Below are 144,179 nucleotides of genomic sequence, written 5' to 3' on the forward strand. Positions count from 1 at the left end.
GATGCAGTGACCAGGGATGGCATCTCTCCTCTTGATGCCTGTCTAGACTCGGTAATGGGCTGGATGAGGTAAAACAGACTCAGCTTGAATCCAGAGAAAACGGAAGTACTTGTGATAGGTTCCCCCAGTCCAGGATTGGAGGTTTGTCCACCTGTCCTGAACGGGGTCACACTCCCCTTGAAGGACTCTGTTCGCAGTCTGGACTTGTCGCTCCACCTCACATCTCAGGTGGATGCGACGGTCAGGAGCACCTGTTTTCAACTTTGGTTGATATGCCAGCTGCGACCCTTCCTGGGCCGGAGGGACCTTGAAATGGTGGTATATGCTCTGGTAACCTCTCGTTTGGATTTCTGTAATGCGCTTTACATGGGGCAAACCTTGTACCATTCCCGGAAGCTACAGTAGGTTCAAAATATGGCAGCTAGAGTGGTCACTGGATCTTCCAGGGCCACCCATATAACACCAGTATTAAAAGATCTCCATTCGCTTCTGAGTGCAATACAAGGTGTTGGTTATTACCTATAAAGTCCTAAATGGCTTGGGCCCAGGGTACTTGGAGAACTGCCTCTCCCCATATAATCCGCCCTGCACACTCAGATCGGCTGGGAAGCATTTGCTGAGCGTCCCAGATTCAAAATACGCCACAACATCGCATAGAGCCTATTCCATCTCGGCCCCTCTGCTCTGGAACGCACTTCCCAGTGAGCTCCGCTCAGCCACCTCCCTTGACCGGTTCAGGAAGGAACTAAAAACCTTCCTGTTCCAAAAAGCTTTCCCCTAATTCCTTTCCTTTGTAGCCTCCTTCCTCCCCCCCACTGTTATTATTTTTGTTGTTGAACATCCTATGCTAGCTGGATATTGTTATATTGTGATATTGTGAATTGTACTGTGATTTTAATCTATATTTGCTGTTTATTGTGTTTTATCCTGTAACTGATGTTGTTGTAACCCGCCTTGATCTACGGAAAGGCGGGCTATAAATAAATATTTTATTATTATTATTATTATTATTATTATTATTATTATTATATGCCTAAAACCATTAGATGAATTATAAAAGGAAGGAATAAAAATCCCTTCATGTATATAAAGATATGGCCAACTATGGAATAGAGAGTGAAATAAAGTTATTCGATAAAATTGTGAAGGAAGGAGAAAAAGGTATGATATCCAAATTATATAAAGTATTGATAGATATAAACTAAAAGAGGAAATGATAAAAAACAATATGGTAAGCTGGACGCAAGATTTTAGTAGAACTATTCCATTAGCCCACTGGAAAAAATCCTGGCAACTCACCCATAAATTCTCGAAATGTAACAATCTAAAAGAAAATTATTTTAAGGGTTTTTTAGGTGGTACCTTACTCCTGCCAAATCAGCAAAAATTAAAATGTCAAAAGAAAATAAGTGCAGGAAAAAGGTAGGTTCAATGTTCCATGTATGGTGGAAATGTAAAATAGCAAAGAAATTTTGGATAAAAATCTCTCAAATAATGGAAAGAAAACTGAACTTTAAATTACCATTTGTACCAGAATTATACTTACTAAATATAACAGAAACTGTAAATGAAAGTTTGAACCAGGAAGAAATTAACATTATGTTAATTGCGGCACAAATGGTGTATGCACGTTATTGGGAAGTGTAATAAGGGTCCCACTATGGAAGAATGGATCACAAAAGTACAAGAATTGGCAACAATAGACACGCTCTCTATGATCGAAAAAGGAAATTCATTTCAACAGCATAAGAAAAAAAGGGAGAAATTAGCAGGAACTCTGGGCTTACGAATAGATGGAAGGTAGATAATGTATATCAAGTCAACTTTTGTTCCAGTCACAATAAAATGAGACTTCTTTTTTTTCTTTTTTCTTTTCCGTTTTTATCATTCTTATATTTGTAAATGCTAAATGTGTAAACAAATACATAAACTTTGAAAAAAAGAATAAAAGTTTTAAAAAAAACCCACACATTAGTGTACAATAAAAATTAAAATGAAGTAAAAAAATTTCAAGTGAAGTCCAGGAAGAGTAAAAGATAAAGATGGGGGATAATGGGAGGGGGAGGCGGGTCAACAAGAATGTTCTAGTCTGGAAAGGCCTGCCAGAAGAAATCCATCTTAATAGCCTTCTTAAAGGTTTCCAAGATGGTAATCTGACGGATCTCATCTGACAGGTCATTCCAGAATCTAGGAGCAGCTGCTGAAAAGGATTGCTGGGTCACTGCAGAAAGTCTAGTCCTCTTTGGTTGAAGCTGATTCTTCCCAGCGGAACGAAGAGTATGGAGAGGATGATCTGGGAGAAGGTGCTCCCGCAAGAAGTCAGGACCCAAGCCATGTAGGGTTTTAAAAGTTAAAACCAACACTTTGTATCTTGCCCGGAAACTAATAGGCAGCCAATGATGGGATTTTAAAACTGGTGTGATGTGGGCAGATCTAGGTGTACCAATAACCAGCCTGGCTGCCATATTCTGTACCAATTGAAGTTTCTGAACTTGACACAAAGGTAGCCCAATGTAGAATGCGTTACAGAAGTCAAGCTGAGAGGTTACCAGTGCATGTACCAGTATTTCAAGGTCTTCCCACTCCAGGAAGGGGTGCAGCTGGCATATCATCCAAAGCTGATAACAAGTGCTCCTGACAGTCATGTCCAACTGAGCCATCAGATGGAAAGACGAGTCTAGGAGCATCCCCCAGACTGCGAACAGAGTCCTTCAGGGGAAGTGTGACCCCGTCCAGAACTGGCTGACATAATTCCATTCCCAGATTGGGTGTCCCTATTGCAAGTACCTCCGTCTTACCTGGATTCAACTTGAGTTTATTTTCCCTCATCCAGTCCATTGCCGCATTAAGACAGGCATTCAGAGAAGAGATGCCATCCTTAGTCACTGCATCAGTCTGGGACATAGAGAAATATATTTGGGTGTCATCAGCATACTGATAACACCCTGCCCCATGTCTCTGGATGATGTCACCCAGTGGCTTCATGTAAATGTTGAACAGCATTGGGGACAGAATCGTGCCTTCAGGGACGCCCGACCTGAGCTAACTCTTGGCTATAGCTCCAGTCTCTTCAGGTTGCTGACAGCACTTGGTGAAAAGGCCAGGCCAAGAGGGTCTTTTCAAGGATGATTAACTTTTGGAGGGGGAAGCCCAGAGTCCTGTTTCACTGACTGCTTTAGTCATCTCAATATGGACAGTGAGGGGGATGCTGCAGTCACCTGCAACAGTTGTGGGATGTTTATCTTCTTGCCTATGGATGTAAGTCACTTCACCTGAATCAAGTGCATGTTGGGCCTGTTGGAAGAGAATATCCAGCAGCTGGAAGCCCAAGTAAAGACACTTCAGCATATTAGGGTGCAGGAGGTACTCCTGGAAAAAACAAAATGGACAGTCCTGGATGGGAAACACACACAGGACGTTTCTACAGAGGAGGTCACTTCACATACACAGGAGGTAGGCAGTTGGAGGAATGTCACACACAGAGATAGAGAAACCAGGGATTGTTCTGTGAGTTTGCAGCTACAAAATCGATTTGAAGCTCTCTCCCTTATCAGGGATGATGAAGGAGAGTCCGCAGCAAAAGTGCAGGAGATCCCTGTAGTGACAGCAAAGGGAATGGCTGCTGCTGGGCCTTGGAGGAGACAGGTAGTGGTAGTGGGGGACTCCTTGCTGAGGGGTACAGAATCAGTGGTGTGTGGGCCTGACAAGATGTCTCAGGAAGTGTGTTATATCCCTGAGGTAAAGATCCGTGATGGGACAGATAGACTTTGGTGGGTTACAGACCGCCGAAATGCGGCGGTCTCCCGCCGCCACCGGTTGCAGCGTCTGGAAGCCGCAGCGGCCAAACTGCGTGGGTCCCTGACGCTCCGAGGAAGGAGCACGGAAATCGCGCTCCTTCCTGGGCCCCAGAAAAGACATCGCGAGGCGCTAGTCGCGCACTCACAGCATCACTTCCGGGGCACCACGTGCAGACGCAGAGCGTCTGTTACGTCAAAATGGCGGCGGCCGTGTGGAATGGCCGCCGCCATTTGTTACGGACTCTGTCTGTAACAGGGTAAGGGGCGTCTGGAAGAGATACCCCTTTTTCAAAATGGGACGTCCTAAGGACGTCCCTTATGGCGGTCTGTAACTCGCCTACGAGAGCTGGGTATGTTTAGCCTGGAAAAGAGATGGTTAAGAAGTGATATGATAGCCCTGTTTAAGTATTTGAAGGGGTGTCACACTGAAAATGGAGCAAGCTTGTTTTCTGCTGCTCCAGAGACTAGGACATGGAACAATGGATGAAAGCTACAGGAAAAGAGATTCCACCTTAACATTAGGAGGAACTTCATGACAGTAAGAGCTGTTCAATAGTGGAACACACTTCCTCAGAGTGTGGTGAAGTCTCCTCTGGAGGTCTTTAAACAGAGGCTAGATGGCCATCTGTCGGGGATGCTTTGATTGTGAGTTCCTGCATGGCAGGGGGTTAGACTGGATGAGGTCTCTTCCTACTCTATGATGTTATGATTCTATGAAAAACCATTCATTCATAAGTGAGTGAGATAAAGAGAATCCACATGGTGGTTAAAAGAGTAGCATAAGCCTTTTAAAGACTGCAGACAGTTCTCAGTCCCAGATGTTTTAAGAATAGAATGCATATTCTAATTGTATATTAAATGCTGCAAATTCTCTCTTTTTGTGTGGTGATCAATGTAGCAGTTTTACTGAATTTGGCATCCCCTTCCTTCAGGAACCTTATTGTAGAGTAATTATGAGCAGAAGAACAGAGAGTGACAGGCACTACATAAGAATACAAAGCAAAAAGAAAACCTGTACAGGGGGAGACTGGCTTGTACCTGAAAGCAATCCCGGTAGAGTTATTAAAATGAGAGAGATTTTAAAATGTCCTGGTTTCTTTATCCTTCTCCTACTCCCCCCCCCCTTTGCCCTCAGCTCCCTTGAATTGCTGCAAATTGAGTTCAAGGTACAAAAGTACTTGAATCCCATTTTGGAAGAAAGGTGGGATATAAATCAAATAAATAAAATAAACAAAATACAAAAGTAGTTTGGAATCAAATAACTCAGAGAGAAGAAAAGAGAGAAAGAGGAATCTTGCCCTTCACTGTAGACTCAGACAAAAACAAACTGTTGAAGTCTCTTTTAGCATGTGTGTTCTTCCTTATTCATAACTTTTGCCTTCTGAACCAGACTCTGATATTGCTTAGCCACATGTGCCCTGGTTTTCATCTATGAAATACTGGAGGGTATGGCATACACAGGGCAGAACATGTTATGTTCCACACAAGATGTAATGATCTACAGACAAGATGCCCAGAATTTTCTTCATGAAATCTATGTTGTATGAAATGGCCTTAATACTTTCATATGTATAACTTTAGCTGGAATTCTGTTGGTTAATCCCTGCTAGAGTAGACCCATTCAATCAACTGTTGAATGTTAAATTAACATATAGGTAAATTCAATTGCTTCAATGAGTCTATTCTAGTCAAGTCTAATAACAGGATTTAGGCCTTTATATGTATATTTGAATCATGTAAATCATACAAACAAGTACAGTTTATCTTTTATTTTCTTATGAAGAAGCTTTTCTATTAATGTTTCATGTGTTTGATACAGTCCACTTTAGTTCTTTCTGCCTGAATAATAAATGTTCTGCTAAAACAAGCAGGCTTGAAAATCATTTTCCCATGGGTGCAACATTGCCTTCCCTCCTTGTTGGAAACTAGTTTAAAGAATTAATGTCTTTTCTAAAATATGGAATGCATTTGTTCTTCAAACACATGTTCCTATTAACATCTTCCAGTCCCTGACTATCTGAGAAGTTACCGTAAAGTGATTTTTAAGGTGCGACACTGCAAAAATATGTGTAGAATTACCGACACACTTTTATCCTTATGTCTGATCCATTGAACTGGCTTTACTATGAATTAATCTAACATATGTATCCCTCCTGAATTTTATTTAACAAAACCATATTTCTGCAAAATAAAAAAAAGAGCAAATGTCAGTGGTAAACTGACTCTGTGTGTGTGTGTGTGTGTGTGTGTGTGTTTATGTAAAATATTCAAATGTTGTAAGGGAAGGTGCTCCATCCCCTGAACATTTTGGCTCTTTCTTTTATTTCTTTTTCCCCCAGCTGTACTGTTTCTTTTCTGTGGTGTGGCAAACAGAATTTGGCAAAGTTCCTTTTTTATCACATCTCCCAGCCCCCAGTTAAGTTGGCAGCAGAAAGGAAGGAAGGAAGTCTTTCCTATAGGACCTTGGAAGAATGCACACCCACCATGCAACCTATTTTTAAACTTTTATTTAAAGAAAAAATAAACTTAGGTTTTCAAAATAGCAGTAAGAGGCAGTTGCATGCTCTCCACTATTTCACAGATAAAAACTGGGACACGTGGCCAAGAAACATCAAAGTGTGGTCATGGCAGCAAAAGTTATTAATGAGGAAAAACAGACAAGCTAGGAGAGGCTGCAGAAGTTTGCTTTTTCCTGATCCTACTGGAAAGGGTAAGATTCTGATTCCTTGTCTTCACCCTGCTGAATTAACTGAATATAAATTATATTTGCACTTTGAGCTCAGTTTGTAATAAGAGAGGAAAGATGAGGACAAGAGAAGAAAGTGGGAGAAAGAGAAAGAAACTGGAACATTTTAAAGACAGTTGAAAAAGTGGTATGACTAAGGATTAATCAAGATTGTCTCTGCCACAGTGGGACAGTTGGGAGTTGTATGCAGTTGAAATTCATGATATGCAGTGCGGAAAATCAGGCAGTGGCTATTAACATAGTGTGTTCTGTTTAAATACTAAGTAAATTAGACATATATTCCTTTGCAAAATTAGCATATTGTTTACATTTGGAAATCACACGATGCACACATTGCTGTTTTTATGAAAGGCCCACACCGCAAAATCCAGGATTTTTAGCATCTTGTTCAGTCCATATAAAAGGAAAAGCTTTCCAACCTGCAAACAGGGGACATCTCTTCTAATAAGAGATATTGAGCAACCCCTTGCCAGGATATGCTTTTTTAAAAATCAGGAAGTAATTGAAAATCAACTGGTTTACAATTCCTAGTTTTAGTGCCTTAAACAACTTAACTCTCTACCAGCACCCCACAAATGTGGAAAAATATCCTTGGAGCAAAGGAGGACATTTTAAATTATTTAAAAAGGCCTCTTTGGGGAATAAAACGGCTTGAGATAGGACAAAAGTATTGTAAAATCACACTATGTATCAGCAGATAGCATGGGGACATTTTTTAATATAAATTTTATTGATTAAAAGAACAACATACATTGTAATTTCAACAACTCTGTTGCATATCTATTACATCTTATTATCTGTGTTCCAAACAATTACAATCTTACATAAATCAAAAATAAATAACTCATCCTTGCATACATATCCATTATTTACTTAATCCACAAAAACTTTTTATCTTATTTATTTACGTTATCACTCTTCAAGTAATATTTTTTCACTCATGTAATGTTGTCATCATATTATTGCTTAATCGTTTATATGCCAATATTTTTTCAAGAAGTCATCTATAATCTTCCAGTTCTCCACCTCTTCATTTTTATTTTTTAATATCAATGTCAATATATCCATATTCTTTAAGTCCAGAACTTTTTGTAACCATTCCTCTATGTCTGGTATTATCTTACTCTTCCAATTTTTTGCTAGTAATATTATAGCAGCTGTTATAAGGTAAAGCATAGTTTTCCAATATTTTTTCTCATTGTCTTTTCCCAAATATGAGGTCATATTCAATAAGTAGATTTCCGGTATCATAGGATATTGTATATTTAACATTGTTTGTATAATATGATGATTTTTTTTCCAGAAACACTTAATTCTCAAACAACTTCACCACATGTGGTAGTATGAACCTTTTTCGTTTTGACATTTCCAACATTTGTTTGTGCTTAAATTATATATTTTAGCAACTTTTACTGGTGTAAAGTACCATCGATTAGAGACCTTCACATAGTTTTCTTTTAAGTCTTGTGCAACCGTAAATTTAGCAGGTTTTTTCCATGAGTTCTCCCAATTGTCCATTGAAATCGTGTGACCTATCTCCTGGGCCCATTTTGTCATACTGTCAGTAACATTTTCATTTTCCAATTCATATGTCATAAGAACCTTATATAATTTTGCAATTTTACCTTTATCCTTTCCCCAGAGAATTTTATCTAAATTGTTTTCTGTTGTTTCAAATCCTACCTTCATTGCATCCTCTTTAAACTTAGATTTTATTTGTAAATATCCAAACCATTGTATACTTTTTCCTTCTTTTTCCAATTCTTCTTTCGTTTTTATATCTATCTCTCCATTCTCCTTTATCTTCAAAAGATCTCTATATCTTAACCAATCTTTATTCTTTTCCCATCTACTGAAAAGGACCTCCTGGGTTGATAACCACAATGGAGTTTTTTATAATATCGTTTCTTAATTATATTCCATATTCTTAACAAGGGTTTACGAATTGCATGGTGTAGAAAATCTATATTAATCTGATGTTTCTGATACCATAAATAGGCATGCCAGCCATATCTTATATTACATGACTCAACACTCAATAAGCTAGGTTTGTCTACTCTCATCCAATCTTGAATCCACAAAAGTCCACATGCCCAAAAGTAAATCTGTAAGTCAGGTAGGGCACACCCTCCTTTTGCATTTTCTTTCTTTAGAATTTGCTGTTTGATGCTAGCTTTTTTTCCTTTCCACAAAAAAATTTTAAGCTCCTTGTTCCAATCCGTAAACACTTTGTCCTTAATAATAATGGGTATATTTTGATATAGAAACATTATTTTCGGTAATACATTCATTATAGTTGCCACTCTCCCCAATAATGACAACTCCATATTGTTCCACGTCTGTAAGTCTTTCTTAATTTGAGACCAAACATTTTTATAATTATTTTCAAACAGCTCTATATTTTTGTTAGTCAACCATATACCCAAATATTTTACCTTCTTTACCACTTTAATCCCTGAGATATTAGATAATTCAATCTCCTTTTCCTTTTTCATATTCTTTGTAATTATCAGTGTTATTTCTTTATTTATTTTGATACCAGAATATTTTCCAAAATCCTTCAATTCCGCTAACATAATATCTATGCTTTTTAGTGGGTCCTCTAAAATTATTATCATGTCATCCGCGTAAGCACGAAGCTTATATTCACATCCCTTAATCTTAGTTCCTCTTATTTTTTCATTATTCCTAATTGCGTTATTAAGAACCTCGAGAACTGTTATAAAAAGCAAAGGGGAAAGTGGGCATCCTTGTTTCGTCCCTTTTTCCACTGGAATGTAATCAGTTTTCTGTCCATTAATTATTAGCTGTACCTTCTGTTTTGTATATAAATAAGATATATTTGCCATAAAGTGTGTTCCTATACCCATACTCTGTAATACTTTCATCATAAATTTTCATCGTATACTATCGAATGCTTTTTCAGCATCGACAAAGATTAGTCCCATCTCTTTTTCTTTGTATATTGTATAGTATTCTATTATATTTAATATTGTTCTTATATTGTATCTCAATTGTCTTTCCGGTAAAAAACCGTTTTGATCCTTGCTAATAATCTTACACAAAATCTTTTTCAGCCTATTTGCTAATATTTCTGTAAATATTTTGTAATCAACATTCAATAAGGCTATTGGCCTATAGTTTGACATATTTGTGTTATCCTTACCCTCTTTTGGAATAAGTGAAACATTAGCAGTATGCCATGTGTCAGGAGTACCTTCTTCTTTAATGTTGTTAAATACTATATTTAATGCCTCCACCACATCTTCTTCAAAGGTTTTATAAAATAAGGGGGTGAAGCCATCAGGCCCTGGGGATTTACCCTCCTTCAATGATCTTATTACCTGTATAATTTCCTCATTTTGTATAGGTCTTTCCAAATCTTCTATTTGTTCTTTCGTAAGTTTGTTTATTTTCTTTTTTTCTAAGTAGTTTCTTATTTTCCCCTCTATGTCACTGTCCTTTGTGTTGTCTTTGAATACCTCTTTGAAATACTCTTGGAATGCTTTCATGATATCCTCTTGTTTAGTTATAATTTTCTCTCCCACTTTAATTTCATTTTTCCTTTTATTATCCCTTTCCTTTTTTAATTTGTATGCAAGCCATCTTCCAGTTTTATTTGTGCCTTGAAAATATTTTTGTCTTATAAATTTTAACTTGTTGGCTAATTCTTCTGTATTTTTCCATTGTAATTTATTTTTTAATAGAATATATTGTTTTCTAATTTTGGTGTTATCATTATTTTGACTTATTATCTCTTCTAATTTTTTCAATTCTTATCTATCTTTCTCCTCTATTTTTTGTGTTTGTCTTTTTATTTCTACACCTTTTTTTATCAAAAGTCCCCCTGCCACAGAGTTAAATGTATCCCACACTGTTTTACTTTGAATCTCATTAAAGAAATTTTCTTTAAAGAAATATTTTATTTCCTGCTTCATGCTTTCTTTAAATTTTCCATCTTTAATTATTCTGTCATTTAATCTCCAGTGCCATTGTTTCCTTTCTGCAGGTATTTCCAGTGTCAATTCTATTAGGTTGTGGTCGGACACCAACCTCGGAGAGATATCCTTCTTTTCTGTTTTTATAAGCACATTTCCAGTAACTAAAAATAAATCTATCCTAGAGAGAGAGTTATAGGAATCTAAATGAAAAGTAAATCCTTTTTTATTCTCATATAAATGAGACCAAACATGTGTTAATTTATATTCCTCTATCATCTCAAAACATGCCTTTGGTAACTTTCCCTGATTGTCTTTGATTTTTCTTTTAGATTGTCTATCTCTGTTTGGTTTCAGGACTCCATTGAGGTCTCCGGCAATAATTAAGTTGTTTCCATTACATTTTGTTAAGTCTTTATTTAGTTTTTTTTTAAAAAAATACTTTTACTTTCTAAAGGAGCATATACATTTATTATTTCTATTTTTTCATTTCCTATAGTAATTTTGATGGCCACATAACTGCCATCTTTGTCTTTAAAAATTTATGTTGCCACATACTTCCTACTTACGTATATCGCTACTCCTCTTCTCCTTTTCTTTTCGTCAGAGGAATAAAAGAGACTACCTAATTTTGGATTTCTTATTTTATTTCATTTCCCCTAATTTTTGTTTCTTGAATGCACAATATGTCCAACCAATTTTTTTCCAAATAGTGAAATATTTCCCTTCTTTTATGATTTTTATTCAGACCTTTTACATTAAGCGATCCACTTTTAATTCCTCTTGTCGCCATGTGTATGTTTTATATCCAATCACCCTTCTATTAGGTTTACTTCACCTTCTTCTAACTCTCTACCTGTCAAACTTTGTCTTTCTAGATCAATATTCAATAATTCTTCCTCCTCTCCTAATCCCAATAAATCTATATCCTCGTTATATTTGTTTCCTTCCTCCTGAGATTCTTCTTTATTGTTGTTCCCCTCCTTTTTATGCTTCTCCTCATGTTCCTTTCTTGTCTGAGCTCTTAATCTCCTAAAAAATTATTTTGCTTATTCTATAGTATTTATTTTATACCTTCTCTGTTTATATGTCAATGTAATGCCTTCTACCTTTTCCCAGCGATACCTTATCTCTTTTCTTTGTAGTAGTTGTGTAAGAAATCTGTATTCTTGCCTTTTTTTAACACAAAAGCTGGTAAGTCTCTAAATATCTCAATTTCTTTGCCTTCTATCACTAATTTTCCCTCATAGCCTGCCTGACATAACCTTTCTCGAACTCTTATATTTGTAAAGCAAATGGCCACATCTCTTGGCAAATTTCTTTCCCTTGCGAATGTTGAGTTTATTCTGAATATTTTCTCAATTTGCACTTCCAAAAAATCTTCTGTCATTCTCATAAATTTTGCTAACTCTGATATTAGAGTTTCAAATAGTTGTTCGTTTTCCTTTTCTGGCAGCCCTCTAATTTTGGCACTCCTTTCCCTATATCTAATTTCTTGTAATAATATGTCTCTTCTATCCTGTTCTCTCTTTATTTATTTTCTCTGTCTTTTTGTCTAATTCTTTAGTTTTTTCTATTACCTCCTCCACCTCCTCTCTTATTTCTGTTACTTCTCTTGAAATCTTGTCTATTTTTTTTTTATTTTTTTTTTTGCTAAGCCTTCAATTTCCTTATGCATATCGGACCTAATTTCTTCTCTCATTTCCTTAAGTTCTTGTCTACTCTGTATTTTAAATTCTCTCAGCTCTTTTAATATTGTCATTGTAATATCAGTTTGTTTACTTGGCAATTCCATTGATCCTCTACTTGTATTTGAGTTTGAAAAAAATTTTGTTTGTCCAAATGTTCACGTTTGAGTCTGGGTTTTTGATCTTGTACCCCTTGCCATACCTTACTGGATACAAATTTACTAAATCAACAGGTGAAAATCTTATCCTCAAATTCCTCTTCTTAAATATAACTTCTCCCTTCTTTATATCAATAATATCTTCCAATCCCTCAGTCAATCAATGTTTATCTCAATTTACATTAAGAAGAGTAATATACAGTCCGGGCTAGTTATCATGTAATTGCTATGGAACTTCCTTTCTTTTTCTCCCCACTCTTTTGTAGATGTTAAAAGGGAATAAAGGCAAACTGGAGCCAAAGGCTTTCTATAGTGAAAATGGCTACTCTGTGACCCTCTCTACCACCCCAATCAATTCCCACCACGGAGAATATGTGTCAGGAAGGTAGCACAGGCCCCCCGCGAGTCCACCAAAATAACCCCCCTTCATGGGGTGGAAACCCAGGTTCCTAATCAGGACCCGACTTATCACTATGAGAAGGGCTAATGAGAACAGATCTCACATCACCTGTCATCTGCCTTCCCAAACAGGGGTGTCTGTGCGGCCGATGGACCAGGGGACACTTCTCTCCCCACCGATAGTCCGTAGGGCTACCTTGGGTCCCGCCGCTGGGGCTGGGGACCATTGGGGCTATATGCCCAGCTGACCCTGCTATGCCTCCTCCCTCACACCACCGCGAACGCTGCCGCCCAGGACATTTTTTTAAAACAAAAACTACATCCTGCTTGAGAAGAGAGCCAGTGTGGCATGGTGGTTTGAGCATGGGATTATGACTCTGGAGACCAGGGTTCCAATCCTGGCTGGGCCATGTAAACCCACTGGGTCACCTTGGGCAAGTCACATGTTCTCAGCCTCAGGGGAAGGCAAAAGACCAAACGTCTCTGAACAAAACATACCAAGAAAACCCTGTAAGAGGGTCACCATAAGTTAGAAATTAATTGAAGACACACAACAACAACAACAACAACAACAACAACAACAACATGCTTGAGAGCATACCCTTACATATTTGGCAGGTGAAAACTGTAATATGGGTGATATAGGGCCCAAACAGACAGGCCAAAATAAAGCTGCCTTGTGTCACTTTGGAGGTATGCTGTTTAAATGCTGCATGCATCCTAAGAAGCTGGAAGCTGCGCCAAAGCCATGCTCCAGTTCTAAGGACTGGAGCACAGCTTTGGTGCAGCTTCTGGCCTCTTAAGATGCATGTGTCATTTAAACAGCTTACCTCCAAAGTGACCCAAAGTAGCTTTATCTTGGCCTGTCTGTTCGGGCCCATAGCAACATTAAAACAAGGTCAAGATCAGTGGTGTCACTAGGTTGGTGTCACCCAATGCAGTAACTCATGGTGTCACCCCATGGACCTCCTGGGATGGAGGTGTGGATGGGAAGGAAGGTCTCACCCACATCCTTCCATTGCCATTCCCCCACAACCAAGAAAGCAAATGTAGGACAGCATCTCAGGAACATTTTTTAAATTACAAAAGATCTCCACCCTCAGTGAAAGAAGACGTCACAGCAAACAACCCACTTCCTAGAGGACAATGGTGGAATGGAGTCAAACAGATTAGGAGGGAGAGTGAGCAGGAGGGGGAACAGAGAGAAAGGTCCATAGTTTCACCCCCAATCTCACCCCCAACAGGGGAGGGCCACACCAAGAAGAGTCCCCCTTTCTTTCTGAGGGAGGGGCTTTGGGGTGTTTCTCTGATTCTCAGTGTCACCCCCTCTCATGGTGTTATCTATGCATCTTCCAATGACAACACTGATCAAGACAGCAAAAATTATTAATGAGGAAGAATACCCAAGCTAGGAGAGGCTGCTTTGGCCTGAGCCTACTGGGAAGGGCAAGATCCCATCCCTCCTCTCCCGAGTTAATGGAGTAGAAACTACACCTGTATATTGAAATCAGTTTCTAATGGTTGATGTAAGATGAGGGGGAAAGGAGGAAGTGGGGGAGGAGGAGAAGTAAACAGGGGAATTTTCAAAACATCTGAAAAAGTGGGATGACAGATATTTAATTGGGATTATGCTTGCCAAACTGGGACAGTTAGAGAATATGTGACACTCTACCAAAGGTATAAGCAGGGAAATGACTTCATCTTGCATCACCAAACAACAGAAGAACAAAAGCAGGTTTTGCAAGGTAAGTGACATTTGAAGGAGATAACTCTTGAGACATTTGTTATGTGTAATTCACTTTTTATTGTTACATTTCATTAACAAAGTTGTCAGGATATTATTCAGTGGAATAAAGAGAAAACAAGCAGAATCATATGTAGAACATAGACTCAGTGGAACCAATTGCTTACAGAGGTTGTGGGGTCTCCTTCTCTGAGTGTCTTTTTAATTGGAGATTCTGCCATTGAGCAGTGGGTTGGACTCAATTGCCTATTATTATTATTATTATTATTATTATTATTATTAGACAAAATCCAGAGTGAACTCACTATTCTATTGACATGGAAGCCATCCACTACCACTGGGCCTAGTAGAAAAAATAAATTTTGGGAAGGAAATAGTGTGGTGGAGCAATGCATTCTGAATCTCAGATTAAGTATCTGGGCAGCTAATTAACCATATACAGACAACAGATACAAAAAGAAAAAGAAAACTCAATTTGCTTGTGTTCATGTATAGATGCTACAATGCTTCTGAAGTCTCTACTCTTACTGAACAGAATGGGATTTCCATAGAGCATTATCCTAATGAACTGCCACTGCCCATTGAATTATAGCAATACAATGGGACATTGCTGGGATTCTACTGGCACTTCCCATCTCTGATGCTGCAGAGCTGTATCTTTCCTGCCCTCAACCTTGGTGAGGGGACAAGACCAAGCAAAAGCATGTAACAGGAGCATGAGAGTGAGAGAAGTCCTTTTAAAGGAAAATGTTTTATTCTAAGTAAGAAATCTCCATTGAAAAAGGATATCTCTTTACATGAAGGAGCATGTTTCCTTCAGGCACATATTAGAGCTACAAGTTACAGATAGATAAGATCATTTCAGCTAAACTAGAAAAACATAATAAAAGTCCCTGAGATGACTAGCTAATACATTATCATATTCTACTTGCCCTGGTGGCGCAGTGGTTAAATGCCTGTACTGCAGCCATTCACTCAAAACCAGAAGGTTGCGAGTTCAAGACCAGCAAAAGGGCCCAAGCTCGACTCAGGCTTGCATCCTTCTGAGGTCACTAAAATGAGTACCCAGACTGTTGGGGGCAAATTAGCTTACTTGCTAATTAGCTTACTTGCTGTTCACCGCTATGATCTTTGGAATAGTGGTATATAAATAAAACAAATTATTATTATTATTATTATTACTTATGGGATTTGTAGTCCTTGATGTTCATGGGGTAGCTGGAAGTCTGGACTCTTTTGCCCAGCCTTGACCAGCTTCCCCAGGGTGACAGGAGCCTGTTGCTCCAGGTATCCTTTGTTGGAGTCTCTGTTAGTGTTGTGGTCCTTTCTCAGGCTTTCTATAGGATCTGAAAGGTTTGTGCTTCTGCCCAACTAGTCATTTTATGGGGTAATTGCTCTCTTATCATCTCTGTGGTGCTGAGCCTCATTAAAATGTAATTTAAGCTCTTCACATAATTTAACCCCTTTCTGCCTGGGAAGAAGGCTATCTGCTACTCATACAATGGTATGGACACTTATTGCAAGTGCAGAATTAGAAGCTACAATAATTTAAACAGAAATACAAATCAGCTTGCTCTTGTGAGAAACTTCTATGTATATAAACAGCTTCAAGGCCCATGCTCTCCCTTCTTATATATTTTTTAAATCTTTAAGTCAGGTATGGGTGACATAGCTTTGAAAAGGTAGCTTTTCAAACATAGCACACCTTCACACAGAGGGCTGACAGACTTTCAAACATAGCACTGTCTTCCTCAAAGTAGTAATATACATGGCCATCCTAATGGCAACAGTGTTCACAACTCAGTAGTTAATAAACTGTAACATTGTCCAATCTTAAGTCCAAAAGGAACGCACAGTTGGAGAGACAGCTCATTTTCTTGGAGTCCATCATCTGAGGTTCTTTCACTCTACATAATTATAGCCCTATGACTCCACTTTGACTTCCATGGCAGCATTTGTGGAACCCTGGGATTTGCAATTGGGTTAAGCACTAGAGCCTTCTGGCTGAGAATTCTAAGCACCTTTCCCTAAATCCCAGATCCCAGGATTCGATAGGACTGAACTATGGCAGTTAAAGTGAAATCACACCACTAGAACCATGCAGTGTTAAAGGAACCCAGAACTTTCTCCACCCCATCACCCTGATTTGCCCCTGAAGTCCCTTGACAGAACTTTTCCCCATTGACCTGAGTCCAGATATAGACACCTTAGGGAGAAAAGCGCTTGGAAATGTAATCTGTAGAAGAATGGAGTTTTATTTCCCACCCCTGTTCACCATTGCTGCTCTTAAAATTGGGTGTTCCATGTATTGTTTTTATATATAATTAAGGCAGACTCAAGTTTATACAAATAGGTCTGCTGTTGTCATGAATAGTCTGAGCATAAATATCAGAATGCATCATAGATATTTGTCTTTCTTCCAGGACGAATGATGGTCCTGTTGGAGTTATTGGGTTCTTTTTGAAATAAACATTTAATTTGGATGTATTGCAAGTGCATTTCCAGTTGAACAAACATGCTCTCAGCCTAGGAAGTAACTTTAAACAGTAATTTCTTACATAACTCACTGTATGACTACTGCCACCTGAGTAGATTGTTATTCATGCTGAGTAGTTTGTTATTAATGCTGTTGCAAAAAAACCTCTAAGGGGCTCTGCAGCCACCCCTTTTCGCACTGGATTGGGGCTGCAGCAACCTCACACCACAGCCCCAATCTGGCCTTTCGAGGGCGCTAAAAAGAGCCGCAAAAAGCAGCTCCTTTTTCCACTCTCGAAAGGGTGTCATAGCCATGGCAGCATGGCTATATGGTGCCCCTTCAGTGCTGCATCATCTGGACACAGCACCAGAGGCACGCCATGATGCTACACACCATCTGGAGCAGTGTGTAGCATCAGGGCACCTGGGGAGCAGAGTCAGGCATGCATCATCAGGACACTGCACCCCGACTGTGCCCTCAGGCTGGTATGTAAAGGCCCTATTTCACTCATTAAATTGCTTGTTAAATTGTAATTCCTCTTTCAAGAAAAAAATGTGTCTACCTATAAAAGAAAGGAAATGGGTTAACATTTGCTGGGGAGAAATGCCTCAGAATGCCTCCTGAAAATATTTTAGACTACATAAAGTAACTATAAAAAGTAATGTACGAATATTACTTATCACATACAAAAATTATAATTACAGTGGGTCCTTGTTATTGCTGGGGTTTGGTTCCAGGATAATTATTATTATTATTAGTAGTAGTAGTAGTAGTAGTAGTATTTCTTTATATTTTCCCGCCTCTCCCAATGGATCGAGGAGGGATTACAGCTCATTAAAATATACATAAAAACACATCAGTAAAATAAATTAACAATTAATTAAAACTAGCTCATCATTACAATGGTCAAAAAGATGGGGAATATCTCTTACACAAGGTCAGGTGGGTAGGCTCGCCGGAAGAGATCCGTCTTAAGTGCCCTCTTAAATGCCTCCAAGGAGGCAATAACACAGATCTCCTCTAGAAGACCATTCCACAATTTTGGAGCGGCTATGGTAAAGGCTCTTTGGGAAGTTGATGTGAGCCTGGTTGATTGATGTTCTAATATGTTCTTCCTAGTTATTCTGAGAATGTGAGGCGGATTGTGTAGGGAGAGGCGTTCCTGCAAGTAACTCGGGCCCAAGCCATGTAGGGCTTTAAAGGTAATAACCAACACCTTGTATTGAGCCCAGAAGCTGTTCGGCAGCCAGTGAAGAGATTTTAGAACAGGTGTAATATGGTCAAACCTGGACGAACAGGTGACCAATCTGGCTGCTGCATTTTGAACCAGCTGAAGCTTCCGAACTTAGTACAAGGGTAGCCCTATGTAGAGCACATTACAGAAATCAAGACGAGAAATTACCAGTCCATGTACCACTGCTTCAAGGTCCTTTCGGTCCAGGTAGGGGCACAGTTGACGTATCAGCCAAAGTTAGTACCAAGCACTCCTGACCGCTGCATCTACTTGAGATGTCAACTGTAGCGAAGAATCCAGAAGTACTCCCAAACTGCGAACTTCGTCCTTTAGGGGAAGTGTGACTCCGTCCAGGACTGGTTGACAAATCTCCTTATCTGGACTTGGGGTACCTATCACGAGTACCTCTGTTTTCTCTGGATTCAGTTTGAGTTTGTTTTCCCTCATCCAGCCCATTACCGACCCGAAGCAGGCATCCAGAGGAGAGATGCCATCTTTAGTCACTGCAGCAGTCGGACACATAGAGAAATAGATTTGGGTGTCATCAGCGTACTGATAACACCACACCCCATGACTCCGGATGATCTCGCCTAGCGGCTTCATGTAAATGCTGAACAGCATGAGGGACAGAATGGTGCCCTGAGGGACGCCAGATGTCAACTCTCTTTTAGAAGAGCAGCTGTCCTCCAGCATCACCATCTGGAATCTGCCCGAGAGGTAGGAATGGAGCCACTGGAGTGCAGTGCCCTCAATTCCTAACTCCCTCAGGTGTTCCAGAAGGATACCATGGTCAATGGTATCAAAGGCCACTGAGATGTCCAAGAGCACCAACAGGATCACACTTCCTCTGTCGATGCCCAGACGGAGATCATCAACTAAGGTGACCATGACCATCTCAACTCCATATCCCACCCTGAAAGCGGTTTGAAATAGGTCCAGATAATCGGCCTCCTCCAAGACAGCTTGAAATTGGGAGGCAACTGCCCTCTCGATCACCTTGCCCAAAAAAGGTAAAAGGGAGACCAGTCTATAGTTATTCTTCACCGGGGGTCTAGGGAGGGTTTTTTCAAGAGCGGTTTGACCACCGCTTGTTTTAGTTGGTCTGAAAATTTACCCTCCCTGAAGGATGTATTGATTATAGATCTTAGCATTATTTTCACTGCATCCCTCCCTGGGCGGTCAACCATGACAGGCAAGGATTGAGAGGGCATATTGTCTTTCTTACACTTCCAAGAAGCTTGTCCACTTTATCGGTATTTACAAACTCAAATTGATCCAGTTTAACATTGTGCACGGAATCACTAGACACCTCTTGTACTGTCTCTGTTCTAATCCACAGGATCCCCTGTGGGTACCAAAATCTGTGTATGCTCAAGTCCCATTAAATATAATGTCATAGCAAAATGGTGTCCCATATATAAAATGGAAAATCAAGGTTTGCTATTTGGAATTTATAATTTAAAAAAAAATATTTTCAAACTGTGGATGCTTGAATCCATGGATAAAAAAATCATTGAATAGGGAGGGCCGACTGTACATTGGCTGGCATTCACTACTGCAGTTATGGATGTATAAGTGATTCATATTTATGATTCCTATGTATCATGGCACTATTTCCACCATTGTAAGGTTCCCCCAGTGCTACTTTACCAGGCTATGAGCAATGGAGGTCTGTTCTAATTGTTTTTTTTTTCCTGTTCTCCTGTTGATCAGGGCATAGGAGACTGATATTTCCACTCCTCTCCTGCCAGCAATCTCTGCTACAAGGAGGAATTACAACAGGAATCCTACTTCTGATTGTCACTTACAGTGGCTGCTGCCTAATAAGATAGGATTGGAGGGTCAGAGAAGGATACACTATTTAGTTAGATACTGGGGTGAAACAGACAGGCAGGAAGAAGCAGCCAGAATCCATTCCCAACCCGATCACCCTGGGGCCATGGCAAACACGCTGTAGCCCCGAAGGTGCCTCCTGTTGCAGGCCATTTGGGAGCAAGGAGCAGAAAAGAGCTGCTCCTTTGGGGCTGGTTTTGGGCTGCTTCAGGTGGCCCTGGGGCAGCCCTGGGGCAGCTGCTAGACACTCCGGGGGCATGTGTCATCTCAATGCCATGCTCCCAGAGTGGCCAGAAACCATCCCTGTCTAAGTTAAGTATGGCTCCAAATAGATGGACCAAATAGAGCAGCTTCCTGCTACTTCAGGGGCATGGTGTTTAGACAGCACACATCCATGAAGCAGCCAGAAGCTGCTTCGAAGCCTCCAGCAAAGGGAGCAGGTTTAATTCAGTCCTGCCAGTGGCCCATTCAGGACTGCAGCAGTGGCCCACTTCAGGAGTGGGCTGTCTGGTCATTGCAAACCTGGAGTGATCGCACCCAGAGTAGCCAGAGATCACTCCTTCCTGGCCGTCTGCTTCTGCCCCTAAATTGTCAATCTATGATCATGGCCCTAATTTGTAAAACAGACTAAGAGTTTTATTAAATTACTTGCAAAAAGGCTATCATTATTCTATCATGACTGTCAAAACAAGAATATTATGTACTTTTAATGATACTGCTTGTGATATATTACTGCCATGTTCTAAACATGCAGGGGTAGCTGTGTTGACCACTTAACAAATGCAAACAAAATGGATTCTACAGGTTATATAGGTATGTAGCAGTCATGATGGCTTCAGACCAAAAGCGTTTAGGCCTATTAACTTCCAAAAGCATGGTGACTGCCATCTCCTTGAGAGTTCTGTTCATTCTCTCTGCTGCACCATTTTGTTCTGGAGAATAAGCCTGTGTAATCTGATGCTCAATGCCATGTTCTTTCAAAAATTCATCAAATTCAGCATTAAGAAATTCAGTGTTGTTATCTGTGTGCAGGCTGTTTGGTTTCTAGCCAAATTTGTTAGAGACTCTGTTAAAGTATTCTTTGAATTTTTGAAATGCTTGACTCTTCTCTTTGAGAAGATAAATATACAGTGCACCCTCCCCTTATGCGGGGATCCATTCTGGATCCTTCCGTGTAAGGAGAATTCCGCGCATGCTCGAGCATCATTGGAAGTAATGGGGCTTGTGCCCGCAGTGACACAGTGGTGCAGCAGCGCACGCATGCCACGGGCACATACCCCATTACTTCTTCCAGGGTGTGCATTGGGCTCTCCTGCCACGGCTTTCAGTGTATGCTGAAAGTCGCGTATGGCATGCCTGCGTAAAACGCAGGTGCGCTATATGTGTATCTGCTGAAATCATCAATAATCGTCATAAAATAAGAGTTACCTCCTGCTGACTTTTGATTCATTGGTCCAGAAAGATCAGCATGTAAAAGATCCAATGCCTTGTTGGATTGTGTCTCAGTAGCTGCAGGGGGGTGGTGTGAAGCTCTTGTGGCTTTTGCTTTTACACATTTTACACATTTTTTATTATTAGCACATACTTTGAATTTAAAGTATATTGATTTGCCATAATATTTTCAACACTTCGATGAAAAATCTGTGATGCCATAAAGTTGAACAGACTTTGTGATTATATCTTGTCACACTGTTCATAGATGAATGTAAAATATGCATCTGGTAACAACCATGAGATCCTAATTCTGCTTTAAGAATCAAATTTTTATTGTGAAAACCAAAACAGATTTGCTTTCTGAAACTGACATGGTTGCCTCTTGATATTGTGGTCTGAACACTGTAAAAGGAGGCTCGCAAATCCAGTACATAGCAAGCATCTTGCATTTGTAAAGTTCCTATTCTGTCAGGACCAAGTTTTGTTTTCAAAGTAACATTCCCTTATCTTTGTGCAAAACCTTCTTGACCATTAGTAAGATGAACAGGAAAAACTACATTTGCATCAAAGTCAACAAACCACTCTTTGTTGAACTAATGTGCACTCGCTCCACTATCAATGATAACTTGGTTTTTATATTTATTTCCAGCAATTTGAAATAATTGTTGTTGAATCAAACCAATATCAACATGACTGGAAGATTTCTGTTTAGGATTAAAAGCTTCTTTCTTAAAGTTGCTTTTGCTTTTAGCATTCAGTCCCTGACTTTGCACCTTTTGCAGCTCACCTATTGGCTTTGACTTATTAACATTACTTTAATTTGATTTGGAAGAAAAGGAAGTCTTTCTCAAATCCTGTGTAATGAATTGAGCTAATTCTCTGTCTGCTGTTTTTGTATTATAGTTGTGTTCCATCACGTTTTGCCTATTTTGAAAATCAACAATTAGAGTAATAACATGTTGTAAAGAAACATCTCCTTTAACTTGTAAAGCATTGATTATTGGGGAGTAATATTTTGGAAGACTTGCCAAAAACAGTCCAAGTTTTGCATGGTCTGGAAAAGATTCTCCTTCTGCTGTGATTCCAGACAAAGTTGTAATAAAGCCATTAATATGCTGATTTAAAAAGTGATGCAACTTGGTGTTAAAAAGTTTGATCATGAGATCTGTTTGATTAGAAGTACTTGGAGAATTAAATACTTTCTGTAGTTTGTCTCATATTTGTTTTGCATCAGTTAAACCTTGAATATGGTAAGCAATGCTGGGATCTACAGGCAAACAAATATAAGCTGCTGCTTTCTCTGCATTTTTATCAAACTGTTGTGATGTATTCCTGCTTCTGAGGGTCTCCACCCATTTATTACTTTAAATAGTCTCATAGTAGTCAAGTACATTGACATTTTCCATGATTACATTTTATAATTTGTTCCAGTTAATATTTCAGTGATCATTGTTGAATTAGGATTGGTTGAAGCCATTATCTATTGCTTGATTAGAATTTTTTTTCTTCTTGAAGTCAGTGTCTTCAGGAGAAGCAGTTTAAAAATTATCTGGAACCTCTTCTAAGACCTCACTGGGTCTATTATTATTATTATTATTATTATTATTATTATTATTTTCTTATATCCCAGCTTTCTCCCAATATAGGCGGTGAACAAGTATAAAACAATACAATTTTAAAACAATGCAAAATATTAAAATACAAAAATATAAAATTTAAAAAACAATTGAACAATTTTAATGATTAAAACAGTTATAAATTAAAATATAATATATTAAAATACAATCCATTAAAATTTGTATAGCCCAGCATTAAAAACCCAGTCCTTCTCAGCTTAATAGACCTGATTGCACAGGAACATCTTTACCTGGCATCAGAAGGATGGTATCCAAGAGGTACAATGATTACAATATGGAGATGGCCGTGCTGTAATTGTTTGCCATATAAATGTTAAAGATGTGGGGTCTCTCAGCAAAAAAGATTTGACTATCCTGATTCAACACTAACATGGTTCATTTTCACAGAGATTTGGAAACCATATTTCTATGAGTTAAGCAACAAAAATTTAGGATATGGACAGACACATCTGCCAGCTTCAATATTTCTCATGTTTAGATTTTTCAAATTGTATGAGGTTTTTTAATATCTAAAATATAAAGAAAAATGTAAACTTTGAAAATTCTGATTAAAAAGAAATTGAAACAAAAATTTCACTCATCTCTTCAAAACACACCAAATCTGTTTGGGGGAAAAAATGGATTCTTTACAAAACAAGCTGCTAATCTCCAATGACCTTCATTTACTTTGATAATTGGCACGATATACTTTTCACCATCCTGGCCTCTCTAGGGAGGGAGTTCCAAAGCTTGGGAGCAGCCACTGAGAAGGCCCTCTCTCTTATTCCCACCAAATGCACCTGAGAGGATTGTGGGACAGAGAGAACTGCGTCTCCAGATGATCTCAGTACTCTGGTGAGCTTGTAAAGGAAGATACGGTCCTTCAAATAGCCTGGACCCAAGCTCTATAGGACTTTATAGGTCAAAACCAGAACTTTGAATTGTGCCACAGAAACAGACTGGCAGCCAATGGAGCTGTTGCAACAAGGGAGTTATAAGCTCCCTGTAGCCAGTTCCAGTTAACAGCCTGGCTGCAGCTCTTTGGACCAGCTGAAGTTTATGAGCACTTTTCAAATGCAGCCCCACATAGAGTGCATTACAGTAATCCAGACGGGATGTAACCAAGGCATGTACCACTGTGGCCAGATTTGACGTCTGAAGGAACAGGTGCAGCTGGCACACAAGTTTTAGCTGTGTAAAAGCACTCCTGGTCACCACTGATACCTGGGCTTCCAGGCTCAGTGCTGAATCCAGAAGTGCCCCCAAACTACAAACCTGAGTTTTCAGGAGACATGTAACCCCATCTAACACAGGCTGAATCCCTATTCCCAGATCTGTCTTTCAACTGACCAGGAGCACCTCTGTCTTGTCTGGATTAAGCTTCAATTTGTTTGTCCCCACCCAGTCCATTACAGTGGCCAGACACCAGTTTAGGACAGAAACAGCTTCCTTCGAACTGGGTGGAAAGGAGTGATAGAGTCTAGACTAGGACCCCTTCTGGGCCCATAACCCAAAAAATGTGGGGTACAGTTTGAGTTTCCTAGGGTGTTAACCCTTTTAAAGGGAATCAATAATAAACAAGTATGAAAGCCAAACCTGTCAGAGTCTAGCTTTCACTAGCAGTACAGCAGAAGTCTGGGTTAGATTATATTTTAATATGCTTTCCTAAAAATAAAGAATAACTCAAAGAAAAAACAAACATGTAGTGTGTGGTTTAAAAACAAATAATGGCTTTAATAAATAGATACATAACAAAACTAAAACCTAATCTAACTAAAGATTAGATAGATAGATAGATAGATAGATAGATAGATAGATAGATAGATAGACACACACATACCCACACGTCGCAGGAAGATTGAGAGAGGGAGAGATAAGACTAGCAGGCAGGCTAGAGGCACATACCAACAGTAAAATTAACAGTTTAGCATCTTGAGATAAAGACAGTCTTAAACAGAGGGAGGGGGGAGGAAAGCCCTATCTATATAATGAGGGGAAAGAGAATGCATAAGTTTCTTCCAACAAATAATATCAATAATTAGTCAGGTAGACGCTGCAATAAGAGAAATGGTGAAAAACAAGGAAAAGATGATATTCCAATTGAGTGGCTGCTATCCACATTGACAGAGTCAACTATAGTGCTAACTAACATATATCAACAGATATGGAAATCAAAACAATGGATGATGGACTGAAAATGATCAATATGCATCCCCATCCACAAAAAAGGAGACACAAAAGTTTGCAGCAACTATAAAATCATAGCACTAATATCCCATGCAAGCAAAATTATGCTCAAAATTCTACAGCATAGACTCCAACCATACACGGAGAGAGAAATCCCAAGTGGGATTCAGGAAAGGAAGAGACACTAGGGACTACATTGCAAACATACAATTGATATTGGAGTGCACCGATGTCATGGCCAGCCAAGAGCAGGATGAGGAGGAGGCTCCTCAAGTGCAAGAGGAGAGGGAGGTTATACCAGGTCCTAATCCTGCCCTGCCAGACCCCAGCCCTGATCTCCCAGCCCCAGGGGTTGAAGCTCAGCCAGGTCCTAGCACTATGGGGATTCCTCCTGAGGCTCAGCAGCCTAGTAGTGACTCTGTGGAAGAACCAAGCCTGCAGGTTCCTTCCTTCAGGCAGCGAAGAGCTGAGAGTTCTTGCGTGTGTCGATCCAGGAGGCTTTCAGAGAGGCAAGCTGCTGATAAGCCACAGCTGGGACAAGGGAGGGCGTCTGGCATTTAAGCAGCTGAGGAACGCCGACCCTCTGCCAGCAATTATTGCAGAATCCTTCTTGGTAATTGCTGTCAGCATTGGCTTCTTGTTTCCTTGAACCCTTGTTTGTCTTGGACCCTCAACTTTGGAATGAACTGGACTCTTGCTACCTTCTGGCTGCCCTGACCTTGGACCGAACTGACTTCCGTGAACTCTGGTATCCTGACTTTGGCTTTGTTTGTGACTGGCTTCTCTAGGACTAACAGAAAGGTCTGTAGACTGTCTCCCAGCTCCTTCCTTCCTGAAGCCATCATTATCAGCGTTGGTTTGTGTGTGTGCTGGCTGCAGTGCAGGACAACCAGGGAGTTCCAAAAGAAAATCAGCATGTGCTTTATAGTCTATAGCAAAGCCTTTGACAGCATAGATTATGAAAGGCTATGGAATGCCCTTAAAGACATGGGAGTGCCAACATATCTGATAGTCTTGATGAGGAATCTGTACTCAGGACAAGAGGTTACTGTTAGAATAGTTCCCAAGTGGCAAAGGAGTCAGACAAGGCTACATCTTATCACCCTACTTGTTCAGCTTATATGCAGAACATATTGTAAAAAAAGCAGGCTTGGACACAGAAGAAGGAGGAGTGAAAATAAGAAGAAGGAATATCAACAATCTGAGATACACAGATGATACCATAATACTAGCAGAAAACCTCAAAGACCTGGAACAACTTCTAAGAAAAATAAAAAAAGAAAATGTAAAGGCAGGCCTATTGCTGAACATAAAGAAAACAAAAATAATGACCACAGAGAACCTACACAAATTTGAATTAGACAACAAAGAAATAGAAATAGTAAAAGAATTCTCATACCTGGGATCAAACATTGATAGAAATGGAGACTGCAGCCAGGAAATCAGAAGAAGATTAAGAATGGGAAGGACAGCTATGAAAGAACTAGCGAAGATACTAAAATGCAAAAATATATAACTGAGCACAAAAGTTAGAATTGTACAAGCCACTGCATTCCCTATTGCCATGTATGGATCTGGCAGCTGAAGGAGGATGGGAGGAAAATCAACTCATTTGAAATGTGATGCTGGAGAAGAGTGCTAAGGATTCCATGGACAGCCAAAAAGACCAACAAATGGGTGCTGGAGCACATCAAGCCAGTAATCTCCCTAGAAACTAAGATGACAAAACTCATGTTGTCGTACTTTGGACACATCATGAGAAGGCATGAATCACTGGAAAAAAACAGTAATGCTAGGAAAGGTAGAGCGAAGTAGAAATAGAAGAAGACTGCATGCAAGATGGATGGACTCAATTAAAAAGATCACAAGTATGAGTTTGCAGGAGTTGAGCAGAGTAGTGGAGGAGAGAAGGTCTTGGAGATGTATCATCAGCAGGGTCGCCATGGGTTGAGATCGACTCAAGAACAGTTAACAACAACAACAAAATCATAAATTAAATTGGTAAAAATGCACCAGCTTCTAAATATTCCAGAATAGATACTCCATGCTGTAAACCCCAAAGAAACAGTCCACAAATAATACAATGTGAAAATATGGATAAACATATTAGGCAGCACAGTCTGAATTTCAGTGGGATTAAGTAGATCCCACTTAAATCAATCATGAGAAATGCCAGTGTGCAACATTTTACTTTGGTGTTACTTGTTAAGTGGGCAAATGTATAATTTCTATGTCTGAGCTCCTATTTTCTTCAGAAGAACAGGTTTGTAATCAGTATTCTTCATGTCTGCTCCTGATCATATAAAGTTTTTTTTTCTTTCAACAGAAACTGGATTTATTTTTTTATCTGAATGTTAACTTTGAAAGGACAATAGCAAATCATGAGGGTTCATACCCCTCCTTCCCATGCAACATGATTCCCATGAATCCAGAGAGTGTTTTCCATGCAATTTTTCAGAAACACTTTCAAATAAATAAATAAATAAATAAATGATTCCCATGACCTGGAACAGAAGGCAAAGGAGTGTTACTTTGTACATCAAACCCTGGCAACTCATAATGTGTCACACAATGGAAATTGTGCATAGCAGCCCTGTGACATACCGCAGCATCTCATAAAAACTATAGTGCTCTGCCTAACATTCTTCAATGGGGAGTCTACACCACCGAATATTTGCTCACTTAAACCCCAGGGTAGTTGAGAAATTTTCATGGAGCTTATAGTGATTTATAATGGGAAGCATAGGCTTTTTCAGCTACATTGTTCTCACTGACAGTGTAAAGAAAGAGACCACTAAATCTCTTCTCATCATAACTAATGATTAAGTCAGCAGCTTTTTGGGAGAAAGAAAATGCCCTTCTACAAAAACAAAGTATTCTATTGTAATGCATTACATTTTTTGTATGTGTGGAAAAAAATCTTTTAAATATCCATCCCATAAGGCTTTTGCAATATCTTTAACTAGATCTTCTCTCGTTGTCACCATATTGAAATAAATGGAATGTGTCAGGCTGGGTAATGCCCTTTTCAATAACTTTTTAGGAGCTCACTCAACAGTTTGGAAGGGGGAAAAATAAAGAAATGAAGCAAACTTTCTCAGGATCTTCTATGGCTTCAATGAAAGATTGGCTTGCTAAGGGAAATGGGCTCAGGCTAACACCAGTGCTAATAGCTGGAACAAGAAATGGTAATTCTACAAAGTCAGAGTTACTTTACACTGTCTTCTATGTGTCCCAGTAGCATGAGAAGTAAATTACCCGATTAAATAATGGGTTCTGATGACAATTCTCTGTAATATAAATATCTTATTTAATTGACTGTAAATAGATCATAATCTAATATAGCAGGACTGATTCTACAGGCAGGTATGAAGAATTCGACATGCATTCTCTAGCCTATTGTAAAAGGTCTTGCAATGTCATGCCACTGGGAACTAATTGTCCTGGGATCTTAGGTAAAGGTCATAGTTCAGATTCAAGAGTTATGATCATTTTAAAAGACCTCTGTTATCCCTCCCTCTCTTTTCAGGTCCCTTCTTTAATGCTTGATGCAAGATTGCATTGATCTTCCTTCTTGTGACAGAGTGTGAATATGCATTTCAGCTTAAACAGCAAGACCTGTTTTCCCCCAACAACTTTGGCTCAGCCCACATCTTCCCTCCATCACAAGCCACAAGAGAGATTCAAATAATCACTATCATCTTCAATACTATCATAATGCACCAAACACTCATCAGGGAATATGGATATAATGAAAGAAGTAGAATAAAGACATATAAGCAAAAACTGATGGCATCCCTTCATTATAAAAGCAGTATACCCAAATTATTTAGGATCACATTCATTAGTGGTCAGGAACTTTTATCTATCCATATTTTGCTAGGCAACTTCTACAATCCCCAACCAGTGGCTGTGCTCTTTGGGAATGATGGAGATGCAGGCCAATAGCATGCATGGGGGACCTATTTTCCCATCCCTGGCATTCATTAAGCCTTTAAAAAAACCTTTTTGCCTGAAATTCTGGGCAATTACCAGTTCCACTTAATAATAACACAATGTTCATTTTTCCTCAGATGGATCCCTTATTTCCATAGTTCTCACTTTCAGCTTAGGGGCAAAACAGACAGCCCCAAAAGTTTGGCTCTATGCTGGCTTGGGGATGTGGCGTTTAGATGCACCATGCCCCCAAGCCAGACAGAAGTCGTGCCGGTTTTTACACACCAGCCAGCTTCTGTTCAGCTTTGGGGCATGGCGTGTAGCTGTCACTCGTCCCAGAGCCGGTGAAAAGATGGCTCTAGCAGCAAAAGGGCAGCTTTTTCCTGCCCCAAATAGGAGCAGGTATTTTTCACTCCTATTTGGGGTGGAGGCTGGCTGGATTGGGGCCATGGCGTGCAGTTGCTGTGGCACCCACCCAATTCTCTCAGGGGCAGCATCACACTGTCCCTTTGGGCTGGTCTGTTTCGGCCCTTAGTTCCATCACTTCAGTGTTTAGAAAATAATACATTGTTGTTTGTTGTGACACTGGAGAAAGTAACCTGTTATGACCATTTTAGTAAAGCTCATTGCTTTTTTGTTATTTCCCATTACTTTTTATTATAAAATATATTTGATTGATAAGAGAATTGCCTGAAACTCAATTAAAATTTCTACCATGATGTCTCTCAAAATGCCTTAACATGTAACTTTTGGAAGTAACTAGAAAACATTGCTCATTATGTTAATAAAGCCATTTTGTTCCTACCTATTGCATTACCTTTGAAACATTACTCCACTGGACCCTTGTTACCCCGCCCCCACCTCAAATATAGGTAACTACATTGCTTACAAGTCATTATTTTAAAGATTTTGTTTAGGATAGCGAATTGTAAGGTATTTTATGTTGGGCTGTGGTTGACAATGATCCAAAAAATGTTGGCTCGTGCCAAACACTGCAGCTTGCCTGGGTGAATCATTGGAAACATATTATATTAGTCCTGACATGTCTGCATTGACTGTCGAAATATTGCTTTCTGAACAAAGTTCATAGTTACTGTAAGACCCTAAGCATCCTGAAAGCAGCACAGCTAAGAAGACTTCCCCACACATTACAATGGTCATTGTGATGTCGTATACAAAATACTTGAAGCAATGTTATGGACCTGTCAAAGGTGGAAACATTATCTCCACTGAGTGTGAATGAAACCATGTAGTCTGGGACCTATAGGCACATCTCCTGCCTCTTCATAAACTGCTCTTTGAAGAAAGTTTAACCAACGAATTAGTGCAGTTGAGCCTTGCCAATGTTGCAATATATCCCTGTAAGTTCTCATTATCCTCTGATTCCATGGCAGTGGGTGGTAGAAGCTGAAATTGATCCAACTGTTATTAATGGAACAGAAACATAATCTAAAACTGAGTTGTGGAATTATGTAGTATCTTTTCCCCAACCAGAGGTGGCTCCTGGTCTCAACCACTGCTAATCTGTTGGCTTTCTATCTTGCATATCTCTGCTCTGAAGTCTTGGGCCCAAAATAGGCCAAAAAAAGCAGCTTCTGGCCACTTTGGGGGCATGGTGTTTAGATGATGCATACCCCCAAAGCATCCAGAAGCTGCTCTGAGATCTCCAAAGGTGGTCCAAAGTCGCCCAAAAAAGGAGTGCATTTAATCCCTTTGGGTGCACAAATTGAACCAACAATTGGGCCACATAGTATACAGAAAACCTACACACAAGAGACAGATATCTACAGAAGAACTCCAATCATCACCCAGGACAAAAAAGAGAGCACAATAAAAATGCTGGTTGACCACAAAAAAGGATCTGTGAACCCCACTTCCTGGAAGATGAATTGAAGCATCTAAATACAGGCTAATGGTTACTCCAGCTCAGACATCAGAAAACCGACCAGACGCCCAAAAAACCCCTTACAGGATTGGAAACAAACAACCAAAGGGAAGGTATTTTTAACAAACATCAAAGGAGTCACAGACAGAATAGGGAAACTGATGAGGAAAGACAACCTCCAAATGATCTATAGACCAACCAAGAAAATCCAGCAAATGCTGTACTCAGCAAAGGACATAAGAGACCGTCTCAGCACTACAGTAGTTTACCGCATACGGTACAGCTTTGGGCAGGTCTACATAGGGACCACTAAACACAGCATTCAAACATGAATCAAAGAACATGATTGTATGGGGAAATTTCCAAATACCCAGCTGAAATACTAAGATAGTGCAATGCTAGAAACTGGGTAAGTAAAGTTAAATTTCATTGAAGGGCAGAACTTATTCTTGTTTTAGAGAAGGGCAATGTTCACCTTTTGGCCCTCTGGAACTATGCCCTTGAACTGTGCCATTTGCTCCTGTGTAAAAAAAATGAAGTATTTGTTTTAAAAAGTGTAATGTAACTCTAAAGAAATGACTGAGCATTCTAATAGAAAGGATGAGGCTCATGGCCATGAACAGAAGGTTTCACATTTCTGGCTAAAGAAGGGCATTATGTCTGAGGAACATAACGTAGAAAAATTCAAAGCATGCACAATTACCGGCTCTGTGCTTGCAGCTGTGAATGTATGTGTACGAACACAATTGCACATGAATCTAATCAATACATTCATTCCGTATTAGAACATAATTACACATCCCAGGAGGCTGGAATAGAAATGTCCCATTAACCCCTCGTGCCCTTTCCAGTTTTTCTCGGTCTTTTCCTCTAACAGATTTCTATGTCACTCCACTCATTAGAGGCTACTGTCTACAACATTGTTACATAAATAAGGATGTCAATCTGTCAGAATAGGTCTCCCAGCTCAAGGGTGATGATAAATATCTGTCCCCCTGAATTAAGCTAAAAACAGTGGAATACAGGACAGCTACTGTTGATTATTGGATAGTTAATGTATAGAGGACAAAAGGTGCTGGAGCTTGGTCACTTTTTGAAATCATTAATATGGATTTAGGCCTATTGTTTAAGGAAACTAGGCTAACAATAGCATGCTTAATTTTTTTTTAATTTTTGGGTACTGTCTCTATATAGTAAATAGGCTCATAATGTTAAAGGCTCTTTGGTTGAGCTCAGTTAAATGCATTGTTCAGTTACTGGAACAGCTGGGAACAAAGTTGAACTATATTTGCCAAACAGTTTAGGTGGTAGAGAATTTCACTCCCCTAAAAAATGCACAGTATACTAAGCAAAATAGGAAATCATATATACAGTAGAACAGTATTCACTGTGGGAACAGCTAAGGAGCTGACTCTGAGGAGGATCACATGGTTCCTACTGTAAATGGTTGCTTTATGACTAAGACTGACTGAGTTTTCAACTTTTTTTTCTAACTTTTTCCGCTATTTTAAAAAAATGGCAGAAAGTTTTTTCTCTGTTAAGAATCTCTGTGTTATCATTTAAACACTGATGACTGATTATTTTAGGTAACATTTAAAGCTGTCATGAGTGGGTGTCATGCAGTGGCTTTTGCTTCATGTGAAAAAGTAGCTAGCTTGTTCTACAGTGAAGCATCATAGTTTACCTTTCCGAACAAAATGCACTAAGGAAGAATCTCCAATACCTCTCAATCTGCTTTAACTAACATAAAGTCAATACCAGAGATCAGCAACATCATACACTACAGATGTTTTGGATTGCATCTCCCAGGAACCTAAGCTAACCACAGCTAACAATCACTCCCACTCCACTACACCACCAGTTAAAGGTTTCACATACAGAAAAAAACTGCATATTTTGAAGAGCATGCCATTCTCATAACGCATTGTATTCATTTCTAATAACTTCGGTAAAACCGTATCCAAGACACATTCTCACAGCTCTCTCAGTTCGGAATCTATTCAAGGATTATAACCATGGTTGTCCCATGCTGAAGTGGCTGTGTGCACACTGATAGAAAATACTCAGGACAAAAGAACAAGATCTCTGTTTCAAATAGTGAACATAAATAAAAATGAGGGGGATCACATACAGTACATTGCAGGTCACACACTGTGATGTAAAATTGCACAAAAATTATGTACAAAACTGGCAGTTGTTCCCAGAACTAGACAGAGAGCATATGCCTCCCATTTCTATGAGAAATGGATGCATTACATTAAATTCAAATAACTTTTGTGATTTTTTTAAAAAAGGTTTGTGAAGCTATATCCAAGATTTAATTCCACAACTCTATCAGGGTCAAAGAGGAAATGAAAATAGCATCCTAATAGTGAGAATGATGGAAGATTCTGGAAGCTGTAGTACAAAAGAGTAACAAAGGCCCCATTCCCACTCACTCATTTGGCCTGGATAGAACTGGGCAGATCCGGTTGCCCCCATATCGAATCTGCTCAGAAAGAAGTGCCCACTACCCTTTACCTCGATTGGGGCAGTTTGCGCCTCTGAACTTCACATTTGCAGTACTGCTTTAAAATGGAGCCTCCTTTATTATCAATCAAATTCACTTCTGCTTTCGTCAAAGGTGACATATCCTACAATCATTGGCCAATGGAATTGGTTCTTTCCCCCTTTCTTTTTTAAAAAAAAAACTGGCGGCAGTGTGTGAATATTCTGTCAGCTTGTCAAATTTAAAAACCTCCAGGTGTGTGTGTGTGTTGGGTGTATTTCGGTCATTACAGATTATGGCAATCCTAAAATTCTTGCAAACAAGCTTGTAAAATGTGGGCTAGACAAAGGAACTGTTAAATGGATCTGTAATTGGTTGACCGGCCGAACCCAAAGGGTGCTCAACAATGGCTCCTTTTCATCCTGGAGAGAAGTGACCAGTGGAGTCCCACAAGGCTCTGTCCTGGGCCCAGTGCTATTCAACATCTTTATCAATGACCTGGATGACAGAATTGGGAGCATACTTATCAAATTTGCAGATGACACCAAATTAGGGGGAATAGCTAATACCTCAGAGGACAGAATCAAGATTCAAAATGACCTGAATAGACTAGAAAGCTGGGCCAAAGCTAACAAAATGAAATTCAACACAGAGAAATGTAAGGTATTGCACTTAGGGCGGAAAAATAAAATGCACAGATATAGGATGGGTGACACCTGGCTGAATGAAACTACGTGTGAAAGGGATCTAGGAGTCCAAGTAGACCACAAGTTGAACATGAGTCAACAGTGTGATGTGGCAGCTAAAAAGGCCAATGCTATTTTAGGCTGCATCAATAGAAGTATAGTATCTAGATCAAGAGAAGTAATAGTGCCACTGTATTCTGCTTTGGTCAGGCCCCACCTAGAATATTGTGTGCAGTTCTGGGCGCCACAATTCAGAAAGGACATTGAGAAACTGGAGCGTGTCCAAAGGAAGGCGACAAAAATGGTGAAGGGTCTGGAAACCATGCCCTATGAGGAACGACTTAGGGAGCTGGGGATGTTTAGCCTGGAGAAAAGAAGGTCAAGAGGTGATATGATAGCCCTGTTTAAATATTTGAAAGGATGTCATATTGAGGAGGGAGCAAGCTTGTTTTCTGCTGCTCCAGAGAACAGGACCCGGAACAATGGATGCAAGCTACAGGAAAAGAGATTCCACCTGAACATTAGGAGGAACTTCCTGACAGTAAGGGCTGTTCGACAGTGGAATGCACTTCCTTGGAAGGTGATAGAGTCTCCTTCCTTGGAGGTCTTTAAACAGAGGCTGGATGGCCATCTGTCAGGGATGCTTTGATTTGGATTTCCTGCATGGCAGGGGGTTGGACTGGATGGCCCTAGTGGTCTCTTCCAACTCTACGATTCTATGATTCTATGATTCTATGATTCTAAAACGACCCCATCCTGGGTTATTTTTGGCAAGATTGGTTCCAAGGATATTTGCCATTGCCTTTCCCCTGAAAGGCTGAGAAAGTGTGACTCCCCCAAAGTCATAGGTTTCCACAGCCTTCCCTATGAATGCCAGCCTCTAGCTTCCCCTTCGCTTCCAGTCCAGCATTTCCTCCTCTTTGGAACCTCTTCCCTTCCCTTCCCTTTAAGCCTAATGCCACCTCTGAAGCCCTTGCCTCCCCCCATGCCATCCTCTTCCAATAATAATAATAATAATAATAATAATAATAATACCTCACCTCAGAATGTGATCTCTGCATCCTCTTTGCTTTCCCTCTGATTGCCACCCCATGCCATTACATACACATATGCAGCAAAAGCATTCACACAACTGTTGCCATTACATACACATATGCAGCAAAAGCATTCACACATTGTATCAATTTGCCAAATTGAAAGGGAAACATTTGTAGCATTTGCATTGTAGCATTTGCATATTACACACAAAAAACTAATTTTAAAAAAGCCACTTGCAAAGTGAAGTGCCATGCCGGCAGCAAGCAAACAAAAGGGAAATGTAGCACAAGCAGACACATTCTATCAATATGTATCAACCTGTAGAAAAAGCATTTGCATAATCGGTCAAAAATAAAAATACCAAAGAGAGAGAGAGAAAGAGAGAGAAAGCTGCCTGTGAAAGGGGAGGTATGTTCTGCCCTCTGCCCTCCCTCTGACCTTACCCTCCCCTGAACTTGACCCAATCATGACTGGGGCCAAGTTCACATTTGCCAGCACCCAGTTTTTCTCAAAAGATACAGGAAAAACTCCGCTTTCAAAAGACCCGCACCAAGGGGGATTTGCCCCTGAACAGGTGTGCAAAGCTCAAATTCAAGTGTAAAAGAACCGGCGCCAATATGAACTTCCTGCTTTTAATCTGGTTTCTGAACCAAGGTAAAAGGTAGTCTGAATGGCCCCTTTCTCAAATTCTGGCCAGCATCCTGTATGGCTCAGTGTCATGTATAAGTTCTACATTCCAACTTACATTATAGCTGGCCATACACTGACCTCTAGACTTACTAGAGAGCCACTACAGCCTCCTCACCATGGTTATTCCATGCCTGATGGACAACAGAAGGAGACTGGAGAAGCATTTGATTATGTCCTCATAAGCAAAATGATTACATCATACACTGAGGTCACCCATGGTCCCTCAGATCTCTCAGTGGATGATGTAATCATTTCACATCTGGCTCTGGAGCTATAGCTAGGTTCTTCACCAACCCTCCCCCTCAGCTCTCCACCAGGCATGAAATGGCTGTTGGAAGTGGGCTGCAGTTGGTCTACAGTATGTCTGGGTGGAATCATGGTTAGTGTGGAGGGAGGAATGGAACACTAACCTCCACCTGGAATAAATACACACGTACACTTCCATCTATGTAGGCCACTTGCAGAATGCCAGTCTCTGATTGGGAAGGCAAGGAATCAACAAAGCTGATTGTGGACATGATAGCTTATCCATGCTCCTGGACAATTTGCAAATGATCCACCATGTGTACATTCAATCTGGGTCAACCTTTTTGCTTTTAAAATATTATATGTTGCCTGGAATCTCATGCTGGCAGAATGGTGGAATATAAATTAAACAAACACACACACACACACTTCAGTTTGTTTGTTTGTTTGTTTTTTAAATAGGCATCTCTTTCTAGCACACTTTTCTCACCCTGCTTTGTATAGCAGCATGCCCTAAAAATATCATCAAACATCTCTCCAAAAGATGATGTGGCTTCAGGCTTCTTATGGACCAATGCTTTGTCAGCCAATAATATCACTGCTGGAGCCAGCTCAGTAGTGTATGGTAGCTGTAATTCTCTCCATGCTTCCCTCCCTCTAATTTCCTCCACCCTGAGGGAACAACTGTTGCAAGGAGTATCCCCCTTTTCCTGGCACAGGGACACATGGAAAGTTTCTGCTACGTTATTGTAGTCAGAATTCTCAATCATGTCAGGAGATGCCAGGAACCAAACAACAATCTTTTGAGTCCAGCAGGATCAACAAATCAGCCTGTTAAGCCACCGTGCCAGTTTCTGAAAAAGCTGATTTTAAGGAGAGCTTTGTGAGCTGACTGCAGTTCATTCACATCTTTATCCAGACACAGTGACAGAAACCTCAACCCGCCCCTCCAAAAATGAAGGCTGATCAAAACCAGGGATATATATACAACTCCTGAATTTCATTTGGCTGGGAAGTACTCAAAGGAAGCCTTGCCCAGTGGAGAAAGTTTATGACTTGCCAACAGCACATTTTAGTTTAGGAACAGACAATAGCCCTTTCACATGACAATACAGAGTGAAGAAATGTGTGGAGGCAATAAGATCAGGATTTTGTTGTATGGCTCTCTGTCTCTGATCTTACTGTGTGTTCATCCAAATATGCGTGTAAGAAAAATATACAGTATCTATGCACAAAATCAGGTATCTTGCAAAAAATCATTACTGTGCAAACAATGGACAGCATGGACAGATTCCTGTGATGTAAACACATAGAGACTAGGACACAATCTAGACTTCCTTGTCACCATCACATATTCTTTTAGTCTGGAACTGATGTATGAAAAAGTCTATAGGTGTCTAGAATGTGGACCAATATGTCCGTGCATTGATTCTGGACTCTTACTCTGTCTTGACACAAACATTAGGAAAAAGATAAAAGCAATAAAGCTGCCAACATCAGAATGTCTATCTACATATCTGTGAGAAGCTCTGTTTGGAAATCTATGTACAATGCCAGCTGCCATACTTCAAAAAGGACACTGACTATCATGTGGTTGTTTTTGTCCAAAACTATGACTTCAAATTTGTGTGTGTTTTTTTTTATTTCTATGCCTTCCAGTTTCCAATCCATCTTAAGTCTTTCTTTGATTTGATTATAGAGAAACCACTGATACTTAATCTCTTCTGTTTCCAGTTCTTTTCTCATCTTTATTTCAAGTCTTCTCCTTCAGTTTTCTACACCCCTTTGTAAGTCAGCCAATTTTCCTGTTGTGCTTTCCGTGTTCCAAAGATGGCCTCATATAATGAGAGCCAGAGGTATCTTTGTATAGATTCTACTTTTGTATTTCAACCATATTCTTAGGTGAGAAAGTCTAATGTCGTGATCACTGAAATCTTTATTTGCTTTAGTTTTGTTATATCAAATTTAGGCATGCCACACCAAATGTGAGATAGAATCCTTCCAATTATAACAACCTTTCATTGTTTAAAGATATCCAACAACTCACCCAAGCCAAACTACAGACATGGTGATATAGCTTGATGTCATGTAATCCTAGTGCTGCTCTCATCCAAATTTAAATCCAAATTCTCTAATCCAAATTTAATTTAATTTAATTTAGTTATTTAACTTGTTCAGACCTAGATCTGAACATCACCACTATGGTTGGTTCTTAAGCTCTAATTTGGCTGAATACATAAAGACAAGTTATTCTCTGGAGAATGTATGACTGATTTAAAGTATTGTTCTAGATTTATTTATTCAGTATTGTTCTGCATCCCCATCTACTTCGTATTATGAGGTTTGGTATTTAAATATATTTACCTAATTATACACACACACACACACACACAGATAGAATACATGATGTATATACTTATGGTTCCATGTACTTGATTAAGTGGACCAGGCAAATCTTACTATAACTGAAACTGCTATCATAAAACTCACATACCAAACAAAACAAATTTAGTAAATATCAGAGAAGAATTGTAGGATAACTGATAAGAACATCTGTTATATAAGAAAGAAAACTATAAATGTTCAGGAAGAAAAACAATACTAAGATGAAAGGAAGGCAATAGTGATTAAATATTTGGAAGAAAACATAACAAACTGAAAGATTTTTTTTCTCTTCAAGAACTTTGACAAGCTGGAAACGTCAATGAAACTGGCAAGTAAAATAATCCTGGGTAAGAAGAAATTCTCCATGACAAAAAGTTACAAAATTGGGGACAGTTTAGAAGATATAACAGGGCACATCTTCAAATATCTGAAGGGCTGTCACATGGGAGATGGAGCAAGGTTGTTTTCTGCTGCTCTGGAGAGAAGGATGCAAACCAATAGATTAAAATTAGAAAAAAAGAGATACCTACTAACATTTTAAGTATGTTCTGGTGTAAATTGCTGTTCAATGGTCAAAAGGAAGGTTGTGAACTCTTCTTCACTGGAAATTTTTAAAACAGAGGTTGCTTGGCCATCTGATAGTGATGTATTTCCTGCATCACTGGAGGGTTGGAATGTATAATCCTGAGGTTCCTTCCAGCCCTGTAAATCTATGATTGTTTCTAGAACCATTTAGTAGATTTGGCAGGGAGTGGGTTCACAAAAGTCAATGCAGCTTGCCTCCTTCTTGTGGTCTTCCCATAGGCATCTTTTGGTCACGATGAAACACAGGATGCTGGATCAGATAAATTTCTGATCTGATCCACCAGGACTGTTCTGATGCTCTTGAAATAACTATCCTTTGAACAGGCTGATTTGTGAAACCTCCAAAAGAGGTAGAATGAAGAACCCAATATAGCATCTTAGGGCCACACTCAGCATGACAAAGGCACGTTCCATGTGCCAAATCCCTGCCAACTGTCTCAGGGACATGAAGACGGGGAGGCTGAAGCCTTAATTCATCCATGAAACAGTTCCTTCTCTAGTATTTTTCTCTTGTTACTTCAAATCTTGGGGAACTACCAGGAGAAAAAAATACTGAGGCATAACACCTAGGGGGTGAGGGAGTCAGAGCACTGGGAAAATGCAGCAGGAACTTGTGCATAGGTCAGTTGCAACATATGGATCAGACACCATAGAGTTTAGTCTGGCTCTCTGGCTTTGGAGATTTACCAGTGACAATGCTGAGTGGGTATTCTAGAACGTGTGGTACAAAATAATAATAATAATAATAATAATAATAATAATAATAATAATAATATAGCAACCATAGGTTTGCAGGGGCATCCTTTTTATGACCACAGCTTCCAGAATCACTCTGTTGCTTTTGGGCTGGTACAGTTTTATCTCCATTTTCATTATGAAGAAAAGAAATAAAAATACATCACAGAAAAAGCAACAGCCTAAATCAGGGGTGATAATCATGTGAACTTTCATATGTAGTAGGACTTCAACTCCCACCAGCCCTATACAGTCAATGTTAAGAAATGTTGGGAGCTGCAGTCCAAAGATAATTGGAGGGCTGCATGATTCCCATCCCTAGTTTAAATCCATTCACTTGCTCCAATTAGAGTATACCTATGAATCCAGTGCTGAACTGTTATGTCAATCTCACTGATTCAATAGATCGACTCTTGTTGGAAATAGAAACTGGATTTAGCCCAAACTAACAAGGAGCAAGATAAAGGACTGTAATTTTAGGTGAAGTAGCAAAAACACTGTCAGGTAATCATTTTAGTGGAGAACAGAACTATTGTGAGTTGCCTTTGTTAAGGATGACTGGGGTGTTTATCACACTGAGGTTTTTGCAGCTCAGATCCGGGGTGACTCCTGGTTGAGCTATGCAAATTCATGTTATAACGTGAATGTTTTATCACACCTGGTTGCCCTTCCATTGCCCTTCCAAATCGAGGGGGAATCGAATCCAAGGCAAGTCACGTGATGTGGATTCAAGCAAAGCAGAGTGAGTGCAAATTGTATTACCACACCGGTGGGATTCAACGATTCGAATTGGCACCCTTGCATATTCTCAGTGGGGTCTGAGTGCATCATGACCTTGTACGTATCTGGGGTGAAAAGGGGCTCAAGTTCTTGTTCCCTGTTTTGCGTAATTGCGTGAATATTTGCCTCATGAATATTTCTGTGTCTTCTTCATCCCCCTTTTTTATTTTCCCTTCCATTTCAGCAATTTCAACACACACGATAGATAGATAGATAGATAGATAGATAGATAGATAGATAGATAGACAGACAGACCGACCTGTATATTCACATTCATGCACATACACACACATACACACACACACACACACACACACATATATATACCCAAAAAATGAGTTGCCCTGAAAGTGAAAGGACCACCGAAAGGAAATTTCTCAACTCATGGGAAATTTGCAACCTGGGGGGTTTGCGGTGGTGTACCAGAGCAAAAGCAAAGTTGCATTCCACACCAGACTAATTCGGAGTGAAATCAAAGTAAGCTTGAAAGCGAATTCTGTGAATTCACTTTTTTCCAAATCCATCAAAATGAGGAGTCAATTTGGATTCACTGCGGAAGTGCCACCATAGAAAGGAATCGCGTGTGATAACACATCACGTTATCACATGAATTCGCATCATTGGACCCGCAGTCACATCGGATCTGAGCTGCAAAAACTCTCAAAAACCTCTGTGTGATAAGGCTTATAATTTAGCCTTTCTTGAAACAAAGTTGTCAGAGGAGAAAATACTGTGTGTTCCTGGTGTTTAGCTATCTCTTATTCATATTAACAGCTGTCTTAATCTGACAGCAGCAGGATGCCAGATATTGAGCCATACAGGAGGACTCTGTTACTTTAGGACAGAGTGAGAAATAAAGGAAATTCTCTTTTGTCAATGAGAATTTGCCACAAATTATTCATGGGAATTTGTGCACACCGTAATTACAAAAACCCCAAGATCTTTAAAAGAATTAGATTCATAATTCTTTAAAGCTACCAGGAGATAGCCAGGTCTCCAGGAACATTTTTTAAAAATACGCATAACAGTTGGTCAAACCAATTTCTGGCACTGATCATGATCTCAAAGGCTGTTGAAATAAATTCACAGAAACCTTACTTGCTAATTCAGAAAATGACGACAGCTGCTGCAGCTGCTGAACTACAGGCAAGTGGTGGCCAAGACTAATATTTCCAAATGCACTCCTAAAGAGCACTCTCTGTCTATGTTGGGGTGGGAGGGCAGGAGGGAGAGAAGATGATATAAATGTTGCATGGGTTTCTTTGATTTGCTAAATTAAATATACAGAAAATTACAAGAAGTCAAATTGCTGGGGTGCAATTGTAATTTAATCAATATTTCCCAAAACATTTGGAGAAATTATTTTAAGGCACATCATTCCCATTTCCATTGCATTTCCCCTATCAATATTGATGCAGCCCATGCAGTCCTGACATGTAGAATTTACTGGCAGGATTTGAGTTCCTCTCTAACATTTCAGCTACTCATCTTGAACATTAGATTATCACATGGTTGATTTGAGGATATAATGAGGAATAGAAATGTTTATTTGTTTTTGTTGATTTGTTGATACATTAACCTAGATAAAGATTACTCAGCATTTAACAGATGAAAACCAGGACACATGTGGCCAAGTAACATCAGAGTATGGACAGGATTGGAAAAAGCTATTAATGAGGAAGAACACACAAATTAGGAGGGGCTGCAGCAGTTTCTCTTTGCCTGAGCCTATTGGGAAAGGCAAGATACCATAGCTTATTGAAATAATTGAGTGCAATTTCTGCACTTTGAATCCAGTTTGTAGTAATTTAAGTCAGCTGTGAACAAAGGGAGAAATTGGAAGGAGAGAGGGAAACTGGGACCGTTTAGAAGCAGCTGAAAAAGTGATACAGCAAGGTATTAATCAGGACTCTCCTTGTCAAATCAGGACAGTTGGACAGTATGTGGTACTGGCAAGATTGATTTTCAGACTTTCTACCTTGCACCTTCAGCCATTTCCTGTACTGAAGAGCTCCTCCAGTCCAAAATACATCATGAAGCTTTGAATACTATTAATAAGCCGTTATTATTTTTGTTGTTTTTAGAGATCTTTGAAAGAAATGTTTTGTTTAGCAAAATATCTTATATTTTTTCTTACATTTTCTTGTGAACCAAACAGCCCAACTGCATTTCAGCCTTTGGCTGTATGTGTATTATGTATATATTTATTTATTTATGAGTGAACCAGAATTACTGTACAGTGTGCCCGCGTTATACATGGGCGCTTTTTACGCGGACTTGAGCATACGCGCTCAAGCCGCGGGGAGCACATGGGGTGGCGTGTCCCATTCAAATGAATAGGGCGCACCCGTGGCACCCCGCACGCTCCCGTGCCACCGTGCTGTTGCACATGAGCCCCATTCAAATGAATGGGGCTTGAGCATAGGCGGAATTCACCTTACACGGGGGGTCTGGAACGGATCCCCGCATAAGGCAAGGGCCCACTGTATTTCCCAGCACAGAGAAAGATGGCATGTTATATTTTACACACAGGCATCCTTATCTAATTATGAGACCTGCAATCCTAATCCAAGAAAACCTTGCAGAGAGTTGTTCCTGGAAAAATGTGCTACACAGTGCTACCCAAAGAACAGGTGGGGGGACTGGTGGGGTCTCCACCAGCTGCCAATGCTAATATGGAAATGCGGAAAGAGGATAGCAAAAATTTAAGCGGTTCCAGTGCAGTTATAGTTAACTGTCCAAAGACAAGACAATGGAAAGCTGGAGTGGCTCAGACTGGGAGGTCTGAGGGTGACACAGAATATACACAGAATGTGAGTGTATATGCCATCTGTGTATCCAGAGGCTAGCTTTTCATATCATATTTATATTTTAAAACTAGTCCTAGGCAACAGGCTATCTGGCCAGGTAACAAAGGCTGAATGACTTGTCCCAGGAATCATTAATGGGATTCCAGACTGGTTGATGGTTTTAACAAAAGCAGTCATTGGATCAGGATATTCCTGAGATGGGTGGATGGAGAGGTTTGGCTAAGAATGCAACAGGAAGTAGGCAGAGAGAGTTGGCTTACTGCTTTGGGTGCAAAGAGATCCTTTGTCTCAGGTTTTAAGAGGAAATGTGAATTACTTGGGGGAAGGAAGAAGCATTTTATATTTGATTATTTTGTTTACTTGGATGTACAATGCCTCAGGGAAACAATCCTTTTTTCCTGGGAACTTAATCTAGTGCTCCTGAGAGATCATCAATCTTTCAAAGAGCATGCAGGACTCCAAAATACAGTGTGAGATATCCAGGGGTGCTTAACAATAGGGCAGTGGACAGGGCCGGCTCATCCAGGCAGCCACCTAGCGCAATAAAATTTAGAGGTGGCGAGACAGATTTTTTTGGTATAATTTTTTGTGTAATTAAACAATCTTAAAGTGAAAACTCATTACAGCAAGTGATGTAAAAGCAAGCTACCGTATGACGGTTTCTTTGTACAATGGCCAAAATGTAAATGTGCGCCCCCCCCCGTGTCCGTGGTATGGTCACATGGTACATCATCCACCTTCCACATGCACCTTGAATGTAACCTCAAGGGCAACAGCCCTTTCTCCTCTTGCCACCCACCCGCCTTACCCTTGGTGCCACAACACGGAACGCCAGTTCCCAGTCGTCTTGAGTTTACTGTTTACAACAAACAAACTAGTCTGTTTTCGTGTTTTGCATTTTTGGTGGTGATCATGCAATAGTGTTTCAGTGTTTGTGTTTGATTTTGAATGTTTGCCTAGTACGTTTAATACTGTGTTGCATTCTTACACTAAGTTTTAAACTAAGTCAAGAGGAAGTTTTAGTTGCTTAGGTGAATACTCTATTTATTATTACATTATCTTAGGGGATAGGGGGATGCACAGCTGCCCTGTATCCTATGTCTTTTATCATTACATAATCAGAAATCAGAAAAAGAACATTGTTCTATAAAAGGCAATAATTTAGGCTACAGAGACAATACAAGCAAAGGCTAAAACTTAAACAAAAGGAGACGAATTGACTAATTCTCAATACTATGACGAGAGACTGGAACCTAAGTTTTCTGTCATGTTTAGCTTTAACAAATGAAACAGTGGAAATTAAGGGATGAAAATAATTTTGAGTGGTGACAGGGGTTGCCAAAATATTTTTCGTCTAGGGTAGCCAAATACCTAGAGCCAGCCCTGGCAGTGGAAAGGAGGAGAGCAAAAGAGGAGGACAATTCCTGCAAAAAGATAGTTTCACCTTTCTTTCAAAAGTTTTACTAATGGTTTTTAAATATATCATTCTTTCTTTGTAATGAAATTAAGAAACTATTTCCATTATTAAATTACTCAAAAGTAGTAAGGAATTGGGTTGAATGTGTATATGTGTAAGAGAGACAGACAAACAGACAGACATATTGGAGGCACGGGACAGACCGTTCAAAAAGGGCGGACTCCCGGCATGTGTTTTTCCACTGGAGGGAAGCTGCAACCACCAAACTGCACGGCTTCCCATCAGTGGAAAAAGAACCCATGAAAAACAAGTTCTTCTAAAGCTGTGGCGGTGGCATAACAAGTGCTCCACTGGCACACTGGTTATGTAAGCACCAGTGTGGTGCTTACATAACAGTAGTGGTGCCCATGTATACAGGGCGCTGCCATTGTTACGCCCTCATCATGTGCTCAGGTTACCGTTCTCACCGTAATGGCATTAAAAGAAGGAAATGGATACATACTGATTTGAGAGCATTGCATATTGCATGTTTCTTCAATAGAGCAACTGGGCCTTCTTGCTGTCTTCTGCATTCCCCCTGAACTCTACCTTCCTGCTATTTGCCCTACCCAGCTTGCTTTTCTAGGTTTTTTTACATTTTATTTTTGATGAAATTCCAGTGGTATGCTAATACAATTTTTAAAAAATAAAATAAAGTTGTTGTTTTTTCTTTTTTAAAGGAAAACAGTAAGTTTGGGAATAGTGAGGAGGAGAAAAGTGAACACTGACACCATGCAGTGGCATTCCCGCACCAGGTGACACACAGTTTGGTGGGCAGGACTGACAGAGGGAGGGACTTCCAGTGCCAAGATGTCTGCTGCCATGTCCGGGGCAGAGGAGCACACAGGAGTGCCTGCACAGGCCACAGGGGTGCCCATGCAGCCCCAAGAAGCTCCCACACCCCAAAGAATACTTGTGCTGCTCCTTGAAGCTCCTGTGCAGCCCCCAGGAAGCTCTTGTGGGGAGTGGAGCAGTGCTCGTGGCACCAAAGAGTGCCTGTGAAGCTCCAAGAAGCTCTTGTAGGGGGCAGAGCAGTGCCTGTGGCCCTAAAGAGCACCCACATGACCCCACAAAACTTCCACAGGGGGTGGAGCAGTGCCTGTGGCTCTGAGCAGCACCCGCGTGGGGCTGAAGATAGCACCTGCTGCTATCCACACCCACTGCGCCACCCCACCCCCCAGTGACACTACTGACATAAATAATAATAATAATAAAACTTTTATTTGTATCCCACTTTTCTGTGACGAGACAATCAAAGCGGCTCACAACACATTAAAATCCACATTTACAACATTATGTCCCAAATTCCCCCCCCCTTTAAAATAGGATTAAACATGTTACAATTAAAATAGCTATTAAAACAGAATATATATATATATATATATCGGGCACTTTTATTCAGGAAAGGCCTGCCGGAAGAGATCCGTCTTGACAGCTTTTTTAAAGCTGTCTAAGCTGGCAATTTCACAGATCTCGTCCGACAGGCCGTTCCATAGTTTGGGAGCAATTGCAGAGAAGGCCCTCTGGGAGGTAGCAGTTAGTCTGGTTTTTAAAGGCTGCAATAGATTCCTCCCAGAGGACCTGACGGTGTGGGGTGCATTATATGGAAACAGGTGATCCCTCATTAGGTTGGGCCCAAGCCATGTAGGGCTTTAAAGGTTATAACCAACACCTTGTATTGTGCCTGGAAACTAATAGGCAGCCAGTGAAGAGATTTTAAGATGAGTGTTATTCGGTCACTCCTAGTTTTTCCAGCGACCAGCCTGGCTGCCATATTTTGCATCAGTTGAAGTTTCCGGACTAGGCACAAGGATAGCCCCATGTAGAGCGCATTACAGAAATCAAGTTGTGAAGTTACCGGTGAATGTACAACAGTTTCTAGGTCCTTTACTTCCAGGAAAGGGTGCAGTTGGCATATCAGCCGAAGCTGTAACAGGCGCTCCTGATCATCGCATTCACCTGATTTCTCATGTGAAGTTATGGATCTAGGAGCACCCCCACACTGCGAACACAGTCCTTTGTTGAGAGTGTGACCCCATCTAGGACTGGAGGTTGCAACCCTATACCTGGTTTGGGGACCCCTACTATAAGAACCTCCGTTTTGTCTGGATTCAGCCTGAGTTTGTTTTTCCTCATCCAGCCCATTACCGCTTCAAGACACTGATTGAGGGGAGAAATGCCATCTGTTGTCATAGCTGCTGATTGGGACATGGAGAAATATATTTGGGTGTCATCAGCGTACTGATAACACCCTGTCCCATGTCTGCGAATGATTTCTCCCAGCTGCTTCATATAAATGTTGAATAGCATCGGGGACAGTATGGCGCCTTGAGGGACGCCACATTTAAGCTCCGTTTTCGAGGAGCAACTCTCCCCAAGCATCACTCTTTGGAATCTACCTGAGAGGAAGGACCAGAACCACTGGAGTGCAGTGCCACCGATTCCTAACTCTCTCAGGCGTTCCAAAAGGATGTCATGATCTGTGGTATCGAAGGTCGCTGAGAGGTCTAGAAGCACCAACAAGGTCACACTTCCTCTGTCAATGCTTAGATGAAGATCATCAGCTAGAGCAACCATGGCAGTCTCCACCCCATATCCTATCCTGAAGCTGGTTTGATATGGGTCTAGATAATCAGTTTCATCCAAGATGACTTGGAGTTGAAGGGCAACAGCCCTCTCGATCACCTTGCTCAAAAATGGAAGATGGGATACAGGCCTGTAGTCCTTCATATCCAGGGGGTCCAGGGAAGGTTTTTTCAGGAGCGGTCTAACAACCACCTCTTGTAAGCAAGTTGGAACACAACCTTCCCTAAGGGATGCATTGATGATATCTCTAAGAAATCCCATCAAAGCATTACCCCCCTGGACAGCATGACACCATCAGACCGACTCAAATCAGAACTACTGCAGGAGGAACTTATCATAGCTGAGGACTAATGCTATAGCAAGATGTTTGGGAACTAATTGACCCCCCCCCCCATCATTGACAAGTTTTACAACACTTTGAAAGCAAGGCAGCAATGAGACAGAAATGACATCATGCAAGAAGTATCACCAAAGGTGCTATTTGCCAACTTTAATGGTGGTTTCATAGCTGTGTGTAATAAAGTCCTATGAGAATTCTGAACAGCTGAGAAGAACCGATTGTGAAGAACAGTTCCTGGGCCCTTTCAATATGCACAGTTATAGCACTATGATTCCACTTTAACTACAATGGTTCCATCCTATGGAATCCTGGGGTTTGCTGCGGAGGAATTCTCTGCCAGAGAGCTCTAGTGCCTCTCCAAACTCCAAACCTCAGGATTCATAGGCAATCAAATTGGAATCATAGGCCCGTTCCGCATGGGCGTAATAGTACGGACAGGGTTCGTACTAGGGTTAGAAAAGGGTGTCCCTTCCGGATGCCCCTAACCCTAGTACGGATCGAGTCCGTACAAAATGGTGGCACCCATTCCACACGGGGGCCGCCATTACGACGTCACAAACGCGCCGCCTCCAAATGAGGCGGCATGAATGTGACGTCTTTGCGCTGCATGAGGGCGCATAGAGCGCCCTTTCTGTGGTGCTAGAAGGAGCTCCCAAACAGAGCTCCTTCCGCGATTTGCATCGCTGCCGCAGCCTTTAGACAGCTGCACTAGCGACACAAGGGAGAAAGGGGCCGAGCGGCCCCTTTCTCCTCCTCCCCGCCACCACCGGGTATCCTTGGGGCTTGAAGCCCCAAGGCCACCCCTTTCCAGGCCGCGGGGAAATGACCTTTTGCCACTTCCCCGCGGCCTGAAAAGCAGCGGATCGGGGCCCCAGAGGCTGCCGTTCTGGCAGCTGAGGCCCCGATATGACAGGGAAAGGAGCGCCTATAGGCTGCCCCATAGGGGCGGTCTGTAACGTGCCATAGTGATAGCCCCCTGACTAGATGATTAGGAAAGAGGTAAAACAGCTCAAGGTGGCTTATGGACAAAGGAAAAAATGAGCTGCCATAAACTGGTGAGAGGAAGTGTCCACCCAACTTACAGTAATACCTTTGAAGAAAGTAAGAGCTGAGCTTAGGTTCCTTTGTCAACGTGGGGGCATATGCTTCAGTTTTTTCATACTTTGGGTAATGGCTGACTCTTTTCAAAGGCTTTTCAGAATATCATCATGTATGTTTTGTTTCCAAAAAAAGACTGATTGTATGGGCAACTGGCCAATCATTGAAAGCATACTAGCCATTTTGGCCATCAGAGAAATTCCAAAATCCTTCCTAGGATAAAACCTTTATTAGGCCAACTAGAATGTCAGTGTGCTTTAACATTTTCCCAAAATCTTAGTTAGGATTGAGAGTAAATATTTTTTTTAAAAAACCTATTATTATCTCTTTAACTCTATAATGTACTGTCCCCACTGACCCAAGGTAACAGAGATCATCTAGCAATGCTGTTTATTACACAAGACCACAATGACATGCAGACCTGCAGTCAGTTTGAATAATAAGGCATTCCAGATAAGAAATTGCATCACAGGGAACACATTTCAGGAGGGAAAAATCCAATCATTCAAGTCTAAGGAGTTGCTGGCATTCTGGCAAAGGGTAGGTCTAGGCTATCTGGAAGATAGGACACTTAACGCCCATACCATGGTATGAATCCAATGCCCAAGCCAAGCAGAGGGTTTTCTGACACTGCTGACAATGGGCTTTCTGGCACTGCTGTACTCATGGGCAACAAGAAAGAGTGGGTCTCTCAAATGCTCCAGTTTGGACACTACATCTGTAGTTCGTTATAATAAATTTAGTAGTACTTGTACTACTGGGTTGGAATGTGCATACCTAATTTATGTGTCTAACCACTAAGGTCAAACCTATCTATTGACCATTGTCCCAAATGGCAGAAAAAATGTTTTGTCAGCCTTGACACTAGTCCAACAACAAATGAGATGATGTCTTTGACCTATAAGTCAGCAAGGTAATTAATATTTGCAACCAAAGTTTAGCCACAGGTTCAGAGCACTCACATTTTCACAAGTTTTACCAAATAAGTGTTTCTGTATCCAAGGCATTTCTATGGCTCCATACCAATAACAATAAATTACATAATTTATTTTAAATGAAGATTATAGGAATATAGCCTTAGATAGTGTCTACTGCCAACTTATGGCGACCCCTTGAATTTTATAGGGGTTTTTAAGGCAAGGTATATGCAGAAGAGGTTTTTTCAGTTGCTTCTTCTGAAATATAGGCATGATACAGATGGCCTATTTCCCTCCGGAGGGAAACCACAACCACCAAACCGTGTGGCTTCCCCTGGATTAAAAAGAACCCAGTATTTCCGGGTTCTTTTTATGGTGCTAGAGTGACGTCGCGAGTGTGCCACTTCTCTGAAGATACCAGCCACAGATGCTGGCGAAACATCTGGAATAAACTCTTCTAGAACATGGCCACATAGCCTGAAAAACTCACCCAAAACTATGGATGCCAGCCATGAAAGTCTTCGACTCCTGTGGTTTAAATTTTGTCTGAGGTTGGAACAAAGGCTTTTTATACCACCATATACGTTAATCTATGAATGCAATAATATCTGTTACCTTGTTGTTGTTACCTGCCTTCAAATCAACTTTGACTTATTCAACCCCAAGAATGAGAGACCTCCAAGACACTCTATCATTAGAGCCCTGTTCAAGTCTTGCAAACTCAGTGCTGTGGCTTCCTTGAATATAGCCCAAAACAGACAGGCCAAAAGTTCCAGCTTTGAGCTGCATTGGAGGTGTGGCATTTACATGATGCACACCTCAAATACAGCTGGAAGCCATGCTGAGCCTGACCCAACCCGGAAGAGCAAGCAAAAAAAGGCGTGGTGAAAAGCCAATAGCTGGGTTGCAGACTGCAGCAGTAGCCTGGATTGGAGCCGGGGGTGTGTAGTCACCACAGTACCAGCACAATCTGACCGCTACTTTTGCACCTTCTGCTTGAGGCTTGAGTCTGTCAATCTTCAAAGTGGTCTTCAACTTTTCCTACTGCCTTCCACCTTAAAAAGCACAAAAGTCTTTTTTAGTGAATTATGTCATGATATGTCCAAAGCCATATAGGCTTCCAGGGAAAGCTCAAGCCTGATTTACTCTAGGACTCATTATTTGTCCTTTTGGCAGTCCAGGATATCTGCAGAACTCTTCTCCAGCACCACATCTCAAAAGAGTTTATTTTCTTCCAATCAATCATCTTTCTTCACTGTCTATCTTTCACAACCATCAATAGAAATTTGACAAAATACAATGGCATGGGCAATCTGACTTTGGTTTTCAATTATATATATTTACAATTGAAGATCTTATCTGGTTCTTTCATAGCTGCCCTTCCCAGTCTTCTTTTGGCTTCTTGGCTACAGTCTCCATTTTGAGCATCGCCTTGCCTGAGTATGAAATTAATGCAGTAGTCCAGTGGTTACTGCAGTCCCTGGTTTCCACTTTCATGGGAACTGGAATGTATATTGAGCATTTCCAATTTATGGGCCATTCTTTTGTTTTCTGTATTTGCTGACAACAGTAAATGCAGTCCATTCTACTGCATTCTACTGATGTAAAAATGGTGGCTGATATTTGCTAAAATTGTTTCCTATAAACTGTAATTATTCAATGGCCAACTAACTAGAATGGGCAACAGGTCTATATTTGCTCACCATTTCTTCCTGGAAACCACAAAACATTTCACAAGAATATACATGCTAATTCACATAGATCCCTCCTATAGAGCCTCTGAGCTACCCAACTCAAGACTGCTTTGTATACTGGATTTCAAAGGCTTTAAATGATTCCTATAATTCCTTCTTATATCCACAAAGATGTACAGAATGAATGCATATGATAAATGCCAGGCCAGAACTGTAACATAATTGAATACTGCAATTCACAAAGTCTCTCTGGGAGCCAACTGTCTTTGTTATTTAGAGTGAAACTGCATATTTGCATGACAACAGCAGAGCCAGAGATTCCTTCTCCTCTGTCCCCTATAGGGCATGACATCATTGCATTTTAAGTGTCCTACCTCTGCTCCACACAAGTGGCAGCCACCAGGAAAAATGAAATGAAGCCTGTTGAATAGCCTGTTGAATAACCTTGTCCAGATGTGCTACTTGGAAATAAGAGCAACATCAAGCATTATATAGAAAGGTGATGAAAGTGAAGCAACAAAGCTATAGTTCTCTGTATATGAACATCCCCAGCAATTTAGAATAAACATAGTTCTGATTTCCAAATGCAGCATGGTATTATGATATAACAATGGTGTGGTATAACCAAGAGTAATTATGATAGCAGGGAAGAGCAGGGAGCTTTATGAACTAACAACAGAAAATCAAGAAGTTCTGGTGAGGGCTTCTCATGTTATTTCCTTATGAATATTTAGGAAGCTTTCAGAATCTTATGTGCTAGGTAAATTGTGGTTTCAAAAGCTGAATTACTCCCAACTGAAAAAGGTTTAAAGTAAAAGGATGACAAAAATCCATTATGAACTACTGGATTCTAACAGAAAAAAAGGCTGTTTTATGGATATATAGCTGTTCCTCCACATTTGCGGGTTAAGCATTTGATTATTTATGGTTACTGTCCCTGCCACTGAAAAAACATGTTCTCACTAGGCATCTGTAGGTCCTCCAGTGTGATTCTATGGTCAACTTCCACTTCTCCATGTAGAATCCCTTTGCCTCCTATTGATATCAAAAAGTATCCACAAACCCTGTCCAGTTCCTTTGCACCCTGTATGTGCCTTCCCATATCTTATAATAGTCTGGGGAGGGCTTTCTCTAAGTCCAAACACCCTCTCTAGCTCATCTGGTTAGGACACAAGGGTGGGGTTGCCTTCTCAAGGGCCATGGAAAGTTCATTCGGTTTTAGATGTTTGGATCAGAAATATTTTTTTAGTGGTGTGTGCTTTGAATGTGTTTTTAACTGTTTAACATTAATGTTTTAATTGCATTTTTTGTATAATTTAAAAAAAAAACTTTGGTGTGCTATGTTGTTTTAGCCCTATTTTATTTTAAATTGCCATATGTTGCAAACTGCCTTGAATCCCATAGTGGGAGAAAGGTGGAATGCAAATTAATTAAAATAAATCAAGCAACCAGCCTCTAAAATGAAAAGTGCTTTCCTTGGGTGTACAAGAGTGCAAATTCTCAAAAGATGGCCTGCAATTATTGGACTCTCCCTGCATCATAATGCTTGATCGATATAAGGATTCAAATATTGATGTAATGTTCAGCATCAGAATGAACATCTCCACCCCACATTTACTTTATCAATGGGCTCAGTGGAGAAGCTCATCAAGGCAAGCTTGATTCACCCATCAGCAGCTCACTTCTTGTTATCAACACAACATTTTGGAGAGTCCCTTGACAACTCCAAATATCCCATTATATCATTTGCCATCATAGTTTACAAACTGCCAGTAATCCACACCACTTAATCTGCAATAAAGTTGTTGCTATGGCACCATGACCCATTTTAAACTAGTATTCCTTAGTACTAATCTTAGATCTAATTGTTCATATTAATACAAGCATTAGATTGAATTAGGGCATTATTTTCTCAGTATGTGCCATATGTGACACTTAAATGCTGGTTATTGAGCCAAAGGAAGAAAACTGTGAGTAGCATGTACAATATGAGAAACTGTGTAAAGATCCAGCATTCGACATTTTAATAGAAATAGCTGCCGTATAATTTTCCCACAAGCAATTGGACACTAGTATTTTTAGCCAGCTGAGGCCAGTGTATGTTAAGAATAGCAATGGCTGCAGTGGGAAAATGCACAGTTTCTATTATGGGGCAGGCAGGCAGAACAACAGCTGGCTGGTGATGCATTCATATAAAATATGCAGTTATAGAGCACAGATAAGAATAAATTTTATAAACTGTTTAGAGTGGGAATTGTGAGGAGACAATGGCATATTATTATCTTCTTTCTTGTACGGGGCATGATGTTTGCTTGAACAAACTGCAAACGCAGAATTCATTCAGTTTATGTGTCATTTCCCACAAAGGGACCTTCACTTGAATAACATAGGTATTTTTCATGGGGAAGAAATTTAGACAGATACCATCTGTGCATCAGTTTAGGACAGCACAATATTTAGAAATATCATCCAACTTGACACAAGAAAGAGAGTCACTGTTGATAACAGATGAGCTTCTTCATTTAGTTTTGTCCACCAGACTAAAATATAGTGGGAAAGCTGCTCTTTCCCAGGCAGATGAAACTAAAACAGAGTTCCAGTTCTGCACTCGGGTCATAATTTGAAATGATAACAAGCATGTTGCTAGTCCATTTCCAAAACAAAGAGATGTGGTGAGTTGAAGCAGAGGAGAAATTAGGTGTATGCCACTGAGCTCCTATAAAAACATCAATAAGTGGAAAATGCAGATAGACAGAGTTATGAAACTACAAGGGAGTTTGGTACCCTTATCAAAATACACAGAAGTACTGTGTGGAAAAGGAAGACTATTCTCTTATTTTACTAAACACCATATATGATGTTGCTTTTTTTTTTAACTGATAAGTGCCAGTGTAGAGTAGTGGTTTGAGTGCTGGACTATGACACTCGAGAGCAGGGTTCAGTCATTAAACCCACTGGGTGACCTTGGTTGAGTCACACTCTCTCAGCCTCAGGAGAAAGCAATGGCAAACATCTTCTGAGCAAATTTTGCCAAGAAAGCCCCATTATAGGTTTGCCTTAGAGTCACCATAAGTCAGAAATTATTTGACTTCACACAGCAGCAGCAACAAAGCACCTTCTATGTTTCTTGTTCTTGCTGTGGCACTGTTTGTTTTAGAAATAGGGTGAAATCAATATAATTTTTTTGTCTCTACAGCTCAGTAGTAAAAACAAGCCTAAGTATCATCAGGATTAGTGGGCACAGTTCAGTAGGATTTCTTCCTTTATGAAACAAATCTGTTTTAATTGATTTCCCTCCCTTGATGTGGATTAATTGCAGATCTTTATTAGGAATATTATCAGAAATAAACAGATTGTTAAGCCTAGATTTGATCTGAATGAGGCTAATCAATACCCAGGGCCTGTGATTTAAAGTAATTCATTAAGGCCTCAGGAAAAGCTGAACAGTGTATGTGAGAAATCTCTCATCTGGAGGACCAAAAGAAACTGCATCCTCAAAGAGGAGATATATGCATTAGCAATTTCTAATAATTATTTCAGATCAACTGGTTCGGATTCTTCCATTATTATGTGGAGGAGGGAGGTATTAACAATGGGGCAGATGATGGCCACATGATGGGTCAGGTCACTTCTCAGAAGGTTATCAAGCATTTCTCTAGACAGCTATCTAGTATATCCCAGTCTATTTAATGTTAATTTCTTTATCAATGATGAGTTAGATGTAATTTAATGACTATAAACTGGGACCATAAAGTTATCATAGATACTGGAGGGTGAACTGACATTCATCAATTTTGAGAGCTAGCATGATAAAAATGAAATGTTGGATACAGGACAATCTATAACACTTCTAGTTTTATATGTGCTCCCTGGGTGTTCTTGAGTAAGTCACTATATCCAACCTTAGCTCCCCATCTATTGCATCTGTTATTAATGATGAATCTTATAAGGTTGTTTCAAGGTCAAAAGTAATGTATAGTAAAGCACTTGCATGCTACAGCCCAGTGAATTTAGTAGGTCTTGTTTCTGAGTAGACAAGCATACAATTGCATAGTAAGAACTACTACAGATAATAATACCTTTATATTTTTCCCCCACCTGTAATAGTATCCTGGAACAGAAGTGCACTGTGCATGGGCAAAGCCCAGTCCTATAAAACAGCCATATTTATTTATTTCTATCATTTACATATACTACAATTTTCTGTAGTAATATTGGAGGCAGCTAGCAATAAAACCAGTAAAAAATACAAGTATAGATTATCTGACAGTCTTTTGCAAGAACAACAATATTGGGCTAATGCACAACGTAATACAGACTAGAGTAAACCCAGTGAAATATTAGTCACCCCTTATGTAAATTGCATTGATTTGAATGGGTCTATTTTCATTTAGGTAGCATTCAATTTAGCCCATTAATGTTAGCATGAAACACCTTGCAAATAAAGCAACAAAAGAATAAGTTATTTTAAAAATAAGTTATGAAAAGGCCCATTAAAACTAAGATGGTTTTTGCTGCCTGCCAGAAAACAGCAGATGATGCCTCAGGAAGATGTTCCAAATTCTAGATGCTACCACTGAAAAGGCCTTGTCTCTTATACATAGTCACTGTGCAACCCAGTGAAGTTATGTTCATACAGAAGAGGGGACTTCTTGACATACTGTGGCCCAGATACTAGGGCTTCATAGTGCAAGTCTGTACATGTATATTCAGAAATTAAGTCCCAGTGACTTCAATGAGATTCATTCTCAAGTAAGAGAGTATAGGATAGCTGCCTAAAAGTCTAAATCAACTGGAATTAAGCCTTGAAACAAACTGATAAATGGTATAACTGATTTAAAGTTGCAGTGATATGTTCCAATCTTCAGGCTTTGGACTATACCCAACTGGCTGCATTTTAGACCAATTGATAGTTCTAAGCCAGAGCACTGAAAAGGAGTACAGTAGGCCCTCCATATTCACTGAGGTTAAGGGCACAGGGCCACAATGAAAGTGAGAGGAAAACACAAATAAAAAAATATTACCTTTTTTACCTGAGAGACCACCTCTCTGGGAAACTATAGTTCCTCCAGCACAATTCTGGGGTCAACATCTGCTAAAAGGTGGCCATTGAATCATGCTGGAGGACCTACAAATGCCTAGATGTGTTTTCTTTAGTAATCTCTAGATCCTTCAGTGCAACTCTATAATCAATTTCCAGCAGAATTTCTCTGGAGGACCTAGGGATTCTTAGTGAGAACATATTAATCAAATCCACAAATAATCAAAACCTCAAAAGTTAAAACACCAAATGTGGAGGACTGACTGTGTGTTGTTGTTTGATTTTTTAAAAATAGAGACAAACCTCACCTTCCATTAAATACTCTACATGCAGCTGGCTTTCCATTTTGAGTTTAGACAAGAGCAATCCCACTATACCAGCACTAGAACTCAAAATCACTAAACTGAAGATATCATACTGTGGACATATTGGCCGGTTACAGATCGGGACTTTAGTGCGTGACGAGCACGCACTAGGGTTACAAAAGGGCGGTGCTTCTGCACCACCCTAACCCTAGTGCGTGCTCGTCACGCACTAAACGGCGGCGGCTTTTCCATACGGCCGCCACCATGAGGACGTCATGGCCACGCCGCCTCTAGACGGGGCGGCGCGGACGTGACAGCCTTGCTCCGCGCCAGGGCGCTTAGTGCGCCCTGAACACGGAGCAGGAAGGAGCTCCGTTTCGGAGCTCCTTCCTGGTTTAGTCTGCTGGGCGCAGCCTTCAGACGGCTGCGCCCAGCGAACTAAAAGAGAAAGGGGCCAAGCGGCCCCTTTCTCTTCTCCCCGCCACCACAGGGTGTCCTTGGGGCTTGAAGCCCAGGGACACCCCTTTTCAGGCTGCGGGGAAGCGGCGTTTTGCTGCTTCCCCGCAGCCTGAAAAGCGGCGGATCGGGGCCTCAGCGGCTGCCGCTCTGCATACTGAGGCCCCGATACACCGGGGAAAGGGGCGGGTCCAGACCGCCCCAAATGGGCGGTCTATAACCCGCCATAGTGAGATGACATGACTCACTGAAAAAGAGGACAACATTCAGCAAAGTGGGAAACAGCAGGGGGGGAGAGCACATTATAGATGGATAGGCTCAATCAAGGAAGCTCTAAGTTTGCAAGATCTGTATGTATAGAGATCTTGTAGCACCTTTGAGACTAACTGAAAGAAGTTGGCTGCATGAGCTTTTGTAGACTTCAGTCTACTTCCTCAGAGGTATCTGAAGTCTATGAAAGCTCATGCTGCCGACTTCATTCTTTCAGTTAGTCTCAAAGGTGCTACAAGATCTTTCTACATATTCTACAGACTAACATGGCTATATCTTTGAATTTTACAAGATCTGAGCAGGGCTATTGATGACCATGTCCCATGCAAGGCTCTCATTCATTGGATTACCATATGCTAAAGCCAATGTGAGAGCAAGTAATAGCAACAATAAAGTATAGTCCCACACCCATGCATGGCTTAGGATTTTTGTTGTTAAGTGCCTTCAAGTCGATCTCAACTCATGGCAACCCTATGGATGAAACATCTCCAAGACCCTCTGTCCTCCACTGCTCTGCTTAATTCCTGCAACCCCTTAATAGAATCCATCCATCTGGCATGTGGCCTTCCTCTCTTCCTACTTCCCTCCACTTTTCCCAGCATTATTGTCTTTTCTAGTGAGTCCTTCCTTCTCATGATGTGTCCAAAGTACAACAGCCTCAGTTTGGTCATCTTGGCTTCCAGAAAGGTTTGCAGCGTGTTCTGCTCTAGGACTGACCCATTTGCTTGTCCTTTTGGTTGTCCATAGGATCCTCAGCACTCTTCTCCAGCACCACACCTCAAATGAATGGATTGTCTTCCTATCTTCTTTCTTAACTGTCAAGCTCTCACATCCATACATATTAATAGGGAATACAATGGCTTGTATGATTCTAAAGTTTGTGCTCAGTTGTGCTTTGCATTTTAGAATCTTTTCTAGTTCTTTCATAGCCACCCTCCCCATTCTTAATCTTCTTCTGATTTCCTGACTGCAGTACCCATTTCTATCAATGTTTGATCCCAAGTACACATGTGGAAAAGAGATGTTTAATCCTCCTCTCCCCCACCTCAGTTTACCTAGCTACATGGTAAGTATTTATCTTTGAAAGAAAAAAAATACATGTTGCCAATGGGAGGTTTTCTACTTTGTCTCTCTGCCAAGAGAGAGAAGATTCTGTAGTTACATCTGTGGAAGGAAGATTAAATCCCCTCTCCCTGCACACTGTGATCACATTCAGTGACAAGGATGGGTGGGGGTACTTGTTTTTCAAGTCAAATAAACAAGGGAGCAGCATACTCTACTGTTTAGTTCCAGTAAGAATAGACTCAGTAAATCAGTAGTATTTACCATGGGTTGACTCACCATTCAACAATTGACTCAATTGGTCTACTTTAGCTTGAAGTAACCAAAAAGATTCAGGCCTACATATTTCACATAAACTGTTATTTTCTCTTCTGGCTTCACCATGTTTACTCCAGGGCTTGAAAAGTTTGTGTTTAGGAGTTTTTCTAGCATCCCCCATGTTGCCTAGGGATTTGGGGAGTTGTCTTCAAAAAATGTAACTTGGGGCAACTTTTCAAAGCTCTGGTTTATCTACTTTCCTGCTCCCTCATGCAGATTGTTTCCATTATTAGCTACTTGAAGAGGCAAGTGAAAGCTGTATATTCAGCTACCAAGATAAAAGCAAGGGTGTGTAACTGTTTACAAAATGAAGAGGATAAACACACTATCTCGCTACATGTGTTATCTTCTATCTGGCACAGATTATCTGTGAGCCTTTTGCATAAACTCTCCAGCTAAAAACGGATGCCCTGCAACTAGATCTTTCACCTTCCTTTGATTGTCATTTTCCAATTGTTTTCTTTTTTAAATTGCGTCAGCAGCTGGCTTGATTAATGCTGTATTTTGGCCCGGATTTGGAACCACCCAAAAAAAGTCAAATGCAAAGAAATGGTTGGGGAAAATAAAAAAGAAGATGTCCCTTGAACTATTTGAGTGTGTGCATTCCAGCTGAAATATGCCAAGTTAACACGGAACATTCTTTCTAGTATGCCTGTCCCTGTAGTCACCTCTCTGAGAAGCAGTAGAATTAGATTTTAAAAAAACCTTCATATTTTCAGGAACACATGGCGGAAAGGTGAACAAGAAGCATAACTCTTGTTTTGACTGCTTAGGTCCTTACAGAATCATAAAATCTTAGAGTTGGAAGGGGCCACAAGGGCCTTCTAGTCCAATCTCTTTGCCTTGCAAGGTTGATATTCCACTGTCAAACAGTTATTACAGTAAAATAGTTCTACCTAATATTTAGGTGGAACCTCTTTTGTTATAATTTGAATTCAATTATTCATAATATAGTCTCTGGGGCAGCAGAAAACAAGCTTGCTCCATCTCTTACATGACATAACTTCAGATAAAAATGGCTATCATGTCACTTTTGTCTTCTCTTCTCCAAGCTAAACACCAGTTCCTCCAGACTTTTCCAGACATGTTCACTGAAGGACTGAACAGAGCCCTGCAAGGTTTCCAGTTGTGTACAGAGGACATGCAGACCTTTGGCTTGGGGCTTGGGAGGCTCAGGCCTTGAGAAAAGCCATTTTATGGAGCTACAAATTCTGTGCTCCTCCAAACCCCTCCAGCCCACATGGTCATGTGTACTGGGACCACTGGAAATTGAATTCTGAAACAATACTTTTTCCAAGCTCTGTATTTGGTTAAAAGGTTGGACATCATGGAGCAAGGAGACTGGAGGAAAGCATGAGAGTGAGGATCAAAAACAGAAGTATGATCTTGATTACACGAATGCATGAATGGACACAAACTGAAATTAAGTTCCCATATAAACTTACCTGGAAAGATATCTTGTTTAACTTAATAGGGCTTGCCTCTGAGGAGACATATTAAAGATTGCACCAGGAAATGCATAAAAAAGGTCTGCAGTCCTCCAAGTGTTCATTCCAACTCCCATCACCCCCAACCAGCAATAGCCTGCAATAATAACAGTTGTAATCTAGCAGCATTTATGTGGCCAAAGGTTAATGATCCTTGAGATGAGATTGTGAATACTCACTATCAGTTTTCATCAGGATCATGATAGCATCGTTATCCCTCCTTTCATTAAAACAGCATGAAAGCAGTTTTTCATACATTGAAGCTGCAGTCCTGTAAGCATTTCTGGAGGAGAAAGCCCCATAGAAATTACGTTTGAGCATAGATTTGTACTGAACGTACCTATGGCATGCCTAGGATGGCGGAGTTGTCTCTATTACCTGTGATGTAATTTTTTTTTTGTGCTGATATGTGCTGCAAGACACCAAACCTGGCAAAATCTTTTAGCACTGTACCAGACTGAGAAGCAGAAGAAAGATTCCTGATGCTGATATTACATGCCCACTATACAATTACCACCTTTTATTTCCTTCTTTCCTGTTAATTGGTTGCATCTAGCATCTAGCACCACCCCACCATTTTCAGCCATATCACTTCTATTAAAAAGAAAGATATAAAATGAATACTACCTTTCCCAGTGGGATCCTCCAAATGTATTAGACTACATCATCTATCATCCATACCTCCTGCCTGTGAAGCTGCTGCCACACTGCAGAATTAATACAGTTTGACACTGCTCCATTCTATGCAATCCTGGGATCTGCACGTTGTTGTGGCAGAGAAGGCTAAATATATCACAAAACTGCAAATCCCAGAATTCCATAGCATTGAGCCATGGCATTAATTATGCAGTGTAGATGCAGCCACAATCAGGCACTTCTAGAGGGTAACAAACTAGGGGGATTTCCTTTTCAGCATAAGCAGAATGTCTTTCCCTTGACCAGCAAAGGACATCTGCTCATATACAGCAGGACAACCAATAGACCTGAGACTAGCACTCCTTCCTTTAGAAATAATGCCCTCTTCATATCTTTTATGATAGCATGTTGAGAATACAATCTTCCTCCAGTGTGCATATTCTTCTCTTCCCATGATTTCATGTTCAGGGTTGGAACCACGCAGCCCTCCAGATGTTGCCAAACTGCAACTCCCAGTAATCTTCACCATTGGCTATGCTGTCTAAGACTGCTGGGCATTTGAAAAGCTACATAATTCCCACCCCTGGTCTATACCGACAAACAGTCATCTGAAAATCACTTAAGTGCCATGGCTCAATGATATGGAATTCTGGGGTATGTAGTTTGTGAAATACTTAGCCTTTGCTATCATAGAGCTCTGGAACCACAACAAACTACAAATCCCAGGATGGATTCCATAGGATGGACAGTTAAAGTGATGTCAAACTGCATTATTTCTGCAGTGCAGATGCAGCTCCTGTCCCACCAGCCCCAATGAGGCAGTTAGTAATAAAGGACTGTGGGAGCTGTAGTTCAAAAAAAGCTGGAGTGCTGAAGGTTCTTCCTCTCTCATTCAGAAGGAACAAAGATTGTGTTTGCAGCAGACCATGATGGTGCTTGACTATGCCACTTCCCAGATGTTGTTCTATATACACTACATTAATAGTTGATTAAATTACCTTATATTAAATACAGGCCTGCATTGAGTTCACCATAGAGCAAGCCATAGCTGATATTCCACGGCAACAGAAGGGTCACAAAGCATAGAGATAATGAGAATAAGCTGCCCTTTCGTCCCTGTAGGTGGCCTCTCCATTTTATGTGGAAGCTTTGCCTGAGTCCTTCGCAATCTCTTTGTAGATCTCAAGTCATGGGATTGTAAATCTGGCACCCACCATGAGAATTAAAGTTCACCCCACACACATACACAGAGGGAGAGGGGGAAATGCATTTGTGGTAGTGGGAGAAAGTGAGCGCCTTGCATACTTGCATTTTATTGCCTCCATTAATGGTATTGTGTCAAGAACAGCCCTCTCTGGTGCAAAGACTGATTTGTAGAGCAACTGCATTTTTGTAGGCTTCCCTTGAAACAACTGACAACAAGCAAAGGGGAAAAACAGAGAGAGAGAGAGAGACTGAGATGGAAGCACTCCCGTTAGTTACACTTCTAAAATGCTTTTTAAAGATGCCTCCTGAAAGTCACGGGCTGTCCTTAGATTGTTCAATTTTTGGAATTCTTAAGGAGTGAGAACAGACTCTGTTGTCAACAGAGTCCTGTTCACAGAAACTAGGCAGGAAAATGAAAGAAGGCTCTCTATTGTTCAAGGATGTGGTGTAGGCTGCAAGAATGTGTGGGGAATGCGGAGTCTGCATATTACACAGAGAGAGAGGCCTTTGTGTGAACACACTGAAGCAGAATGTCAATCATATAAATAACTCTTACCTCATTTTTTATTCTAGGCATGGCCATCATAATTTTCAAACCATATATCAATGGGAATAGACATTATAGGTTTCCTGGAGCATATTGCTTTCAAACACACACACACACACACACACACACACTGCATACCACATTCAGGCAAACCAATCTACCATGAAAAGAAAGAGCAACAGAAATATTTTGGGCCTCTTTTGAGTAGGATCACACTCCACAGTGCTGTAGGGCTGATTCTGGTGCTTTTGGACCACTTCCCATACAAAATGACACGTGGAAAACATTGCGTCAGAATTTTTTTTTTTTTAATACACGTGGGTTTTACTGGCAGGAACTGGGAGTAAGGCACTAGAATTCTTACTGTCTGTAGCATCTGAAGCTTTCTGGTAAAATTCACATGGATTTACATTTCCAATGTAATGTTTTCCATGTGTATTGTGCCATAAAATTAATTGAAAAACAACAACTCCTGTCTTATGGGGAATGATCCTCAGGCTTGGCTTTTCATGATATCACATTTAATGGAACTTTAACCTTCCTTGCAGGCAAAATGTTTATTTTATTTATTTATTTTTGGAATGTTATGCAGAAGTTTATTTATTCTAACACTAGAATTACAAAAAAAAAACAAAAAAAAAACTCATCACTGAGTTACTTGTGAGCATTTTGGCACTGGGGCAAAATTGGTATTAAGGCTGCAGTTGACCCATAATGGAAATGGTGTACATGGATAATATTATGTCAAGAGGCAGTGATGCAACTCCACCAAGCTGTGATATGAAATTCTTTGAAATCCTGAGCTCAAGGCAGGCAACATGCCTGTTGAAGAGAACATTTTAGTTAATAAATGCTTTCGTTCCTTCAACAAGCAAGTTCTTGAAATACAGTCTTGCCAAGAGAGGAATACCATACCTGCCAAGACAGGAATCTACATTGGTCTCTACTTCAGAGCAGCATCCTACGTGTTGATTTTATGATGAGCTGCGTAAGATAGATCTCCCTTTGAGATACAATGTAATTGTTTTGCCTGGCAGTGATAGGAGGAGGTTGCGTGCTGAAATATCACCCACGCTGGAAAAGTTGTTAGCCATTATTTAATTAGATAATGCTACATGCAGCATCACTCATCAAGAGCATGTTTGAAGAGCATGCCACAGTGCTTAACTATAGCCTTGTGCTAGAAGAAAGAAATCTCCCTGCAGGTATGATTCTTCTAGAATATGTTGCAGGATGAGGAGAGGGTTAGAAGTGGCTGGAGACAGATCCAGTCCTCTCCTCTGAAGTTTTTCAGTCACGCTCATCACCACTCAGAAAGTTCAAAAAGGCTTACTTTGTAAGAACTAGTAACACAAACTCAAATGATATATGGCTTTGTCAAGTGATCTCAATAGCATGACCAGCAAAATGAATGAAACAAAATTTTATTCATCTGCATAGATCAGACTACAGGTTGTGATTATCCAAACTTTTATTGATTGACTGATTCCATTCCATTCCATTTACATGCTGCCTTTCTCACAGAGTGGGACCCAATGCAGTTCATAAAAGGAACAGGCAAACCCTTCAACAATAAAATTTTAAACACAATTAAAATCACATTTAAACAACAGTTTATACATAGTATAAAATCATTCAAAAACACACAAAAGTTAAAATGGAACATCCATGGGCGCACACATGCACACAGGCTCCCTGCAAGCAGTTATTCATTAAAAGCCTGCTTGAAACACAGAATGTGTTTGCTGCTGGTGAACGGAGAGCAGGGAGCCTACTGTGGAAGAGAATTCAAATTGATGGGAGCAGCCACTGAGAAGGCCATCTCCTGTGTCTTCACCAAATGATCCCGTGATGATGGCAAGACACAGAGAAAGTCCTACCTGGTGGAACTTAAGATTCTGGCAGGTCTGTATAGGGAAACAAGATCTTTCAGATAGTCTGGACCTATACCATATAGGATTTTATAGGTTGTGACTAGCAATTGGAATTGTACTCAGAAATCAAATGGTAGCCAGTGCAGCTGCTTTAACAAGAGAGTTGTATGTTCATTGTGAATGGTCCAAGTCAGCATTCTGGCCACAGCATTTTGGCTCAGCTGGATTTTATGAACAGTTTCGAAAGGCAGCCCCGCTTAGTGTGTGTTACAGTAGTCCAAATGGGATGCTATCAAAGCATATGTTACCATAGCCAGATTTGTCTTAAGGAATGGGGGAAGGCCAGCATACTATTTTTAATTGTGCAAATGTATCTCTGGCCACTGCTGAAAAGATACTTTTCCTGGCAGCTGTGTTCTAAATCTAAGACATGGGTGGTCAGTTGAAGAAGCAATGGCAGCCCTTTCCCATGTGCCTCCCCACAGGTCACATGGCCACTTTCAATGCAACTGGGAGTGATGTAAGTCATTTACAGGATTTATTAAAAAATATGCCTGGTTCCTATGGTTTGAGATGCTGGGGTAGGGGGCCATGAAGTCAATCAGCCAGCTTTTATAGTAGTCTAAGTATTTTGTAAAGCTTTTCAGCATTTTCAGCTTTTTTAATATACTGGGTCTTCAGGGATTTCCAGAGCGGTTTCAGGGGCAGCAAAACAGGCTCCCAGTAGCTTCTTGCAGCCCACTTTTGATATAAGAAAACAAGAGGGGCTGTGGAACCATTGATGAAAGTTGCATTACTCTGTCTGGCTTTCTTAGACAAGGGAATTTTTAAAAAATCATGACGTAGTTCATGCCTCTAGGTCCAAACAAATTACAGAAACTTGTGGCAGCTCTACCTCTTACACAACCAGCTATTGTTCTGCACATACCCACTATCTACCACTGCTGCCACCAGAATGCTAGAACGAGGAAAGAGATCCATTCTGTCCAGGTATTAGTATAACTTAGCCATGGAACAGTTGCTGCAATCTACTGAGTACATTTACCTTTGCTACCGCAGTCTTCTATGTTATGCCAAAACCAGTTCCAGTTTTCCCTAGCATTCTGAAGCAGGATGGCAGTGCATCAGGGCTCTGCTATGGGGAATAGAGATGGTTCTCCAGTTCCATGGACAGTAGCAGTTCCATCATCAGAATGATCTTGTCTGATCCCAACCCCTTTGTTTGCAGTTCCATAAACAGAAAATGAATGCAGAAAAGAAACTTCCATTCTAAGATCTCCCTTTTACTGACATGTTATTCTATAGCTTAGTGCTACAGAATTGTTGCTGAACTGATTCCCGCACAGCATTCTGCAATACAGGTTTACAGTGAAAGAACTAAAACAAATACCCATTTAAGCATGATGGGAATTCTCCTTCAACACCTTCAACATTCCATTCATATTCATCTTCCTTATCTGCTCTGTCAATTTGCAAGAAAACCTTTTGAAAGGAGCATCTGAGCAGGTGTTTAGTTCATCCTCTCTGCAGCCTGCATTTTCACATTCCTATAACATATGGAACATCCATAGTGAGTGCTGGACAAACTATTTAAGAATAGAACATTCTGGAAAGAACACTGTTCAGGAATGAGATTACCCTGGTTCCCTTCTTTATGCATACTAAATTCCAGACAGTTACACATGGAGTGCCCCTAGTCTGTCCTGAAGTAATCTGTATTATAAGCAATTGTGTAACAGAATGCATCAGGGATGGTTTGAACAAGCTTTTTTTTCCCCTAACACAAAAATTAATCTCTCTATCATGAGAAGCATATACCTTGTAATGCTTGAATAAAAGAGTGAGTTGTTTGTTCTCCTAAACAGATGTTGTATGTGGGAATTTCCATGCCCACAAGGGCTTCTGCTGATAAAACCCAGTCTTCTTTTTACCAATTTCAAACAGTAGTAGTATAAAAACACCTGATGGAAGTAAAATAAGATAGAAATAATATTAGTTTAGGGAGAATTAGCTGGGGTAACTCAGAGAATGGATTAGTCAAATATAGTCTATGAGGGCCTCCTCTGGAAAAGTTATCATAAACTTCACTTAGTTCAAAAGTATTATTGGAACCTGTTAGAGTCTAGGGAAAAGTCACTTTTTGGACAGCAACTCCCAGAATCCATGGGCATTCTGAGAGTTATAGTCCAAAAGGAAGCTTTACCAAGCTCTATTAGTTATGAGCAGAGTTTGGCTTGTAAAAACAAATTCCTCTGAACTTATTTGATATGTATTAGTTATGGGCCAGAGCTTGAAAACATCTTCCAGAATCTCCTAGCCAACATAACCAGTGTCAAACTGCATCAGTTCTGCAGTGTAGCAGCAGCTTAAGTGTCTTAGAAAAAATAATACAATAGGTACGTCAAATTTTCTATGCAGTTTGGGATTCACTTCTTTCATATACTAATCACGATACATCTCTTCCCACCCTCTCCTCATAGCTTATCATAGCTTCTAAAGAAAGACAGTTGACTAAATGTATTGTATATTTGTGTATCTTAATGTTTAACTTGCCTAAAAAGTGTTGTTCTTTTTGGTCATTTTATATATTAAAGTCTCAGATGTGGATACAATTGGACCTCTGTATTTGTGATGGTTCCATTCTGGACCCCCCTGCCGATACGAAAATCTGTACATGCACAAGTCCCATTAAAAATAATGGTGATGCAGGGCATGCATGCCAGTTAGTGTGATCGCATGCACATGCAGCATTAAACAAAATGGGGGCTTGCATCTGTAGATGATTAAATCCACTGGTGCCAAGTCCACCTATAAGGAAGGCAGACTGTACAATCTTTTTGTTTTGTGAGTACAGTGATGTCTTCTGTTTGTGTTCTATAGAAAATTGCAATAAAGTGAAATAATAAAAAATATTTCTAAAAAATATATATTTCTTAAAATTAAAACTCATGGTTTTGTATTTAGGTATCTGCACCCTCATACAAAGAGTATCACAAGTGAAATCACTGAACACATGGTTTGATTTGAAAGTCTCTGTAAGGCAGTTCTAACTTGATAAAGAACTGACTATGTGCTAATTCCAGTATTGCAGTACAGAGGTTCAAACATTCTCCTTCATGTGTTAAAAAGGCATGACAAAGTTGCTAGTTCCAATCCTACCTGTCAACATTTTGTCAGTCACCATCACATAGGAAGCAATGTGACCAAGGGGGACACTTCCTGATAATCATATGTTGGTCAATAGTGAAAAGCGATCTTATTTGGCTACTGATTGATGATTGGCCCAGGAGCCCTCTTTACATGGAAGAGTGGTAGACCCTTTTCATATTTGCCAAATTCACTGACAGTAAGGGAACAGGGACAATGTGTACATTGGTGCTGGGGTTGCCAGTTTGAAAATGGCACAGGGCTCCCATAGTGAACAGATCCTGGAGAAAGCACATGCAGCATAATATTCCACCAGACAGAACTATGAAACATTTCCTCCCTCACTCCCCACAAACCCACCGTTTAGCTGCTGTATTCCTGCAGAATACAGCCATTTACTGATCTGTGGAGAATGGAGTGGTGTAGAAGCATCCAGCTATGTTCCTATAGGTTGATGCAAAGCACTGAAGAATATATCAGTGCTGTGTGTCTGGCTATGGATGCTGATTGCTTCTCGATCCCTCCTCCCTATCTCTTGTTGTCATGTGCCTTCCAGACATTTTTGACTTTTAGTGACCTTGAGGCAACCCTATCACAGGGTTTTCTTTGCAGAATTTGGGTTTACTCTTGGGCTGACACTGAGAGTGTGTTACTTGCTCAAAGACACCCACTAGGTTTCCACGGCTGAGTGGGGGTTTGAACCCTGCTCTCCAAGTATCCTAGCCCAACACTCAGACCACTACACTATGCTGAGTCTAGCCCACGCCAGCTCTACCCTCATCTCTACCAGCTAGTAAATGGCCATGGGTGGAGGGACAAGCAGCAGCTAAAAGGTGGGTGTGGGGGTATGAGGATGAGATGACACATAGTACCACCTATAGGTTGATGCAAAGCAATGAAGGATACATCAGTGTAACTTTACAGTACATTGTCCTCTGGGATCTGTTGCCCCACATTCAACCTGGCAGCCCTCATTAGTGGCAATGAAGGCATGATGGGTGTGTGCGACATGGCTTGCCTCCTCAACCTTGGGGCAAGTGCTGTTCATTTTAACAGCCCAATCAAGACAAACGTTATGATGTTCTTGCCCTGCAGAAAGATATGTGATATTATTCAAGTAAACATACAAAGTCCACTTATATCTAATGGAGACATCACATGGGATGTTTTAAGCAGAGAACAGATGAAAGCAGTGAGACAAGTCAAACATTTCTTCTTATACACTGTCACCAACAAAAGTTTCCTTTGTCATAAAAAGGTCCTTTTGAAAAAGAAAAATGGTCAGAAGGCTGGTTTATTTTTCTGCCACAGTTTCAATGACTACTGAAATAATAGCAACTTTTCAGCACACACTGTGGTTGCATTTCTGCACATACAATTAAAAGTTTCACTTTTGCTTCTTGGTAGTTTCATTTTCTGAGGGCCATGGTCTTGTGTAATATTTGCATTCCAAACACTAGAAGAGAATGTTGAAACCGTCACTTCAAAGCTATTTGTTAAAGAGTTCATTTTTTATCAGTCATTCAACTTTTCCGTGTTAGGCAAATGTTGTTTTGGTTTGGAGAGGGTTTTTTTTCTTTTAAAAAAAGAAGAAGAAGGCCTTTACCCCATTTGATTCTTCTGCACTGAATTCCCTCGGACACCTCAAAAAGGCTCTCCTGACAGTCCAGGGACCCTAAGAATTGATTGAGAGATAAGGAGGGGAAGGGCAGCTATGAAAGAACTGGACACGACCATAAAGTATAAAGACATAACTCTGAACACTAAAGTGAGGCTAATCCAAGCCATAGTTTTCCCCATCACCATAGAATCATTGAATTGTAGAGTTGGAAGAGACCACAAGAACCATCCAGTCCAACCCCGCTGCCATCACAATCAAAGCATCCAAGACAGATGGCCATCCAGCCTCTGTTTAAAGATGTCCAAGGAAGGTAACCCCACCATGCTCTGAGGGAGTGTGTTCCACTGTCGAATAGCTCTTACTGTCAGAAAGTTCCTCCTAATGTTGAGGTGGAATCTCTGTTTCTGGAGCTTGCATCCATTGTTCTGGGTCCTATTCTCTAGAGCAGCAGAAAACAAGCTTGCTCCATCCTCAATGTCACACCCCTTCAAATAATTAAAGAGAGCTATCATATCACCCCTTAACTGCCTCTTCTCCACGCTAAACATACCCAGCTCCCTAAGTCTCTCCTCATATGGCATGGTTTCTAGACCCTTCACCATTTTAGTTGCCCTCCTCTGGACATGCTCCAATTTGCCAACATCCTTTTTAAATTGTGCTGCCCAAAACTGGACACAGTATTCTAGGTAAGGCCTGACCAAGGCAGAATAGAGTGGCACTATTACTTCCCTTAATCTAGACACTATAATTTTATTGATGCAGCCTAGAATTGCATTGCCCTTTTTAGCTGCTGAATCACAATGTTCACTCATGTTCAACTTGTGGTCTATTAGGGTGTCATTCCCACTACTTTTAGCTCTGAATCGTGACTTGAGGTATATGCCCCTAATTCCCACTGGAAATCGATTCTGATCCTGGAGATTTAAATTCATTTAGATTAACCAGGTATTCCTGTATTACCTCTTTACTTATTCTGTGCTGGATTTCCCCTACTGTGTCCTCTGCTCCATTTTCCTCAGGTTGATCACCCTTTCACTTTTGTGAGAAGATTGAGGCAAAGAAGGTGTTGAGTAATTCTGCCTTTTCTCTGACCTCTGTTAACATTTCAACATCTTCTCCACATAGTGGCCCTACCTTTTCCTTCTTCTTCTTTTTGCTGTAAACATATCCCCAAATCCCCTTTTTTATTGTTCTTAACTTCTCCAGTGAGTCTGAGCTAATTCTGCGCTTTAGCTTTTCTGACTTTACCCCTACACATACTCACTATCTGTTTGAATTCCCCTTTGGTGATTTCCCCCTTTTCCATTTCTTATACATGTTCCATTTAAAACTTAGCTCCGTTCAAAATTCTTTAGTCATTCATCCTGGTTTCTTGAGACACTTCCCATTTGTCCTCCTGATTGGAATTGTTTGAAATTGTGCCTTCAGTATCTCCCTTTTGAGAAAGGGAGTGCCTCTTCCTCTTCTGAACCCCACTTGGACCTCTGGGATTTCTCTCTCCGTGTATGGTTGGAGTCCATGTTGCAGAATTTTTAGCATGATTTTGCTTGTGTAGCAGATTAGGCCTATAGCCTATGTCCTGAACTCCCTTCTCTTTTAGTATTCCTGTCCATGAGATCACTCCTAGTATTTCGATAGGTTTACTGAAATCAGCTTTCCTAAAGTCTAGAATGTGTGTCTGACTATGTCTGGCTTTTCCTATCCACTATATAACAAATTCAAGGAGAACATGGTCACTCCCACCTAAGCATCCAACCACTTGCATCCCATTAACCAGGTATCCCTGTTGGTTAGGATCAGATCTGAAACAGCTGACCTCCTTATTGCCTCTTCCACCTTTTGGACAGTGATATTCTCTTTCAGGCAAGTAAGGAATTTGCTAGACCTTGAAGTTTTAGCTGAGTTTGACTTCCAGCAAATATCAGGATAGCTGAAGTCACCCATCACTACTACATCTCTCCTTTCTGAATGTGTGGTCATCTGTTCTAGAAAAGCATAATCCAATTCCTCAGTTTGACTTGGGGATATGTAGTAGACTCCCACAGTAATGTCCCTGTTGTTTCCCTCCCCTTTCATTTTTATCCAGATGCTCTCCATCTGACTTCCAGAATATAAGTGCAAGATCTCTTCACAGGTGTAAACATCCCTGACAAATAGTGCTATTCTTCCTCCTTTCTTGTGTGGTCTATTTCTCTTTAAAAGGTTATACCCCTCTATTACTACATTCCAATCATGAGACTCCTCCCACCAGATTTCAGTGATGCCTATTATATCATATTGCCTTTGTTGTGCTAGGAGTTGAAGTTCATCTTCTTTATTTCCCATGCTCTGTGCATCAGTGTAGAGATATCTAAGACTGTTGGTCCTCCCCACTTGCTGCCTGTGTAAGGTTTTTTGCCTTTCACTGTTGCACTATTTGCCTTGTTCCCTCTATAACAGTCTGACTGTTATCTCCAGTCCTTGATGAACTTCTGCCTTCCAAAATACTGTCTCCTTCCTCCTTATAACTCACTATGCAAGTGAGAGCTGGACAGTGAAAAATCGACTGGGTGACCTTGGGTAAGTCACTTGCTCTCAGGCTCAAAGGAAGGTAAATCTTTTCTCAATAAATCTTGTGAAGAAAATCCCATGATAGGTTTGCTTTAGGGTCACCATAAGTCAAAACTGATTTGAAGGCACACAACAACAACAACAACAACAACAACAACAACTTGATGAAGTTATCTCAGTCTGGATAACAGCATAGAGCACAGGAAGCATGAATGAAAATGGAGAGGAGTCTGAGAAAGCAAGGAAGCAGTAATAGATTGTGACTTCCCTCTCAGTGGAGGCTCTGGGTTAAAGTCCAGACTCCTAAGAAACTGTCCAAGATGCTGGCAAAAATAGGTTCAGAACTTGGGTTACTCCTTTAAGGTTGAAAAATCCAGAGTGAAGGAAGATAACTGGGAGAGTTTCACACTATACAGTTATAGCAATACAATTCTACTTTAACTGCCTATGGAATCCTGGGATTTGTAGTTTGGTGAGGTACTAGAGCTCTCTGGCAGGGAATTTCAAATACCTAAACTTCAGTTGCCATGACTCCACAAGATGGATCCATGACAATTAAACTTAGTGCCAGAATATCTTAATGAACGGATGTTCCAGCATTGTAACACCTGGGAACTGCAACACTTGGAAATACCTTCATGTAATTAACATGGCTGGTATTATGGCAGCTTCAGATTGTTTCCATGATTCTATTTTAACTGAAACTACAAATTGAAATGAAGTCTACAAATTTTAACAAATTACCTATTTTATTTATTGAATTTATACCTCACCTTTCTCCTGGGATGGGATCCAAGGGAGCTACATATATTGTGACACTTCACCTGAAGAAATATGGATACAACTTTCTTCAACACAAACACATCACAATTTGGGACATAAGCAAAGCTTGCTGAGCTAATCCATTGTACTCCCAGCCACCATATTTACATCCTGCATGCCCAAGAAAGAAAACAGAATTTTTTAAAGTGGTTGAGGTTATATGGGACTGGCAGATTTATATATACAAAAAACCCAGCAGTATCAAGAATTATGGAGAGTAGCAAAATATTTTAATCTATATCTAACATGATGTCCATAATTCAGCATTTTCTGTGGTAAAATACAAGGTATAATAATGCCATTGCCTCTTCTGAGCCAACATTTTGGGGGATTATTTTATTTATATCACATGTAGTTGGGAGAAATAATCCTAAACATTCTCATACAGAATAAGTTCTTGCTTCTTTGCTTAAAGAACCTAATCAAATTAATAGTGGGAGGCAGTTCTCATCTGTTAAAGAAAAGCTTTTATACACTCAGCACTTACAAAAGACCAGCTAACTGTTAAATACTCCTAAAACTATAGATACAATCTGTCAGTAACAGATGGTGTGAAGACCAAACCAGAAGTGACCATTTTTGATAGTCAATAGATTAAGAAAACTTGGGGTTTTTTTAATCTTATGAAGCATCTTGTAACTCAGTGGGTCTAATGTATTGACTAGGGATACAACAGCAATATGGCTTGGGAAATTGTATTAAGCATTAATGGCTCATTCCAGTGTGACTATTCCATACGAACTATAAGTTCCTTGGAAAGTTACTGGAAAGCCAGCATCCTTCAGTTTAAGCTTCCTTTACTTTGTCTAACAACCTCAAATTACTTACTTAACATATAGTGTGTAACATCAAGAGACATTTGGGCCTGTTACAGACAGCCAAAATAAAGCTGCTTCGAGTCACAGTGGAGGTATGGTGTTTCAATGATGAATGCATCCTAAGAGTCCAGAAGTCGCACCAAAGCCACGCTCCAGCCTGGAGCATGGCTTTGGTGCAGCTTCTGGACTCTTAGGATGCATTCATCATTGAAACACCATACCTCCACTGTGACTCGAAGCAGCTTTATTTTGGCTGTCTGTAACAGGCCATTGATTCTAAACATTCTGTGCATTATTTTCTCTACATAACTCAGTGGCATGCTCCTTTGAATAATGTATTTTAACTACAGTATAAACTTTTGAGTTACAATTTATTTATGCCTTTTGTTTATTTTAATAATTTATATTCCACTTTTTTATCCAAGCAACCTACATTTTTATTTTTTTATTTTTAAGAAACAGTTTTTACATCAAGCAGCTTACATTTTAAAATGCAATATAATTATTATTATAATTGTTTGCCTTTAAGTCATTTCTGATTTACAGCGACCCTAAGAATTAATATCTCACAAATCTACAAATCTCAGAATTCCATAGCATTGAATCATGGCAGTTAAAGTGATGTCAAACTGCTTTATTTCTCCAGTGTGAATGCACCCTGAGTCACATACAAACTAGCAGCCACCAAATATAGGCATACTAAGAGGCTGTGCAGACCGCCCCAATGGGGTGGCCAGCAGCTGCCTCCAGCTGTGCCGGATCGGGGCTGTGGCAACCGTGTGCCACAGCCCTGATCTGGCCTTTCCAGGGTGCAAAAAGGAGCTGCAAAAAGTGGCTCCTTTTTGCACCCTGGAAAGGGCATGATAGCTGTGGCGCCGGGGCTTTAAGGAGCTCCTTTGGTACTGCATTGTGTAAACACAGTGCCATAGGAGTGCCATGATGCTGCGCACCATGTGGACTGGCACACAGCATCATGCCACCATGGGAGCGGAGTCGGGGCATGCATCATATGGATGCCATGCCACGACTCTGCCCCCAGGACAGCCTTAATGGCCGGTCTGCACAGCCCCTAAGTTTGCTACCTCTAACACATGTCACACGAGAACCAAGTAGAAAGAAACCAGGGGAGGGATACACAACCTTGTTGTATACTTCAATTCCTAACTGTTCGCTGTAATGCTGAAGTGCATCTGAGGCATTCAGTATAGAAACAGTTGAGAAAGATGCCTGGTTGAGTAAATGTACTGTAGAAAGTGCTCTAAAATATGGATTTTGGAGACCACTAGGAATCACAGCTATGAAACATTTGTACATTTAAGAGGTTTTTTTGGCCTTTTAAAAAAAATAGTTTGTGGAGATCCAGAAATTTTACATTCACTGAACTCAGTTAGCAATCTGGCCTTTTGACCTCTGCTACTTTGGTTATTCAAAAATGGCCTTCAGTGGAATCTTATCTCCTGACTCCTATGCAGAACACCAGCCTAAGCTGAGCCATATAGCAACCATATTGAGGAAGTGTCCTAATAATGTGAAGTCGAAGGCTTTCATAGCCAGCATCCATAGTTTTTTGTGGGTTTTTTGGGCTATGTGGCCATGTTCTAGAAGAGTTTATTCCTGACGTTTCACCAGCATCTGTGGCTGGCATCTTCAGAGAATGCTTGCCTGGCCCGAAAAACCCACAAAAAACTATGTAACACCAGAGAATGTTGGCATAGAAGAGAGCTGGATACACACACACACACAATGTGACCCTGGTAGGCAGGAATTATTTCCATGTTAATCTGTGTATTGTTCTGTTGTTGAATGGCAAGGCCTCAGGGTGAGAGGATATGCAAAGAAGGATTAGTGTCTGCTAATTGGTGATCATTATCTGCTGGGAAAGCTCCTGATCCTGGGTGATTTCCCATTTGCATTTGCTGAGTTCTCATTTTGCTATTCTTCAGGACTGGTAGCCAAACTTTATTCACTTTAAGGGTTTCTTCTTTCTGGCTGAAATTATCCACATGTTTATGGATTTCAATGGCTTCTGTACTGCTGTAACCCACCACCAAAAGTCTATATGTTTCTCCAGCCTTCCTTCACCACCTTCCTAGTGCCAATGCTGCTAAAAAAAACCTTTCAGCTGGAAAGAGGACAATGGGGGGAAGGGCCTGGGAGCATAAAAGGACATTATAAAAACATAGTTTTTTGTGGGGGTTTTGGGCTATGTTGCCATGTTCTAGAAGAGTTTATTCCTGACATTTTGCCAGCATCTGCGGCTGGCATCTTCAAAGAATGTTGGCATAGAAGAGAGCTGTATATATATATACTATGTGACCCTAGGTAGACAGGAATGATTTCCATATTAATCTGTGTACTGTTCTGTTGTTGATGCCAGGGCCTCAGGGTGGGAGGATATGCAGAGAGGGGTTAGCATCTGCTTAATTAGTAGAATCATAGAATCATAGGCCTGTTACAGACTGCCAAAATAAAGCTGCTTCGAGTCTCTTTGGAGGTATGCTATTTAAATGATGCATGGGTCCTAAGAGTTCAGAGGTCGCACCAAAGCCACACTCCATTCCTAAGCACTGTAGTGAAGCTTTGGTGCAGCTTCCAGATTCTTAGGACCCATGCATCATTTAAATAGCATACCTCCAAAGAGACTCGAAGCAGCTTTATTTTCGCAGTCTGTAACAGGCCATAGAATCATAGAATCGTAGAGTTGGAAGAGACCACTAGGGCCATCCAGTCCAACCCCCTGCCATGCAGGAAATCCAAATCAAAGCATCCCTGACAGATGGCCATCCAGCCTCTGTTTAAAGACCTCCAAGGAAGGAGACTCTATCACCTTCCGAGGAAGTGCATTCCACTGTCGAACAGCCCTTACTGTCAGGAAGTTCCTCCTAATGTTGAGGTGGAATCTCTTTTCCTGTAGCTTGCATCCATTGTTCCGGGTCCTGTTCTCTGGAGCAGCAGAAAACAAGCTTGCTCCCTCCTCAATATGACATCCTTTCAAATATTTAAACAGGGCTATCATATCACCTCTTAACCTTCTTTTCTCCAGGCTAAACATCCCCAGCTCCCTAAGTTGTTCCTCATAGGGCATGGTTTCCAGACCCTTCACCATTTTTGTCGCCCTCCTCTGGACACGCTCCAGTTTCTCAATGTCCTTTCTGAATTGTGGCGCCCAGAACTGGACACAATATTCTAGGTGGGGCCTGACCAAAGCAGAATACAGTGGCACTATTACTTCTCTTGATCTAGACACTATACTTCTATTGATGCAGCCTAAAATAGCATTGGCCTTTTTAGCTGCCGCATCACACTGTTCACTCATGTTCAACTTGTGGTCTACTTGGACTCCTAGATCCCTTTCACACGTAGTTTCATTCAGCCAGGTGTCACCCATCCTATATCTGTGCATTTTATTTTTCCGCCCTAAGTGCAATACCTTACATTTCTCTGTGTTGAATTTCATTTTGTTAGCTTTGGCCCAGCTTTCTAGTCTATTCAGGTCATTTTAAATCTTGATCCTGTCCTCTGGGGTATTAGCTATTCCCCCTAATTTGGTGTCATCTGCAAATTTGATAAGTATGCTCCCAATTCTGTCATCCAGGTCATTGATAAAGATGTTGAATAGCACTGGGCCCAGGACAGAGCCCTGTGGGACCCCACTGGTCACTTCTCTCCAGGATGAAAAGGAGCCATTGTTGAGCACCCTTTGGGTTCGGCCGGTCAACCAATTACACATCCATTTAACAGTTCCTTTGTCTAGCCCACATTTTACAAGCTTGTTTGCAAGAATGTCATGGGAAACCTTGTCAAAGGCCTTACTGAAATCAAGATATACTATATCCACAGCATTCCCTTCATCTACCAAGCTGGTAATTTTATCAAAGAAAGAGATTAGATTTGTCTGGCATGACTTGTTTCTCTGAAACCCATGTTGACTTTTTGTGATTATGGCATTGCCTTCTAGATGTTCACAGACTCTCTGTTTAATGATCTGCTCCAGAATCTTTCCTAGTACTGATGTCAGACTAACTGGACGATAATTGTTGGGATCCTCGTTTTTCCCCTTTTTGAAGATGGGGACAACGTTTGCCCTCCTCCAGTCTGCTGGGATCTCTCCTGTTCTCCAGGAGTTTTCAAATATGATTGCCAATGGCTCCGATATTACTTTTGCCAGTTCTTTTAATACCCTTGGATGGAGTTCATCTGGTCCCGGAGACTTAAATTCATTTAGATTAACAAGGTGTTCCTCTACTATCTCTTTACTTATTCTGTGCTGAAATTCCCCTATTCTGTCCTCTGCTCCATTATCCTCAGGTTGAGCACCCTTTGCCTTTTCTGAGAAGACTGAGGCAAGGAAGGTATTGAGTAATTCTGCCTTTTCTCTATCTCCTGTTAGCATTTTGCCATCTTCTCCACGCAGTGGCCCTACCGTTTCCTTCTTCTTCCTCTTGCTGCGGACATATCCGAAAAAGCCCTTTTTATTGTTCTTAACCTCTCTAGCAAGCCTGAGTTCATTCTGCGCTTTAGCTTTTCTGACTTTACCCCTACACATGCCTGCTATTTCTTTGAATTCCTTTTTCGTGATTTCCCCCTTTTTCCATTTCTTATACATGTTCCGTTTCAAACTTAGCTCGGTTGAAAGTTCCTTAATCATCCATCTTGGTTTCTTGAGACACCTCCAATTTTTCTTTCTCAATGGAGCTGTTTGAAATTGTGCCTTCAGTATCTCCCTTTTGAGAAAGTACCATCCGTCCTGAACTCCTTTATCTTTTAGTATTTCTGACCATGGAATCGCCCTCAATACTTCTCTAAGTTTACTGAAATCCGCTCTCCTAAAGTCTAGGATGCGTGTCTGATTCTGCCTGGCTTCTCCTTTCCACTGTATTACAAACTCCAGGAGAACATGGTCGCTTCCACCTAAGGATCCCACCACTTGCACCCCATTAACCAAGTCATCCTTGTTGGTTAGGATCAGATCTAAAATAGCTGACCCCCTTGTTGCCTCTTCCACCTTTTGGACCATGAAATTGTCTTCCAGGCAAGTGAGGAATTTGCTAGACCTTGAGGATTTTGCTGAGTTTGACTTCCAGCAAATATCAGGATAGTTGAAGTCGCCCATCACTACTACATCTCTCTTTTCTCACTGTGTGGTCATCTGTTCTAGAAAGATATCATCCAATTCCTCAGTCTGACTTGGGGGTCTGTAGTAGACTCCCACCGTAACACCCTTGTTGTTTCCCTCCCCTTTGATTCTTATCCAGATGCTCTCCACCTGGCTTCCATGATTGATGTCCAGGATCTCTTCACTGGTGTAAATATCTCTGACATATAGTGCTATTCCTCCTCCTTTCCTGTTTGGCCTATTTCTCTTAAAAAGGTTATACCCCTCTATTTCCACATTCCAATCAGGAGACTCATCCCACCAGGTTTCAGTGAGGTCTATTATATCATATTTGCTTTGTTGTACTAGGAGTTCGAGTTCATCTTGCTTATTTCCCATGCTTTGTGCATTAGTGTAGAGACATCGCAGACCATGGTTCCCTTTTACTTGCTGCCTGTGCAAGTTTTTTTGCCTCCCACTGCTGGGTCCTTGCACTGTTTGCCTTGTTTCCTCTATGTCAGTTTGACTATTTTCGCCATCCCTTTCGCCTTCCTTAATATTGTCTCCCTTCCCCTCGGAACTCAGTTTAAAGCTCTCCTGATCAAGTTCTTGAGACTGTTGGCAAAAACATTTCTTCCAACTGGCGTGAGATGCAACCCGTCTGTTGCAAGAAGTCCCTCCTCATGGAACCGCAGCCCATGATCGAAGAATCCAAATCCTTCTCGGCGGCACCATCTGCGAAGCCAGTTGTTCACATCTGCTATTTTCCTCTCCCTTCCTGGACCATGCCCTTCAACTGGCAGAAGAGACGAGATGACAACCTGTACATCCATTCCTTTCAGCTTCCTACCATGCGCCTCGTAATCCCTTTTGATGTTCTGAATGCTGTGTCTCGCAGTATCATTAGTTCCCACGTTGACCAAAAGGAAGGGGTATTGGTCAGTAGGCTTGACCAGTCTTGTCAGCCTCTCTGTCACATCACGGATCTTTGCACCTGGAAGACAACACACCTCTCGAGACATCTTGTCAGGCCTACAAATCACTGCTTCTGTACCCCTCAGCAAGGAGTCCCCCACTACGACCACACGCCTCCTCCGAGGCTTAGCAGCGACTGTTCCCTCGGGTGGGACTCTCAGGCTCCCCTGCTCTGTCCCCGAAGTCTGTCCATGCTGCTCTTCTTCATCCTCCTTGATAAGGGAAAGAGCTTCGAATCGATTCTCTAGCTGCAAGCTCCCTGAACAATTCCTTCTTGGCTTACTTCTCTTTGTGACATTCCTCCAGCTGTCTGCCTCCTCTGTTTGGCAAGTGACCTCTTCCACCCTAGCATCTTCCTCTGCGTGGTACTCATCCAAGATGGTTAGTTCTATTGTGTCCAGGAAATCCTCTTGTTCCCTAATATGCTGAAGTGTAGCTACTCTGGACTCCAGCTGCTGCACTTTCTCCTCCAAGAGTGCTACCAACTTGCACTTGGTGCATGTGAAGTTCTCCACTTCTGTAGGCAAGAAGAGAAACATCCCACAAGAGTTGCAGGTGACTGCGGCAGATCCCTCGTTGTCCATACTGCAAAGTCTTTAGTAATAAATATAACAGTCAATCTACTGGGAATACTACTTTAAAGGTAAGTACTGGCTGCTATCTTACACTTAAAGGGAAGGTTCTGTTTCAATATCTGTTTCTAACCTGATGCCACTTGAGCAGAGTTGCTGCTTCTCCTCTCTCTGGCCGGTCTGTTCTGGAAGGCTCTGGAAGGTGATATACTGTATAAAGCTAGTCTGCTAGCTCCGCCCCCTTGTGACTCACAGATGTGACTCACAGAAGCTCCGCCCCTTCAGCAACGAGCACACGGTCTCAAGCACACGGTCTCAAAATGGCTGCCAAGCAGCTCCTCTCCTTCTCCTCTCTCTGGCCGGTCTGTTCTGGAAGGCTCTGGAAGGTGATATATAAAGCTAGTCTGCTAGCTCCGCCCCCTTGTGACTCACAGATGTGACTCACAGAAGCTCCGCCCCTTCAGCAACGAGCACACGGTCTCAAGCACACGGTCTCAAAATGGCTGCCAAGCAGCTCCTCTCCTTCTCCTCTCTCTGGCCGGTCTGTTCTGGAAGGCTCTGGAAGGTGATATATAAAGCTAGTCTGCTAGCTCCACCCCCTTGTGACTCACAGATGTGACTGACAGAAGCTCCGCCCCTTCAGCAACGAGCACACGGTCTCAAGCACACAGTCTCAAAATGGCTGCCAAGCAGCTCCTCTCCTTCTCCTCTCTCTGGCCGGTCTGTAGTAATCATTGTCTGCTGGGAAAGCCCCTGATCCTGGGTGATTTCCCATTTGCATTTGCTGAGTCCTCATTTTTTCTTTCCAGTTGAAATTATCCAGATGTTTATGGAGTTAAATGGCTTCCCTGTGCATTCTGACCTGATAGTTGTTGGCATGGTCCAGGATTTCAGTGTTATCAAACAGTATTTTATGCCCAGGATGGTTTATAACATGTTCTGCTACTGCTGATTTTTCCAGCTGACTCAGTCTGCAGTGTCTCTTATGTTCCCTGATTCATGTTTGTACACTGTGTTTGGTGGTCCCTATGTAGACTTGTCCACAGCTGCATGGTATGCGGTAAACTCCTGCGGCAGTGAGAGGGTCTCTCTTGTGCAACCAATGCTGCACTCAGCAAAGGACAAGAGAGCTTGCATCCATTGTTCCGGGTCCTATTCCCTGGAGCAGCAGAAAACAAGCTTGCTCCCTCCTCAATATGACATCCCTTCAAATATTTAAACAGGGCTATCATATCACCTCTTAACCTTCTCTTTTCCAGGCTAAACATACCCAGCTCCCTAAGGCAGAATCATTTCCTGTATTGCTATGTATTTTATATGTATTATCCTACTAGAGAGGCAGGCTAGCTCCAACAGGCCTCCCTGGAAGAAGATTAACCATCCATTGAGAAGCCAAGCCCTCCCTCCAGTCCATCTCCCCTGATCCAGGCCTCGGAGGTAGAGAAGAACTGCTGGCCCTCATCCCCTTCCCCACCACCACTCCCTTCTCCTTTTGTGTCGTGTCTTTTTAGATTGTAAGCCTGAGATTGTATGTACAGCACTGTGTAAATTTACAGCGCTTTATAAATAAAGGTTAATAATAATAATAATAATAATAAGGCATTCCTCATAGGGCATAGTTTCCTTTTCTCATCATCACTCTCTACACATTCCAACTACAAAAACTACAATTGACTAAGCACCCATCATAGACTCCACCATTCTCATGAACTGCCAATTTGCAAAACAGCTAAATTATCAAAGAACATGAAGTTTATTCTGTCACATCCATGACAATCCTCTCAAATAAAATTTGTAATGACATCTGTGAATTTGTTTGTGCTCTCTCATTACACATGTCCACCCCTTCAGCATATAACTAACTGCAAAGATGTGATTGATATGGTCTAAAGTATCTTCACAGGTCCTATGACATGAGGGTGTGGCCCAACATCCTAGATCAGGGTTCTGCCTATGTCGAAGAGTTGTTGCTGCCATTGCCTTCATGCTGTCTTCCAATTTATGACCCTATCATGGGGTTTTCTTTAAAAGATTTATTCAGAAGGAGCTTGCTATTTGCTTCCTTTGAGGCTGAGAGAGAATGTGACTTGCTCAAGGTCTTCCAATGTGTTCCAATGTCCAAATGAGAATTTGAACCTCAGTCTCCCAGAGTCCTAGTCCAGCAGTCTGGCTTACAAACTGAAGGGTGCACCCAAGAATATCCCATTGTCTGTGGCATCCTCTGAAATATGCAGAGATCTCAAGGTAAGAGAGGCTGGTCTAAGAAATCTTTGTTGGAGGTACAGTATGAAAACCTCCACCATGCTTTAATGCACTTACATCCATGCATGCATCAAGCAACATAACCATTCTTAGATATTCTGAAATGTTCCCAAACATGGAGATGTTTCTATTTATTTATTTATTTATTTATTTTATTTTATTTTATTTTATTTAGGTATTTATATCCCACCCTTCAGTCCTAATGGCTCTCAGGGCGGCTTACAATATTATTTTTAATCAGACAGTTCCCTGCCCTCAGGCTTACAATCTAAAAGACACGAAACAAAAGGAGAAGGGAATGATGGAGGGAAAGGGGATGAGGTCCAGTGGTTCTTCTCTCCCTCTAAGGCCTGGACCAAGGCAGATGGATTGGAGGGAGGGCTCTTCCTTCTTCCAGGCTAGTCCTGATGGAGCTGGACTTGCCTGGCGAACTCCCTCTCAGGCCGGCGGATGGCAGTTGTGGAGGGCGGAGTCTCCTTCCTTCAGGCTTAGTCCTGATGGAGCTGGACTTGCCTGGCGAACTCCCTCTCAGGCCGGCGGATGGCAGTTGTGGAGGGCGGAGTCTCCTTCCTTCAGGCTTAGTCCTGATGGAACTGGACTTGCCTGGCGAACTCCCTCTCAGGCCGGCGGATGGCAGTTGTGGAGGGCGGAGTCTCCTTCCTTCAGACTTAGTCCTGATGGAGCTGGACTTGCCTGGCGAACTCCCTCTCAGATCTACCTATCTATCTAGAGGCAGATACGCAATTTCTCCCCACAAGTGCACCAATGATGAAGGCATCACTGTTTCCCAAAGCTTTAACTTGACTTACAGTTTTAGTAACTGTAACTTCTTCACCAACTTCCATGTCATTTTAGACAAGTCAGTGGCTGTTACAAACCATATTTCTCAGAAGAATCAAGATTTAAAATTCAGTACTGATTTTTCAGAGACTGGTACCCTCACAAGAGAGTCAATTGCTTCCATCTGTGTGTTTCTGTCTGTGTTCTTTTGCAAATTGGCATATAACTATCTCCATCAAAACAGGAATGAGTGATACAGGCTCTCCAAGGGAAAAAGCTGAAATATTATACAGGTAGGCAACTAGATCCTCTTAAAGGATCTTAACTGGATCATCTCCACTCACAGTAAAACTAATACCAATAAATTTCTGCATGCTTACATAACTATAAAATATGAAACTTTGTTTATATTTAATAGAAAATATATTTATGTTATATATCTTTACATTGCGGTGACAGCCCAACCAAGCTGGAAAATGAGCACACCCTCAGAACAAGTCTGATTTGAGCTCAGCAGAGATGAAAGGCCGGCAGACCAATCAGTGATGACTTACGAGCACCAAGGGAGGAAGTCAGACAGCCATGAGCAATTTTTTTGCTGTCTAGAGGTTACTAATGAAACACTATAAAAACAGAAACAAAAGTACGAGAGTTGAAAACGATGACTTAGGCTTTTCCAAACATTTATTATGTTTCAGTACAATAGTAAAGACCAAACTTATCTCTAACATGAAGGGGGGGGGACTTCTTTCTACTGCCCAATGCCAGGTAAGAAAAGTGCTTGGACTGAATCTGATCCTGAATCCAATTCTGGGGCCTGATATAAAAACAACAACAAAAAATAAAGGATTCCACACGAAAGGAACTGCATTCCCACCAACTGGCCCAATTTGGCAGGCACAGTCCAAGTTAATCCTCTGTTGTCCCTCTTTTTGGGTTGCTTTTGCAATGTCACAGTTTCTTTCACTTCCTCCCACTTTCCCCTTTTGTCCTCACCTTACTTCATTTAATTCCTATGTGCCCCACCAAAATACAACCAAAGATTTTCAGAACAAAGCAATAAGAGTTAATGCTTTCTTTGACACAAAGGTGGGGGTATCTTCCTGACATTAGCATGAACTTCCTGACAGTAAGAGGCTGTTCAACAGTGGAACACACTCCCTTTGAGTGTAGTGGAGTCTCCTTCCTTAGAGGTCTTTAAACAGGCTGGATGGTCATCTGTCGGGATGGTGTGATTGTGAGTTCCTGCATGGCAAGGGGGTTGGACTGGATGGCCATTGTGATGTCTTTCAATTCCATGATTCTATGATTCTATCAACCCTGTTCCCCAAAGCCACATTCCACACACAATGCTGGCTTTTTAAATACTACATTCATAATGTAATGTGTACTTTGACCCAATGTTTTAACTTCTTATTTAAACATAATTTTAGACTGATTCTGCACATTGGAAGTGACCTGATAACTGTATCTTTGTTTTTTATTGTAAAACTATTTTCCTGTTTTGGTTTAGTTTTGCATTCATTGCAGTTGTAGACATTTTAAGCTGGAAAAAAGACAAATAAATAAATTGTCCATCACTCCAGTCCAACTGAGGAGATCTGCAGATATACGTAAATTTTGCAGGATCAAGTAATGGAAGCATAAACCAAATGTTCATCCAAATGCAGATGCCATCTGTTCTTACTGTGTTGTGATCTACAGATTGTATCCAACAGACTCTATTTCTACTGTGAAGTCAAAGACTTTCATGGCCAGCATTCACATTTTTGTGGGGTTTTCGGGCTATGTGACCATGTTCTAGAAGAATTTATTCCTGATGTTTCACCAGCATCTATGGCTTGCATCTTCAGAGAAGAATGGTCCAAGAGGTGTATGTGACCATTTTTTGTGTTGGACAGTTTGTTATTATACCCTCCCAAACTGTGATTTGAGGTATGGTCCCTACAAGATATCTATCACATAAGTTTGTGATTCCCATCATTTCTTGCAGCCATTAAGAGATTTGCTGAATCACAGGGTAGCACAGGAGTCCTTGTTGAGGAGCTAGGCTTTCAGATTTCTGCTCCCTGATGCATACAGATGTTGCCATGCAATGAGAAATAAATAGTCATCTGAATCTACTCTCTGATGCTTATCAGGATAGCCAGGCAAATGTTCTTCAGTTTTTCGGCTTTTGTCCACCAGGACAAATGAATGCCTGGTGTAATCTTAGGACATTCATAGAATTTCACCAGCAGTATGTTTACCTCAGGGGAATGGTCTGCTAAATTTATACTTTGTCAAATATAAATGCTTCCCATAAAGTGGATTCTACATCACTTTGAAACATGGTGCAGTTTTCTCACTGATGTGGTAGAGGATGCAGACATTGCTGGCCTGATTTTATAGAAATCTTTGAAAAGAGTCCATAAAATATTTGAGAAAACCTAAAAGGCACCCACACATTTGGAATGAGATTACAGGACAGTGCTATTATGCAACCACAGCCAGTTCCCCCCCAACACTGAAAAAGAGCAGTATCAGTTTCACATTTTCTGCCTTCCTAACAAGAATGGTACAGTTAAAATAAATAAATAAACTGCCTTTGGATGTAGCCTGCAAATCTTTTCCATTGCTGAGCTTGTAAACGAGGCCTCAGCATTTTCTCATATGGCCATGCTCTGCCCACATAATGTTCCCACCACCTACACTTTCTCTCTTACTTTCCAGACGTTCCATGTTCAGCCACTATGGCAATTGTCTAAAACCTCAGCTGAAAATCCCACCTGGTTTGAGACATTGTCTTAAACTCCAAATCCAAAAGGCACAGGCAATCCTTACACTATTTTTAAGCAATCAGGAACTTCACCAAGGATTTCACACTGATTTATGACTAGAGAAACCCTTTAAAGCTTGATGTCTGAAGTCTAGTTCATACGAAACACTAACCCCAGGATAACCTTTCTCTAGAGGTTATCCTACAACTGACCCTAAACTATTCACCTCTGCAAAGTTTTTTCCCCCTGAAAGTACCCCTTATCCTTATTGACCCTTCTTTGAAGCAGAGGTAAGACAAGGGTCAGTTACATGCAGGTTTATCCAAAATACTAGCACTGGGACAAATCTGACACAGAGCTTAACCAAGTCCAGAATCTGAATTACTGGGTGGTCTGGTTGATAACTACAGTATCTTACTATTCCAGGACTATTGCTGCATTTGCTTCCATTACTCAAGTCCCAAGAAAGGAATCACACATGCTTTTGTCTTACTATCTATCCTTCCAGAGGTGAAGCTATGGAGGGTGGGTGGACAAAATATTGACCCCATCAATAAGAATCCCCCAAATTAAATTTTCCTACAGTCCCCAATTTTCTAGAGTTCCAGAGAGTGAAAATCATTCACACCTTATATTTCCCATGTTCCCTAGGTAACTTTACCTGCCCCTTTTTCATTAGAAGCTTAAATGTTTCAATGAAATTTTAAGCTACTCTAATGCTAGAAATTTGGGAACTGAAGGGAAATTCAAAGGTCAGAATTCTTATTGGAAGGATGCTCTTATTCTCCCACCTGCAGCTTCCCCAGTTCTCTTTTTTTACCTCTACTCCATATTCCAAGCTTCTGCTAGAAGTGTGCTGGGAAAGGGACATAGATTAAATATGCAGCTGCTGTTATTTTCTTGTTGTTGAGTTTTGTGACAAAAAGTCATACATTCACAAAGTTGGGAGGTCCCAAAGACCATATGATATAGTTCTCAGTGGCATCATACCTGGACAGTGATGCTGAATAAAACAGACTATCCCACATAGATAGAGTTGTTGTTGTGTTACTTCAAGTTGTTTCTGACTTATGGCGACCCTAAGGCAACCCTATCAAGGGTTTTTCTTGGCATAATTTGTTCAGAGGCTATGATTTGTCGGGCTAAGAGAGTGTGACTTGCCCAAGGTCACGCAGTGGGTTTCATGGCCAAGTAGGGAATCAAACCCTGGTCTCCAGAGTTGTACTCCAACACTCCAACCACTATCCAACACTAAAAGACTCACTGAAAAAGTGGCCTACTGCTAGTTATCATTAATTGGTCATTTTTAAATCTTCAAAAAGCTTGGCCATCACCATTAAAACCCAGTTTCATACCAACCACATTCATTATTATTTTCAGTTTACAACTGGGTAAAAAGAGTTAAGTCACTACATAAGCCTGATCTAGTTACTGAGGCAAAGAGATTCCACCTCAATATTAGGAAGGACTTCTTGACAGTAAAAGCTGTTCCACAATGGAACACATTCCCTTAGAGAGTGGTGGAGTTTCCTTCTTTGGAGGTTTTTCAACAGAGGCTGGATAGCCATCTGTTGGTGGTGCTTTGATTCTGTTTTCCTCCATGACAGCAGGTTGGACTGGAAGGCCCTTGTGGTCTCTTCGAACACTATGAATCTATTATTCTAGTGGTCTGACTTTTGAGCTGGGACTCAAGGAGACCAAGGTTCAAACTTCTGCTTGGAAATGGAAATCCACTAGGTGACCCTTGGTGAATTGCACTCTCTCAGCTTCAGAGGAAGGCAATAGCAAATTACCTGATACAAATCTTGGACCTTATCACATGGGAGGGAAGTGCCCAAATCCCGTGGGAAAAGGGGATTTAAATCCAGGAATATCCCGCAAAAGCGGGACTGTTTTCACACAAAGTCGGGCTAACTGAGCATTAGCCTGACATTAGCCTGTGTGGAAAATGGGCAAAATTGGCCACATTTAACTTTTGAGATTTTATACAGATTGAACCTAGACAATGAGGAAATAGAAGTAGTAAAAGTATTTTCATACCTGGGATCAAACATTGATCAGAGAAGGGACTGCAGTCAAGAAATCATAAGAAGACTAAGAATGGGGAGGGCAGCTATGAGAGAACTAGAAAATATCCTAAAATGTAAAGACATGCAGCTGAATATGAAAATTAGAATCATACAAGCCATTGTATTCCCTATTACCATGTATGGTTGTGAGAGCTGAACAGTTAAGAAAGTGAATAGGAAGAGAGTTAATTCATTTGAGATGTTGTGCTGGAGGAGAGTGCTGAGGTTACCATGGACAGCCAAGAAGTCAAACAAATGGGCCCTAGAGCAACTCAAACTAGAAATCTCTCTGGCAGCCAAGATGACTAGACTGAGGCTGTCATACTTTGGCCACATCATGAGAAGGCATGACTCACTGGAAAAAACACAACAATAATGCTAGGAAAGGTGGAGGGAAACAGAAAGAGAGGAAAGATGGACTCTATTAAGGAGGTCATGGGTATGAATTTACAGGACCTGAGCAGAGCAGTGGGGGATAGTCGCTATGGGTCAAGACTTTATTAATGGTGTTCTTACACTTATATTAAAGTAAAAACTGTACAAAGGAAAGAGCAAGATTACAAGGAAGTCACACAATATGTTGTTCCTCTCATCTAATTCTAATGGGTAAAAATCTCTTTTCTGCATTACCTACTTCCTTCCGTTCTGATCTCTACTTCCTCTGTAACAATGTGCATCCATTATAATGATGTTACTTTAAGTGCCTTTGCCCCTACCCCACAACATAGTGCAAAGAACAGGGGGGGGAATGCACCCTGGAAGCATCTTTTCTCTATTGCAAGTTATAAGTAGACATCTTAAGATATTTCCCAGAATACTTTTTCATAGAAATAATTCAGGTGTTAACAAATACATTTTAATCCTAATAAAATAAATGTCATAAACACTTAAAAGGAATGGTCAAATTCAAATCTTGACTGGAAATTACCAGAAACCACAGTTCCAGATGTTTAGCATAACTGTATCAAGGGCATTCATGAACAAGAGAAGGATGGTCCTGATAAAGCAGTTAAGAAAGTAGACCCACCTAATTCAGCACCATCATCTGACACAGAGTGAGAATCAGCTTTTTTTCATTGACTTGTGGTTTTGGTTTTCACCCTGAGCTGGAAAAATCATCTTAACAGCTGACAAAGACATTCTGGTTTCTTTTTCTCCTTTCCAGACATTCAAATTTGAGCAATGCTCCTTGTCTGAAATCTGTACATGGACATACCCATTTGATGTAATGCTTATAAAGTAGTGATTAGCTTCTATCAAGTCATACCAGGAGTTAGCTACTATAATCAGCCTGGTTCTGGTCTCCCATTGAAAGCAGAGTAGGAGGAAAATATGGCTTCTCCAGGCACATCCACAAAACCCATATTCCAGAGATCATATTATTTTCTATGGTCCCTTGGTGATCTAGAAGCACATATACAAACATGGTGTTACATAGTTTTTTGTGGGGTTTTTGGGCCAGGCAAGCATTCTATGAAGATGCCAGCCACAGATGCTGGCGAAACGTCAGGAAGAAAATCTTCTAGAACATGGCCACATAGCCCGAAAACCCCACAAAATCATGGATGCCGGCCATGAAAGTTTTCGACTTCACAATGGTGTTATATAGCTTAGATGAAAACAACAGTGTTGGGGGGGGGAATCAAAGCTGGATCCAGGGCTCTCATGAACAGAGTCCCATTCATAGGATACTTCCACTAAAAAGAGGGGGAGGTTTTTTTCTACAACTGCCTGAAAAATGGCTTTTAAGGACTAGGGGATCCTTCAAGCTAAGACAATGGGCAATAGCTGGCAGCAGCTATACTTCTTAAAATTAGCTTTCTCTTAATTTACTTAGAGGACTTATAACCTACAACATTTTCTCAATATGCATTTTTGTTGTTAACAGTCCTCGAGTCAATCTCACCCCATGGCAACCCTGTGAATGAGACATCTCCAAGACTCCCTGTCCTCCTCCTTAATTCATGTAAATTCATACCCGAGACCTCCTTAATAGAGTCCATCCATCTAATATGAAGCCTTTCTCTCTTTCTACTTCCCACCACCTTTCCTAGCATTATTGTTTTTTCCAATTAGCTGTGCCTTCTCATGATGTGTCCAAATTATGAAAGCCTCAATTTTATCATAATAGGGAACACAATGGCTTGTATGAGTCTAACTTTTGTGTTCATTTGTGTATTTTTGCATTTTAGGATCTTTTCTACTTCTTTAATATACTGGTATTAGAATCTGCAAAAGCATCATCATTAAAACACAACTGGCCAATAACTATACTTCTTAAAATTAGCCTACTTCATTTACACCACTTCATGAATCAGTTACATTTGACACATGTGAATCAAGGTGTTAATGGCGGGGTATACACCATCCAAAAAGGGCAGTCTGCTGGCGCCTTGGTTTGCCGAGCAAGAAAGCTGCAGCAGACAAGCTGTGTGGCTTCCTCGCATGGCAAAAGCAGCACCCTTGTGATGCCGCAGTGCGCCAATGGTGCATTCGTGACATCACAAGGGGGCATGATGTGTGGATGTTAAGCGTCCATCGCATCAAAATGCAGTGCCTGTGTGTACAGGGCACCGCCATTTTGACACCCTCATCACATGCTAGGGGTGAGGCACGTATGGGCAGTGCGCTCTCAACCAACCCCTAGCACGTGATGAGGGCACACTTTAGGCCTGTCTGTCCAGGGCCAATATCATCCTTGCAGCACAGTCTTATTTACTCACAAGAAAATCTGCACTATATCCTGTGCTTAAAGTTAACAAACATCCTGTTGAGATACACACACACACACACACACACACACACGTAACTGAGTGGTAAATGTTAGTGAATAAGCAGCAGCATCCAAAGATATGTCTCACAAGAAACTTATATGCAAGTTTCCTGGAGTTGGAAGAAGATACAAGTATGCAAAATTCCACCTGATGTAGATGGTGTGGTGACTTGGTAACCATATTGTCATGTGCCTGCTCTTGTACCCTAAAAAAAACAAGACAGGTATAAACAAATGGCAACAGCAAAATAATAAATTAAGCCTCCTAGATTGCTATTATTATTATAGCATCCTACTCAGTAAAATTACAGTAAAGGGGGAGAAGACTTTCTTCTTCACAAAAAATGAATTTGACTCCATATAGTATGTATCTCTGTGTGTCAATAGGTGTGAATCCCATGATAGGGATGCCATAAGTGAGAAATGATTTGAAGGCACACAAGAACAACACATTCTGAAGAACAGCGATGTTAGCTAGTGATGGCAAAAGGACTGAACGTGCTATGAACATGCTATTTGTTTTTTAAAAAATCACTACTTGTGGCGTTCATTCTCATAGTACTCCACTAGATCCTTGGCACAGCAGTAGCATCCTGATGTCAAGGGAGATATTGGGCAGAAAGACCCAGGATTTTCGGTTGTACTTTCTTCCATGCCATCTACCCTTGGGAAGTCTTGCGAGTAGGATTATGAGGTGAAATAGTAGTTGTGGAGAAGAGGGAATTTCAGTTGCTGGCATGCAAACTCCACAGGCTAAAATTCTGTGTTCTACACAATAATTAACACATCAGTAACCTTTTCTCTGATTTCAGCTGGCAACTATACCTGACAAGTAGTATCCTCATGGTATTAGCAAATCTTTCTGTTACACAGATATTTCACCTAAGGGTTGTTTTGTCACTATTCCCATGCACTCCCTGTCCCTTCTGTTAAAAAGGCGGATACTGAGATCAAGGAGGTGTATCAGACCAAGGACTGATCTGGAGCTTGGTATGTTTAGCATGAATAACAATAGCAATAGCAGTTTCATTTATATACTGCTTCATACTAAATTAAGCAGTCTCTAAGCGGTTTACAACTGTACGCTAATTGCCTCCAACAAGCTGCATACATATTTTAGTGACCTTGGAAAGATGCAAGCCTGAGTCGAACTTGAGCCCTGGCTAGTATTGAACTCGCAACCTTATGGTTTTGCATGAATGGCTGCAGTACAGGCATTTAAAAGACTGAAGGTGACATGACTGCTGTCTTTAAATAGCTGAACTGATTGTCATGTAGAAGATGGACCCAGTTTGTTTGCTGTTGTCCCAGAGATTAGAACATGAACCAATGGATTCATGTTACAAGAAAAGAGATTCCACCTAAACATTAGAAGCAACTTTTTTTTTTTACTGGAGAAGCTGTTCAGCAGTTGAACAGATTGTCTTGGAGAGTTAGTGGACTCTACAATTTTGGAGGTCTTTAACGAGAGGTTGGATGTGTATCTTTTTAGCAGTGCTGTAATTGTATATTCATGCACAACAGGGGGTTAGATTAGATGACCCTTGTGGTCCTTTCCAGTTTTAAGATTTTATGATCATCATACTCTGTAAAGCCTGTTATTCTCTACAAATGTCATATAGTCATTCAATTCTTATTACTCCTGGGAGAGGACTGGCAACTTGAAGCTGAAGTATATTCACTAGTTATATCTGGAGGAAATCTAGATTGTAGGAGATTAGATGGCCCCTCCAAAATTCTTTCAACTAGCCCAATGGGTTTCAGTCACTGGTCTCTCCCATTACTAATTATAAGGTTACTAAGCATTCACTATATCTCCAGCATTGTGACTGTCCTACACAGCTTGGATCCAGAATCCTTTACAAAATTGTAAGGCAGTTTTAGTTGTGCAAGTGATAGGTCAACATTTTTTGCCAGTTCGCCATCTCAGTTACAACTCCTCAGATCATACTATGGGACTTGAGACCCTCAGGAACTGCTTTTTGGAGATTCCAAGGATCTCCAGTAGAAAGAGATGAGTTAAAACTTTAGGAACTATGGCTATGGTACTATGGATCCAAGCTTTGGGATTTATTAAAATATCTCCCCCCCCCCCCCGCTCCAAACTACTTTCTTAAAAAATATTATGCAGATAAAGAAAACACTTTACTTGTCATGTCGCACCAAAAGCAAATGGACTTTGCTTCCAAGAAATTCATTTAAGATTTGCTGTAAACCCATATATATATATATATATATATATATATATATATATATATGAGAACTATGAAAGAAACAGTTATTTCTATTATGGGAGGGGGAAATGTTGGTTACAAGCTATCATCTCAGTGAGAATATTTATTTAGTGAAATATAGAACTTTTCCACCACTTCAACTGTACTTTTATGTTTTTGTTTATGTGGCTGGCTCCTTCAGTCTTTCCAGTCTGAGTCCTGTAGTTGGTTGAAAATTCTCTCTTTGCAAGAGTACTGAAGATCGTTAATATCAATAAGTCTTACTGGGTTGCAAACACTTGTAACTGCTTGTATTGACTTCCATTACATTTCAATAATCCTCCTTATATCTAAATGAAAGTCATTAATTTCCATTAATTAAGCCATTTCTGCATTTGCTATGGTGACAATCAGGCACAAAACTGCCTTGTTGGAATCAATGGAAATGAAATGCAGATAACACAAATGCAGGTTCACCATAGGGTCTCCATTTAACACCAACAGAGAGCCACACATACTAATTAATCTTCTTTTTGAATAAGTGACATTTATTATGAGTCAGTAGGAGGAAGCAGTGGTACCCTGAGACTGCAGTGCAAATCAATGATCCCTATGCAACTCAATCAGGGCTGCCTGAAGACTTTGAGAGGCTTAGAACCAATGGTTAATTTCAATACCATTAGTGCACATATTGAAAAACTTTTGTGGAACATGATCAAATTGCATTAAATGAAGGCTCCTGAAGATACAGTTTATCCCTTTGATTTTCTCCAACTGCTTCTACATGTTTTCCTGAACATTTTAATTTTGCAATAAAAAGTTTTCTAATCATCTGGGCACCATTAGTGTCACTATTTTCTGTTTGCAACATCTGATCCTTTCACAAGTGTTAAGAACCTAGATATTGTCGAAAAAAGTTAAAAAAATCAAAGTCAACCTTAATGAAGAAAAAAACCATCTCCTCAGTTGCAGATTAAAAAAAATATGATTTTATGAAAATGTTTTCCCCCGTTATATTCTTTTAGAATATAAATGGGCAGGATGTTGCAATTAAGATTGTGTTTTAAGATTAACAGTTCATGCCTTAATGATATGAGACTAGGTGACCATATTGCATTCTATGTTGGCCTTTTTAAAATTGTTTATAGCAATTATAGACAACTTGATGCATGGAGAAAGCAACATAGGGCATCTGGATCCAGCTCAAAGTGCTATTTTTTTATCATCACTGTCAATAAAATAAAATTATATATATATATAGAATAATTTCCATGTTTTATGAGCCAGATTTAGATACTAGCATCGCTTCAGATCCAGCATAGTATTGTGGTTTGGGTGATGTCTAGGACCCTTTCTTCTGAAGTCAGATTAGCTTTTTGATCATTAACTGGCTACATTATTGCCTATTGATTTCAAGGAAAGACACTGTAATAATTGAAATCAAAGGAAACATTCAGTTCAACAAATTCCTACTACTATTTATAGTTCTTTTAAAGGACAGTGGGGCAAAAGCATTTTCATGGTGTATTTCCTTACTAGAATGGAAATGTAACTACATGTTAGCCTTTCCCAAGCATTCTTACATGTCCTATTAATTTTAATGGAACTCCGTTCTGAGATAAGTTTTTAAATTAAGGTGGACACATATTTTTATTCAACATAGGCATTTAGAATTAAAATTAGAAAATGAAAGTTTCTCCTAAGGCTTGCAAAAAAATGTCCCTATGAATGACATCATTGCCCTAATTTTAAACATGAGATAATTTAGTCACAAGACCAAGCTGAATAAGACAAACATGCCCAAATATAACATATTGTTCATAACTTCTATGCTAGTGTTACAGATTTTCACAGTATTGATGACTATGAATTTGGCTTACTTGCCACAGTAATGAGTGATCATGAAAAGATAGGAATGAATAAAAAAGTTGGTTTGCTTGTTTTCAGTGGCTTCAGTTTTGATACTGTTAAACTTTGGGAATCTGATGTTGGATCTGCTGTTTTGCAGCTTGTTGTTGCTTCCAATGAGATGCACTTCCATATTGCTAAATGAAACAGAAATAGCAAATGATGTTCCAAATCTCCAGTCCTTTTACATTCAAAGGAAACTCAATCCTTACTGATTTTCTTAAGCTTTTCAGAGTAATAGATGCATAATAGTGTGTAGTCAGTAGTCTCTAAAAAGTATATTTTGCAATCTATCACAGGCTTTAATTAATAACGACTTTTTCACAGTTAGGAAGTGTGGCTGATTATTATATCTATATACAGGTTGTGTCTTCCCTGTCTGGAATTCCAAAATCCAAAATATTTCAAAAAATCAAAACTTTTTTTCATAGGTCGCTGAGATAGTGGGAAAGCATCCTTTGCTTTCCAGTGGTTTAGTGTACACAAACTTTGTTCCATGCACAAAACTATTACAAATATTGTATAAAATTACCTTCAGGCTACGTGTATAAAGAATATATAAAACATAAATAAATTTTGTGTTTAGACTTGGATCCATCTACAAGATATCTCATTATGTATGTTTTAGCAAATACAGGTATTCCAAAATCCCCCAAAAATATGAAATCCAAAACACTTCTGCTCCCATGCATTTCAGATAAGGGATACTCAGCCTGTACCAATGTGAAACTCTGAATAAAAGGAGGAGGGGGAAGAGCAAATTAATAATTAAAAAACTAAACTGTGTGCAAAAACTTATGATTATGTTTTAACTAATTAAATTTTAAATTGGTTTCAATATTATTGTTATTATATTTCAGATGTTTTTTTTAGGTTATTTTTTAGCTTTGTTTGTTATAAGCTGCCTTGAGTCTCAATGTAATAATAACAATAATAATAATAACAACAATAATATCTCTTTTAAAAAAAGAATGAATAGACAGAATGAGAGCAAAAAACAAACTATACAATCTCAATAAAAATAACAGGAACATTTGCTTAATGTATTTAAAGATAATGTATTTATAAGACCGTGGAGTTTATCATATGTAATTTTCACACCAACCCGGGCCTGGGATGGGATCAGGCTGGAACGGGTCAAAACTGATTTTACGGCATGCAAAATTGCTGCGGTGCTGCCACCAGACCATCACCCATCCTCAAAGTATCAAAATCGGCCGCCAGAGCACTGCTGGAGGATGGGTGATGGTTGGGCAGCAGCACAGCAGCATTTTTGCATGCGGTAAAATCAGTTTTAACCCATTTCAGCCCAATCCCGTCCTGTGCCCAGGTCGGCATGAAAATTACATGCGATAAACTCTGTTGACTCAAGCTGAGATCTAACTTGTCTAGCTGAGTGCTTTCTTAAGATAAACTACTCCATTTATCTTAAGAAAGAGTGAGAGGAAGGAAGGAAAGAAGGATGGATGGATGGATGGATGGATGGATGGATGGATGGATGGATGGATAGTGGAGTACTCTGACATGGCAAGTTTTATGCAATTAGTGACATTCTACATTATTAAACAAAATGTTTTGTTTCAAACCATACATGCTATATTTCTTTTCTAGTCTGTTCACAAAGCAAATAAAATCTTTTAGAAATGATAACATTTCTAAAATGTCTGAAGAGAAAAACTTCAATATTTGCTGACTGTATTATGAGTTACTCTAATTAAGGGACAGCCACAGAACTGATAATCAAGATTTTCATACTATTTAGAAAGTATGCATCCATGCCCATGGAATGCTTTTCATAGAACTGTTACATCTTCTTCACCTCTGAGTTTAGTTTAACAGAGATAGCAGAGATAGTGTAAGGGCAGAAGAAGCTGGAACTGTTTTAAAAGCAGATTTTTCTTTTCAAGAAGCTAGTATAGTAAAGACCAAAGGGAACATTTAAAACAGTGTGGCAAAACATCAGCTTAAACAGAAGGTCCCAGCTGCAGGAGTCTGCACTTCATGTTATTAGTATGAGACAAACTGAGATGTTTGTGGTGCTCCTTCCTTGTTTTTCTAGCAGTCTGAGGAAAGAGTGTATTTTCTCCATGAATAAAGATTGTGTATTTGTTATGTTCCTCTGTGGCCTCAAAAGAGATCTCCTTCAAAAGCATCTATTAGTGGGTGATCATGGTCAATCCATATTTCACATTCCAAACGGGAAGAGAAATGCCAGGCTGAAGTCTAAATTATGTCCTTAGCTGCATGCGGCTTGACTTGAACTTTACTGATTTGTCAATTTCCTTCTGTGACTGACACAAATGATAATAGTTGCAAAAGATTTATTCCTGCTAGACCAAAAGAATTCCTAGAATTTTATAAAGCCTTTAGAAAATCATAGTAGTTTGATCTGAGTGGCATTTTTTACTTTAAAGTAAGTGTGTTTGTATGTGTGTGTATGCTTTTAAATAGGTGGCAGAAAATTACAATTTGGCTTGAAATAGTTCTGGGGATATGGTGAAATACAGCAATCCTGTGGTAAAAGCTTTCCTTTTCTTCTTCTTTCCCCTCCCTTTTTCACATTCCTTTCTGTGGGGTTTGTTAATTCCAAAAGGAAACCAGTAACATTTCTAAATTGAACTCAGCATGATTATATTTTACCTTAACCCTAATACTTTCCTCTCCCCCCCCCCCCCACTGCAATTCAAAAGTTTTCACATTTTATTACTATCCAATATGCTTCACTATGAAATGCAATATCAACCTTTCTTGACACTTTTGTCATTAGGACACCAAATGGAGTTTTCAGTTCAGTGCAAGTGAGCCTAAACAGCCTAAAACTGACTAATATGGGAGAGAAATTTCAAAAGGCTTGAAGAACTATGATGCTAAGATTCTGTTAACATTCCATGTGACTTGTGCTGCTGCATTCCTTTTAGTGTTTTGTAAATTTCTTCCATACTTAGGAAGTCCACTTTTTAACAGTGGATGCCACACATTACACACACAGCTGCTATAGAGATTAGGAAAATAAAGTCTATAGTTACTAAGTGAAAAGAGAAAGAGGTTTTTGCAACAGGACTGTAAGTAATGTCCAATTTTTCTTACAAGTAGTCTATTTCTCAAAATTTTGATAAAAATATAAGACTCAGTAGGATGCCCATGCTTAAAATTGAACATCATACCATAAACTGAAAAATATTTCACAGCTCCTAATCCTGTCATGAGCTAGCATTGTGTAGTGGTTTGAGTGTTTGGACCATGATGTCTATCACACTATACTCTTAAAGTGCTACTATTCCACTTTGACTCCTCTAGCTGCCTCCTGTTGCATTCTGGGATTGGCAGTTTTAAGGAGGGGTATTTAGAATTCTCGGGCAGAGATTAAAACTGCAAGTCCCTGTCAAGAGATCTGTCTTGACAGCTTTTTTAAAGCTGTCTAAGCTGGCAATTTGATGGATCTCATCCGGCAGACCGTTCCATAGTTTGGGAGCAATTGCAGAGAAGGCCCTCTGGGAGGTAGCAGTTAGTCTGGTTTTTAAAGGCTGCAACAGATTCTTCCCAGAGGACCTGAGGGTGCGGGGTGGATTACATGGAAGCAGGTGATCCCTCAAACAGGTTGGACCCAAGCCATGTAGGGCTTTAAAGGTTATAACCAACACCTTGTACTGTGCCCGGAAACTAATAGGCAGCCAGTGAAGAGATTTTAAGATGGGTGTTATTCGGTCACTCCTAGTTTTTCCGGCGACCAGCCTGGCTGCCATATTTTGCACTAGTTGAAGTTTCCGGACTAGGCACAAGGGTAGCCCCATGTAGAGCGCATTACAGAAATCAAGTCATGAAGTTACCAGTGAATGTACAACAGTTTCTAGGTCCTTTACTTCCAGGAAAGGGCGCAGCTGGCATATCAGCCAAAGCTGATAACAGGCGCTCCTGATCGTCGCATTCACCTGATTTCTCATGTGAAGCGACGGGTCTAGGAGCACTCCCAGACTGCGAACACAGTCCTTTGTTGAGAGCGTGACCCCATCTAGGACTGGAGGTTGCAACCCTATACCTGGTTTGGGGGGCCCTACTGTAAGTACCTTCGTTTTGTCTGGATTCAGCCTGAGTCTGTTTTTCCCCATCCAGCCCATTACCGCTTCAAGACACTGACTGAGGTGAGAAATGCCATCTGTTGTCATAGCTGGTGATCAGGACATGGAGAAATATATTTGGGTGTCATCAGCGTACTGATAACACCGTCCCCCATATCTGTGAATGATTTCCCCCAGCGGCTTCATATAAATGTTGAATAGCATCAGGGACAGTATGGCGGCTTGAGGCACGCCACTTTTAAGCTCCGTTTTCGAGGAGTGACTCTCCCCGAACATCACTCTCTGGAATTTACCCGAGAGGAAGGACCGGAACCACTGGAGTGCAGTGCCACCGATTCCTAACTCTCCCAGGCGTTCCAAGAGGATGTCATGATCTATTGTGTCGAAGGCCGCTGAGAGGTCTAGGAGCACCAACAGGGTCACGCTTCCTCTGTCAATGCCTAGATGAAGATCGTCAGTCAGAGCAACCATGGCAGTCTCCACCCCATATCCCATCCTGAAGCTGGTTTGAAATGGGTCTAGATAATCAGTTTCATCCAAGATGACTTGGAGTTGAAGGGCGACAGCCCTCTCAATCACCTTGCTAAAAAATGGCAGATGGGATACAGGCCTGTAGTTCTTCATATCCAGGGGGTCCAGGGAAGGTTTTTTCAGGAGCGGTCTAACAATCACCTTCTTTAAGCAAGTTGGGAACACAACCTTCCCTAAGGGATGCATTGATGACATCTCTAAGAAATGCTATCAAAGCATCACCCCCCTGGACGGCCAGCCATGATAGGCAGGGATCGAGGGGACATGTCGTCTTCTTCACATTTCCAAGGATCTTGTCCACATCATTGGTACTCACAAACTCAAACCGATCCAGTTTAACTTCAAAAACGGGTTCACTGGACACCTCATCAGTCGATTCTGCTGCAATCCCGGCATCCAGGTCGGCTCTTATCTGAGAGATTTTATCTGCGAAGTAGTTGTTAAAAGCATCACAGCAGGCCGTTGACGGGTTGAGCAAAGGGTTCTGCACAGGTGGAACCTGTGTCAGTTCCCTTACCACCCTAAACAGCCCTGCTGGACGGGACTCTGCAGATGCGATACGTGCAGAGGAGAAAGATCTCTGCGCTGCTTGTATCGCCTCTCTATAGGAACGAAGAAATTTCCTATAGTTAGTTTCTTTGTATAGCTTTTGAGAGTCTGAAAATGTGTAATATAGCCAACAAATAACCTCAAAGCCTGGATCATTGCTGGCACTCATTTTCTGCTGGTGGGCTTCCCATGGATAACTTTTTTTTACCTGTGTGGGAAGAGAATGCTGGACTAGAGAGGACTTTGATCTAATCCCTCATGGCTCTTCTCATGTTCTTATGTCTTAGGGGTGAAACAGATGGGCAAAATGAAGCAGCTTCCAGCTGCTTTGGAGGCATGCCGAGTAAGTGATGCACACATCCAAACCAATCAAAAGCTGCACCAGAGTTTGATCCCGACTCATGCGATCCTGTGACTAGGACTACTCCAAGACTCCCCATTCTCTGCTCAGTTTCTGCAAACTCAGACCTGTAACCTGCTTAATAGAGTTATCGAGCATGTGGTCTTCCTCTCTTTCTAAATCCGTTCACCTTTCCTAGCATTATTGTCTTTTCCAATGAATCATGCCATCTCATGATATGACCAAAGTATGATAGCCTCAATTTTGTCATCTTGGCTTCCAGGGAGATTTCTGGCTTGATTTGTTCTTAGACCCAATTGTTTGTATGTTTGGCTGTCCATGTAATCCTCAGCACTCTTCTCCAGCCCCACATCTTGAATGAATTTATTTTCTTCTTATGATCTTTTGTAACTGTCCAGTTCTCACATCCGAACATAGTAATAGGGAATATAATGGCTTGTGCAATTCTAACTTTCATGCTCAGTTTAAAAATCTTTATTTTTTAAGATCTTTTCCAGTTCTTTCATAGCTGCCCTTCCCATTCCTAAGATATGATCAATATAGTTTTTTCAACAATACTAAAGGCAAATACAATACAGTTAAAGGCCAGTTTGGGGTAAATCTTCACACTGGCAAAAGACTGGTGACCATTGATGTAAACAACCCCAAACTGTATGGATCATATCTTTATTACAGATAATTGAGTTTCTTTGTGGATTTGTTACAAATAGATCTTTTTCATTTATTTGCAAAATAGTTATATATTTTACTTCTCAGTTTCCTGGCTCTGTTGGTGTGTTGTCAGTCCTGTGAGTCAGATTTTGTATTTCCTTTTTTCTTATCTTTCTGTGGATAACTTGGGACCCTGCAGATGCACAGGGACTAAAACTTGCATGTAAAGTTTACAGCAGTCATACTGCTTGTTATGAGCAATACAGCTACAAATCACTCTTTCATAACCTTGTCCTTATTAATATACATTATTCAGTGGCCATCAGAAAAATGTTCAGAATTTACAAGTGAATGTGCATACCAAGGAGCACATCTAAAGCTGTAACAAGAATGTATGATTATTTGCGAGCAAGTCTCATGGAATTCAGCAAGTGTTCCTTCAAGTAAATGTGCTTAGGCTCAAATTCCCTAACTCAAAAGTTTCTTCTGTCCTTGAGCTTTTTCTCTCCTTTCAACTATAGCTTCATAATGAAGCTCCAATGAAGATATGCTTTCTCAGCCTGGGATCCTCCAAATGTTTTGGAGTACAATTCCCAGGATTCTTGACTATTGGCTGTGCTAACTGGAGCTGATGGGAATTAAAATACAAAACACCTGGAGGGCATTTTATCAGAAAATTCTGAGTTAAGGATTGCATGTAGTGGTGGTGTCTCTACCATCATGAATAGATACTGCGGAAGGAACATATTACCCTTCCTATTCTAACCCCCAAGATGGTCCCAATTCTGCTCTAGGTGGTTAAAGAAACTTCTAGAACAGATCTGAGAATACCTGGGAAGACAGGAAAGTCCCATTGTACAAGCAATGGATGATGCTCTACACAAATTTCCCTGGGAGTAAGTCTCACTGAACTCTCTTGGTCTTCCTTCTTAATATGACATTGGTACCAATTGATAGGAATGTATTGTATTGTATTGTATTGTATGGTATTGTATTGTACAGTATTGTATTGTGTTGTACAGTATTGTATTGTAAGACTATAATGCTATGCACATTGAAAAGTAAGTTCCATTGAACTCAGTGAGAAATATGTCCAAACATATGCACAGACAATGTAGCTGGATCCTTTTCTGAGACGAATTATATTATAGGATGGCTAATGTGAAAATGAAGCAAAGAGAACTCCCCATGAAATTTTCCTTCATTCCCCAAATTTTGTGCATTGTAGGGAATGAGAAACTGAAATCCTTTTGCATCTACAACTTTTACATTTAATGTGTTCAGATTCCCTTGATAACTGTTGTTGTTGTTGTTGTTGTTGTATGTCTTCAAGTTGTTTCTGATTTATGGCAAGGAGAACCTATTATGAAGTTTTCTTGAAAAGATTTGCTCAGAAGTGGTTTGTTTGCCTTCCTCTGAGGCTTGCCCAAGGTCTCCGAGTGGATATCCATGGCAGAATGAGGATTTGAATTCTGGTCTCCAGAGTTGTAGTCTAGCACACAAACACTACATGATGCTGGCTCTCTTGATAACTTTGCCTGCCCCTTTTCTTTGGAAGCCTAAATTGTATTCTAAATATTCAACTAAAGCTTTAAGTTGCTGAAATGCTATAAATTGGATGACTGAAGGAAAAATTTACTTGAGGGGGTCAGAATTCTTACTGGGGTTTTTTTTCCTTAACCCTCCCCCTCCCCTGGTAACTGCATCCCTGAATAACAACTTTAGGGAACCTTGAAACAAACTAAAGCATTTTTACAGTAGTCTGCATTGCTCAGAGGAGATCCTTGCACTAAAAGCAGGCCACAATATTCTTATTGGTTGCCCTCCAAATCTCTAGATCCAATACCAGTTTTGCTCCAGGCAGAGTTCAGTCTTCTCTCATCTCTCAGCTTTGCTCATCCCTTAAAGAGTGTTTAATTAATCTTCAGTTAACTGAGGCTTCCTCTGTGAATCAATGAATTCCTATCAATTCTTGTTAAAGATTTTCGTGTTCTTAAATGTTCAGCTTATTGATAACCTATCATCCGGCAGCTAATTGTCAAAACAGGGAGAAATTAACTTGACAATTTGAAAGGAGTGAGAGAAAAAATGAATAAATCTCTCTACTCTACATTTGAAGAAGACCATTTAAAATATCTTGTATCCCAATTTTTATTTTTATTTTTTGCAGTACTGGAACAATACAAAATGCCATCAACCATAACATAAAAATATTAACATTCTATAAATGGCAGTACATAAAATCCAACAAAAGAGCAGTGATAAAATTATCCAGGGTGGCACAAGGTTCATAGGCCAGAACAAATTCAAACGTCTTCAAACTGTGTTTGCATGACTGAACTGTAGAAGCCGACCTAAATGTCAGCCAGAGAATGAGAGCAAAAGATATCTGTGAGTTTCCATTGTCAAGTGTGGCTTCTCCAACATGCCCTGAAATACAAAACTACCGTAGGAAGGAAAAAGGCTCAGCATAGCCATTTTCCTTATCATGCTAGTTTTCTAAGGGGGAGAGAGATGTTATGGGATAGGCATTCAAAGATGCAACTTCAAGAAGCTACAATGCCTGTGGTTTGAAAATGTGCACTCTAGAAAAACCTTGCAAGAATTCTGCTGATGATATAAATAAAATCTATGAAAGCTAATATTAAGAAGTGGTGAATGATAAACACAAATGCATGTATATAGGCAAGTGCACACACTAAAATAAACAGCTTTATGGAAATTGTCATGATCTCATAATACATATATGCATCAGATCTGGTGGAAACGCCATATAAGAAATTCAAATTCCACATTCTTTTGGGTTTTCTGTTGCTTTTGCAGCTTTCTTCACTTTGGAATGTGATCATGTTTAAACATGTTTGCTACGAATTGCATTAGCTAACCAGATGCTTGCTGTAGCCACCCTTCAGGTCAGTGTGTGTTGGCTGGAATAGTTGATATAAAATGAAGCAGTGAAGAGGCCGCTTTGCCTAGTCCTGTCCTAACAGACTGCCATTATATTGCTGCAAACACTAATTTGTATTTCCATAATATCCATGGATTAGCTGATAGTGATTAACATGCTTTATTCTATTATTACTGTTAGGGAATCAATTATTCCAATTACCTGATAACACATGGAATATATACATAAGGCCTCAGGAAAAGGTCATACTGTTAGGACTCCAGATTGCTGGCTGCAGCTGGTTATAGAGAACCTTGTTACAGAGAATCCTGCTAATGTTGCAACAACTTCACTGGCTATTCGTCTGTTTCCAGGCACAACCAAGTGCTGGTACTGACTTTAAAAACCCTACAGAGTTTGGGGCCAGACTATTTGAAACATCATGGGCTCTTCCAGATTAGGCAAAGAAGCGAGGACTTGAGCAACAGAGGCCCTCAATTATTACTGGTTGGAAAATCGACACTTATTTTTACACCCACAAGAGTCCCTGTAGAAGCCAGCAGATGCTGCATGGGCAATGCAGAATTAATGCAGTTTGATGCCACTTTAACTGCCATGGCTCAGTGCAATGGAATTCCAGGATTTGTGGATCTGTGAAATATTTAGCCTTCTCTGTCAGAGATCTCTGGTGCCACAACAAACTAAGGACCCCAGGATTCTATAGGATAAAGCCATGACAGTTAAAGCAGTGTCAAACTGCATTAATTCTGAAGTGTGGCAGCAGCCAGGGTGGGGTTGGGTGGGGTGGGGAGAATGAAGGAAGCTGTATGACACTGTAGACAATTAGCCGATAATCATTCAGATAATAAACATTGTGGGCTATTTGGCCAATTATTATTTAGAGCTCTTCCATAGTTTTGCTTACTATATAGGAAGGGAACTGGCAAACCTATTTCTAAGTATTTCTTTCCTAAGAAAACTCTATGGAATTCATGGGTTCACCATAAGTCAACAGGCAACTTGAAGGTGTGTGCTTGTGTGTGTGTGCATGCACACACACACGCACGTACACACACACACAAAACCCACAGGCTCTGGATGTTGTGAGACCCATATGGGCATGCTGCTTTTTTCAAGGAACAGTGTTCTACAAATCTTAATGTACTTTAAAATCCCATCACAAATTGGAAAAAAAATATTGGCGTATACTCTTATACTTAATAATATCTGTGAGACTGATAATAGCACAAAAATGGAAGAACAAAGACATATCGAGTTTAGATGACTGGCTAATAAAAGTATTAGAGATGAGAGAAATGGACAAACTGACAGCTCTTTTGAACAATAAAGATGCTAAGCAAACGGAAGAAGAGTGGTCACCTATAATTCAAGCATGTACTCAGAAATGGGTCAAGGGATAACAAAAGCAGAGACAGCAACAATTAAGAAAGTTGTTGGTTTTTTTGACACCAAGATATCTGAATGAAAAAATTTGACGAATAGTTATTAGATGACTTTATAGTATTTCTTTATTAGGATGGAGACTAAGACAAGGAGCTGATATAATTGATAGAACTAACTATCGGGATGACTTTAGGAAGTAAATAAAGCATAGTGTAATAAGGATTATGATATATATATATATATATATATATATATATATATGAATGACGTATGGATTCATGAATACTACTACTACTACTACTAATAATAATAATAATAATAATAATAGGATTTATTTATATACCGCCCAATCACTGGGAATCTGAGTGGTTTACAACAGAGGGGAAAATAGACGGTTCCCTGCCCTCAGGCATACATCTAAAAGACACAACACAAAAGGAGAAGGGAATGGTGGGTGGAGGGGATCAGGTCCAGCATTCTTCTCTCCCTCTGAGGCCTGGACCAAGGCAGATGGACTGGAGGGAGGGCTCTCCTTCTTCAGGCTATCCCTGATGGAGCTGGGCCAGCCTACTCTCCCCCTCATAGGCCGAAAGATGACAGTTAAGGAGGGAGGAGCCTCTTTCTTCAGACTAGCCCTGATGGAGCTGGGCCAGCCTATTCTCTCCCTCACCAGCCAAAAGATGACAGTTATGGAGGGAGGGCGGTCTATCTTCAGGCTGGCCCTAATGGAGCTGAGCCAGCCTATTCTCTCCCTCACCAGCCGAAAGATGACAGTTATGGAAGGAGGGTGCTCTATCTTCAGGCTGGCCCTGATGTTGCTGAGCCAGCCTATTCTCTCCCTCACCAGCCGAAAGATGACAGTTATGGAGGGAGGGTGCTCTTTCTTCAGGCTGGCCCTGATGTTGCTGAGCCAGCCTATTCTCTCCCTCACCAGCCGAAAGATGACAGTTATGGAGGGAGGAGCCTCTTTCTTCAGGCTGGCCCTGATGTTGCTGAGCCAGCCTATTCTCTCCCTCACCGGCTGAAGGATGACAGTTATGGAGGGAGGGCGCTCTATCTTTAGGCTGGCCCTGATGTTGCTGAGCCAGCCTATTCTCTCCCTCACTGGCCGAAAGATGACAGTTATGGAGGGAGGGCACTCTATAAGACATACAATGCACTGAATGTGATGAGGAATGTGATATGAATTACAGAAGATAACCCTATTTTTATTAGTGTATGTAGAATCTGGATTTTTTAAGAATTTGTTATGTATATATAAAAATAAAGTTTTTTAAAAAGAGGTCTCTGCTCCCATACAGTAAGGAGGAGTAACCAAGAAGCCTGTTATGAACTGGAAGTATTGAGCCAGTGATGGTGAACCTTTTAGAGACCAAATGCCCAAATTTAAAGGTGTTCCTGCACCGGATGTTACCAGGTGCCGAGGGGGCAGGACTTCCACCTTCCAGGGGTGGGACTTCTAGGGTGGGACTTCCCCAGAGACAGCTGAAGGCCCATGCACCTGTTCCTACTCTTCCTCCACCGTTTCCAGTCTCTCTGCTCACCGTCACAGTATTGAATCATATAGGTCTTTTGATGTGTGTGTGGGGTGGTGGTGTTTATTTCTTTCTTTCATTGCTGCAATGCATTCTGGATGCTTTTTAAAAACAGTCTTTTAAGATCTTTGCAGGAGGGTTTTCTCTCTGTCCCACTAAGCAGATTTGGTGTGGACCTAGGAGACAACCTTCTTGGTGGCTGCTCCCAAGTTGTGGAACACCATTCCATCTCTTTTTCTGCCTTTTTATTTAGGCAAGTATTTGCCTCTTAATGTTTTAATAGGGTGTATTTATCCTTTTTACTATAGTTTATTGTCTTTTTAAACTGTCAGAATTTAGTGTTTTTAACATAATTTAATTTTTTTAACCTTTTGAATCAAATGGGTTTCAGATCTACTTTGTTTAATTTGTTGTGTTGTACCAGGGGAAAGACAGAAAACCAATCAATCCATCAATCAACCAATCAGATTGAGTTATATAAATTATTTTATTTTAAATTATTTCACTGTTTTTGGGTGACATTGTTTTAAATTCAAAGATACAGCCGTGTTAGTTTGTAGAATCAGTATGTAGAGGGATCTTGTAGCACCTTTGAGACTAACTGAAAGAAAGAACTAGCCAGCATGAGCTTTTGTAGAGTTCCACTCCACCAAATGCATCTGAGGAAGTAGAATGAAGTCTATGAAAGCTCATGCTACCAATTTCTTTCTTTCAGTTAGTCACAAAGGTGCTACAAGATCTCTCTACCTATTGTTTTAAATTGTTTACATTGTTTTAATTGAATGTCACTGTGAGATCCCACTGTGATGGGCAAGCTACAAAAAATGTAACGAACAAATAGCCCCTCAAAGCCTCCAAGTGATTAGTTCAGACCACTGGCAAGAGTGATTTGTCATCTCTCAGCAGCCTTCTGGGAGGGGACGAAGAAAAATGTATACACAGATGGAGGGAGGGAGGAAGAGATAAAGGTGTGCCAAAAATGACAACGGCAGAACCTGTACAAGAGAGAGGCAGACCAGCAAATGGCATTTCCCACTCAAGGAGCATAGTACACAACAAATCTGTTGTCTTTTTCATGACATACAGGATCTGTTACCTGAAGCATATGTTTCACTCTGCATCATCGTAGGGCCAGCCTGAAAGGCAGGAAGAAATACTGTGACTCCACACCCTTTTGCCTTTGGTTCACACCACCATCACCAGCTTCACTACCAGCTGTTGCCTGCATGCAGCCACCACCAGGTCCTCCCTTGAGATGTAACATAATGTTTGGCCCAGACAGAACTATTCCACATTTCTCTCACATACTCTGGACTCACCTTTCTCCTGCTAGACCCCCACCACCATTTAGTAACCTGTACACAGTGTGGGGAAAGTATCGGAGAAGCTCCCAGCAATGTTGCTATGGCCAGATTCAATATCAACATAATATTTCCAAGAACCCCTGAGTGATCCCAAATGATGTCACTGTCATTGAACTTCTGGCTTTAGAGATATAACCAGAAGCTACTCCAATGCCCCTATTTTCACTGAGTACCAAATGGCCATGGAGTGGGAAGAAGATGAGTCCTGCAGGGATGGCTGTTTTTGTATAAAGGTAATTCCTCCCTCTGCAACAACTCAGCCTGCATCTACACTATGCTGCATTTAATAGCCATGACTCCGTGCTATGAAATACTGGGATATGTAGTTTTGCGAGATATTTAGCCTTCTCTGTCAGTGAGCTCTGGAATGACAACAAACTACAAGTCCCAGGATTCCATAGGATACAGCCATGACAGTTAAAGCAACGTTAATGCAGCAGTGTATGGCAGCAGCCTCAAAAAGAGATATACACAGGCATAAATTGGACTTACACTTGTCCCTCCACATTTGTGGCTTTGACTTTTGGATTTGATTATTCACGGATTTTATTAATATGTTCTCTCTACGAATATCTAGGTACTCCAGCGCAACTCTATGGTCAACTGTAACCAAAAGTTAGACTGAAGGACCTAGAGATTCCTAGAGAGAACACTCCACTAGGCATTTGTAGCTCTTCCAGTGCAGTTCTATGGTCAATGTCTGGCAAATGTTGACCACAGAATTGCACTGGAGGACCTAGAGATTCCTAGAGAGATGTTCTCTCAGGTAAAAACATAGGAGTTTATCCCACAGGGCACGTACCGCTCCCCAAACGTTTCCGAAGTGTTGCAGAAACGTTTCAGAAGCGCCAGGGGTGGGATCATCTGTCGTGCTTCTGAAACGTCATAGAAGCTTCCCACTTCCCTTCCGTCACGGAATCTTTCATGGGGAAGCCTCAGAAAAGCCATTTTTGTTAACGGGATCTTTCATTAATAAAAATGGGTTTTCTGAGGCTTCCCCACAAACGCTACCCTGACAGAAGGGAAGCGGGAAGCCTCTATGATGTTTCAGAAGTGCCATGGATGATCCCACCTCTGGCGCTTCTGAAATGTTTGGGTAATACTTGGGCAGTGTCTGTGTAGCGGTAAATGCCCTGTGTGATAAACCTCATGGTGTTTTTGTTATTTGCAGTTGTTCCACATTCACAAGGATCTTGTGCTCCTAACCCCAGTGAATGTGAAGGGCCAAGTGTATTCCTTTTGGATATATTGGATTTATTCCTTTATATGTAACTAACAAGTTGTCTGCCTATGTTCCTAGATAAACAGCTGGGGATATCATTGTGTATGTGTCCTATGTTACTACTGGTAAGTTGGTAATACTAGAAGGTCTGCAGAACAGTCTCAATTCACAACCTTATTTGTCCCCTGGAGAAATCATGTATGGCAGACCTGATTGAATGATCCTTTGCTGTTTACCTTCTCTACTACAAAGATGGTACCTGAACTTTCATTTATCTAAGCAATAGTTGCTGGCCTCAGAGTATTCAAAGTGGTGAAATGACAATAACATGTATGTATTACTTCTCTTTACTGGGTCACAGAGGATTTTCTCCATTGTCTCTGGAGCCTATTTGATATTTACATTCACATCCATATTATTTTGGCATAGTCTCAGCTGGCGAGGCCTGGTAAAGGAACTAGAATCCCTCATAAGGAGAGCTGCTGCTTCTTTGTTTGTAGTTTGTTCCAAGGAGTTTACATACAATCACTAACCCAAAACGGCTGCAAATCTCATCCTCTTTCCTGTCTCAGTGACACTAATATTAATTATTCCCATTTATCCATGAGAGCTAAATGCAAATTCTTTGGTTAGAAGCAGAAGACTTCTGAGTACCAGATGCTACCAGATGTCCTGCTTGGAAACTTCCAGGAAGCATCTCAGGAACATAGTTCACTATGTACAACTAGATAGGGTACTAATATCAAAGCAGATCATAAATCCAGCTAGCTCAGTACAGTCTAAACTGACTGGCAATGGCACACTAGGGTTTCAGAAGTAATTTCCCACCTCTATCTTGAGTTGCCAGAAGCTGATCTTGAAATCTTTTGGTTCTATGTCATATACTCTTACCATCTGTTTGCTTTTAGAACTGGAATACTGATCAGGTCTGATCCAGGACAGCTCTTCTTACATGGATGCTAGACCTCCCAAAGCAAGTGTAGATTAATATTGCAAGCTGTCATTGATCCATCTAGTTTACTGTTGCCTGCTGTGCCCATGATCTCATGCAGAAGTCTTGTGCATCACTTCCAACATGTTTTCTTTGAAAATGCCAATGTTAAACCTGGGGTCTCCTTCATGAAAAGCATGGTTGCAGGGTTCAAAACTGGGTGTTCCTTGGGAGATGATATGACAGTATGACTGTATGGGGAAAAACTTGGTTCCACTGGACCCTCCATTTTCCTTAAAAGCCCCAGGCTCAAGTTCATTAATGGTATCAGTTAGAGCTGGACTACTGTACTTAATTATCCCCCACACTGCTCTGGGGCAAGGAAGAACTCAGCGTGAAAAAGATTTGCTGGGCCTGTTTTACATACTCACTAATCCCATCTCTTGCTTTGGCCAAATGTCTGCCTAGTTATAACCATTCAGAGACATAACTGTGTTAGGAGATTATCGCAAGCAAATATCCCTAACAGGATAAATGCGCATTTAACCATTCCCGACGGATTTTACCACACTGCCCCCTGGTCGGGCTGTAGGCAGCCCATATGCAACCCAGACATTTAAAGCTACAGAGCAAACCAGTGTTGCATATGGGCTGCCTATGGCCCGACCACTGGGCAATGCAGTAAGATCCGGTGGGAATGGTTAAACACACATCTATCCCGTTGGGGATATTCACATGCAATAATCTCCTTAGTCTGGAAGGCCAGGGTTCAAACTTCTGCTTGGTCCTGGAAACCCTCTAGGAAACCTCCTCTGAATAATTCTTGCCCAGATAAGCCTGTGATAGGTTCACCTTAAGGTCACCAAAAGTATGAAACAATTTCAAGGCACACAACAACTAATGTTACAGGAATCCTTCAAGTGCAGCAATTCACAACCTGGAAATGATGCTGTTATGAATAGCAATGCCTGTAGCCCTCCTGAGGGAAATAGACACAGAGAGAAGGAGAAATTGCCATTTAAACGACAAAACATATTTTCTGTTTCTATGAAAAGCAGGAAAAGGAAAGTCTCCTGTAGCTTCCAGTGAAGATTTGTTATTATTTACAAGCTTGTGAGGAGCTGTTAGCATCTGTAAAGATTCACTGCTAATGCATGCCCACCAAAATAAGTAATTAGACTATTGGCTTAACTTGACCAAGAAGAGGATGCTCATTTTAACAAGGGGCAAGCCTCCTTACAAAGAAGTGATATTCGAGATACAATTGACAACAAAGTTACACACAAGTGCAGTAAAATTTCTCCTTTTGTCTTCAGGCATATTGTAAGAACCATGCACTCATCCAACACAGAGAAACTCACACAATTGCCCAGTGCTTGAAGGAAATTCTAACTATTGAACCCCAACTACAAATGATGATGATGATGATGATGATGATGCTGATGATGATAGGATTTTTTTTTAAAAAATGGCAAATGAAGATGTACATATTCTGCATTCACACACAGACCTACATCGTAAGTTCTCTCTTCCCCTCCCACTTTTTGAAATTTATTTTATTTTACTCCCTAAGGTGAGCCTTCTATCCTGTGAATATTACTTTTTAATTTCAGACTTGTTCAACATCTATATTTCTTTCAGTAACATTAGATAATTTCATATTTTTCTGGGGGGAAAACATCCCCTCAGACCTAACTATGTCACTTTGACCTCTTTGGGAGTCCTGGGTAAGTTGTGAAAATTCTGGGCCACAATTCTTAAGAAGGAAACTTCACGTTCTTTCCGCTTCACTTAGCCTTCACATGTCTGAGGCAGTTAATGCTGCTGCCCCATAGTCTGTGTGGCAGGAGCTGTGCGCTGGCTGTGGCATCTATTGTTTGAATTTTTCCTCTCGTTAGTCCCCTTGACCTTTTATTGTCTTACTCCTAAAGTGTCAGGTCAGATTTAGTGTAAGGTCTCCCTTCACTAAGAACTCTTTTCCTTTCGTGGATCACTAAACAGGACAATTGCTCTATCCATCTTTTCAGGGTCTATTGTGGAACACCCCCCCTGAGCTGAGAAAGGTTTGATTCAGTGGGAAACCATTTTGGTCAAACAGACGCCTGACTATGTGTTCTTTAAGGAACTCTGTCTTAATCACTGACTTTTTTTTATCTGGGATATGAAGAGGATTCAGGAGATCAAAAGACTTGGGAGTACATGGGTTTGAACACAATTTTCCTAGAAATAATGGGAAACTTCCACTGAAAAATGAGCTCTGTTACAATGGACAAACAAGAAGGAATGCTACGTAGTGTTCCCATAGCATTTTGAATCATCAGGTCTTTAGTAGTTTCTTTGGGGGGGGGGGGGAGGGGGGGAGATGGCAGCTGGAACAAGCCCAAACAAAATTGCTTGTTGTGCACATAAACTGAATAGTAATAGCAATAAAATAATTAATTTAATAGGAATAAAAAGATAAATTGAGAATCTGAGTGATCAAGACAGAAAATAAAAATAATTATTTAGTGTGATGGTTTCCTGATGGACACATCCATAGCTTTTCTTAACATGTTACTATCAGCATCAAATTTGTCCTTCTCAACAAGGTGGCTTCTCAACATTGTGACTTTTTTGGGAATGGCAGGATTGTGCTGATCATTTTGATCTGTCACAATCTGGTTTCAGGAATAGTTGGGGAATAGAGAACGGTCTTTGTCATCCTGCTGGATAGGTTCTACTGGCCCTCTCAGGAGCTTTTGATACTGTTGATTCTGGCATCCTTCTGGATTTATCTGTAATAGGAGACCCAGATTTATTGCAGCCCCAGTCCTTACTGCAGGAGTAGTCATCAAAAGTGTTCTGGGGGGGATTTTTGTTCCATTCCATGACCACTGACAATCCTCCCACATCTGGTGCCCTCAGATATATTTGATGACAACTCCCATTAATTCTGAGAAGGCTCCTTATGGCATACCACAAGATTATGTCCTATTCCCATGCTTTTTCATATCTTCATGAAACCACCAGGAGATGTCATCTTGTGGTATGGGCTGCAGTTCATAGAGATGCTCCTCATCTTCTGCTCTCACTTCCATCTTCTAGTCATACCAGGAAGGGAATGAAAATGTGAAACCAGCTTCAGGAAAATGTTTTGGGGTGAATGAAGGAGGATAAGTTGAGGCTTAATTGACATAAGATGCAGGTATTGTGAGAAAAAACAACTGTGGATGCATACATATCAATGGTATTAGTTAGGATTATAGTCCAATTGAAGCACCAAGTATACCATTTAGAAGCTTTTTGGGACTCTACACGGATCAAGGAAATTCCAGTGATGATAATTGCCAGAATAAATGCTTTTTATCAGCTTAGGCTAGTTTACCAGTTGAAACATTGTCTTGAAAAAACAGAACTTGCTTCAGTTGTCCATGTACTATCAATATCCCCAGAAGAATGCTAAAGTTCACTTTCTGTGGGAGTGCTTTTCAAGAGAAATTGGAAACTTCAGTTTAGTAGAGAATGTATCTTTTATTTTGGAAGTTTCCTTGAAAGGGCTTTTACTTTTAAAAGTAGACTACAGTTTTAAAATAATTGCACAATAAGTTAGTGAGGCTTAATCATAGAGAAATTTTTCTTTAGAGTTTCACTTTCCTCTTCAGTTTTATAGACAGCTGATGAATATAAAGCTACCTGGTAATCATCAAGCTATTATGCCACTGCTTTGAACAATGTTTTTTTATTCTTATTTTATTAAAATAAGCACTCCCATCAAGTGGTTTGCATTAGGATGGTTCAAAACTAAGTTAGCTGAACCCTCTGGAACAATGTAAGAGATGATCCTGGAATCTGCAAGGCAAAGGGGTGCTGAGAAAAAGCTCTGTCCTTTTGTCCAGCAAGAACGTCTACTGGGTCAGAATCTCTACCATGAATGGAAGATTCGTGAAAGCACATGACTGGACTCAGCCCTTCATATTTTGGAGTGTACACTTCTACAGTCCCACATTCAGGCAAGTATGGCTGAAAGGATATAGTGCTTCCTAGGTATTCATTCATGACTAGGCATTGCTATTTCTATTTTTATTAATCCTCAGGTTGGCCACATGCTTCCCAGATTGGGCAAATATTTCCTTTTCTTTTTTACTTTTCCAGCAGGCCTATCCACCTGACCTTTTATAGCTGATTTTATGGAACATTCCCACTCTGACTTGATAGCACGGAAAATTAATGACAATTTGGCCTGTTTAGTGATTGGTAGTAATATTGCTGTTGTTTTACTGACTGTATTTTTAGATAATATTGTATTTTGTATTGTATTGTGGTTTTTATTCTTTGCTGTAATCCCGCCTCGATCTGCAGGGAGAGGCGGGAAATACAAATAAAATTTTATTATTATTATTACTTTGGATCAAGAGTTTCTAAAAAGGTTTTTGTTTTAATTTAAAATAGCTAAATGTTATTAAATTAATTATAATTCCATCCCCAGTAGCTAATACTTGGTCATTACTATATTTGCATTTCTAGATACATGGATCTTGAATATATTTAAATTTACATTAATTAATATGATATTTTAATATTGAATTAAATTAACAATGACATTGACCATACATGTTCAACTTGTATGTAGAAAATATCATATGAAGAGCAGGGCAAGACTGAGAAGAAGAAGGGATGAAAATAGGAAGAAGAAACATCAGCAATCTAAGATATGCAGACAACACAATATTACCAATGGAAAACATCAATGACTTGGAATAATTACTAAGGAAGGTCAAGGAAGAAAGTGCAAAGGCAGGCTTGCTGTTGAAGATAAAACAAAAATAATGACCACGGGGGACCTATATAAATTCAAATTAGACAATAAAGAAACAGAAATAGTCAAAGATTTCTTGTACCTGGGATCAAACACCATCCAGAATTGAGATACAGTCAAGTGATAAGAAGACTAAGGGCCTGAGCAGACAGGCACAAAAGAATGGCTCAAGTCCACTCCATCTGATTGCAGGTCAGAAGCCAACTGACTGCATGGCTTTCTCCCAAGGTGGGCTGTGGATGCAGGGGCTGACCAGCACCACCAGGAGTTGGTTTATCCAGGCTCATTTTTGCTCCAGTTTTAAGGACCAGAGCATGCCTTTGGCATGGCATATGACCGCTTTGGAGGCATGCATCGTCTAAACACCACACACACACACCCCAAAGTGGCTGGAAGCTGCTTCATTTTGACCATCTGTTTCACCCCTAGGAATAGAAAAGGCAGACATGAAAGAGTTAGAGAAGATTCTAAAGAATAAAGATATAGAACTGAGCGGTATTCCTGATCATTCTGTAGGGATGTGAGAGCTAGACAATGAAAAAAAGAAAATCAAAAGAAAATCAACTCATCTGAGATGTAGTGCTGGAGAAGAATGCTAAGGATACCGTGGACAGCCAAAAAGTCAAACAAGTGGGTCCTTGAACAGATCAAGCCAGAAATACCACCTGAGCCCAAGATGATTAAATTGAGACTGTTGTACTTTGCACACATCATGAGAAGGAACAACTAATTAAGAAAGACAATAATGCTGGGAAAGGTTGAGGGGAGAAGAAAGGAAGTCTTCACACTAGATGGCTAGACTCCACTAGGGAAGATGCAGGCATGAGTCTGCAGGAAATGGGCAGAACAGTGGAGGACAAGGAGTCTTGGAGATTTCTCAACTACGGGGTTGCTATGAGTTGAAGTTGACTTGAGGGCAACTAGCAACAACAAATCCTCTGGGCTCTAGTGGTCTCTTTTCCCATTAACTCTAGTGCATTAAGCAGTTTGCTGTCAGTTTGTAGTGGTAAATCATGATAATATTTTTCACACACACAAATACAAATCCTGGAGTCAGGGGGGAAAGGCTTAGGTTTTACTCCCCCACTGCAATTAATTACTCAGAACAGTTCTTGTTTTCTCATTCACATCTCTGCCTTCAATCTAGACCAACGTTTTCTACACAAGGGTTTCCTGGATCCCAAGTGTTTTGTGAGAGGTTGCTAAGAATTCTGTGAGATAACATAATTTTAAAAGCAAACTTTTTTAAAAAGCTGTCAATATAATATTTTTATTATTATTATTCAGAGGTTCCCTGAGACCTGAAAAATATTTCCAGGTTGAAAATGATGAGAAAAGCTGGCCTAGAGCCTAAGCTAGAATTTCTACAAGGTCTCTTTCTGAATATCTATGAATGTCATTAATCACTGTCAAGAAGAGATTTCCTGAGCCTTTCTAATTCTATAAGGAACCAGGCCCATAATGTGCTAGCCCTAAGACTCTAAACATGTTTTTGTTGTTTTCTTTCAATATTCCTATGCCATGAGGTTTCTTTTTTCCTAATATCCCTTTCTCATCACAATTTTTGTCTGATCCTGTGACTCTTTCAGAACATGATTGTGTAAATTCTCATTTTAGCACAAAAAGTAAAATATGGCCCAGTACAGACGGGCTCAAAAGGTTGGGTGGGGGCTGCCTTTTGTTGCTGTGCAGCAGTGCCTCAGCAACCAAATTACGCAGCACTGCTGCACAGCAAAAAAGGAGCACTAAAAAGTGGCTCCTTTTTGTGCCACCACAAGCAGCCTGCGCTGGTGTGAACACATCACTGCTGCACTCCTCCATTTGGATGCAGCGCAGCAGCGATGTCATCACTGCACCCGCTATCTATACAGTGCTGCACAGCGATGACTCCCTAGTCACATGCTAGGATTGCAGGGTGTGTGGGCGCTCCGCCCCAAGGCAACCCTAACATGTGACGAGGGGGTCATTCAGGGCCCATCTGTAGCTGGCCTATGTTTCCTGAGCACGTGCTGTTTTACAAATGTTCCATGACTCTCCCACACACACCTTTGATCATCTTCATATAGTGTGTTACAAAATTACTTACCTCCAGCACTGCTGTTTGTGGGGGATGGACAGAAGAGAGGAAGGATTTTCTGATTCCTACACCAAAGTTATGATTTGGCCAAATACTGAATTTACTGTGTCCTGTCTCTGGCAACATGCAACTCTATTTTCCTTCCTTTTTACTTCCTTGCACATATAATTGTTATATCACCTCATTTTCACATTTTATTAATTCATTTTCACATTTTATTAAGTCTCCCCTGTTTCATCTTTGTCATTTGCAAAGATCTTCCAATCTTTTTTAAAAAACATATTGGAACAGAAAGCTGTCTCATCAGTAACATTTAACATTTGTATTTGGTTTGTCCTTTTCATCTTGGCCACTAAGTGTATTCAAAGATTCCCTAATCTGGGAGGGAGGGAAGGAAAGAAATGCAACATCTTTTGTAGACAGGAGGGTGTCAAAACTAAAGAGGAATGGATCAGAGTGACAAGTATGAAAGAAATTGATACCAAAAGCAGTGGAATGCATAAGAGACATTATGAGCAATATTTTAGAACTAAACCTTTCCAATATTATACTTTTTTTAACCACTTTCTACCTAGAGGCCATGCAAAACAAAACAGAATAACTCAGAGTACTAATTTTTGAGCAAACCAAACAAAATCACAAATTACTATATTAGAATGGTTCAATAAGCCATAGAACTTCCTCAAAAACATGTCCTGATCCCTATTTGGGACAGTAAATAGTACTCTGGGGAAATGATCCAGAACAATAGTTTGTGAGTGACTCATATAGACCAGTCACACAAAACGTCCATAGAAACTAATCATCTGGATGGATAGCTTGGCACAAGTAGAAGTTGGTTTTCCCAACTGAATATGATTATACTGAACAGGCACTTGAAGTCTTGGGAATTGCTATATTGCATTCTTCCCATATTCTCAGGTGTAGCTGGTGTATGTATATATGTATGATATTGTTGAATGAATTATATTTGTATCTTGCTATTCTTCCAAAAATAGGAGAATGGACTAGGCTTGTCACCTCAGAAGCTGGTGTTCTGGGCTATTCCCTTCTGTTCCAGGGGGCTTCTGGTCAGTAAAGATTTGATACCACAATAATAACGGAAGGGTTTCAGCTCTTATATACTGTTCTCATGTATGTCTTACAGCACTTACTAGTTTTGGTATCCATTTCTTTTATAAGAGATCCTTGAGATACAGAATAACTACTTGATAATTGCATGGATAACTTGATATACCACCTATGTCACATATTATATGTATATCACATATCACTGACTCAGAATTATCAGTTTAGTCAAGACCAGGGAATGTTATTGACTGATTAGGATGAAAATATGGAGGAAAGTCTCTAAGGAATGTTAGGTTCACTAGATCAATTGTCCCAACTTGGCAGGGAAAATCTTGATTAATACTCTGTCATTCCATGTTTTCAATTGCTTTTAAAATGTCCCCGTTTCTCTCTCTTCCCCTCTCACTTTTCCCCTTTATTCTTAGCTTACTTCAGTTGTTGCAAACTGGATTCAAAGTGCAAAAGTAGTTTGTACTCAACTCACTGTGGAGAAAGGAGAAAATGAGGTGAAATCTTGCACTTCCCAATAGGTTCAGGTAAACCCTCTCTGAACCCACTCAAAGCTTGCCTGTTCTTCTTCATTAATAACTTCTGCCATCTTGACAAAGAATGTGATGCTGCTTCACCACACATGTTCTGGTTTTTATCTTATGAAATGTTAGAGAGTATGCTATTATAGATCAGCAGCATCCTTGCTGAGAACACCAAGTGCCTAATAATGTGCTATCTGAGGGTTTATCACATAACAAAAGAAAGATGAGAGGCAGCAAGATAGAAGTGGGTTTCAGGTTACCTTCCCGCATGACTTTGTAGTACTTCCATTCTCCCTCTAGAGAGAGTCAGTCATAAAAATGTGGCTTTTTCCTATTGGACTTTTTCAGAAGGACCAAAGGCATGATTTTATGATTGTGAGCATGCAGGAAGGTAAGCTGAAAGCCCCTTCTATCATGGTACCTCTTTTCTTTTCTTTTCTTTTTTATGAGATGAGGCCTTGAAATCCACAGACTTCAGAATGATAGTGCACCAACATAACTGTACTGAGCTTTTACATTTTTGTTTTGTTTTGTCAGCAGGAATAACAGCAAGAAGCACTGTATTTTGTGCAAAATTATTACATTTTGTGCAGACAAAGAGATTTTGTGCAAAACACCTAGTGATTTTACCCCAAGTCTCAAAATGGAAAAGAAAAGAAAAATACATAAAAACTTATATAATGTGATGGAGTTTCTTCTTTTTTGCTGCAAAAATGAAATAAGCAAAGATTTCTGTTCCTCAGTCTGATCTGGGGTGATCCGTATGCTCTTACCTTCTTTGTCTGACATTTTGTTGACTACCTACTATCTTTTTAAAGGGTGTAAACAGCACAAGAAGTAACAGAAGTGCCATTGATTGTCATCCACTCCTTCATGTTGGGCTTCAGAGATACTGTTCATTTTCTGTCTTTCCTGCCATTACTTCTTTGAACATTTTGGCAACTCTTCCTCTTCTACACACCTCTATTACCACTTCCTTCCCTGTGTTCAATTGCAATCTGTGCAATGTGCCAAAAGCAGTCCCTTGATGAGTCAGATATTTTTTGTGTGTCAGCTTTGGAACTCCCTTCTCCTGAAAGCCTGTCAAAGCTATAGCAATGTATTTCTGGAGGTAAAGCAACTTTAAAAAAAAATCAAGAAAAAGCAGATAATTATTTTCATAAGGGTCTTTTTAAAAAATATACATGTGTATACATTTTCATTATTTTAAATATTGTTAATCACCCTGATAGGGTACAGCAGAGAAATCAGTTTAATTTAATAGTTTGCATGAAGGAGCAGCATTAGTCTGCTGAAACTAAACAACACGATGGCTATGGCACCCTAACAATTAATAAATGTTATTTGGCATAAACCATTATGGGATTATTCATCACATACATGTAGTTTTGTCTGTGTTGGCAGATTATTATGCACAAGCTTGGGTGGGCAGGTGCCTTGATGGTATTTTGTTGCTATTTCTTTTTATGTAAGTTTGAACTATGTATGTTTTTTTCTTTTATCTTGTATTCTTTGAAATGGTCTGGAGATTTATTCAATAAAGATGTATTGATATTGGTATTGATACTGATATTGTTAACTGTCAGCAAGTTGACTTATGGCAACCTTATGAATGAAAGACCTTCTAATCAACCTGTCATCAACAGCCTTGCACAGATCTTGCAGCCTCAGGGCCATGCCTTCCTTGACTGAGTCTATCCATTTGTGCAATGAGTCTTCATCTTTTCCTACTGCTTTCTACCTTACCAAGCCTCATTGTCTTTTCTAGTTAGTGAAGTCTTCTATGATATGTCCAAAGTATGACAGTCTCAATTTAGTTATCAAGGGCGATGTACAGACCGGCGAAAGCACCGGCCTGCATACGCACTAGGGTTGCCTCGGGGCACTGCTTATATACACTCCGCAACCCTAGTACTAATCTGTACGTCAAAATGGCGGCGCCCAGTACACATGGGCACCACCATTTTGACGTGGCAGACGCTTAGCGTCTGCATGTCCCGGTGCCATTGTGACACCGCAAGTGCACCATTGGTGCATTGCAGTGTCACAATGGCGCCGCATAAAGAACCCGATTTTTAAGGGTTCTTTTTGCTCCGAGGAGAAGCCCCATGGTCTGGAGGCTGCGGCTTCCCTGCGGAACAAACTAGGGTGGCAGGAGACCACCCACTTTGGGCGGTCTGTATCCCGCCTTGGTTTCTAGGGAGGATTCAGCCCTAATCTGCTATTTTATCCTTTTAAGCTCCACATTTCAACAAGTTGATTTTTTTCCTATCAGCATCCTTCTCTGTCCATCTTTGACAACCATACATAGATACTATAAATGCAAAGGCATGGACAGTCTTTAGTATTCAGTGATATATCTTGATGCTTCAGGATGCTGTCTATTTCCTTCGCAGCTGCTTCACAGTTTCCAAGTCCTAGTCTTCTTCTAACTTATTGACAGTAGTTTTCCTTCTGATTAATGACTGATCCAACGTATGGTAAATCTTTTACTCTTTCAATGTGTTCATCATCTACTTTAAAGTTATATAAATAACCTGTGTTCTTTATTTTTGTTTTCTTCAGTAATTGTTCCATGTCTTTGCAACTTTCCACTAGCAGTGTGATATCATCTACATATCTTAAACTATTGGTGTTCCTTCCTCAAGTTTTCATGCCTCCTTCATCCAAGTCTAATCTTGCTTTATGTATGACATGTTCAGCATATAAATTAAACAGATAGGGTGATAAAATGCAGCCTTGCTTGACGGCCTTGTCTAATGGAAACCATTACTCAAGATTAGTCATATCCTACTGTAGGGGGTGGTGTTCGTCTCTGTTAGTAAAATGAACAGCCAGCATTGTCAAAGACAACTCTGTGGTCATGTGGCCAGCATGACTACACAGAACACTTACTTACCCACAAAAATGGTACCTATTCATCTACCCCCACACCACCGGGGAAAGAGCTCTCAGAGGGAGGAGGACTGCTTCAACCCCCCCACACACACTCCACCAGGGAAAGAGCTCCCAAGCAGGAGGAGGGCTGCCTTGGAGGACTGCTTTGGCTGCTGTGTGGCATCTCTAAGTGGGGAGGGGCCGGTGAGAGAGGCTCCTCCTTAAAGGCCGGCCTCCCGGCTCCCTGAAGGATGCTGCACTACCCCCACACCACCGGGTGGAGCTGGGTTTTTTTTGGGGGGAGGGGGATTTAGAGCTTGGTGAGGGGATGGGCGATGGTGCTGTATTAGGTGGAGCTCCTATTGAAGTAGTGTGGGACAGGGGGAGATATAGCGGTAGGAGAGTGGAGTATCATAGGAAAGGAAGGCGAGATTGATGCGTAATATCTATCTTTCCTTCCATCCACTCTCCTAGCCAAAGAGGCCTGTAGTTCAGTCCAACTGTACCACAAACCTTGTCTCTGCTCCTGTGCAATGCCAGGTCGGTAAGAAGTAAGACCCACATAATTGCTGATCTGATAGAGGATAGCAATTGTGACCTGGCTTGCATCACTGAGACCTGGCTTGGGCCTGAGAGTGAAGCGGTGTGGGCACAGGCCCTCCCAGCCGGGTACTCAGTTAAGGACCAGTGCAGGCTAAGTGGGCGGGGGGGGGGGGTTGCCTTGATTCATAAGAACACCCTTTCCTTGAACAGGAACCATCTCCGTCAGACTGTGTACATTGAGTGTATTTACTTGACCCTGAAGGCTAGGGACAGTTTAGGGATTCTGTTGGTCTACAGGCCACCCCGTGCGCTAACAGAATCCCTGGCCGAGCTGTTACAGCTGGTCTCGGAGTTGATGTTGGAGTCCCCCAGGCTTCTTGTCCTCGGGGACCTCAACATCCCTCTCGAGGCCAGTCATGGTCCAACTGGTGCAGCTCGGGAGTTCATGGCTACCATGACAGCCATGGGCCTGTCCCAACTGGTCTCAGGGCCCACGCATTCAGCTGGTAATACGCTCGATGTCCTTTTCTGTTCGGATATGGATTCTCCGTGGGCAGAAGTTACTAACATCTCCGCCTTGTCATGGACGGATCACTTCCTGGTCGAGGCTCACATCAAGGCATCTACCCAGATCCCCCCCGGGGGTGGCGGACCTATTAGAATGGTCCACCCTCAAAGGCTGATGGAACCCAAAAGGTTCCAAGAAGCCCTAGAAGGGTATATGGTTGGAAATGACGGCGATTCTGTTGATGCCCTGACTAACACCTGGGACACAGATTTCTCCAGGGCTATACACAGTATCGCTCCCAAGCGTCCTTTCCGGCTTGCTTCCAACAAAAAGCCCTGGTATATGGAAGATCTCAGGGCAAGGAAGCGGGCTGCGCAACGACTAGAGCGCGACTGGCGAAGATATCATCTCTTAGCCGACAAGGCACTCCTAAAGTCTCATTTGAAGGCCTACGGAGTGGCAATAGATGCAGCGAAGAACTCGTTCTTTGCTGCACGTATTGCGTCCGCGGAGTCGCATCCGGCAGAGCTGTTCAGGGTTGTGAGAGAGCTCACTCAGCTCCCTCCCGCCCTGAACCCTATTTTGGAACCATCTAAGGCCTGCTGTGACGAGTTTAACAACTTCTTCGCGGATAAAATCTCTCGGATAAGAGCTGATCTCGACGCCAGTATTAGTTCAGATCCTAGAGTAGAGGCATCCAGAGCTTCCGTGGACTTGGTTATACTGGATCAATTTGAGTCTGTTAGTACTGAGGATGTGGACAAGATCCTTCGGAGCGTTAGGAAGACGACTTGTTCTCTTGATCCCTGCCCTTCATGGTTAACAGCTCAAGGGGGAGCAGTTGTTACAGAGATGTTACACCACATCATTAATTCATCTCTTAGGGAAGGGCAGTTTCCATCTGCTCTGAAGACAGCCATAGTAAAACCTTTGTTGAAAAAGCCCTCCCTAGACCCCCTAATTTAGAACAATTATCGGCCTGTCTCGCTGTTACCATTTCTGGGGAAGGTGATCGAGAGGGCAGTTGCCTTCCAGCTCCAGGGGATCTTGGAGGAGACTGATTTTCTGGACCCATTTCAAACTGGCTTCCGGGCGGGCTATGGAGTTGAGACTGCCATGGTCGCCTTAGTCGATGACCTCCGTCTGGGCATGGACAGGGGTAGCGTGTCCCTGTTAGTGCTCTTGGACATCTCAGCGGCCTTCGATACCATCGACCATGGTATCCTTCTGGAACGCCTGAGGGAGTTGGGTATCGGGGGCACTGCTTTGCAGTGGTTCTGTTCCTACCTCTAGGGTAGATTCCAGATGGTGGAGCTGGGGGACTGTCGCTCCGACAAGAGGGCCCTTACATCTGGGGTCCCTCAAGGAGCGATTTTGTCCCCCATGCTATTCAACATTTACATGAAGCCGCTGGGAGAGATCATCCGGAGATACGGGGTGCGGTGTTATCAGTACGCTGATGACACCCAAATAGTCTTCTCTGTCTCCGACTGATGCAGTGACTAAGGAGGGCATCTCTCCTCTAAATGCCTGCTTGGAGTCAGTAATGGGCTGGATGAGGGAAAACAGACTCAGTTTGAATCCAGAGAAAACGGAAGTACTGGTGATAGGTTCTCCTGGTCCAGGGAAGGAAATTGTTCCACCTGTCCTGAATGGGGTCACGCTCCCTGTGAAGGACTCTGTTCGCAGCCTGGGGGTGCTCCTGGACTCGTCGCTCCACCTTACATCTCAGGTGGATGCGACGGTCAGGAGCACCTGTTTTCAGCTTCGGCTGATACGCCAGCTGCGTCCCTACCTGGGCTGGGCTGACCTTGAAACCATGGTACATGCTCTGGTAACCTCTCGTTTGGAATTCTGTAATGCGCTCTACATGGGACAACCCTTGTACCAAACTTGGAAGCTACAATTTGTGCAGAAAATGGCTGCTAGACTGGTCACTGGATGCTCCAAGGCCAGTCATATAACACCTGTATTGAAAGACCTCCATTGGCTGCCCATTCACTTCCGAGCGCAATACAAGGTGTTGGTTATTACCTATAAAGCCCTAAATGGCTTGGGCCCAGGGTACTTGGAGGACTGCCTCTCCCCGTACAATCGGCCCTGCACTCTCAGGTCGGGTGGGAAACATCTTTTATCTATTCCAAGTGCTCATTATAGTGCAACACAGAGGGCATTTTCAATCTCAGCCCCCAGATTATGGAATACCCTGCCCGACGAGCTCCGCACAGCCTCATCCCTTGATGGATTTAAGAGGATGCTAAAAACTTTCCTTTTCCATCAAGCTTTCCCCACTATGAGTTGATGTTTTATTATGTTTTTAGATTGTTATTTGATGTTTTAATGCTGTTTTTTGCTGTTTTTATACTGTCTTTTAATGTGTACACCGCTATGATCTTGAAAAAGGAATAGCGGTATATAAGAATAAAGTATTATTATTATTATTTGCATTTTTACATGCTTTCAAACTGCTAGGTTGGCAGAAATTGGGACTAGTGATGGGAGCTCACTCCATCATGTGGCACTTGGGGCCTCAAAATGTCAACCTTCCAATCTTATGATCTTGCAGTCATCAGAATCAGCATCTTAACCCCTGAGCCACCGTGTCCATCTGTTCCCAGTGATTTATTTCTCCCAAATGTCCTGAGAGCAGGTCCACTTTATTTTCAAAAACTGTAAGTTCATCTTCAAATGGTTCCTCCTTGCATTAATTTTTCATCCTTTCATCTCTTTTATATAGTTTTTTGGTGTATTGTTTCCATCAGTTTTTTATTTCTACTTGATCATGTAATGTGTTCTCTGGTTGTACTGCATTCTGACAATGTTCTTAGCTTCAGTCCAGTGTTTTTCTGGTTCCCAGTCTATTAGGCTGAATAAATCAAATCTAGTTTTTACATTATGTTTACATTCTATGAGGATGTTTTTCAGGTTGTATTTCAGCATGATAGTTGATTTAGGGGCTGTACAAACAGCCCCTAAAGAGCGGCATGCATCCGCCTCTTCTTCAGCTGGATTGGGGCCACAGTGACTTCACACTGTGACCCTGATCCAGCCTTCTGAGGGTGTGGAAATGAGCCACAAAAAGCAGCTCCTTTTTGCATCCTCTAAAGGGTGCCATAGCTGTGGCAGCATGGCTGTATGGCACCCTTTCAGCACTTCATCATTTGGACACAGCACCAGAGGTGCATCATGATACCATGTGCCGCATCAGGATGCTGTGCCCTGACTCCGCCCACAGGCTGGCCTTTCGGGCCAGTCTCTATAGGCTCCTAGTATTCTTCTATAGTTTTACTCTAATTTATGACATTAGCAGTTCATACGTTGTATCACAATCTGCTCCTGTTCTTGTTTTTGCAGAGATTATGGAGCTTCTCTATCTTCTGCTTTCAATTATGTTTATTTTATTTCTATATTGGCCATCAATGTACAGTTGCATCTTTGGTTGCTTGAAGAATGTTTTTGCAATGAAAAAACTATTGGTCTTGCAAAATTTAATCAGTTGCTCTCTTGCTTCATTTTTTGATCCTAGGCAAATTTTCTTACAATCTTTGAATCTGCTCTGTTTTCTACTTTTATAAACAAGTCGACTATGATTAACAAGAAATCCTGTTTTGGTGTGTGATCAGTTTCCTCCTGGACTCCATCATAGAATCTTTCCATTTTCTCTCTTCTGCCTCTGTAGTTGGAACATGAACTTGGAATATGATTATACTGATGGATTTTCCCTAAAGTCTTACTGGTATTCAGTGCATTATAGCCTTTGAATGCTTTTGCTACATCTCTCGTTACAATTCATGCAACCCTATTTCTTAGACTTTCATTTCCTAAACAAAACACTGTGTTTTATTCTGACTCTGAGTCACAGTGCCCCATTCTTGTCCACTTTAACTTGCTTATCCCAAGATTTCAATGCTTATATGCTCCACTTCCTGTTTCACTATGTATAGATTCTCTGATTCCTGCTTCTCACATCCTATAAGCTCTGTTGTGCAGCTTCATACTGTCTTCTCATCTCTGTGCATGTCAACAGCTGGATGTCCTTTCAGCTAGAGTCAGTTGTGTCATTAGCCACAGTGCTACTGGTAGACGTCCTCTCTGTACCTTAGTAATTTGTTGAGTGTCATCTTCTGGCACTGTCTCTAGTTTTATTTTTGGATTGTCTCATCATTGGGTTTTCATGGTAAAAGACATTAAAAAGGTGTTTATTGTGCCTCCTTCTGTACAGTACTAGCAAGTGTTAGCTATGGTGCCACTGCTGTTGTCTCTGAGAGACCACTAGTGTGACACACACACACACACTACTCCTGCTGCCCAGTAGCTGTTTGGCACATTTAGCCTGGCTCCTCAGCAACTGCCTATCTGATATGGGAGACCTTACTAGTAGTACTTCTGTCATCAAGTTTAGACTCTTGCCTCACATGAGCACATAATCCCACTACCATAGAAAGGTAGTACCATTGTGATCTGGGTGATAGGAAAGATATCATAATCAATGGGGGGGAAAGGAAGAGAAATGCAAAAAGTACAATGTCCTTATTCAAGCCACAAAACAGAATTGAACCATTTGTTAAATTCTTGTTCAGCTGTTATTTAAAAAAAAACAGTGAGGGGCTCTTTAGTCTGCTGAGTCAATCTCTCTCTGACTAGAAGGAGGCCATCGCTAAAAAGACTTCAAAAACAGATTTCAACATGAAACTAAAACACTTCATTGAGTGGTTCATCTCCTATGACTTGAATAAGCACAATGACTTTTTATACCATTATGTGTTAATCACCTCATCAATGCAGAAATTTCTGTGTTACCACCCAATTACTGTTTGTTAATGCCTCTGTAAAAGAAATTTTCACAACTTTATATTTTTGAACTTTAATCTATCACATTCCAGTGATTCACATTAAGAAGAAGAGCCCTCCCTCCAGTCCAGGCCTCAGAGGGAGAGAAGAACCACTGGACTTCATCCCCTTCCCCACCACCATTTCCTTCTCCTTTTGTGTCATGTCTTTTTAGATTGTAAGCCTGAGGGCAGGGAACCGTCTAATTAAAATAATAATTTTAATTCTGAGAGCCTTTAGGGCTGAAGGGTGGGGTATAAATACCGTAAATAAAATAAATTACTATTACAATCCCCATAAACTGAGCTGTAATCCATTAAAAGCTAAATTTGTTAGTATCTCAAGATATAATAAAGAAACTCTCCCACCACTCCAGGTAAGGGTCTCACTGTACTCTGTCCTTGACATACTATCCCACTCTGAACTTGTTTTATTCTGCTATTTTTACTCTTATTTTTAGTTTCTTTCAGTCTTATATGGACTTCCAATTTTTTTAAAAAAAAAAGATAAACAGTAAACTATGCCATAAAAGGGTTAATCCATCCAATTACCTATCCAAAACTATGCTACAGAAATTATAGAGACAGGCAGGAAGGTAAATATTTTCATATTACAGATTAAAACCTTTCAATTGCTGAGCAAGAACGGGAAAGTATATGTTAAATCAAGAGCACTATATTGTGACATGTTCTAATCAGAAAGAAATTACTTAATATTTCTTTATTGGTTAAAAATAAAGGTTGATATTTATAGTAAGCATTGAGAAGCATGTTTAATTTTTTAATTTAATTTTATTTGTTGTTTAGGGATACCAGTTTGGGATAACAAGAGGGCAATATCTATTGTGTCTTTCATTCAATTTCATTTCCTCTATCTATTCATCTTTCAAACATTTGTAATTGTTAAGCAGTTCTGGTCTTTAACCATACTGGCATTTATTTCTGGGAGGACAGGAAAAAGTGATCTAGGCATTTCCTATTGGCTCTGAACCTAGAAACACCTGCTCAGATCATGAGTGGCTAGCTGGCTGTGTTCTGCTCTAAAAGAGTACTTTGACCTGCCCCTTAATGGAACTAAACACAGATTTACAATGAAAAGTATCAAACTTCATGGGAAAAAATGCAGTCTCTTAAAACACAGTCATATGAATAAGTCTAATGATACCTATATAGTTGCTGCTTTGGAACTTCTGGAGAAAAAGTAAAAAGGAAGCTTTGAAAAAATCTGTAGCTGTAAGTCTGAGAAAACCTTCTTGGAGATTCTGTGGGGAAAAAAACCCCTCACTCATCCAGAGTAGCTGTTCTGGTTGTCATAAAAGTCTTGGAGACACCACAGACAGACAGAGGCAATTGCACGGGACATGCCAGTCTCTATATTCCCACAATGCTACTGACACCACAGAAGCCACATCCCCATAAACTGTCACTCTGCATGTGGTTACAGCTGCTATCCTACAAGCTCTGAGAAGCAGCCAGCTTTACATGTTCATAAATCGAAAATAACCATTTGTCATGACATAAGAGTCCAACCAGTCTGAGAGAAAGATGCTGAGGAGCCAGTGATGCTGGAGAAAGGAATATCTGACCCAACCACCATCCCCGAGCCACCAAAATGTTCATGTCCAAAACAACATTGAAATCCCCTGGGTCTGCCTCTGGCACAGGTATAAACCACGCCTCTCCAGAAGTTCCAAAATCTCCAGAAATAGTACACCTATGTCAACACCATTTTTGACAGGAGTTCATAGAAAAGAGAAGGAGCACCAGATTTCCGTATAGAGGCCTTTTTCTTTAAGGTTCCCCTCTTCATGGGAAGGGACGGAGACTGAGTGTAATATTGGCCCATAGAATAAAAGACCTTATTTGTGAGCTTCAGATTCAATTGGGCCTATTTTCACTGCTGTATCTTTATGCTGCCCTGCCAGCCCTCAGTGCTAGCCAGAATGGAACTTCATCCCAGGGTTTACTACTAAATGCCATGTGATATCTACAGGTCTACCATTGATTTATTCAATCTGCACTCTGTCTGGGGACCGAGTTGAACTGTGGAATACAACTGGAGCTCAGGGTTTGATTCTCAGCCATGGAAATTCATTGGGTAGCTTTGGGCAAGTCTTACATTCCCATCCCCAGAAAATCCCGTGATAGGTTCACTTTAGGATTGCCATAAGTTGGAAATAACTTGAACGCACACAACAAGAACAAACATAGTGACTATTGTTTTAGTATCTACATTGTACTTTGCCTGAATGTCTAATGACCAATATACTATTAATGTCACAAGAGGGCCTCCACGCATTCAGCAGCTGCAAAAAAAGGCTGATCTAATCTCTACCTAGCCAAAATAGCTAGTCATCATTAAATGATCACAGAATTTTCTCTTCTATCAAATGAAATAAAACAAGGATTGTTAAGTGAAAATTATGAAAGATTATGTATTGACACCATAAATTATTCATATTTATTTAGTTAAATTTGTTTTTAACATTTCTACCAAATAGTACCCAAGGTGGATGATGTCAATAAAAATACTAAACAGCAAATCAAGATCATCTTAGAAACCAAAAATATCAACTAATAAAGAATAAAAATGAAAAAGGAAGGAAGTGGTGGGAGGGAGAGAGAAATCTGGTAAAACCTTTAAAGCTAACTAGTTTTTATTTTCATCTGAGTTTTCATGTATATATACTCCATTTTTCAAATGAAGTACAGAATGGGTTTATATCCATGAAAGCTCTTGAAAATAAAAACCAATTTGTCTTAAAGCTGCTCTTTTTCTTTTTTTCCCCTTCCCCCTTTCTTCTTCTTTTTTATGCTGTAAAGAGACTAGCATGGCTACTTCTGTGAAAACTTCAGCAAACACTAACTTTTGCAGTATAACTATAATAGCAGTAAAACTTTTGCAGTATAACTATAATGGAAATGTGACTTCACTAAATGGTTGTATAACATTGTTCAAGTGATTTTTAAAAACATCTAATTATAATAATAAATACTTGTTGCACCTGAGACCTTTAACTAAGGTTTCCAACCTTCCATTGTTTACATAATGAAGAGAATTCTTTTAAAAGCACATTTGGAAGATTGATGTAATTCCTAGAATAGTAGTGTTTCAAAAGGTATTCCCAAAACATTTAAGCAAAAGGCTTTCAGCTCTTCAGAATCTATTGCCATTTGCACTGACAGGCTTTTCATATCATATAAGGTTTCCCATGACTGCTAAATTTATATACTGTAATATCTTTCTTAACTCACAGGCTCTTTTCCTTGTTTGTAAATTGCCTAACAGTGGATCACTGATAAATTAAGCACAAGTAGTTTGAAGTTCATAATTCTACTCAGAAAACTTAACAATAAAATATAAACATATACTTTCAGAATAGTTGATGCATGTCCCAGAGTTGTACATCTCTTATTCTCTGGGAGCACGTAACACACTATGCAGGAACGTTGGCATCCCTACAAAGTTTTGTTTCAGGGAGGTGCTTTCTGCTCCAAAGGATTATCCATCATTTTGAATTTTCCGTTCCAAAATGAAGTTGACAGGGGGTCACTTCCTTGTTTCACATTACTTTATCATTGGGAATTCTGAGCTCAGGCTTCAGTATTTCACTGATAAAAATGGTTGATGCACTGCTGAAATCAACAGACCCATTTTCTACTTTGTGACAGCCAAGGGTCTGATCCAAAAATGAAAGCACAGTCATAGTCAACTTCAATTCAACTGTGGGTCAAGGAAGAGAGAAGTGATGGAAATGCTCATTAACAAGGTCTACAATTTTAGTGTTTTAAAGCCCTGTTTTCAGTATAATAAAGTGGCTATTTTAGGAACAACAGATGCGATTGTTCTAGAAACAAGATCCCCAAGTGATGCATGTTTTAAATGGTACAGAAAACATGCAGTCTACATGCTACACAGCAGGGCAAAAATGATGCCATTCTCAAATAATCCTGTTACAACCCATTCCTTTGCAGACATGTTGCTTTATAAACATGACCACCCTGGACACCTTTTGGAAATGTCTGTTCAAAGTTTATTTAACACTGACTTTAGGTTAGATTTACAGCTTTGGGGCTTGTTAGCCAGCAAATAACATAAGGGCTTTCAGTATACAGCTTTTAACATGGTGACATTGCCTTTCATTTAGCATAAGTGATTGTATACGTTAGACTGTCAGATCACTGTACATAGCTTTTTGTGGTCAGGGGCTTGTTTTATCATAGAATTTTGCTGAACCACTTCCAAACCAGAACTCCCATGTGTCTAATTATATTGTATTTCCATTATATAAACTTTATTTTTTAAGACCAAAAACATATGAAATAATGATGGGAATAAGCCTTTCCTACCACATCACCTCTTATTTGTGGGAAGAAATGTTTACAGAAAGGAGCCAAAGGTTGTCATTAAAGCACAGGTAAGACAGATGAACCATCATGTGAGGGTAATCTGTTGAGAACTTTGAACACTCCTCTTCAGGAAGAGCTTAAGTTAAATCAGGCTGATGCAAAAAAGATGTACAGTGTTCCAGGAAGAAAATAAATTTGTTGCTGGAAACTGTTCACTTTCAGCTGCAATCATGATCAACAATATCCATGTAGGAGAGAACTATTTAGGTCAAGGCAAGTTCCCATGCAACATTTTGCAACTGAGATGGCAACCAGAGAAATATCAACAGGAATGTTTGGTATGTCTAAAGTTGTTCCCATCAAAAGAAAGCAAAAGCACATGCCAACAGTGTTAAGCTGTACCTGACTTGCTCTCAAGTAAGTGTTTTAGTACCGAAGTGAATATTTGACAGAAAATCCCTGCAAATGGATGGCAGAGGCAATTTCAGAACAAATAGTCTCTGGGCTAGAAGACAGGATCTTATGTAATATACCATTTGGGGCTGGAAGTGATGGTCCCAAAAGTTATTTCAACACATTATGGAACTTTTCAAGTCAATTTGACTTCTTTTGAACCCTCATTGAGAAAGGTGACACTGAGTATTATGCATATTTTGCTATTTGTTTATTTTTACATAATTAGCGAAGATGCAATGATAGTTGCTTAATACTGATGGCCATTATGGCTAATTATTTTAAAAGTATAATTGTTTTTGTTGTTTTTTTTAAAAAGCCTACCTCTGTTAAACAGCCCAGAATCACCAACCTTTAAAACCATGTATACACATCAATTTTGGTCTTTATCACGGGTTGCATTGCTGGGGAAAAGCGCAGGCTCACCCCTGAGCAAGTTCAGATGTGCTGAAGCAAATCTTGCCTTTTTATGTCTATCTGATTTCTGGCCCTCCAAATCCACAAATATTTTTCCAGGGAGATGGTTGCATTTAAACTTTTTAAAAGATGAAATTAGCATGTATATCTTAACATATTCACCTAGGAAAAATATAGAAAAATAATTAAGAAACATTCTGAACTCAGTCAAAGTATATCTACACTGTCTTCCAAAGTGCTTATCAGTTTGTTAGTCTGTTAGGCTATACAAATCCACATGCTTGATCACAACATCACCAAACTTGTCTAGTGGGATCAAAACAAACACTACAGTGAGGTTTTTAACCTATTCTGTCAACTATTTTGCTTACTTCTCAAACAAACAATTCAATTTTATGAGGCATAAAAATTAAATAAAACTAAATCCATACCAATAAGCACATGAGTCAGCCAAGATAAAAGTTTATCATCTTTAAAAGAGAGTAATGTGAAGAGACAAAAAGACAAAGTCTTTTGGATAGTGGCTTGGGAACATAATATTCTGCCCCTATCTGTATGGGGTAAAAAGTCTGCCCTTTTTGTTGTTAATTGCCATCGAGGTGACCTGGATTTAAGGCAACCTCTCCAAGACTCCTTGTCTTTAAACACTCTGCTCAGGGATTGCAGACCCAGACCTGTGCCTCTCTCATTGAGTCAAATCATCTGTAATGTGATCTGCCCTCTACCTTTTCTCTACCTTTCCCAGCATCATTGTCTCTTCCAATGATTCATGCCTTCTCATGATGCAACCAAATATGAAAGCCTCAGTGTTTTTCCTCCTGGCTTTTATGGGGAGCTCAGACTTGATCTGTTCAATGGACCAGTTGTTTGTCTTCTTGACCATCCACTGTATCCTTAACACTCTTCTCCAGCACAACATCTTAAACGAGTTGATTTTCCTCCTTTCCACCTTCTTCACTGCCCAGCTCTTACATCTGTGCATGGTGATGTGGAATACAGTGGCTTGGATAATTTTAACATTAGTGCTCAGTTGTATATCTTTACACTTTTAGTTCTTTTATGTCTGCCCTTCCAAGACCTAGTTTTCTTCTGATTTCTTGACTGTATTCTCTGTTCTGAACTCTTTGACAATTTCATTTTTTTTCATTGTCTAGGATGAATTTTCGTAATCTTCTGTGGTCATTATTTTTGTTATTTAAAATTAATTTAAAGTTATATTTATCTGTTTTCTTACTTCATCTAAAGCATAAATACAAAATCTGTAGAACATATAATGTTTCTTATAGAAAAGTGTGTGTGTGTGTGTGTGTGTGTATTTATATATATATATATAATAGGATAAGTATTCCCATAATTCTATTTTAAACTCTATTTTAAATCAGGTAAATGTGATATCAGGAGCGCCTCTTATCAGCTTTGGCTGTTACGCCAGCTGCACCCTTTCCTGGAAATGAGCGACCTAGAAACTGTGGTGCACATGCTGGTAACCTCACAACTCGATTTCTGCAATGCACTCTATATGGGGCTACCCTTGTGGTTAGTTTGGAAACTTTAGTTAGTGCAGAACATGGCAGCCAGGTTGGTTTCTGGTAAAGCCAGAAGCAATCACATAACACCTATTTTAAAATCACTCCACTGGCTGACCATTAGCTTCTGGGCGCAATACAAGGTGTTGGTTATGACCTTTAAAGCCCTAAATAGCTTGGGTCCATCCTATCTTTGGGACCGCCTCCTTCCTTATAATCCACCATGCACACTCAAGTCCTCTGGGAAGAATCTATTGCAGCCTATGAAAACTAGGTTGTCTGCAACCACCCAGAGGACCTTTTCAGCAACCAGCTTAAACAGCTGTGTATGTGCTCCTAATATTACACTCCTAATTTGTTCAAACATGTAGCTCCAACAAGAATACAACCTGAGTTTATGCTTGCTAAAACTTTAAATCCTTGTTGGGGTGGGAGACCAAAATGGCAGCCTGAGCTTGCCATCTGAAATAGCTTTGTCTGTAATATTACCTTAAATCCTCTCACCACATTCTGCTGCATGAGTAGACTACGTTTTCCTTTCGCTTACTAAAAAGGGGTTTAGTACAACCCACACTCTGTTGTACATGACAGAGTGTCATCTTTCTGTTAACACTCAGAAAATGTGTGCATGCACACATACACAAACCTTCAAGTAACCTAGCACAGGAATTTCATATGGTTTTCTGAGGCAAGGAGTATTCAAAAATGGTTTTGGCTGTTCCTTCCTATGAATAGATTGGAGTTATATCATTTCCTCTTATAGTAAGCTAAGACAATCAAGTGCGGATCAGCTGAGGAACAAAATGGTGCCACTTCAAAATAAGAAGTGGTTTCTGCGCATTTTGCAAAACTCCCAAGGCATACAGAAGACATTTACTGATAAGTTTGTAAACTTAAATAAATAATAAACAGGGAATGACTGATGGGGAAGTGGGGACATTTTGTACATATGGAATTATCATGTGGCAGTTGAGGGAGGAAATGGAGCCATAGATAAAAAGGGAAAAGATGAAGTTGCCTGCAAAGTCTCTAACAGCATCATTCTGGAGGAGAAAAAGATTATGATTAAGGGAAATCATATATCAGGATCAACCACATCCATGTGTTGATGCTTCCGGGGGGGAGCACATTTATCATTTTTCTCTCTCATTCTCCAGAAGTTAGAAAAATTACTTACTGTATTTGGACAACAACTTCCAGGCTGTTGTCACATAGCAGGTTTAACTACTATGGCTCCATCCTATGGAATTTTGGGATTTATTATGGCACCAGAGCTCTCTGACAAGGTTGGCTAAATATCTTAGAAAACTACAAATCCCAGAATTCTATGGCAGTGAGGCATAGCAGTTAAAACAATGTCAAACTGCATTAATTCTGCCATATTCCCCCCCCCCCCCAGCTATCATAGTCATGCTGGTTGGGAGATTATGTGAATAATCATCTCAAAAGTAACTTTTCCATGCTTTGCTCATAGCTATAGTTAGTTGTTCAAGTCTTGAGCCAGCCATATGCCTTGAACCTGATTCCTCCAGCATCATATGTAGCACAGAAGATGATAGCACCTTAAAGCATCCTTTTTCCTTGATCATTTACTGAAACCTCCCCACAAGAAGCATTAGCAGCATTGAAAGACTCCTTTTATAAGCTGTCTGGAGCCCTAAAAAGTAGTATTCATCTCAGAGTGTGAAGATACACCATTCACTTTGTGGCAAATTCCAGTACATCTGCCCAAGAATGTAGTCATAATAATGGGGAGAAAAACAAATACTGTATGGGGAGTTGTTAACAAGCATTTTGTTCAGTGTCATGTGAAACAGGGTGGCCCAAGAGCACTTAATACTTTCCAACATTGTTTTGTGAACAGTGAGCTTGTAGCAAGATATGCTGTATCATATGATTGTTGTCAGTCATCCAAGGTTTTAATTCTAAACTTTCCCAAGAAATGCCATGCAACATTGGGGGGGGGATCACTGGCCAGTTTAGTGCTTGTCTACAGACATGGGAATGAAATCTCAAGCAGCATATCCATGATTAAGAATGCTTTCATGCATCTCCACCTGCTGGTTGGCATTTCATTAATTTCAGTCATCTAGAGGAACGATAACCATGCTGTTCTGAAGGGAAGCTCTTGTGTGGGAAACAAAGATCTGCTGAATAAATAAAGGCTATCCTTCTAGCAGGAGATGACAGTTTAGCTCACCAAATGGAAGATCATCAATGCAGCAGAATCCACTGACAATAGCCACAGTTAAGGAGGACAACCAGATGGACAGGACAAAAAGCAGAAACCAAACCAGATCTTTACAATCCCTATTGTTGTAACAGACTTCTAAAACGAACTTTGGAATGTTTTGCAGCATGCCATCTTAATTTTCAGATTCCAAACAGCTGCTCCCGTGGTTCTTTTTACTACCCCCTTCCTTTTCCTAGCTATTTTAAAGCACATTTTAAAGTTTCATTGTATTAAAAGTAAGGAAACTGCATGTTTACTGCAGAGAAAGGTGGTACAATTTGTTACCTACCAGCTTCAGCTAGGTTGTGGTCCTGTATTCACCTTTCAATAAATCCCTTTCAACTCAATAAAACTTCCTTCTCAGTAGGCATGCACTGGATTGCACTGTTTAAGAAATATACATGCATTCATCTGTCACCATTGATTTAGTTGCCAACATTTCACAAAAACAAAACAAAAAAAAACTCTGGGCACATATGGTCAAGCAATATCAAATTGCAGTATGGTAGAAATTACTGATGAGACAGAGGAAGAGAAGCTGCAGCAGTTTGTTCTCAGGAGACTACTAGGAAGTCCAAGGTTATGCCCCCTTCTCTCCTCTCCTCCTTGATGAGCTAACAGAATGCTTCTGCAATGTGAACTCAGGAGATTTTCACCTGGGCAAAAGTGATGGGAGCATAGAGGGATGCTCCCATCCCTATCACGCAATTGCATGAAGATTATCAGATGAGGTCTGATGTCATGATTCTAGCATCGCTTTTTATTCACAGGAAAGTCCCATGAATAAAAAGTGAAATGAGAATTTCTCTTTATTCATGTGATAATGATGCAATTATCATGATGTCAGGAGATGTCATCTGATAATCTTTCTGCAATAGTGATGGGAGCATTCCGCTATGCTCCTGTCACTTTTGCCCATGTGAAAATCTCAGTTCGCAGCAACTGAAGAAGACAGAACAAAGGAAAGTCAGAGGAAGATGTGTTCACAGCAACTAAAAAAGTGTCAGAGAATTAATTGGAACTGTCCCTAACAGACTGGACTGTTGTCTTCTTGCCTACAGAAGTGGGGAACTTCTCATGCACCAAGTGCAAGTTGGTAGCACTCTTGGAGGAGAAAGTGCAGCAGCTGGAGTCCAGAGTAGCTACACTTCAGCATATTAGGGAACAAGAGGATTTCCTGGACACAACAGAACTAACGATCTTGGATGAGTACCACGCAGAGGAAGATGCTAGGGTGGAGGAGGTCACTTCACATACACAGGAGGAAGACAGCTGGAGGAATGTCACAAAGAGAAGTAGGCCAAGAAGGGATTGTTTGGGGAGCTTGCAGCTAGAGAATCGATTCAAAGCTCTTTCCCTTATCAAGGAGGATAAAGAAGAGCAGCATGGACAGACTTCAGGGACAGAGCAGGGGAGCCTGAGAGTCCCACCCGAGGGAACAGTTGCTGATAAGCCTCGGAAGAGGCGTGTGGTCGTAGTGGGGGACTCCTTGCTGAGGGGTACAGAAGCAGTGATTTGTAGGCCTGACAAGATGTCTCGAGAGGTGTGTTGTCTTCCAGGTGCAAAGATCCATGATGTGACAGAGAGGCTGACAAGACTGGTCAAGCCTACTGACCAATACCCCTTCCTTTTGGTCCACGTGAAAACCAACGATACTGCAAGACACAGCCTGCAGAACATCAAAAGGGATTACGAGGCGCTTGGTAGGAAGCTGAAAGGAATGGATGTACAGGCTGTCATCTCGTCTCTTCTGGCAGTCAAAGGGCACGGTCCAGGAAGGGAGAGGAAAATAGCGGATGTGAACAACTGGCTCCGCAGATGGTGCCGCCGAGAAGGATTTGGATTCTTCGATCATGGGCTGCAGTTCCATGAGGAGGGACTTCTTGCAACAGATGGGTTGCATCTCACGCCAGTTGGAGGAAATGTTTTTGCCAACAGTCTCAAGAACTTGATCAGGAGGGCTTTATACTGAGTTCCGTGGGGAAGGGAGACAATATTAAGGAAGGTGAAAGGGATGGCGAAAATAGTCAAACTGACATAGAGGAAACAAGAAAAAAAGTGCAAGGACCCAACAGTTGGAGGCAAAAAAACTTGCACAAGCAGCAAGTGAATGGGACCCATGGTCTACGATGTCTCTACACTAATGCACAGAGCATGGGAAATAAGCAAGATGAACTTGAACTCCTAGTACAACAAAGCAAATATGATATAATAGACCTCACTGAAACCTGGTGGGATGAGTCTCATAACTGGAATGTAGGAATACAGGGGTATAACCTTTTTAAGAGAAATAGGCCAAACAGGAAAGGAGGAGGAATAGCACTATATGTCAGAGATATTTACACCAATGAAGAGATCCAGGACATCAATCATGGAAGCCAGGTGGAGAGCATGTGGATAAAAATTAAAGGGGAGGGAAACAACAAGGATATTATTGTGGGAGTCTACTACAGACCCCCAAGGCAGACTGAGGAATTGGATGATGCCTTTCTAGAACAGATGACCACACACTCAGAAAGGAGAGATGTAGTAGTGATGGGCGACTTCAACTATCCTGATATTTGCTGGAAGTCAAACTCAGCAAAATCCTCAAGGTCTAGCAAATTCCTCACTTGCCTGGAAGACAATTTCATTGTCCAAAAGGTGGAAGAGGCAACAAGGGGGTCAGCTATTTTAGATCTGATCCTAACCAACAAGGATGACTTGGTTAATGGGGTGCAAGTGGTGGGATCATTAGGTGGAAGTGACCATGTTCTCCTGGAGTTTGTTATACAGTGGAAAGAAGAAGCCAGGCATAGTCAAACACGCATTCTAGACTTTAGGAGAGCGAATTTCAATAAACTTAGAGAAGTATTGAGGGCGATTCCATGGTCAGAAGTACTAAAAGATAAAGGAGTTCAGGACGGATGGGAATTTCTCAAAAGGGAGATACTGAAGGCAAAATTTCAAACAGTTCCAGTGAGAAAGAAAAATGGGAGGTGTCTCAAGAAACCAGGATGGATCACCAAGGAACTTTCAACCGAGCTAAGTTTGAAACGGAGCATGTATAAGAAATGGAAAAAGGGGGAAATCACAAAAAAGGAATTCAAAGAAATAGCAGGCATTTGTAGGGGTAAAGTCAGAAAAGCTAAAGCACAGAATGAACTCAGGCTTGCTAGAGAGGTTAAAGACAACAAAAAGGGCTTTTTTGGATATGTCCGCAGCAAAAGGAAGAAGAAGGAAATGGTAGGGCCACTGCGTCGAGAGGATGGCAAAATGTTAACAGGGGACAGAGAAAAGGCAGAATTACTCAACACCTTCTTTGCCTCAGTCTTCTCAAAAAAGGAAAAGGGTGCTCAACCTGAGGATAATGGAGCAGAGGACAGAATAGGGGAATTTCAGCACAGAATAAGTAAAGAGATAGTAGAGGAACACCTTGTTAATCTAAATGAATTTAAGTCTCCAGGACCAGATGAACTCCATCCAAGTATATTAAAAGAACTGGCAAATGTAATATCGGAGCCATTGGCAATAATCTTTGAAAACTCCTGGAGAACAGGAGAAATCCCAGCAGACTGGAGGAGGGCAAACGTCCCCATCTTCAAAAAGGGAAAAAAAGACGATCCCAACAATTATCGTCCAGTTAGTCTGACATCAATACCAGGAAAGATTCTAGAGCAGATAATTAAACAAAGAGTCTGTGAACATCTAGATGGCAATTCCATAATCACAAAAACTCAACATGGGTTTCAGAGAAACAAGTCATGCCAGACAAATCTAATCTCTTTCTTTGATAAAACTTGGTAGATGAAGGGAATGCTGTGGATATAGTATATCTTGATTTCAGTAAGGCCTTTGACAAGGTTTCCCATGACATTCTTGCAAACAAGCTTGTAAAATGTGGACTAGACAAGGTAACTGTTACATGGATTTGTAACTGGTTGACCGGCCGAACCCAAAGGGTGCTCAACAATGGCTCCTTTTCATCCTGGAGAGAAGTGACCAGTGGGGTCCCACAGGGGTCTGTCCTGGGCCCAGTGCTATTCAACATCTTTATCAATGACCTGGATGACAGAATTGGGAGCATACTTATCAAATTTGCAGATGACACCAAATTAGGAGGAATGGCTAATACCCCAGAGGACAGGACCAAGATTCAAAATGACATGAATAGACTAGAAAGCTGGGCCACAGCTAACAAAATGAAATTCAACACGGAGAAATGTAAGGTATTGCACTTAGGGCGGAAAAATAAAATGCACAAATATAGGATGGGGGACACCTGGCTGAATGAAACTACGTGTGAAAGGGATCTAGGAGTCCAAGTAGACCACAAGTTGAACATGAGTCAACAGTGTGATGCGGCAGCTAAAAAGTCCAATGCAATTTTAGGCTGCATCAATAAAAGTATAGTGTCTAGATCAAGAGAAGTAATAGTGCCACTGTATTCTGCTTTGGTCAGGCCCCACCTAGAATATTGTGTCCAGTTCTGGGCGCCACAATTCAGAAAGGACATTGAGAAACTGGAGCGTGTCCAAAGGAGGGCGACAAAAATGGTGAAGGGTCTGGAAACCATGTCCTATGAGGAACGACTTAGGGAGCTGGGGATGTTTAGCCTGGAGAAGAGAAGGTTAAGAGGTGATATGATAGCGCTGTTTAAATATTTGAAGGGATGTCATATTGAGGAGGGAGCAAGCTTGTTTTCTTCTGCTCCAGAGAACAGAACCCGGAACAATGGATGCAAGCTACAGGAAAAGAGATTCCACCTCAACATTAGGAGGAACTTCCTGACAGTAAGGGCTGTTCGACAGTGGAATGCACTTCCTCGGAAGGTGATAGAGTCTCCTTCCTTGGAGGTCTTTAAACAGAGGCTGGATGGCCATCTGTCAGGGATGCTTTGATTTGGATTTCCTGCATGGCAGGGGGTTGGACTGGATGGCCCTAGTGGTCTCTTCCAACTCTACGATTCTATGATTCTATGATTCTAGGGTACTGATGGTTGTTCTCAATATTTTCAGCCTCAAATATCCTGAGGCTATTGCTTACAGGTCTTATTTTTTATTTAATTTTTTGTTTATACACCTACTGATTATATTTGTGTACTGCTCAATAATCCCTGCTTTCTACCCATTTCATAAAATACAGGGGGGGAATCATTTTAAAAAACAAGAGCCAGCAGGATGAAGTTGTTTGAGTGTCAGACGAGTTATCACACGTGGGGGGGGGGGGGGGGTTGCAGCTCAGATCCACAGTCACTCCTGTTCTAGCAATGCAAAGCGTGATGTTTTTTCACACCAAATCCTGAGTCACTCCTGTCTAGCAATGCGAATTAAGGTTAACGTGATGTTTTACCACACCTGGTTGCCTTTCTGTTGCCCTTCCGAATTGAGGGGGAAGTGAAGTCAGTTCGATTCCAAGCAAGTCACGTGATGTGGATTCAAGCAAAGTGGAGTGAGTGCACATTGTATTACCACACCGGAGGGTTCAACGATTCGAATCGGCACCTTTGCACATGCTCAGTGGGTCTCTGGACACTGTCCTCCTTCCCTGCCCCCTCCTTAGCTGTCATCCTTCATGGGATGAAGAAGCAGTCAGGGGATGATGGGATAGGTCACTGGGGGTTGCTGAGGCCAGGATTGGGATGCAGGAGAAGGCAGAGGATGATGGAATAGGTCGCTGGGGGTCCCTGGGGCCAGGATTGGGATGCAGGAGAAGGCAGAGGATGGTGGGATGGCTTGCTGGGGGTCCCTGGGGCCAGGATTGGGATGCAGGAGAAGGCAGGGGATGATGGGATAGCTTGCTGGGTGTCACTGGGGCCAGGATTGGAATGCAGGAGAAGGCAGGGGATGATGGGAATGATGGGATGTGTTGCAGGGTGGCAGAGGGGGAGAGATGACATGAAGGAGGAGGAGGGGAATGATGGAGCAGGACACAGGGGGCCAAGGGGGTGACATCAGAGTGGTTTTCTACACTAGACCAATTCGCAGTGCAATCGAAGTGAGCCTGGAAGCAAATTCTGTGAAGTCACTTTTTTCCAGTTATACCAAAATGAGGGGTCACTTTGGAATCACCGCGGAAGCACCTCGCAAGGAGCTCCCATAGAAAGGAATGGCATCTGATAACACATTCACGTTACGACGTGAATGTGCATCGTTGGAAGTGCAGTCACGTTGGAACTGAGCCGTAAAATCTCCAAAAAGCTCTGTGTGATATATTCCAAACGACACTGGATAACCAGGGTTTGAATACCTTCTTGACCATGTAAACTTTGTGTGACTTTTGGCAAGCCACACTCTCTCACCCTTAGGGGATGGCAATGGCAAGCCTCCTCTAAAGAAACTTTCAAAAAAAATTGTGATAGCTTCCCCTTAGGGTTGCCATAAATCAGAAATGACCTGAAGGCACACAGTAACAATAACAAGAGATGATATGCAAATACAAAATATCTTTCTCTCAGTAATATTTACAGCAAAGCCATTTAAATTACATTTGCTACATCTACTTTTAAACATTCATTCCCTTCTCTCTTATTACCTTTTCCTATCTTTGCTACATCTATTTGAAATACCTCGCTCCCTACTGATCATTAAAAAATAAATCTATTTATTGCACATCCTCACTTGCTTTGACTAAAGAGTTTTGTACATTTTTCAGGTACATGTACATCTCTGAATATAAGTCTGTCAAAACTGCATCACATTAGGTTATGATACATGTAAAAAGTACCCACTGGGCAAGCAGACATAAATACCGCTTGTACTGTGTTTGGGGTAAAAAGGCAGAGTACTAGCAAAGGTAATCATGTCAATGAAGGGGCAGCAATTAACATACACTGGGCTGGTGTGGCAACATTTCCTTTTCCTTACAATAACTCCCCTGGAACTCACACCAAACAATCTATAACTTTTTGCTGCCTGAGTGAGGCTAATTCTCAAGTCAAGGTGCATAGCCCTGAAGAACAGCTCAGGACTTTTATATTTATTCTTGGAGGGGGAGCATCCAAGGCAGAAGATCTGACTGTTCCCTTGCCCCTCCCTTGTAGTAAAGGTACAATATTAATGAACTAAAAAAATAACCATTTGCTGCCATTTTATGGTAGGGCTAGCCCTGGATATAGTCTAATGAATATTCTCAGTGTTATATGCTAGACTAATAGGAGTTTATCACTCAGCATTTTAAATTGGCTCCAGCCTCTGGGGCTGGAGCTGGGACATGGGATGGAGGCGGGGATTATAGCACACTAAATTGCTGCCAAACCGCTGGCCACCATCAGCCCAGATCCCAGCTGGGTCCAAGCCACACTCCA

General features: G+C 40.7%; 1 pseudogene; it reads right to left on the reverse strand.

Annotated features, from left to right (window-relative positions):
* Nucleotides 1-20,811: 20,811 nt before the first annotated feature.
* LOC149314556 (uncharacterized) lies at nucleotides 20,812-99,433 on the reverse strand (annotated as a pseudogene).
* Between the last annotated feature and the right edge of the window lie 44,746 nt (nucleotides 99,434-144,179).

This window comes from Sceloporus occidentalis, unplaced genomic scaffold (assembly GCF_023333645.1).
Source record: "Sceloporus occidentalis isolate IW3139 unplaced genomic scaffold, rSceOcc1.0.p SCAF_4, whole genome shotgun sequence".
NCBI classification, from domain to species: Eukaryota; Metazoa; Chordata; class Lepidosauria; order Squamata; family Phrynosomatidae; genus Sceloporus; species Sceloporus occidentalis.